This window comes from Nelusetta ayraudi, unplaced genomic scaffold, assembly GCF_046127955.1.
Source record: "Nelusetta ayraudi isolate G7.1 ecotype Tasmania unplaced genomic scaffold, CSIRO-AGI_Nayr_v1 ptg000022l, whole genome shotgun sequence".
NCBI lineage: Eukaryota > Metazoa > Chordata > Actinopteri > Tetraodontiformes > Monacanthidae > Nelusetta > Nelusetta ayraudi.
The window spans coordinates 6,103,841-6,248,019 of NW_027466072.1; the positions used below are offsets into that span (position 1 = coordinate 6,103,841).

Below are 144,179 nucleotides of genomic sequence, written 5' to 3' on the forward strand. Positions count from 1 at the left end.
AAAAAACCAAAAACAGAGCAGCTGAAGTCTGCGCAGAACTTTCTGTAGTCTGACAAGGGATTTTATTGAAAGGATTGTGCCCTTGCATGTGCACAGAGATAGAAATGTGTAGGGAGGGGGTGTGGGCTGAAAGTTAAGGTATTATGAAAAGGCAGAGCGTTTAACTGGAGCCACCGTGTGAATAGCTTTGGCATTCTTCCGGATTTAATGAAAGCTTCCACAGTGAAAGCCTGAAATGGCATTAGGTGGCACACAATGGTAGCCTTAACTGTAGGTATTAAACCTTAACAGCCAAGACCTAATTGGCTGACCAATGAATAGGCCAATGGGTGGCTGACTCCTGAGCCACAATGTCACAATGCCTGACCGGCCAACGGCTCGTCCTTTTCTCCGTCTTTCACCAGCAAATGAGAAAAAGTGTCCCTCTTGATTAAACCCCCGTATCCACCTCCAATCTCCCCTCATGCCCGTCCTTTTTTGTTTGGGGGCCTCTTCTGCTCCCTGTGAAATTCTTTCATGTGGAAGAGATCTGCCTGAGTTTTTTTTTTTTTTTTTTTTTATGAAATTCCACACCACTATCCAGTCTTTCATCTGTGCTTGTCTCGCCACGGTTAGATCCATTCTACGGAGGCCACTTCCCAGGCTGCTCATTGCTGCCCTGCATTTACCTCGCCTTCATGTGACAAAACCAACACAAAAACACTCAGTCAAGTGAATGAAGGAATCAGACTCTTGGATCTTTTACCGCAGAGGATAGAAGGAGGGATCCGCTGGGGTGGAGTGTGTGTGGGGGTCGGGGGCGGGGGGTGTATCCAATCACCAACTCCAATGAAGTGAAGTGCTCCCTGGCCGATGGAGGAACAAGACAGCGGAATGGTCCGGTACAATCATGCAGTGAAGCCCCCGTTATCCAGCCAAGTGTGCTAATCAAAACCTTGTGTACCAGATCAATACCTGTGGACAACAGATTGCACTCCCTGGTGGAGGCCAGAAGGGTGTATCAAAGGGCGGGAGAGAGCAGACAGATAAGAGACAGAGTGAGGGCCTGAGGGCAACGCGCCTACAGGGGACAAGTTGAGTGATTTAAGGGAGTATCAAGTAGGACACCCCCTGGCCCAAGGAAGGGGAAAGATCATAGGTGCACACACACAAACATGCTGGGAAGTCATTTAAAAGGGCATTGCCTCTTTCTTCTCTGGCAAGAACCTACAAAGGGCTCGGCATTGTTTTCCACTGCCATTCCTGAACAGTGTTTTTGCACTTTTCATCCCAACTTCCAATCACAAAAGTTGCAATTCTGCATTTTTTTTTAAAATATATTTTGTGGATTGCAGTTCCATACTTTTGGATTTTGTAATGCTTTTTTCCACCCCATACAATGCCACACAGCAGGATGATGCCCATAGTCTACAAGAGTAATGTGACAGGAGCTAAGGACGGTATGTTGAATCATGTTGAAAGACCAGGATGTATCTGCTGACATAAACCCATCACAGACTCTAGAAGGGGTGTCCCATTTTGCAGGGCCAAGAAATGGGGTAAAAATTGAGAAATGAGACTCGGCTGAAATCTTCAGATTAGTCTGGACGCAAAGAAAACTTAAAACATCCCGACGACGAGGTGTGTTGATTTCTTTTTACATGAAACAACTTCATGAAGAAACACTCAACCAGAGTGTTTAAAACTGAGATATATTTGCGTAAATGTATGGTTTACAAAATGCCTCTGTGATTTGAAAAAAAGAAAAGTAAAACAAGGACTGACTGACTGACTGACTGACTGACTTGAAACCCTGCTCTCTGTTCGGGGTAATATGATAATTTGTGTTACAGTCTCGTTGCTTCAGAGCATTTTGGTTGCTTCCGGGCAAATCATTTCATCTTCAGTCAAACAGCATCTACTGTCAAAGTTTAAGACAGATGTTGTGAGCATAAACAAAGATCACTTTGGAGAATGGTTTTAGAGAGCTGCGAGTGGAGGCGTACCATATGCAATTCTGTTGCCACAATAACACACATTTCCAATGAGATAATTAGTACTTAAAAATGCCTTGGACTCAGTGCATTAGTTAATTCTAAAGCAGCTCATTGAAATGCAATCCTCGGATGCCGACATGAATCACTGCCAATTTACAAAAGTGCACACAAGATCAGATTTCTAAACTCCGTCTGGCAAACATTGAACAGCTCAGATTTGTCTTCTTCATGACCCGCTGGATAGTTCCTCTGCAGAATGTAGAAATGCTAATCAGTGTAGCAGCACTGACTGGAACTGTTGCACACAGATCCGACCAAAATTAACAATGCGCTTTAACGCCTCTGTCATCTCTGCATGCTCTAAAACAAAACAAACCCTGTAGAGGATTTGGAAGGACTATTTGAAAATCTGATCACATTGGTAAAATTGTACAGGAACAAAAGAGAGAAGAAAAAAAAAGTTTTCTCGAAGAATGTTGTCAGCTTCTTATATGACCAACTGCAGAATGAATAGTAGTTGGGGGTCACGGCTTAAATGTTTATATAGGTGTTGAACTGAACAAAAATTTCTGCCATGGATGAAGGCCAGCAAGGAAAACCACCCGGAGGATTGAATATGTGCCAGTGCGACAACTGCACAAGTTAAGATGGAATTTCTGAACATAAATCCCCAAATAAATTCCCAGCCTTTCCAGAAACATTCTGAGCCACTTTACTTTTGACAGCTGTGTCTATAATAATGAAAGCAAATATGAGCAGTGCAGTAATTATGAGCCTCTTGAGTACAACAAGGACTTATCTCCAAACTGGTTGTGTAGACAATAACTACTTCTGTTTTCAAGTTTCCACAGTGACAGTGGAGGCACGAGAGAAGGTCTCTTTGAGAAAGAGGGCACCCCAGTTTATACTTACTTTGCTTCTCTTACCTAACCGGCAATCTAAGGCACGGCTGCATGAGGTTTAGGGTGTTATTCATTGAAAATCAATATTTTCCATTTCTGAGGATGCAGAATGAATTATTACTGAGATGAGCATTGTGCAGAGATTGAAGGCTTAGTCTGAGGCATCACTCATCTGAAGACTTTCCCAAGGACATTTACTTATTTTCTCCTTGCAGTTAACTCAGCCACCGTGCATCTCCCTTTTTCTCACTTTTGTCAGAGCACATATCACCCTCTGTGCTGTTGACTCTATGTCAATAAATAAACAGCTTGGATTCCTCAGGTCTTTCTCTGGGGTGTGGATGTTAGCTCTCCTCTGTGCGACTCGAACTCGGGGGATGTTGTTATCAGATTGTCAAGAAAAGTTAGACCGGTTAAGGCAACGACTGCCATGGTAATGGACGTGCCCGAAGAGTGCCAGCCCTGTGATTCGACAATGACCTGGAATACAAGCCAGAAACGATGAGCTAAGCAGAGGCGCCCTCTAATTAGAGAGCAGCTCACCAATTGAACAAATTACACAGCCAGGTTCCAAATGTCAAGATAACCAATTATCAAATAAAAATGGCCATTAAGCGCTTCCTTCTGGCCACAGGTGATGAAGCCACCTGGAATAATGGGCTAACTGGAGGCACAATGGCTTTTTGGACATGCTCATATGCAAAGTATTAGATTCCACTGGGGATGGACGATGCCTCTGGGGCCAAATTTCAGCAAATAGATTTCTCCATAATATATAATGAATGGTCATTGGGTTTTTATGTGATAGATATGCTACAGGTGAGAAGACACTTATAATGGCCTGATAGTTAAACATTATTCTGCTCATATTTGACGCGTCGCCCAGGCCACCACTTACAATCTTGTTATTTTTTTTTTTTATCTTAAATTATTCTGGCAGGATATTAAATGCTCCTGCCGCACCAGGTTGATAAATGTAATAGAATTTAACAGCCTGAGCCTTTTTTTAAGGAAAGACAGATGAGGCTAGTTGGTCAGTGGTTGATTGTATTGTATTTGACGACAGTGGCAACTATTTTTTTTACCTTATGAGATTTTAATGTGAAACTTGCCACATGTTTAGTTTCCCCAAAGTTTTACATTTCAACAAAAGGCAGCTATTGGCTGAGACTGTTTACCAACTTTAGGTGAATTATATCACCATATAAGGTCAGTGTTAGGGTTAATTTACCCGCACAGCCAAATTATGTTTGCCACAAGTTTTGGTTTTTCACAGTCCGGGGGCTATCTGTGGATCACAGTCGCTTCTGACAAAAGCTACAGAGACCCACGCTGTTCTGCCGACAGGACCCAGGAGATAGACATCGCATTTCAGTGAGAAATGGACTTGTGACTGACTGGCAGATACCTCACCGAGACAGAGAACTCTGGCACAGCTCCAGCGAAGGGGAGAGAGGGAGAGAGGGCGGTAAGGAGGAAGAGAGTGGTTCCTTTTCCTCTCTCGGTCTCTGTGCAAAAGGCAGCGTTTGGGCGAGAGCTCCGCTGGAGAGGATGAGCTGCCCTTTCCGTGTGCGGTGAAGGATGGACGGCAGGCAGGAGGGGAGAGGCACAGGAAGTGAGAAAAACAGCGAGGATGGGGGAAAAGGGTGAAAGAGGGGAAAACTTCTCAGTCTGTGTTTTCCAGTCAAAGACATTTTGACAGGGCAGAGCCCATTCTGTAGCAGGGAGGGGAGGAGCCATTTTGAAGTCTCCTACCGTCAGCTTGAGGGATGCGGGGAGTCAGAATAGATATATCTCGGGGCTGCTGGGATATTTTTTTTTCCCCTTCTCCCCCTCCGTACTTTTCTCTCCTGCTTTTTGACAGCCAGCAACCGAACCACCGAGCAGGTGTCTTCTTATTTTCAGCCGAAGCAGTGGGACAGTGCACACAAACACTCCGACGCTGCTCATAAACAGATAAACACACCACGGCAGACCAGACAGACAAGCAAACACACACACAGGCACACGCACGCGTGTGCGCGCGCACACACACTACAGATACATACCAACATAGCAGTGACACTTGAGGCGTACCTATGCATTGAAAATGACTCTGCTTTTCACACTGTTTTCCCGTCACGTCTGTGGGAACTGACAGAGGGCGGGGCCAAAGACGTTGGGTTTGGCCAATCGGAGGTCATCAGCTCTGACACATAATGAGCCACTGCCACTCTTGCAAAGTGCCAGACAGCGACTGACAGCTCAGTGCGATGGAAGGGCTGATTCATTCCCCCCGACGGATCCTAATAAAGCGGGAAGTGTTGCCCGCTGTAGCCGGGGTGTGTTTTGGGAATTAGCCGGGTCGTTGAGCAACACTTCCCCTTTTCCACTGTTAGATTTTCGAGGCCCTCTCGCCACCGCAGGGGCCCAGCTCATCCTCGTTGGGGTGGGGGGTGGGGGGTAGTGTTGACACTGGAATTATCACAATAAGAGCCGCCTCTGTCCATGTCCGCTCCGAAATCACCCATTCATGGCCGTGGTGGTCAAAAGACCCCCCCCCCCTCCTCCTCCCCCAATGAATGGCCGCTTTGAGTGGTTTGGCTTTTGAAGTTTGAGGAGGCCTTTTGAGGAGCAGCGTGTCCTCCATGTCACTGGTGTCAGCAATTAAGTGGTGGACGGGCGACAGGCTGACTGGCCCAGTGGTGGTGGTGGTGGGTGACTAATGTCTACAATGTGTATGCCCCTTGTCCTGATGGGAGTGATAAAAGGAGGGGAGCACTTGCAAGAGCTTGGTTCCTTTGAGCTCCCTCAATGCTCAATGGAAACACTGAGATGGAGCATCCAACATCAAAGCAAACAGTTAATGACTGAATTCAACAGCAGCCACAGAGGTAATTGATTAAATGTGGACGCAGAAGAAAACAATGCAGAGGAATCAATCAAGTATAAGATACGGCATTGAATTAGATTTTTTTTTTTTAAAGATCTAACAAATAACACAACATCCTTTATGCGATTGGTCTACAACGCTCCAGGCACTTCCTGATGCACAAAGGGCCTTCTGATGTCCGTGGCTTTCCTTCAAGTAGATGCCAAACTGCCATGTCCTCCAGCAAAACGTTCTAACTTTAGGTTAAACATAGTGATATTGTGGAATTCTAATCTAATGAGCTTTGATAAAAATCCCTCTATCTAGCCTGAATTCAACCTTTAATCGAATGGAAAAGTCCTGTCTGGATGGTTACTTAACTCAAAATCTGTCAAAGATCAGGAACCTCCTCTACTTCTACAACGTATTGTATCATTATGTCAAATCACAACAACCTGAACGCATTCCACAACAGATCATGGTCCGTTGATAAAGCCAGTGGAATGTCAGATGCCCATAGCTGCCACACAAAAACCATCAACTCTCTCTCACTAGTGCGTTGTTCGCTGAAGGCGTTCTGTCCAAAATCATAATCTTGCTAAATTCGCTGAGCGAATGAGTGTGAACACACTTCAGACAGTCTGTCAGTGTGCTAAGTGTTTCATGAAGCACGGTGGACTTTGCGATTCATCACCTTTGGTTTTGCGAGAAGCAAAACAAAACAAAGGAAAGATGGATAAGGGAACAGTTCCTTCCATAATTCCGCTTGAGAGAAATTTAGCAGAAATGTGTGGGGCACTGACACAAAGCAAGTCCTTAATTCAATTTCCCAGTTCCTATGATGCTTTGGACACATTCTTAGCATTCCTTGCACGGCCCCCCCCCCCCTTCAGAATCATGGATGTGTCGACTGGTCAGTGAAAACCAAAGGAAACAGATGGCTTGTGTGAGTCAGGAATCCCAGTTATGATGCCACGTCATAAGGCACTCAACTGTCCTCAATGGAAAGAGAATTATGACAACTTCTCTCTCTCTCCTTCTCACTCTCTTTTTTTTCACATTTAAAGCGCACTCCCATCCAATTTACCCCCTGTGACGGGGGCTGTTCTCATACGTTTCTCTCCTATCTCCATTGTGGATTGTGATCTTTTCAACAGTACTTGCAAAGTGGGGGGTTGGGAGAGGGGAGGGATTTGGTGGGGGGTATTAGAGGAGACAGAACGAGGCGTCAAGGGTCCTAAAATAGCATCCCACCACGGGGGGTGGCTGAAGAGGAAGAGCAGCCAGCTGTGCGGCGCCAACCTCGGCAGTGGACGCCTCTTTCCCCATCTGCTTGAATCGCTGCTCGTCCATGTTCGCTGTGCCACTCGGAGGACGGCCTGACTCGGTAGATCTTTGGCGGCGCTACAAGGAGTTGCCTGCAGCCCCTTTCACACTGAAGGCTGCTGAAAGTGGTATGAAAGCCGCCTCGGTCTCTATGTTTTGCAACGCAAGTGACTAGGGGGCAATTAGCCAGCGACACAGGTCGTATCAGTCAGTACGCTCGCATGGCACTTGAAAAAAAATGATTAGCTTAATCTGACTACAAATGGAAAACTGAAGTGCATGTAAAATGTGTTATTACGACTAATGTCAGAGTTCTCCAGCTCCAATTAAGACACACAGATAATGCGAGGAATTCGTTTTAGAATTAGTTGGAATAGTTTAACTAGACAAAGTGGGTGAGCTATTATGAGCTTGTGTATAACGAAGAACACCATTCCTTTGCAGAAACAGTACACACACTTTTTCAAAGTTGACCCCAAACTGGTTTGTTATGAGAAGATGGTACTCAATTGGCCACATCATACAGAACATACAGTAGGTGGTTCTCATTTGGAGTGGAATTAGCACTCCAGTTTTCATTCCAACCATCTCCCTCCAGTCTGTGCTCCGAACCCGCATCCAACAAGAACGAGTGGTCCGGGTCAATAAAATCAAAGACATGGTTTTGTTGTAGCCCTCCGACAGCGTTATTGTCTGCCTCTCCAAATCACCATAACCACGAGGGATAGCGTGCACATTATCTGCTCAATAAGTTACGAGTACAATATGTACAAAATGAAAAAGCTCTATGATTATCCATCTTGCTGTTGTTCAAAAATGCTGGTGTTATGTCCCTACTGGTTTTCAATGTAACTGGTTTTCTCACTGAACGGCTGCAGCCGCCGTCAGCAGATTGCTACAAATTCACAAACATATGCAACATATTACTGGCAATTTTATTTTTTTTATGAAAGTAAGGCAAATATTAAAGCTGAGGCTAGGTAGCCAGTTGTCTCAGGCCAGACCAAATCAAAATGTTACCTGGATGCTGTGCAACACAGATGACTGACATACTGATTTTTTTGTTGGAGTGCACCTCAATGCAAATTTGTGAATATCTTATTTTCTTCACTGTCTTTTTTAATGTCACTTGTACATAGTGCTCACTTGCAGAAGCATGTTCAATGTTGTAGATCTGGGCTGTGACTTTAAGATCACCAGTGATATGTTGTGCATGTTTGTGAATTTGTGTCAAATCTTCTGATGGCTGTGCAGCAAATCTGCAGCCAGTCGCTAAGGAAACCAGTTCAATTGGAAACCAGTCCAGTAGGGGCATAACATTGGTGATATATCGCACTCCAGTTGTTTATTATTTCAAAACTTAAGAGGTCAACCACACCGTACTGACCCGCTGAAACGACTCGTATCACCCCCTAGTGTTGAGGAGGAGGAAACGTTCCAGTCAGGTAAACTCGACAGAAGTCCAGTTAGTTGCCAAAACACAATTTTTGAGCATAGTTCGATCAAGCATGGAACACACTGATTGTTGGATCAGTAACCAGTCGACGTCCCTCACACCGCGTTGGGCAGGAAGTGTGATGTTCTGATGAGGCTCTGAGTGAGTGACCCGCCACCCTGGGAGGATTTAAAAACAATCCAGGGAAAAAGCAGCAGTAAACTGGCTGCTACAACAAAAATGGAGAAATGGACTGAAGAGATTGAGCGCTCTGAGCGAAGATGCAAATCCGGAAGTCCACACTTTATTCAAACCAAAGCACGGCTGTCAACTCTTCTTATTTTATGTTATTTTTGAAAAGACAAGATATGGTTTTATTTCGTCGTCTACACAACAGATCTAAGATCTTTCCTATTTTTCACGTCAATACAGACGCTGATCACGATCGGCACTTATGAGAAGACGGCTCTCAGCGCGAAAGCAAACTGCTGGGGCAATGAGCCACCTTTGTTGAGTTGCATGTGAATAACTGATGGCGGCTAATCAACTGACACGCTTCTGATTCGCCTCTGAGGCGGCTCTGTGTGAGCTCACTGGCTGACTGCCTGATGCACCCTTTCTTTTTCCTTTTCTTTTCAACACTTGTAGGCCATGACGCTCTGGGTTGAACTCCACACACACATACACACGCTCTCTGGGCTTCAGTTGGCACAGTGTGTTAATCGGAGTTCTCCAACTCCGATTTTAGTCGGACTAACGCGTTTCCACGCTCTTCAGTTGTCCAGTCATAGTCGGACTAAGGCAATAATTCAGTTTTCTCAAGTGTCATGGAAACATAGTGAGTGACTGGCTCGCACGGCTGCCTACAAGTGGAGGCCGGCACGTATACATACATCGGAAGTGTGAATCAATGCTGGTGCCCACGCGGCGCATGCAATCCGGAGGCGCTGAGGAAAGTGGGAGACGGGCGCGGTATCATGGATGGGGAGAAGGTGGAGGTCATGACAGAGAGAGAGTGAGAGATGATAATAGTGGTGCTATTTCTGTGCTGTGAAAAGCATGAAGCTTCTCGGCCATCACCTTACTGCTTTATGAAGACATAGACGACAAGGTGCCATGTGTTCAAGACGTCAGCGTCACTAGATGAGGCCAGACTAAGCTTGATGGCACATGTCAAACCTAAAAATAAAAAAAAATATAAAAAAAACATGTCATGTGTGTGAGAGTGTGGCAATTTTGTGCATTTTTTGAAATGATAAAAATGAAGAAAGAAGGATGCATATTTTAAAAAGAAAAAAAAAAACTGCCAAAAAAGCAGCAGACTCAAAAATAACCTCCGCACTCTCAACAGCTGCAATTCTGTCCTCAGATAACGTTTTCATGATTATGCGAACAGGCAGATCCTGTATTAAACTGCACTTAGGATATGATTTTTGGCTGCAATTCATAGAAAAAAATCTCATCAGTCAGAGAGTGGAAGCTTTTGCAGAGCTATAGTTGTGTTAATCATAGCTTAAAGTTGGTTAACAGCTTGCAAATGCACAGTTTGAATGCAACTTTCTGTTGCTGCGTGAGATGCGAGGGGGGGAAAAAAAGACAAAGCTATAAAAAAAACATCTGGGCGAAGGAGGCCAAATCACGTCGGCGACAGACGTAAATAAAGTGGCAGTATGTCGCGTTTAAAAACAATCCAATCAAATGAGCCCAAAGCTAATTTCCCTCTCACCAATTACTGATGGCTCCCTTCACCTCCCCCACCCCTACCCCCACCCTCTCCCCCTCCCTTCTATTAATCCACTTAGCTGCACCTGCAGCGTGCTGCCTCCAGCTCCCGGTGCCAGCGTCCAACCGCCGGCTCCTCCATCATCACCATCATCCAGAGTCCACGCTGAGTCATAATGATGTAGCCCAGCTCGAGGTGGCAGAACGCTCCATCTCTCACTTGCCCGGGAGAATGGGGCATTTTATCGGAAACGGCGCGGATTTGTCTGGAAGCACGTTCACGTAGGAACGTGCAGGACTCTGGTGTTTTCAGCACCGTCTCGTCGCAGCGTTCGCCTCTGCTCGCCGCTTCCCTCCGTGTCTGTCAGCCTAATGTGGCTCTTATTGAATATGTACAGCGGACACGTGCGCTCATCCAAGGTGTTTTTTGTGACAAATAAAAATGAATTGAAATCCAGAAAGATTGTGTGAGATGGTCAGACCTTCATGGGTCAATACGCAGTTCCTTCTAACCCTGAAAAGTTTCTGAGGTAAACAAAAAAACAAACAAACAAAGAAAAGATGTCCTGCTCAAGGTGAAGGCAGTAAAACACACTGAACCGAGCTGCCGTCCCTTCACCTCACCTCTGTCGGAGCTCCTGTGTTGTTCTCCATTGATATTTATGAGTAGGGCCCTCCTGTGTGATGGCAAATCTTACTGAGGGACTATGCCAATGCTGAGATGAGGCTTCTTATTCTCATGTAATCGCTTTGAACCACAACTAGTTATAGCTGCCTGTGATAAATATAGTGTGTGTGTGTGTGTGTGTGCGCGATGTTGCCATTGGCAGCGCGACACGGAATATATTCTTGCTGAGACAACCTGACAGTGGGGACTGAGAGAGGAAAAAAACTAACAAGGTATTTACAGGTAATGTTTCGAAACACTCTTGCAAAACTATTATAGAGGACAACTAAATGATGTACTTGTTGTTGTCACTGGCTTTTTAGTTCTCTTCAGTTTTCTGTTCCCTTAAAAGTTATGGAATGCCTGGTAGGGATGAGTATTGAAGAAGTTTTGTGTGGTCCATGGTTTACTTTGCTCGCCTTAAATGCAAACATTTCAGCCAGAAAATGACTTCTTTGGGGTGGTGGTGGTGTTGGGGAGGTGGGGTGAACGGTGCGTTGTCTCTGATCAGAGGTCGTTTTAATTTTGTGCTGATATCAGTCACTGGAGGGGAGCGTGACATGGCCTTCTCTCTTGTTTTTAGGTCTTCCTTTTATGAGGTATTTCTTTGTAAGTGTGCCGAGTACAGCCCAGGCATCTTTTTGGGCCACTCACCCACTAGAGAGCGGGATCGAACCTGCACACATTTTATAATAGTGCTTTTCAGCGACGTACAGTATTTTTTTTCTTCTCCTTCCGAGCGTTGATATTCACGGCTGATTGTAAACGGTGCCTCCAAATCGCCCACCGGCTCTGTTCCACTTTGTGTAATGGTTACTTCAAAGAGCCCGCAGAGGCGGAGATGTTGCTCTTTGATCCTGTGTTTTTCGCTGTTGTTTTTCAGCCCAGTCTGAGTGTATTAATTCCAAATCATCACCGGGTTATTTGATTGTTTAGGCAGTGACGTTTCACATGTACAAGTGGTTCAAATAATCACATACTGCACATTAAAATATATATTTTGTGTTGGGAATAGTATGAAAAATAAAATATTTTATACAAGAGATATTTTGAGCAAGTGATAATTATTTTCTCCTTTCACTTATCTGCTCAACATGCACAATTTTCTTTATGCCAACTTAAAAACTGAAATCCAACAGGAAAGTCCAGCAATGTCTATTGCGTATGAATGATCTGTGCATTCCACGTTTGCTCCAGCCTGTTCGAGAGGCTTTGAGTTGAAACAGGCGATAGGGGGCGCTCGTCAGTCAGGATAAAGGCAGTGCTGGAATTCAGACAGCCGTCTGAGGAGGATGCAGCTGCCGAGAGTGGCGTCTCCCCTCCCCTCCCCCTCTCCTCCCTGTTCCTCACCCCTTCACTTTCTCATTACACTCCTCAGCTGTATCATTTTCACACTAAAGCGCCTCGCCGTCTCCTTATTAAAAAGAAGACGAGAAAGTGAAATTACAAGCTAAATGTGTGCGCTCTCGTGCGCCGGCGTTGTGAGGCAAATGCGCAAACGTGTTGCCACGATAAGGCACCGCAGATGAGCCGGTACAGTTGGCCGTGCGGCGCGCTGCGTGTGACAAGATATATATATGCGTAATTTGTGTTGTTTATTTTTATTTTTTTAAAAAAAGGACAAAAGACAAAAAGAAAGAGAACAATCACCACCGACGCGGGACGTTTGTTTTGCGCATGCACGCACTCCGCACCCAGTGCACGTATACTGTACACTGGCAACGGCAGCTGCGGCGGGACACGCTCGTCTTAAGCAGAATAGAAGCCCTCGTCGGTAGCGGGCGAGGTGGCGGACGGGAAGCGGAGGGGGGATTCAGGGATTCAGGGCTTGACTCCTCGCCGAGCGAAGCGAGCATCCGGCGGGATGAGGAGGGCAGCAGCCGCCGCCGGCGACCACACGCGCTCAGCAGACCAGGAACCACAGAGTGGGACCACAGCGCTGCACAACACACACACACACACACACACACACACACCGGCGCCGGGTCTCGCACGTTCTGCACCGGGTCGAGACCCGTTACCGTTAAATAAATACATTAATAAATACACATAAATATTATTATTATTATTATTTATTTATTTATTTTAAAAGCGGTTGGCAGCCACACCAGTGCGTGTAAAAGTTGGTCTTTGCGTTGTTTTTTTCTCTTTAGCCGCTGCGGCATCAACCACGGTCAGACAGAACACTCGGTGCGTCAACGGAGGGTAATCATGTATGTATGTATATATATATATATGTATAAAAAATAAGAACATCACCCACTGTAATGTGACACACATGCACGCGCTATTTTCCATCGCCCACAGACGCATTAGTCACGGACGTGGAAGTGCGTCCCGGACTGCGCTCACAAACTGTGCCAAGACTCGTCTTCACGAGGAGGACGGTGTTTTGGCAGCGACCCACCACCACCGACCCCAACACGTTTATTAATTTATTTTATTTTAAAGTCATCGTTGACATTTGGTCAAATATCGTCTGCTGGCGTTTGGAGCAGCAGATCCAGAGCCGGACGCTGCTGACGAGCTGCTGCTGCTTGTGCTGCTGAGAGAGAGAGAGAGAGAGAGAGAGAGAGAGAGAGAGAGAGAGAGAGAGAGAGGGAAGGAGGGAGGGAGAGAGAGAGAGAGAGAGAGAGAGAGAGAGAGACTGCAATATCATTTGTGAATCCCTCTCAGAGTGCTGCAGATAGGGGCTGCCAACACATGCGGCGCGTCTGCAGGTGAGGGGGAGAGTCTGCTGGACACAGCGTGGAATTCCACAGCCTGAAAAAAAAAAAAAAACTTCAACGGATGTACATTCCCCTCGTTCTTCACTCTCCGCACCGTTTGCTGATTTTTCTTTTTTCGCGCAACCTCGAATTTTTTTCTTTTCCCGAGGTTGCGCGCTGAGGAGAGAGAGAGAGAGAGAGAGAGAGAGAGAGAGAGAGAGAGAGAGAGAGAGAGAGAGAGAGAGAGAGAGAGAGAGATCTGATTTAAAAGAAGAAGAAGGAGAAAAAAAGCAGTAAGGGCGATCGCCTTCTTGTGCCTGCGTGTGTGAACGGGAGGGAGCGGGCAGCACTCGGCAGCCGGAGTTGGACAGGTGATATCAGGTGATATCAGATCCTCGACGGCAGGCAGAAGCTGACGGGCTGCGCTCCAGACGACGAGTCGCCGAGTGATGAGTTTTGGGAACTGCGCGGGCATTTAAACGATCCCCTTTTCTCGCATGAGGACACGAGCGGGGAAATATTCGCAGCCTCACCCACCAGGAGCTTGTAAACCCACCGAGTGTGAGTAAAGCGGCGGCGCCATATGGACTGAATTCACTTTGAGCTGCGGTCTGGCAATTTTTTTCCTCCCCTTTTACGCACTAAATTCATTATATCATAACATCGCGTGCGTTTTTATCGTATTATTTTTTCCCCCCTGCAAAACGGTCGCCTTTTTTTAGATTCGAATTAAGAGAGAGAGGAACTGACATCCAGTGCCGGAGTAGGAAAAGCGCAGAGGAGACGGGAGCCCGTGCACTTGCTGCTTTCCGCTGCGGCCGGAGCGATGTAGGAAGTGCTCCCGAGGATGAAGTCTCTCGCATCCCGCAGCAGAGCGCTCCGCTCTTCATGAAAGCGAGATTTCCAGTCTCCCGCTTCTACCTCGCCTGTAGTGATTCATTTTCGCTTTATCCACTTTTCAAGTCTACTTGGACGTTTATTTTTTGCAAAGGAGAACAATGAGGACTACTGGTGCAGTGGACTATTTTTTCTATTGCATGCTGATCCTGCAGCTTGTGCATCAGCCTGCTGCCAAGCAAGTGCTCCGGTACCGACTGGCCGAGGAGGGACCTGCCGATGTCAGAGTAGGAAACGTGGCTGGCGACCTGGGCATCGTCGCCGGGACCGGTGAAGTGACATTCACGCTCGAGTCTGGCTCTGATTTTTTCAAAATAGACAACATCACAGGTGAGCTCACCACCAACGAGAGACGCATAGACCGAGAAAAGCTGCAGCAGTGCCAAATGATATTTGATGAAAACGAGTGCTTCATAGATTTCGAGGTGTCTGTGATCGGGCCGGCTCAGAGCTGGGTAGATCTCTTTGAGGGAAAAGTCATCATTTTAGACATAAATGATAACACCCCGTCCTTCCCTTCCCCTGTCCTGACACTGTCTGTGGAGGAAAACAGACCCATTGGAACCCTTTATCTGCTGCCCACGGCCACAGACAGAGATTTTGGCAGGAATGGCATCGAGAGATATGAGCTCATTCAGGATAACGGCGAAAATTCGAGGCGCCTGGTCTCCTCCGTGGATTCGTACTCGGGGAAGAGGAGATTTGAGGAGGGGGCGAGCAGGAGCAGCGTCTTTGAACTGCAAGTTGCTGACACCACTGATGGGGAGAAGCAGCCCCAGCTCATCATTAAAGGGGCCCTTGATCGGGAGCAGAGAGACTCCTATGAGCTCACGCTTCGTGTCAGGGACGGAGGGGATCCCCCTCGCTCCTCGCAGGCCATTCTGAGGGTGATGATCACTGATGTGAACGACAACAACCCTCGCTTTGAGAAGAGCGTGTACGAAGCAGACCTCCCGGAGAACAGCTCCCCCGGCTCGCCCATACTGCAGCTCAAAGCCACAGACGCAGACGTGGGGGTGAATGGTCAAATAGAGTATGTGTTCGGGGCAGCCACAGAGTCAGTGAGGAGACTGCTGAGGTTGGATGAGAGCACAGGGTGGCTGAGCGTGTTGCACCGCATTGACCGTGAAGAAGTGAGCCAGCTGAGATTCACGGTAATGGCCCGTGACCGAGGCCAGCCGCCGAAAATGGACAAGGCCACCGTGGTGTTGAACATCAAGGACGAGAACGACAACGTGCCCGCTATCGAGATCCGAAAAATTGGACGCATTTTTCTTAAAGACGGCATCGCCAACGTGGCCGAGGATGTGGTGGTGGACACGCCCATCGCCTTGGTGCAGGTGTCAGACAGAGACCAGGGAGAGAACGGAATCGTGACGTGCACGGTGGTCGGAGACGTTCCCTTTCAGCTCAAGCCAGCCAGCGAGATGGAGGGCGAGCAGAACAAAAAGAAGTACTTCCTTCACACGTCCGCTCCGCTGGACTACGAGGCCACCCAGGAATACAACGTGGTCATCGTGGCCGTCGACTCCGGAAGCCCCAGTCTGGCAAGTAATAACTCCCTCCTCGTCAAAGTGGGCGACACCAACGACAACCCTCCGATCTTCAGCCAGAATGTGGTGGAGGTTTCCTTCCCAGAAAACAATGCCCCTGGCGAGAGGGTGACGACGGTGGCGGCCATTGACGCAGACAGCGGGAAAAACGCCGAAATAGCTTATTCCCTCGACTCGACGGTAAATGGGATTTTCTCTATCGATGCCGACAGCGGAGACATCCGAGTAAACACCATTCTGGATAGAGAGCAAACGGAGCGCTACGAATTCAAAGTGATAGCCAAAGATAAAGGCATAAACACCCTTCAGGGCTCAGCAACGGTGGTCGTCCTTGTGGCTGACAAGAACGACAATGAACCAAAGTTCATGCAGGACGTGTTTACCTTCTACGTCAAAGAGAACCTGGAGTCAAACAGTCCCGTCGGCATGGTCACCGTCATCGACGCGGACAAAGGGCGGAATGCAGAGATGAGCCTTTTCATCGAGGAGGAGGAGGACATCTTCTCTATTGAGAACGACACCGGGACTATTTTCTCCACCCTGTCTTTTGACAGAGAGCAGAAGACCACGTACACCTTTCGCGTCAAAGCCGTGGACGGCGGGGACCCTCCCAGGTCGGCCACCGCTACAGTTTCGCTTTACGTCATGGACGAAAATGACAATGCGCCAACTGTCACATTCCCGATGAACAGCACCTACACCCTCCTCCCGCCCTCCAGTAACGTCAGGACGGTTGTCAGAACAGTCATCGCTACTGACACTGACACTGGCATCAACGCAGACCTGAGCTACAGCATCATTGGGGGGAACCCTTTCAAGCTGTTCGAGATTGATGGGGGCACAGGGGTCATATCTCTGGTGGGGAAGCTGGAGCTGAAGCACTACGGCCTCCACAGGCTCGTGATCCAGGTCAACGACAGTGGCCAGCCGTCGCAGAGCACCACCACCCTGGTCCACGTGTACGTCAATCAGACTCTGTTCAACACCACCGTGGTGGAGGCCCAGGTGGCCAAGAGCCTGAGCACGTCCCTCAACACCAACATCGCCGGGGACCCCAACTACGACCTCAGCAAACAGAGGCTGAGCATCGTGATCGGGGTGGTTTCGGGCATCATGACGGTCGTCCTCATCATCCTCGTCGTGGTCACGGCCCGCTACTGCCGCGCCAAGAACAAGAACGGCTACGAGGCCGGCAAGAAGGACCACGAGGACTTCTTCACACCTCAGCAGCACGACAAGTCCAAGAAGCCCAAGAAGGACAAGAAGAAGCAGAAGTCAAAGCAGCCGCTGTACAGCAGCATTGTCACCGTGGAGGCGTCCAAACCAAACGGCCAGCGCTACGACAGCGTCAACGAAAAGCTGTCCGACAGTCCCGGCATGGGCCGCTACCGCTCGGTCAACGGAGGGCCGGGCAGCCCGGACCTGGCCCGCCACTACAAGTCCAGCTCGCCGCTGCCCACCGTGCAACTTCACCCGCAGTCGCCGACGGCTGGTAAAAAGCACCAGGCAGTGCAGGACTTGCCCCCTGCCAATACCTTTGTTGGCACCGGAGATAACATTTCCCTTGGATCTGACCACTGCTCCGAGTACAGCAGCCAGACCATCAACAAATACAACAAACAGGTAAGAAAGACACATGCTCCCCCTCGTCTACTCACCCTCCACCATCCCGAAATGTCCTCTGTTTCTTCCTCTTAGTGTTCTCGCCACCATAATGCCTTGTGACGGGGCTAGTCTCACTCGTCTTGTTGCCTTTATGGTGCTAATGTGTGTCAAGTTAGCCGTATTGATCTGTTTTTGGTTTGGAGTGCAGTTCACATGCAATATTGAGAGGGGAGAGAAAGGGTTTAGATGAGCTTTCCATTGGGTGTTTTCTAGCTTTACGGATGTATTATTTATTGTGGTGGGATTTTTTTTTAACACTCTGCCAAATGCGGCTAACTTTTCTCCTTTTATCACATCACACGTCGCCGTAGCCTTTTCCATGAGTGGTGTCACAGCTACTAACCTTCGCAAATGTGTGTCTGAGTGGTGCAGACAGCTCACATGAGGCTTTGGTTTGCAGTTATTTTATCCCAGAGGGGAGCGAGGCGGGGGGACGGCTTCATTGCCCTCAGCAGTGTCAAGCCCTGCCCTGCCCTCTGCCTCCGACAAGGCTGCCTTGTCTTCTTGTGAGAGGGAGAGGGGGAGAAAAAGAAACACAAAAGGAGAGGAGAAAAGGTAAAAAAAAAAAAAAAAGAGGAACGAAAGCAACGGTGCATTTGCCTCAAACATGGCTTTGTTAGGTCTGCAGGACAGTTTTTCACTCGTGGCTTAAGTGGGAACAGCTGGCTGTGAGATGGCGGTTGGCATTTTACACCAATTAATCGTCCGAGCAGGCAATTTTGTACATTTTAATATTGCCTTCCATATTGTGCCTCGCATTTATTTCACTCTCATTATTCCTCACCTTTAAAATCCTCTATTTTTGCCTCCCCTCCGTGCACACATTATCTCTTTTATTCTTTTTGGTCCCTCCACATTCTGTTTTTTTCTTCCTTTACCCGTTTGCCGTGCTGGGAAAGAGAGTAAAGGCACTGCACGCTATTCAAATTCGTTAGGATGCGTTTCGCTCTCGATGCTTCTTGGCAGTTTTTGCACGGATACGTGCAACGGCAACAACAAATGAAAGCAATTCCGAGTGAAGCTGGCAGATTTGCATTTTCAGTAACACAAAAAAAGAACAGCACTGTTTTATATGTGTGTGTATGAGTGTGTGTGTTTTTTATGGCAGCCTAATGAATTATTGATCCTTCCTTTACTCGGTGTCAGCACTATTCCTTTAGAATTCCAGAGTGCTGTTCTCTCTCTTTGCACAGGTGGACTGTCCCCCCCCCCAACACACTTTTTTATTATTATATTCTTGTTGTTGTTGTTTTCCTTTATACATCCCCTCCCCATGACATCTCTTTCATGCTGTTGTTTTGATTTTCATATTCCGTGGACACTGTCGCCTCTTTCACCTCCAGTCTTTTTCTCCCTCTTTGGCACCGCGCAGCGTTCTTCCCGTCTTGCGCTGCCTGTTTTCCTGCCACGGCTTCCTCTTTCTTCCTCGCCATTCACTGCCCCTGACACATTATACCCCTTACAATAGGCCTGTCTGCCTTTGCATTTTTTCCCTCTTACCACCTCTATTCTTCTTAAATCTCCTCTCTGATCTCCTTATCTCCCTTTCCTCCTCCTCCTGCTTGCTCGCACTCCTCTCAAATCATTTCGCTCCTCGCTTTTCTTTTTCCCCCTTCTTCTTCCCCCTTCCCTCCTCCGTCTCTTGCCGTCTAATATGTTGTATTCACTGAGCTGCTTCCCAGAGTGTGAGGAGTGCTGTTGCTTTCGGATGTCTCCTGCATAATTAAAAGGCCACTCCATTTGCTACTGCGGCAGCAGCATGTATTGTGTGTCGCTATGCTCCACTTATATATTTATTTATTTATTTAGCCTCGACATTAATGCTGTGGTAATTTTTACGAGTGCTGCAATTGCTTAAAATGCAGACTGGAGGCCCGAGCGGCGACGCAGATCCAGTGAGAAGTGAGGACTGCCATGGTGTCGACTGTGCAGAGGCCTGCTGGCTATTGAATAAACAATCACTGGTCGTACTGCAAGAGTCATATCCTGTGGGCTCGGCAAACCCCGCTGATAAATTCGGTTAAGGTGAATGGGGTGTAATTTAATGGCTGCACGAGAGATTTAATTGTAGAGGTGTGTGTGTTCATGTGCTCCAATTACGGCATTAAGCAGCCACCCCGACTGTATATTAGATTAAGTAGTGGAGCGGTCATGCTCTTGTTTTGTAAAAGGGGTTGAGTTTGTGGCTAAAAATACTCTGTTTTTCAAGGAAGAGCCACAGGAGCTAAAGAGACGATAACAAGATCAAGGATGCTTGTGCGCTTTTAGTTAAGGGAAAATTATTTTGCCTTTAAGTGATTGTGGAAATTGTTGCCTCAAAGAACAGCATGGACACTACGTCCTTTATTATGCTTTGTTATTTTTTTCTCTTTGAAAATTAAAAAAAATAAGAGCAACAACCGTACATTACTTTCATTTCTCTCTTATTTTTTTTTACAATCCTCAGGATAAAAAGAAATGAAATTCATTATGATTAAACTTAAAAAAAAAAAGATCTATCAGAAACCATCGAGTTGTTTCAGCAGAGCAATTTTCAAGCCACCACCCAGACTTTAAACTCACTCACGCCATGAATTTGAGTAATTTTAGTCACATTTAGCCACACCTTGGCTCCAACTTTTATTTTATTTTTTTTCAATCAATCCTGCGTATCGTCTCTCCTTTTTTTCACACGCTCAAACACACTTCTTCCGACGCTCCTTTTGCTTTTTGCCCCGTCTGTGGTATAGGGGGATAGAGACGGGCACAAGAAAGGCGTCCCTGTTTGGCGGCGCAGAGAAAAGCCCCCACTGTTCCAGCAGGGACCTGAGAGTGGGCTGCAGGGAGGCAGGGGGTGGAGGGAGAATAGTGCTGACCATTGACTGTAATCTCTCAGGGTGTCGGGTTGCGTCTTTCTCTCTCTCTCATCACCTGCCTAATCTCGCAGCCGCTGCGCCGGCTACCTGCTCAGCCAGGTAACCAGGCAACTGAGGGGGTTTATCGGCGCGGCGAGCCCTTTCTTTTTAGCCCCTCAGACATTTAAACAGTCATTAAGCCGGGATAACTGGCAGGGAGAAGCCAGCGTGTCACAGAGCAGCTGTCAAAGGCTTCAGCGCACCTGACATTTCATTGCACTCCTTTATTTATTTTTTTTCTCATATTCTGTTTTGCAGGCCTTGTTACACTCCCCAATTAACTCCTATCCCGTACATTTTTTTTTTTTGGGGGGGGGGGCGAATAGCAGGAGGGCCTAAGCAGAGTCCTTCTTCACTGTTGGCAGCAGCTTCCCTGCAGCCCGTTGCCAGAAACAAGGCCGTCCAAGTGGCGTGTAGTAGGAATGCGAGCGCTCAGACGGCGAATTAGCCTGAGCCAGCAGCGCGCGTTTTATCAGCGCACTTCAAAGCGCCACTCGTGCCCAGGTGGATCACTTTTAATCAGCGGTGAGCCGCAGCAGCTTGTTCCGCCGCGCTCTGCGCTGCGTCGCCCCCCCGCAGGCCGGTCAAAAGGGCTGCGCCGCGCTCCGCAGAGCCGCCGCGGCGAGCGGAGGCCGGACGGTCGGGCCCAACCCCGGACCCCCGGCGCCGACCTCGCCTTCCCGTTTAGCTGAGCGTCTCATTTGCACAGGACGGGTAGTCGGTGGGCGGGTGAGTGTGGGTGAGTGTGGGGATAATGGCCGCATGCAAATGGAGGTCACCTGAGTGGTGTTTGTAGCCAAAACAGAGGATGAGACCGGCCTGGAGGCTCAGGAGGAGACCAGGAAGTCAGTATGGAAATGCGGCGCTTTGCCTCGGACGCCATTTGTTTGTCGGTACCAGACGGTGCATAGGGGGCGCCACCAGTGACCTGCAGAGTTCCTACGCACACAGGTGCCTTTGCTGGCTTGTTGGGTTTTTTACAGTTTTTTCAGACCACAAAGTCCCTCTAATAGCTCTCAGGGGGATTCTATCAAGTCCTTGCAGTCACTCGCTCTCACTCAGCCCAATAAAGCGTCTTCAGCGTGCTCGACATGTTTGTCGAGCACGGTTTGAAAGGAGGGCGGAGCCAACTTTAATCACCTAATGAGAAACTCGACGGCAAAGTCAAGCGGAGGCGATGGAGCGAGCCAAACACTCGGCAGCTCGTGGACGCACTAAAATAGAAACAGTATCATCCATCCATCCACCCGACGGCAAATGAGGTCGTGTGCGATGAGCTGATTTGTTTACTGCCACGTCGTCTTTATTATTATTTTTTTTGTTATTAGCACTCGATGTCGTTGCGTGTCGCGCTGACTGTGCTTAATTTCGATCAGACGTTGTTCTTGGGGAATCTATTACACTTTAATTCAATCTACGGTCAGTCGGGCCTGTTTGTCTTTTTTTTTTTTTTTTTTTTTTTCTTTTCTGTTTTTTTGGGCCTGTTTATGCTCTGAGTCGAAAATGGAAGGAGGGAGAGCGCACAGTAATACTCATGAAATTGCAGCGGCCAGCGTTTTCTGCTGTAATTTGGTTTGGTGATTTGAATGCGGCGGCTCCGAGGCAATGACTAATCAGAGGATTAGACTCACCTGATAGGCAGCAGAAACGCTGGGACGGCGGCGCGACTGCGGGAGCGGCGGGCACGGAGACGCCTTTCCGCTGTTTTACCCGGCGTAATGCGTTAATGCCGAGGCACTTTTGTTTTCACGTCGGGGGGGGAATCGGCAAAAAAGAAAACCACACACACACACACACACACACACACACACACACACACACACACAAACTACAGCTTCATTTCTCTCTCGCTGGGTCCCAGCCCGTCCATTCTCCTGCACCTGGCCGCTGTTTTCCATGTGAAGGTAAATAATGGCGAGGTGGATAAAGGAGCCGTCGCTTCATCCGCCGCGTTCACGCTCGATAAGGCGGCAAAACAACAAGCAGGTGGACGGGGAAACTTCAGCGCTGCGCCAAAGCGCGATTGCTCTCCGCGCCGCCGACTGTCTGCGACGCCCTCTCGACCGAATTTCATTTCGCACTCGGCATCGATCACGTTAGACGGGATGAAGCCGATTTACCTCTGCACGTTCACTTTTCCTGCGGCGCTGTCACTCATTACACTCTCGCGCGCGCCAAGACCACGCTGCCACTTGTCGCTGTTGTTGTCGCCGTTTTTTTGGTTGTTTTTTTTTTTTTCTCATGCCGACTGTTGGCGTGAAAAGGCTCCTGACTTCCACGATCCGCTGCACCAGCAGAAGCTGTAGTTGTTGCTGCAGATGCCAGAATCGGGGCTAAATGAGAACATCGCTTAGTTCTGCTGGTGCTCAACCAGCCGGGAGCAGTTGTGGGCCTGCGAGCCGGGATCGCAGACGTGGATCAGACGAAGGGGCTCGATGTCTTCCAGACTAATAGGCGAACCAGTGGTGTTTTGTTTATTCTGACACGGCAGCTCATCAAGACGGCGTCGTTCGATCCGGTTCCCCCTAATGATGTGACTTTTTTGTTGTTGTTTTTGTTGTTGTTCTGCAGAGGGGGGAAGAAGGGAAGGTCACAGGTCGTCTGTTCGTTTGATGTCGATTCAAACAGGTGGCAGGCAAGACGGAGCCGCGCGTCTTCTTTGTTTTTTTCCGGGTCATCGAGTTCAAGAGCCACATCCAAGTGCCAGCATGGCCCCTCACTCTCTTGCTTCTCCTCCTCCACCTCACGCGCCGTCTGTTTGATTTTCTTCCGACCTCCCCTCTTTTGTTTGAAAGAAGCCGCTGAAATATTAAGCCGCGCTGAGCCCCCCCGACTGCTGCGCGAGACACATTAAGGATTGTCCGAGATAAATAATGCAACCAAAAGCTTTGCCTCTGTTTTTTTTTTCTCTTCCTTTTTTAACAGGGCTTTTTATTAACAGGGTTGCGATCATACATATTTGCTAGGCAGCGGAACGCAGCGGATGTGACTACGCTTGGAAAGGGAGGCGGGGAATGCAGCTCCACTTGCCTCTATCAGCCCTGTTTGGTGCAAAAAATAAAAAAAATAAAAATAGAAAAAGACATTATGTGTGTAGGAAACAGGAGGGGGAGCCCTCGCCGACCATCCATCAAAGCCTGCAGGGACCTGTGTGAAACTTTGTCCATGTGTGCTCAGCGGGGACCCTGCGCTGCACGTGTGGCACTGTGTAGCTATACAGTACGTGTGTGTGTGTGTGTGTGTGTGTGTGTGTGTGTGTGTGTGTGTGTGTGTGTGTGTATCCGGCGAGAGCAAACGGGGGCCTCTACAGTTCATCCTCTCCATCATCCTGCACACCAGGCACACACATGGCGACATGCCTGAGAGGGTTTCAATATCCTCCGTGCCTCTCTCAGTGTGTGTGTGTGTGTGTGTGTGTGTGTGTGTGTGTGTGTGTGTGTGTGTGTGTGTGCGTGCGCGCCTTGTTGTGTTTGCCCAAGAAATGCAGTTCATTACACTTATATGTGTGTCTGGTTATTACACATACCCTCCACAGACGTGCACACGGCAGAGGGAGCGGCGCGGCGCTACGTCTCCGACCGCTGAAAGCTGCCAAACATTTTTCATTTTTCTTTTTGTTTCTGCGCATGAGGAGCAGCGAGAGCGAGCAGCATCTGCTAGCCAATCACTGGGTGCTGTCGGGGAATATGTGTACATATTCATAGTTTAGAAAGTCAGGTGGCTTTAGAGAACTGGTGCGTTAAATGTGATGTTGCATAACTGCAAAGAATTACGCAGATGTGTCACCTGATCCAAGCAGGTCCACATTCTGGGTCCCTGTAGATACATGGAGGCACAATATGGCCGCCTCCTTGCTGGTAGAAAATACTATACACTGTTTCAGTAAATGTCCAGTATTTGATAATTGGTCACTTTAACTGATGCCACTGATGCTTTTTTAAATGTAAATTACAATCTGGGCTTCAAATGACTTCGTAGTGGTTGTAGCACAGCTGAAAGCTCATCAACAAGGCAGGTGGCTGCAGCCCCTGAGTGGAGATGTGCCAGGTCTGATGGCTCAGACTGTCAGAGGGGCCTGGCCAGTCGCTCGGGGGGGCCTCAGGGCCTCCATAAGTAGCTGCCACACAAACAGAAATATAAAAGTCGACCAGCAATCTTTATAAAATTTTGTTTTTCTTTGCCTTTGTCTGTGTCTTTGTCACAGATTTGATCCTCGGCGTGATGGTCACGGTGTCACACGCTGACAGATGTCCTTTGGCAGCATCGATGTATTGAGCTGCTTTTAAATCTTCTCTGTGCGCCTTGTAAACTGAAGACAGAGCTGGACATTGATTGGGGCGCAGCATTTGGGCGCGGGATGTGCGAATGGTTCTCGGAGGAAAGACAGACGCTTCCGAATGGAAAGCTGTGTCGCTGAGCAAAGTTGTTGTTTTTTTTTTTTCATTATTATTATTCTTAAACACAAACAACGGGACTTTAGCTTCGCCGCGTCCCGGAGCCATACATCACGTCGGTGGAATAAACTGACATGGGTTCCTCGTCTGCTGTGTGTGTCCTCGCGGGACGGAGCCCGATTGCAAACTGCAAAATAAACTGGAGATGACTGGAACGCCGGCTTCAGTCAGACAAATTCTTCTGCGGATTGAGCAACTCAAGACATTTAATATGGTTTCAGGTATTGATTTGCGGCACCACGCCCTATAGCCTGTTTATTATCCCGCTTCAGTTTCAGCCTTTTACTCCCTTCCTCCTGCGAGTGTCTGCGCAGATGGAGTCTTCATCTCTTCCCCCACCCGTTCCCTTTTCCCGGGTCGCGGTAATGTCCTCACTGAGGGATACAAGTATTCAATCAGAGCTCCTGGCTTCGGCCCGTCAGCGAGAGTGGGCGAGTCCGAGGCGTTTCGGGTAGCGGCACCTTTCGGAGCGGTTTCGGCGGGGCTGCTGCGGCGTAGGTGTGTGCTCAGAGCCAACATAGTGCGCTGGGACACGGTTGGTCCGCTCCGCTCTTGGGACACAATAGCCAATTGTAAATTACAGGGTGGATTCAGCGGCGAGGAGTGCCTTGAGGGGGTGGAGTCAGCCCACAGAGGCTTGGGGAAAAAATAGGGAATGATGTTATATTTGTTTTTTGTTTCCGGGGCTGATGAGGTCTGGGATTACGGCAACGGCAAGGGTATCAATCACACTGACACGTCCGGGGGCGGTAAAATGATTAGAATAATGGTAAACAAAGCCACTTTAACTTCCACTCCCCCCCCCAAAAAAAAAAAACAACAAAACATATATATATATATAAATATATATAAACAAAAACGGCCATTCTGCTTAAGCCTCACTTAATGTCAGATACATCACGTTTAATCTGCCCGTAATGATATATTCATAAGGGGCTCCGGGAGGAGGCCAACTGCTGGGAACATTAAGCGCATAAAGGAGGCCTCTCGCTCGGCGGAGGACTCTGGTGAAGCGCCGACGTGACGGGGAGCTCGCCGAGACGTTGACGAGCGGCTGAGTGCCTGCGCCGATGACATTTACAAGAGCGCTGCGGAGATTCCCAGTCGGACTGGGAGGAGGGAGCGCGGCGCTCTGTTTAACCGCCATCACGGCCGCTGCTGCTGCTGCTGCTGCTGCTGCTGTGGCTGCTAATGTTTGAGGAGTGGAGATTGGCCGGCGCCCCCTCCTCCACCTCCGCCACGACTCCTCCCCCGTCCGTATGAAGCCGATTGTGGCCGAGCTTATGATGTCCATGTAAACATGGTCGACACTGGAAACCGCCCTCGCCTCCGTTTTCACTCCCCACACATTTGAATTTACATTTACATGGCAACCGCGTGTGTGTTTGTTGAATTTTTATTTTTTCAGTGTGTGCACTCGCCTTGAATCCCCCGGTGGGAGCGAGGCCTCTTCTGTCAGCGGATCAGAGACATGACGTGACAATTGGAAACCTTGTTGTTCATGTTTGTCTGAATTTTTTTTTTTTTGGTTGTTTTTTTTTGGGGGTGGGGTTGTTGTTTTGTTTGTTTTTTTGTTATAACTCTGGTGCTGTGTCAGTGCCAGCACAACTCTGTTTGAACGAGGAGGCTTCCTGGCACGGCTCTCACTTTGGCTGCTTAATCGGCACGCCGGCGTTTGCTCAGGAATCCTCGGTGGGTTTTCCATTGTTACTATGGCAATATACCTCCACCGCACTTTCCACCCCACCCAACTCACTCACTTCAACTTCTCCCGTGGCTGAATGCCCGGAGTTTTTCTTTACTTTCTTCTTCTTCTTTTCTTTCAAAAACAGGGTTTCAGCGCCCCCTCTCATCACGCGCCTACCTGGTAATTTGCACTCGGCGCTGCCAAAAGTGCAGCTCAGGGGGCGACGTGTTCCCATGAAGAAGTCATAGTATCCGTACAGAGTTGGCCCGGAGTCGGATGAGGCGTGGGAACGTCGTGTTCCGCTAAACTCTTTTGATAGAGCCACCTGGGCGAAGCAGGGGAACATTTCAAAGACGAGCGCTCGCCGAGCACCAAATTGGCAGCAGTTGCATCCTTACAATGGGCTCATCTCGTCACGGCGCCGCAGCTCCTCGGGGACCCATCATTCGCTGCCCTTCCCACTTTGAGTTCTTGATTCGCCAGATCAAATTAGACAAGTGAGGGAACATCAATCGGTTCACAACACTTTGCTGCGAAACTCGGCTAGCGCAAGGCTGTTTTCTCTAAATCCTCCATCTCAGACGTCGTGATTACCGCTCAATAGCTCACTGCTGTCCATCAGTCTGTGAATATGTACATTATGCTCCTAGTGACCAAGACAAGGAAGTGCGTGTATTTATGGATGAATAGGAACAAGAAATAGAGAGCGGTGATCAGAGTTTTTGCTGTTCAGCTCTCCAGTTGTATAGAGTACATGCATAACAGTGTTTGTTTCATACTTACAATCAATCTGACTGTATTTAATATGCAGTTGATAGTGATAATGTCCCAGTAAGAACTGTCTGTGTCTTAGCAGACCTGTTTAAAGAAAAAAAAAAACCTTTTCAACCAAACCAACTTGTCTGACAGTCAACTCTGTCAGCGCAGTGGAGGGAAATAGCCGGTTAGCTGAGCTAGCCCACTGTCACATGGTCTCCGCTGGCTTTCCAAAATACTTGAGGGAAAACATCAAAGGAGCGTCACATGTCTGACATGAGACACAAGCGATTTTAATTGGAGTAAACACATTACAACCGTTGCTGATACAATAATACAGCTACAATATCCACACTATTTTTTATTTATTCATCATTTTGCCAAGTAAAACATTTCAAAGATCTGACTCACACACAGATGACTCGTCCTTGGCCAAGTATAAGCGATGCGTCACACAGGAATCTGACACTTTCAAACATTGCACGTTATCGAACAGCCACAACTCTTCCAGGAACAAGGAATCAGTGCGCTGCGCTTCATGCTACATCAGACACGCTGTTCCAGTCTTCAGACTGCAGGGAAGCTGTGTGAGCTTTGCAGTGAACGCTAGAAACCGGACGAGCGTTTGGTTGCGACGCAGCGTAAATGAGTCAAAGGCTTGCAGAGTTCTGGAAACTCAGAGCTTGCACGACAGGAACTACACTGTGTGTGTGTGTGTGTGTGTGTGTGTGTGTGTGTGTGTGTGTGTGTGTGTGTGTGTGTGAACTCTGGGGTTTGTTGTAATGACTCTTGGCACACATGTGGCCTTAATGAAGTGGGACTTTAACTGTGTGACAACATGAGTGCGGCTGATTGTGAGCCGCCACAAAAAATTGCTCCGGGGGAATTGCCTGCAGCGTGTTTACTCAGCGCAGTCACACACCTTGACGCTAAACGCTCACTCATTTTGTTGTTTTTTTCTTTTTTTTTTAACCATTCACGACTACTGTGCGGCTAATATTAGCTCAGACACTCATCCCTGCTCTTCAGGTATGAAATGCAACACGCGCTTTGCGAGGCCTTCCAGGAAGGAGCGGCGTTCTTCTTGAAAGCTTGCAGTTCGACACACGCGCAGCAAAACAGTTTGAAGCTGTTTGGTGGCGGCACTCAGACTTTGCGTTCCCGCCCACGGTGCGTGCAGCGGCCACTCATCGCCGCACCTCTGTGCGTGTCTGTGCGAGTTCACAGCTGGGACAGATGTGGCACAAGTCCAAGTTTGGACCTGCCCGTCGGCGGCGGCCCTTTTGACCCGGTGTTAGATTGCTGTTAGATCCTGGTGACGTCACCGACAGCAAAGAGTTGCTGGACAAAGCAGAGACGGCGACAGAAAGAAAGCACAAAACAAAACAATAACACGAGGTCGACGTGACTGCGTAAGCAGCCGCCGCAGCAACCAGGTGTTCACGCAAGTTTCCCAAATCCTCGTCCGCTCACCGACTTCTCGAGCCGTCATCGGCCATTAGCACAAGTGGTATTTTTAGACGCTCAGCACCCGGTAAAATATGCCGCACGAATATTCACTGCTGTCAAAAGTGTGAAGGATTAAAAAAAAAAAAAAAAGAGAGAGAAAGAAAAGCATTTGTCGTCTTACATTGTGATGTGAATGCGACGCGTTCTGCGTGCGCGTGTGTGCGTGCACGCGCCTGCCGCCTCACGTGTTTGGCGTGACACTGGGAACAGTGACAGCAGCCGCTAGGAGGCGGCGCCTCAGTGCCGCACGAGCCGGTACACCGGAAAAAAAAAAAAGAAAAGGGGGAGTGACAGGTTTGAGGAATTGGCGAGGAGCCGCTCGCTGCGAGGCTTCCTCGGGGCTCGGGAACCTTTCGCATTCCTGCGCAAATGCAGAGGAGTGTGAATGAAAAATAGCTGTGTGATCTTGCCATGTTGCCTCTGTCAAGAGTTTTTTTTTCCCTCTTCCCTTATTTCCTCGTCCTCCATTCCTCCCTCCCTCCAAGCGCTCGCTGTCATCCTCATCATCTGCCCCTCAAAGCTCTCCCTCTCTCTCCCTCCCTCTCTCCATCTCGCTTCTTCTGTTTTTGCGCTCGCTAACTCTTTCCCCCTCTCCCTCGGCCGCCGCCTTCCCCCCTCCCCCCTCCCTCCTCTCCTCTCCTCCTCTGTTCTTGCAGCTTAGCCGACGTGGTTATTTAGGGCTTAGGATCCATAAGACCCGCCTTAGGTGTGTTTGCTTTTGTTACTTTTCCCAAAATGGTGCACCGACTGCCACATTGTTGGTCGCTGATCCCCGTTCAGCTGCAGCCGGTCGCAGGAGGAGGGGGGAGGGGGTGGCGGAGGTGGAGGAGGGGGTGGAGGAGGTGGAGAGGCTTCACGTGGTGGCGACTTGAGCCTCCATCCCGTCCCGCAGCTGCCACTTAGCGGGGAGGACATTCTCAGGATACCTGCCTAACCCCCCAAACCCCACCTCCCCCACCCCCACCCTCCAGCGGAGGAGACCCCGCCCTCCAGGGTTGTGGACAGAAGCTCCTTCAGCGACTGACGGGGCAACACGTCGCTGAATTTCTGCTCTTTTGTCCTCCTGTTGGTTTTTAATGGGTGCAGTTAAGTCACGTTAGCGAGTCAACACAACTTCCCTGCCAGCACAGCGCTGACACCTCACTTCTCTGTATGTGTGTGTGTGTGTGTGTGTGTGTGTGTGTGTGTGTTTAAGCAAGTATACATTATTGAAATAAAAGTCAGTTACTTTTGTCTGACTTGCGTGGCAGGTTTGTGATGACCCCCCCCCCCAACCACCCACCCCACCCCACACACACACACACACACACCGTCATGCCAACCAAAAGCAGTCACAGCGCCGTCTCCCCTGCCCAACATCTGTCCCAGATTGCTCCATCCTTCCTAATTAAACCCTGTTTACCTCCACAGTCTTAAAGCAGACTACCGACTAATTACAAGGCACAAGGCTGCTCAAAGCCCTGTTTAAATCTTGCACGCTGCTGCTGCTGCTGGTGATGATGATGATGATGAGAGCGCCCTGGTACTGAAGCTGGAAAGGGGAAACACAAAAAATGAAAATAAAAGCGGAAACAGAGCAACAACAGCAACAACAGCGACGCCTCCCTCCTCTTCCTCCCTCCCTTCTGTGTCAACGTCTGGTGTTGATGGTGCCAAACTCTGCACCGCGCCACAACTATCGGTGTTGTACACGGAGAGGAAGAAAAAGAAAAAGGGGAAAAAAAAGAAAGGTTTCTTTAATTAATGCCTGAGAGGGCTGAGAGCTAAAACATTGTTTTGGTATCTTCAGCAGAACGCAGGGTGAGGGGGCGGGGCTAGAACTCACAGACGTTTCCAGTCATGCATCTTTAATTTCGCTGTTTCTTAATTGAATCCATGCATCTGAATAATAGAAACACAATAAGAAAAAAACGCTTGTCAGAGTCCAGGAGAGCTGGGAGGAGCGGGGCTGCACTCAGGGAATTTTATACATATCTCATGTCCTCCTACAGACCTGCATCTAGGTGAATTCCAGCTCCATATATATGTACAGTGTGTATGTGTATATATGTATATATATATATATATATATATATATATATATATATATATATATATATATATATGTATATATATATATATATATATATATATACACGTCAGACTGTTTTCTGGAGGTCAGAGAGACGCATTTTAACAATTTCAAACCCAGTTTGACTGATTCCCTGCGAGAGCACGGACCCACACACACTCGCACGCTCTGGCACACACTGCATTATGCCGGGCAGCAGCCTGATTCAATTAGTGTGAGGTGAGGAGCAGAGAGATGAGGGTCACACTTGCCATTCCTGCCCAAATGGTGATGCTTCCTGTGAGAGCCTGCTGCTCTCTAAATCTGGCAGCACCTGGGTCATTGTTTCATCAGGGCTCCCTGACAGCAGCAGCAGCAGCAGCAGCAGCAGCAGTGCCCTGCAATCTGTGCATCTGCTATGCACATTTTAATATTAGGATATTAAAAATAGAAGCCATGATCTTGCTTCTTTTTTTTTTTTTTTTTGCTGTTTTTTTGTGTCTTGTAGCTTCAGCCACAGCCCGCCAAGCTCCCTCCCCTCCCTCAGAGTCCAGAGATGTGTTGCTTTTTCTCCGCACTGGCATATAAATCAGGCTCATATTTTAGTTAGACGAGCCGGTGAACACACACAAGCAGCAGCAGCAGCAGCAGCAGCAGCAGCAGTCGTGGCAGCGGGTCTGCGAAGGTCTGCAGGCTGAAGCGAGATATTGTTTGCAATAAAATATTGGGACGGGGAGAAGCAGGCGTCGTGTCTGCGATCGCATCTCCGACAGGCGACCACGCCACCGCCGCCGCCACCGCCACAGCCGCTGTCGCTGGTATTGAAGGTTTAATATTAGCACTCATAACAAGCAGGGTATTAGGTATGGATTTCCTGTAATGGGGGCTGCAGACAACAGCCGCCGCTTCCCGCCGAGGTGAGGCGGACGGCGGCGGGATCGATGCTGACAAACACCCGGCCTTCATATTTGAGAATTGTGCAAACAGGCGTCACTTTCCGCCGTTCTCTAATGGGAGTGTTTACGCAGCGCACCTGGTCCCCCCCCCCCCACCCAGCCCCGCCAGTCCACGTCCAAACATCCGTCCTCTGCCTCCCGTCTCCTCCGCAGAGCCCAGACGGATAAATCTCGGGGGGGCTCCGAACTCTGATGGGGACTGAAAACAAACAGGCCAACGCGGAGGCGACCTCGAGCTCACCTCCACCGTCGCTCGCTCGCTCACTCGCTCGCGTCCTGTGTGTGAAATTCCTTTCTCGCATCAAGACGACGTCCCAGATCTGCATCGGTCTGTCTTTATCTCTCCATCTCTCTCTATCTCTCCATCTCTCTCTCTCTCTCTATCTCTCCATCTCTCTCTGTCTCTCTCTTTCTCTCTCTCTCGCCGTCTCTTCCAGGACGTTGCTGGATGTCATGTTTAGACTCAAGCTTTCCTGAGCACAAACAAATCCAAAAAAGGTTTTGCTCCTAAAAATGTTTTCAGATGAAAAACAGGGGTGGGGGGGAAGCAGGGTGTGTCACAATCTAACCGTCGGATCGAAAAACAGAGCATTTTGGCCTGAAACAGCAAAGAAACACGACGGGAACGTCGAAGGCGGCGACTCAGTCACACGTTCTTCGGAAGAAACAGTCATAACTAGAAGTCAGAGCAGTTTGAGATGTTGTGGCAGACGTGTCAAAGCCCGCCAACCCCCCCCCCCCCCCCCCCCCCGCCAAAAAGAAAAAAAAAAAAAAAAAACCTGAACCCCCCACCCTCCACCGTTTCCCACCAGAGAAGGAGCTGCAGTCCTTTCCACACACACGTCAGTCCTCATTAGGAGCAAAAGTCCTGCAGATTGCAGATATCAGGTCTGTGCAAAGGCACATCGCCTCCGAGTCAGCTGACTCGCCTGAGTTTCGCCAATCAGCTCTGAATCGAATTGCATGTGAACCGTCTTCCCCTCGGGGGGTAGAGAGAGAGAAAGAGAGAGAGAGAGAGAGAGAGAGAGAGAGAGAGGAAAACAAGTCTCTCTTGTTTTTTAATTCCTCTCGTCTCTCACTAATTACAAAAACTGACACGACTCCTGTTCAGGGATACCAAGGAGACACACACACACACACACACACACACACACACACTGTAATTACATTTGTTATGATCTCCACACACTCTCACACCTGTGTGTGGATTTGAAATGAATCACACTTGACTGAAATTTCGAAATAATCAGCGTCACGTTTTTAAAGGTCCCACGTTATCCAGGTTCTACTTTAGCCAATGTTTCCCAACAATAACAAGGTCTCTCCAGTGACCCCACCCACCCTCCCACCAGCTCACCACCTCCTCAAGAAAAGAGAAAAAAACAAAAAACAGCCTTGACTTATTTCGTTTGCTGCACTTCTCAGAAACTGTTTTCCAAACATGTAATCGTGCCAACAAAGCCTCAGTTTTCGCAGCGAGATGAAGCCACAGGGTTCTAGCTGGAGAATTAAGATTGACTTTATTTTACTTTTATTTGTCTCTCGCGTTCTTCTAATAAATCAAGCAAGGCTGCGAAAAAATACGTTGCTTCTTGCTACTCGCCTTAAATGTGAAATTTCCCTCTTGGGGATCAGTAAATTAAATCTGTCCATCAAGTCCAGTCCGGCTGGAACCAAACGGCAGGTCAGTCAGCCAAGCAGCCAACATGTAACACTAAGGATGCAAAGTTTCCTACAGACAAAAGAAAGATGGAATCAGAAAATGGATCAATATGTTTTAATCACATCAAATGAATGTGGACCTTTGACCATCAGGCGTTGGGATCGTCTTTGCAGAGCTGCGGCAGCCAGGTTGCTGCGTTGCTGCGTGCCACTTCCCTCCCTCACACTGACTAAGAATAAAACATGACTCAAATATTTTAGTCTGCGTTTCTTCCGGGGATGGAGGCTGCTTTAGTGCAATTTGGATTAATAGCGTAACGATCCGCCGGATTCTGCGGTGAAAGGGCGGCTGCCTCTGAAGTGATTTGCCGCGTTAAGTAGATGGCGGGGGAAAAAAAAGAAAGAAGAAAAGGAGGAGAGCAGAGCGGAGCGACGGCCTACGCGGCAGCTACTGTTTGTGTTTTGCTGACGAGGGTGTGTCCGCACCCTTTTGTGTCTTAACGACGCGCTGTCACGCTGGAATTCCACCGCGGCTTCTGTGAGCGTGGTGCAGTCCGAGGGCACGCGAAGCGCTCGTCACCCAGACAGAAGAACGTAGAGCAAAGGAGTTGCTTTGGAGAAAAAAAAGAAGAAGAAAAAACAGCAGTTTATTTAATGATAAAATGCATTAAACAAGAAAGGTCTTAGTGGAGGATCAATATGGTGAATGATGGACAGTTTAGATTCTTTTTTCTTTTTTTTTTGCTATTTGCTTCAATAGTGAGTAGAATTTGGCGCCAAAAAAGTGTTTTTTTTACTCAGCGGATGTTTGCATTTCCGTGTTTACAACCTGCCCACATCTTAAATGAAACAATGACGCCACCGCAGCACCGCCTCTTCCTTGAACCACATGCGCTAGGCTCCGCCCACCGCAGCAACAACAGCGGAATTTTCCGTCAGCACAGGTCGTGCTGTGTTGTTGGTCTGCGCTTTGCGTCGTCGCTGGTGTTTTTGCTCCGTCTCAAGAGTTCCTTCTTTGCTTTTGCCGTGTTTCTGTTGCAGCTCCACTTACAGGCCTGTCATGCATATAGCAGCGCTCTCCAACGGTTCTCCAGTGGACAAGCACATCTATTGATATGATGGCGAACTGTACAGGAAACTTTATTCGACCGAAAGAGATTTTTGTCACTTTAAACACATTTTGTTAAATGGAAAAAAGGTAGAATGCATTTGCAGCGGTCGCAGTCACTCGAGCACCAACACACTCCAGTGAACTTGCACTGAACTGACTTTTTTTCTTTTTCTTTTCTTTTTTTTTTTTTTTTTTGGCTCCCGTCCTCACATCTCCAAGGCCACCGTGACACTCGTCTTTCTTCCCTCTTTCTAAAGCGGAGCCGCCAGATTTATGCGACGCTCCGAGAAGATGTTGGCTCCTGTACACAGCCATGATTCAGTTGGTGTCTGGGGATCAGAGGAGGAGCACCTGTCTGCTGCTCACGTCTCTGGACTCCAGGATCATTAAAATGCCTCTGGCAAAAAGAGAGGGAGTAAAAAAAGAAAAAGAGAGACACGCAGCTCGTGTAAGCTGTTTCTTGTCTTACACTTTGCTCCCACAACTCATTTTGACAGAGCACGGTTCGGATCGCCTCAAAAACAGCCCAAATAAGGTGTTTTCCACACAAACACCTCATTTTTTTTTCACTCCATCCCCTTCTGCTCCTGCTGCCTCTTCATTCGTTTTTTTTTTGTGTTTGTGTTTTCCCCCTGAATGTGCATACTCTATTAAAACAAAGCCAAACAAGGAGCTGCGAGCGGGGGAAACAAACTTTGAGAAATTCATTAGTCAGGGCGTTGTTTTCACAAATTAAACATTAACTTTTTCTCTCCCCGTGCCTCAAATGAGAAAAAGCCTTGCTCGTTTTTTATTTATTTATTTATTTATTTATTTATTTATTTTTTGTAGCACTTTCATTCGCCTGGGATAATGAGAAAACGCTGCATATCAATATTAGCTGAGGAAATCTCATAGCCGCTGCAAGGTTGCTTAATTTGAAATTATGCAAAAGGGGTTTTGCGGTCCCTCTGTGTTTTCCCAAAAGGAACGAATCGAGAACGAACAGTGAGCGCTCCAGAAACTTTATCGACGTCGTCCCCACGGTGGAAACCTTTAGCACCGCGTCTGCCTGAGAAGGTCGAGTAAATAAATTAAACCGTGAGTCGGAGTGGGAGAGGAAGCTGATCTGAGCTCAGTTTGAATGTGATGAAGAGCAGGATGAAGTCTTTTGTCTCAGATGTCTCCGGGAAAGGAATTAGCTCGCTGCACTTTGTTGCTGCGCTCTGATCAGCCGGCATTGAGGCCACCGATTAAAACACACACGCGCACAGAGCCGTGATTCAGTGTTACGCTGTGTCATAGACATAGACAAGGTTGCACTTCCGCTCGTGTGGTGCGTTGCCAGGAGGAGGAGGAGAAACGGGCTTGTTTTTCTATTTTATCAACATGTTTTCTACCACAGTGTTTCCGCAGGACAAGTCAGAACAATGAGAATTGGGAACACTTGGTTTGTTACTGTTGTCCAAGTGCAAATGTGTTTGCAGACATGCGAGTCTTAAAGGTATATTAAGAATACAACGAGCACAAAATATGCAAGTAGGAAAGTACAAGCTGCAGAGATGAGCGACCGCCACCGGGGGCATCGCACATGCTGCCGCGTTCATACTTAAAAAACGACCGCGAATGGAAGGAAAACAAAGGAATAATAAATAAAACCACCAGAAGAGTTTTAACCGTTTCACCACCAGAGTTCACTGCGTGTAGCGCTAATAAAAAGAGCTGCGGTGTAGTAAGCTGTAGTATTGACGTCGCCAGACCTGAATTAATTGCCTTGCGGATGCCGTGGCCGCTGATGAGTATAGCACTATTTATTGATCATGTTATTACTCCATTTAATATAGATTCTGCTCAGGAGGTGAGAATGAAACCGTGTGGCAGCGACACACAAAAAGAACGTTTGTAACGTGTGTAAGAAATAGATTTTCAGGGCGAGTGGCGGCATTTTCGGACTTGGCCACAGAGCTCCGCCCGTCCGCCCGCAGACACGCCCCCTGGAGCTCGCCGCTCGTCCCCTCCCCTCCATTAACCGAGGTAACTGGACGCATTAAGTTGCCTCCGCACCAGGAAAATGTGTTCGCCTCAGCGTTTTAATCCATACTTGGCTCGTTTTAATGAAGGGGGTTTTATACTAGAGTGCATTATTCAATTAGAGGGCGCAGTAAGGAAAAGGTCCGCCGCCGGTAGGGGCGGCCGCCACGGGAAGCTCGCCAGGTGGCTCCGGGATCAAAGAGCGGAAGGAGAAGGAAGGAGGGAGGACGGTGGCTCTGGTCTTGGCGAGCTGGGAAACAAACGAAGGACACCTACACATTGCACAGCCGTCGTCTTGCCAGTGGTGTCACGCAAAACAAAACAAAGAGTGAAAAAAAAAAACAACAAGCCAAAATGATATTCTAATGTTTGGTCTGCGTTGGCGTTGCATCATGCATCGCCGCTGATGGCGGCCGGCGAATTGCAAATGTCATCAACGGCGACTTTCCCCCTCTTCTCTCTGTGTTATTGCGCCCGCTCGCCTATTTAGCATTTTAATCTGTTTCTGGGAGGGAGAAGGCGCAACATTAGCGGACGCGTTTCGGCTATGTGTTTGGAAAGAGTTTGGCTGTTTGAGCTCGAGCCAGACGAGGAGGAACACGGCACACGCCAGCGTTTGCATAGTAAATTTAAATAAATGAATGAATTAATGAAATAAAAGCAGCGAGGCGGGCAGGTGTGCAAACAAACTGTACCTGCGCAGAACAGCCGACACCGTCGACGGGTTCCCGCCGCTCTGTCAGCGCAGACGGCAACGAGCTCGGTTCCTCGTGCTCCCTGAACAAATGAGCGCTGATTGGGCCTGATGTTTTTTAAAATGCTTCGGTGGTTTCTCTCCCTCCCTGTTGGCGCGCAACACGCAGCTACGCGGCGCAGGTAGCAGGTTTTGGTATGATTAGCACGTTGACCCCGACCCTTCAGACACTCCAGGAGAAAGTGGGGAGGAAGGAAAAACAAGAAGTGGCACTTGGTGTCTGCTGGCGGGGATTTGGTGCGATCCCCCCACCGACACACACACACACACACACACACACACACACACACACACACAGGAACACACACATGAAACAATAACCTGGAATCAGGGAGGCAAAAAGCCGGGATGCAATCTCGCTCGGTGGCCAAGGCGGGATATAAATACAAATGCCCGTTTTGTATGTGGGAGAGAAAGTGTGGCGGGCTGAGATTGCGCACAAAGTCCCTCAAATCCCCCCGAGGCGCCCGGGGCCGTCATGTGTCGAGCAGTAAATTGATCACGACACGGCACCATGGAAGGGAGGAAGGGAGAGAGAAAGAAAAAAAAAAGAGGCCGGAACGTACAAGTGTGTCAGAGGCACAAAAGACGTGGCGGTGGAGGCAAAAGGGGGCCTGAGAGAAAGAGGAACACACTCACACACACACTCTCACACACACACACCGCATCCTTTATACATGTTTGGTGAAAGGAGTCAGTGGAGCCTTACGGTGACATGCATTCACACTGTTAAGACACGGCACAATTCCTCCCCTCGGCCCCGCCCCCTTCTTACAGTCAGAGGTTGAACTTGGGTTCACTGCCAGAAAATCCCTTCTAGCACAGACACTGTCACACACACACACACACACTTTGAAACCATCCATTTTCCTGAATCACTATATTTTCTGGGTTAAACACACCCATGCTTTGAAGTGAGCGTTCTTGTCCCAAAGCATGCAAGTATTATTGCTCACAACCTTGAAATATTAAAAGGCAGCGCGGCGCAAAAGAAGCTCTCTGCTTCGCCTTTTATTGGCTCCGCCGACTGTCGCACGCACGCACGTGCGCACTCGCTCGCTGGCCATCTGGATTTGAAACCTTGCAGGATTTAGTGATACCTCCAAATGGCCAAATAAAGTAAATGGACCAATGAGGTATGAGGCGGGAGGTCGGCCCAGTGACTGGCTTAACCCAAACAATCTGTCGGAGCTTCGACGATGAAATACGACGACGCCAGGTTGCGTTTGGCTTGAACAGGTTCACACATGGCTTCCAATAGTTGACGCAGGCGGTTTCCTCCTGGAGTCCCGGAGGGTCCCAGTATTGATTTCAGAGGAAGCCTCACCCAAACTGTAAATTCAATTGAATTGTGTTTCATTGATGTGGAGAGGGGGCTCTGGTGGCCGACTATCCTCCGAGAGTCTGGAGGAGGGCCGGGGGGTCCGACTCGTGTTGAAATGTTGATACAAGCACTTGTTTTTGTGTTCCATGCTAACTGAGCCGGCTGTGTGAAGAAGCTTGCCGATGCCTCCCGAGGCTACGTGGATATTTTGCTTTGAAAGATGTCGGTGACTTTGTCTCATCAAGTCAAAATGATCCGGCCCCTATATGGCGCCATGTGAGCATTGAGGAGAATTTTCACATTTTTCTTTTGTTTAGTCTAGTGAGCTTCTTCGGGCCACACAGACTTCCATTAGGTGAAAATGCTGGGTGACGGGACGGAAACTGCCACGTGTCGGCCCCTTAAGTTTTCAGACGACCAAAAAAACAACAAAAAAAAGGAATTTGTTTTGACTCCAACTCTGAATTCTGGTGTGCTTTGGCCACCTTGAGTGACACAGACTGCGGCGATGTGAGAAATGGCCGTGATGATGACGGGGTGGCCGTGAGGTCGTCACCCTGTCATTAGTGACAATGGAGCCTCTCAGCTTCCAGGAGTTTTGGGAGACGTTCCAAACTCTTGAAGGCCACCCTGTCGCGCCACCCCCCCTCCCCACTCCGCACCCCCCACCCCCACCCCCACTCCGCTGCAATCCAGAGACGTATGGCTCTTAAACAGGTCTCCCTCTCAATGGAAACAATCGTGTCTGAGAAGAGCGAGCGACCCCCCGCCACCCTCTTCACATCTCGCTCTTGACCGAAGGGGAGAAAAGGAATAAAAGGAGGAGAAAGTCTCTGAGCCTCCACTGAGGAGACGCCTTCCCCTGATTCCCAGCGAGCGGTCGGAGCGAGCGGCTGCCGCTGATTCTTTATGACTCATGCCCGCGCCTCTCTTCTCCCCCCTTCATCGCAGCGGGAGGGGCCAACCGCTTTGTCTTCCGCTCGCCCGACTACAATAGGAACTACTGTTGCGCTTTATTCCCCTTTCGACATCAGTGGCGTCTCAGAACCCTGCCGTTCGAGGCGGAGCCGCCTCGGGCCAGAGACGACGCGTGCGGCATACCTCAGCAGTGCCCCCCCCCCCACCCCCCAACAAACCCCCCGCTACCCCCACACCCTCCCTGAGCAAATTACCGATTCCCTTTTGAAAATACAATGACATTGGGTTTTAACAGTGGAGAGAGGGTTTTTTTTTTTGTGCCTTTTTTGTTGTCATTGAACTTTTTTGCGCCCCTCCCTCCACTCCTCCGCATGCCTCTCCCTGTCCCGACCTCTTTTTTTTTTTTTTTTTTTTTTTACCCCCTCCAGTCTCTCTTTGTCTATTTTTGAAGGTCTTTAATCCGATCTCAAAGACAGGTGGGGCGGTTTGAGCTCGGCGCTAAATGAAAAGCCGGTGGAAAGGCGGCGTTTTTTGTGCCGCTGTGACCTGGGCTTCTCCTTCCTCGAGAGTCGGCCTCGTTATCGGCGGCGGGGTGTCGCCCCAGCGCCAGACGGATCAAAACGCCCGGCTGTGAAGCGCCAGAGCGCACGCGGATCTCCCGCCCAACACCTGATACTGTCAAGGAAAAAAAAAATACCAAAAAAAAAAAAAAAGAGTGACAGGAAGTCAGATGAAAACTCGGCATCGGACGTGTTTGAACAAACTTTTTTCCGGGTCCCAACTTTCCCGACAGACATTTGGATGTGTGGTCCAGGGATCACGTTCTCCCCGCTTGTCATTCTTCCTCCTTCCACTCGTCTGTCTGCTAACCATCTGCGAATTTAACAACTTAGAGGCCAAAGTCCACATGAAGGAGGCTGAAGCTAATCCATCTGCCGAGGGTCCGCCTCCCTCCTGGACTTTTTTGATGATTTTTTGCGGCATCGTGTGCGGAGAGGATCAGATTTTCGCAGCCGGCCGTGACGCCGCCGATGAGAACAGTTTGTGTGCTTTTGATAGCGCGCTGCAGCATCTGTCTGTCTCTCTCTCGCCTTCCCTCTCTTGGTTTTCTCTATTTCAAAACCCCCTCATTCAATCTTTCCTCAATCTGGACTTTGTGTCTCGCAGTGCGGGCGCGGGTCAAGGGCAGGGAAATGATAACATTCCTTCATTCTCTGGTCAAATTAGGAGTGCGGCAACCTGTGCACCTGCAAACACACTGCGGTGATGGATGAAAGGTCCTGTGCCAAGGGTGTAAACATGATTCATGACTCTTTTGTGGGTATTAGCCCAGCACACACACACACACACACACACACACACACACACACACAGGTATTCTCTCCACACACTCCCCTCTGTACTGGATCTCAGAAATGCCCCTCTTTTGCCGACACATTACCCCTATAATGGCAGATGGATTCTGGCACTTCACAAGCAGAAAAAATACTACTATAATAATAATAAAAAAAATGCTGCTACACTGTTTGAATGCCAAAAACAAGAAGTAAGGCAGCAAGCATTCAAGACACTGCCTCCACTCAGCTGCTGCAGGTGGAGGCAGGTTCAAGGTGGTGCAGAGATATAGATACCTTGTGCCTTCCACAACATTAGCCGTGTAATATATGTTCAGACGGAGGACGAGCGTCGGATGGAGTGACGACAGCAACTCGTTAGCGATGAAGGTTCTTGTTGTGAGCCTCCTCAACAGGCGCAGAGTGCAGCGGAAGGGAGAGAGAGTGGAAATCTACAAAATGGAGAAAAGAGTGATGGACAAAGCAGTAAAAGTGTGAGCTGGCTCTGTAGAAACGAGGGTTGCTTTGTCAATTATGCAACAGAAATGTCGGAAATGTGCTCTGTTTGCCAGCGGAACTGAAAAACGCTGAACCGTGTTTCATCATATTTCATCGTACATGAATTTAGCCCGTCAGCATGCTAACTGTTGCTACTGAGGTGCAGCCGAGACAGCGGAGTAAAAATTGAAAGCAAATGTCACACAAATTAATAAGAGACACGAGGGAAGAGTAATGACATTTTACGGTTGCGTAAGGCGTCATTTGCGTCAGTCCAATACAAAATGGAAAGGACATGGAGAGTTGAGTTTCACCTGCTCTTGTCAGCCAGCTCAGTCTTGTTGTGGCTGTTTGGAATGTCTGCAATCACTCAGTTTTGCATTAGTTAACCGTTTGCTATGTCTGCAGTTATCGCTCTGTCAGAGCCAATACGCTCATCAGCCATTTATTGTATCCAGGAAAAAGTGCGCTCACAAACAAACTGATGCGAGTCAGGGGAGGTTGTTTTTTTTTTAGAACTACTGCTGCTTCTAAAAACTGGAATAAGTGAACTTCCGAGATGAAAACGATAAAAACAACTCTGATGGATGAACATTAGCCGACGCTCATCAAATCAACTAAATCCTCCCGGAACGTGCGTGGAGTTGCTCCAGCAATCTAGCAGAGTTGTGTAAGGTTGATTCGGAGCAAACATGTCATTGTTGTTATGGCTTTGGATGGAAAGTGTAGCAACCGGACTTGTCAGTGGACACTCACAGCTGCCCGTCAGTCCATAAGCCGAATAATCTCCTTTGTGCTCCTCCGCCTCCGAATTCTCATCTACTTAACATCTTTCCAATCTCTGTCTTTTCACCTACTTTCATTTTCTCTGAAACTAGTTTTTTAAGCCCCGGCCACCAAGCACATAAATTCCAGAAGTCCTCTTTTTTTTTATTTATTTATTTCTCTATTTATTCCCCCCCACCCTCATCTCCAGCCTCTTTGCGACTTTATGTTTACGGCGCACACAAGACCTCAGTTTTGTCCCCTTGGCTGGTTGCTAAAATGTGACCCATTTCTTTTTCTCGGGCTGAAAGGAAGCAGTTTTTCTATGAGGTCGGTCTGGCAGAAGAAATTGTCTAAAGAAATGAGAAATAAAAAAGACAAAAAAATAAAAAAATAAAAAATCCCCAGCCGCGTCATCTCGTGGATCTCTTTGTGGGAATTACTTAAGATGTCCGAGCAAGTTGATGCGGATTAATGTTCCCATCATTTCTGAGGGAGCTGGGCCGGTCTTGGAGTTGAGACGACGCTGACAGCTCAAACAGTCAGCCCTCAAAAGAAACGTCACTTAAAAAAAAAAATCGCTTCAAGTTTTTCATCATCCGCCGACGCCGGCTCTGGCCTGGGTGAACTTTTTACTGCAGCTATTTCTCACAGCCTCCTCGCTCCCAATTACGCTGGGCCTGCGACCGCGGGAAGGCTCATGGCTCACCCATTGGGTGCCTTCCAAAGGATTTGATCTCTTGCTCTGGCTATGGCCATCTGTGTCCATTGGCGTTGTAATGAGAAGGAGGGAGGAGGAGAGAGGAAGAAAAAAAAAAGAGAAAAAAAAATCATCCCTCTGGTCTGCCCTCCAATCCCAGGCCTCAGTCATTGTTCGTGTGTATGAGTTTGGACAGCAGTAATTTGGTGTCGGCCTCTGGTTTATTTGACCTCGTCGCTCCGCTCGCTGTCGCCGCTTGCGTAACCTTGTGGATGATGAAAACTGGATCGCGAAGAGGAGGGGTTGGGGGTGGGGTGGTGGGCAAATACATATTTCGGGACTGCTGCAACGAGCCGGGCACAAACAAGCTCTATTCTGTTGTCTGTCTGCTCGGTTAGGCTGAAGAGATATAGGAAACATTCGGCTGATCCTCCGAGCTAATCCCTTTAGTCAAACGTCCAATCCCTCAAAGCGTGGTGCTCATTGCAACACCAGCCAATGCACAACATTGTCAAATGATGATTGTTTACAGTCCGAGGGAAGGATTTGATTTTTTTCCTCCTCTCAGCAAATCTAGTCATCCTTGCCTTTTTTTTTTTTTTTTAAGCTTTAGCCTTTTCCAGTTGAAGCCTGTGCAGGTTGGACGGCCGTCCACTATGAATTGCAACATCTTCAAAATGTACAACTGCTTTTGTTCCTGAACCAGACAGATCCAGCAATGGGTTTCCTCAGTCCTGGGTTGAATCTGTGTTTGTGTAGGAATCCGCCAGCCTCAGCGACCAACCTGTGTTTTGGCTTCATCGGTGGAGCCTCCAGCCAGCAGGTCCTGTTAGCGGAGCCACGTTTCTTTGCTCAAGTTACTCTGGAAGCAAATGAAATGTGACAAGGTGATAGACGGGCCAAGTATTTACACTATTGCCCAGTCTGTGGCATTCCATTTATTTCCTTTGCTTGGGCCTGAGCGGCAGGCCACTGACGTCACGCTAAATGAAGCGCGGCAACGTGAAAAAGCACTTTTTAAATTCCATTGTAGGCGGGAGGCAACACAAGTTGATTCTTTTTTTCTAACTGGCGTCACAATAATCAATAATAAACAAACAAACAAAGCACAAGCGGATTAGACCAGAATAGGCTAACACTGTTAGCGACACTTGCTGCTAGCAATGGGTCAACACGGCTGCAACTGTACAGTAAGAAAAATAAAATTGTAAAATAGGCTTGATTTGCTGCTACAGTTCTGGTCAGTGGGGGGCGCTGCAACCGCCTTCTGCACCCGCGCTTGCTTGAATTTGGCTCATTAAAATCCCGACGGCCGTTTTGTCTGTCAGTCCTCACCAACATGGCGACGTTGGTCAAGTCTCAGCGTCACTCTGGGTTTTACCTCGACACCGCGTACGACGAGTAAACCCAGTCCAGGAGGGTCCGACCTGTGCGTACACGTTCACGTATGCGTGTGCGCTCGCCTCTAAATCCCACTGTGGGCGCCTCCCCGTAATAATGATGCTATTAAACCGGTGCTTAAGCTGACGCTGCTTTCCTCGCTCACTCGCTCGCTCGCTCACTTCCTCTCCTCTTCCTCAACACTCAGTTGACCCTCCCTCTCTACCTTGCACGCCCGGTCCAAGCGTGCACTCTCCCCCACCCCCACCCACCCGTTGCATTATTAGTGCATATAGCTCTCTCCTGGCTCTGCAGAGGCCATTAGCTGAGATTAGCAGTGGAGAAGCCAGCCTTCTCTCTCTCTCTCTCTCTCTCTCTCTCTCTCTCTCTCTCTCTCTCTCTCTCTCTCTCTCTCTCTCTCTCTCTCTCTCTCTCTCTCTCTCTCTCTCTCTCTCTCTCTCTCTCTCTCTCTCTCTCTATTTTATTATTTTCTTCTTGCCCAGGTTAGCCGAAGCTGCCACGCTCGCTGAATGATTACCATCCATTATGGGGCCTTATTGTGCTGACAGCAGCAACTTCAGGCCTGGCCCCAGTTGCAAAGGAGGGGGGGGGAGAGGGAAGGAACAGAGACTCATAATCTTAGACACTCCCTGTAAGTGTGACGGGTGTGTGCGCGTCTGTGTGTGTGTGTGTGTGTCACAGAGAGAGGATGCTGATGTGACTGCAACGAGAACAGAGGAGGGGATATAAGGTGGGTGGGTGGGACAGGAAGTGGCCGCTGTGAATACTAAAGCGGGGGGATGTAGCGGCGACCGGTGCTTATTGTTTGCTGGGCGGAGCCTGATGGACGCCACGGCAGTCGCAGCATCCGTCACGGCCGAGACGTCGGGTGTTGTCGTCACGGCCGAGACGTCGGGTGATGCGGCGGAAACAACAAGTAGGGGCCAACAAACCAACCAAATCCATCCATCCATCCATCTATGTATGTATACACACTGTACGTACATATGTGTGTGTGTGTGTGTGTGTAAAAAATATATATGCATCATGCACAGAAACACAGTCAGACAGATTTGTCACTGGTGTATAACCAGGATGGTGATGGAATCTCAGTCCCTCATTTTTTTGTGTCACAACTTCCTTGTTTCATTACAAACAAAACAGCGGCAGTGAGCGACGCCCACCGTTGCTCCTTGTCCTGCTCACACGCTGAAACATAAACATCCGGTGCATCCTTACGGGCAGCCCTTCCCCCCTCCCCCCGGCCCCCCTGTGAGGTGAAAGCCATGATGCCTCCACGGTGCCGCGGTGGGATTTCATTCTAACATTAACAACGGCGAACATCCGCCCATCCTCCGCCCATCCATCCATCCTCACCTCTCTCCTCCTGCACTTTTCCTGCCGCGCTTTTGCCGAGCTGAATCACAATGAATCCGTCCCGGAGGTGCTTGTCAATATTCTTGACAGATCTTTAGAGGCTGCAACTGTAAAACTGCAGAGAAATAACAAGTGGCTGTTCAGTTTTTACCTGAGTTTAAATCTGTATCTGCCGCTTCTGCTGCTTCCTCACCTTCTCCCTCGATTTCTTTCTCCCACAGTGAGACTCCTTTTTTTGGAAGTCGGCGTTAACCATTTGCTTCCCACTGTGACTCTCGGCTGCTTTTATGGCTTCGGATCTTTGACTGATTCTGGACAGGAAGGACCGATTGTAATTCCTGATGAGGACTTTCTAAGGCCAGTAGGGGGCCACCTCCTCAATAGCAGCCTGATAGCGGAATCACCAGGCAAACCTTCAACCTGAAGATGAGCGGCTCGTTTTTTCTATAGGCAGAGCCCATGGAGGCAAACAGCAGACAGCTTCCTGTCTGTCTGTCTGTATGTCCGTCCAATCAAATGCCGGCGATGTTTCCTGATTGTGATTCACTGTAGGTGAAACGCTTTTCGCTTTGTTTGGTTGTTATTATTCCTGAATGGCTCCTCGATAAATAAAAGGTGTTACCTTCCTCCGTCGGAACCTGCGACCTGCGACGTGCAGCTCAGTTTGAGCCCTGACGTTAGCACCTCCCACGACTGCCTCCTCCTCCTCCTCCTCCTCCTTCTCCTCCTCCTCCTCCGCAAACCCATCGGTCTCCATCACATCTGCCACCCCCCTTTCCTCACCCCCCCCCCCCCCCCTACACCACCACCACACCAATCTATTTTCTCAACCTTCTCTTCCTGCCCCTCCATCTCCTCCACTCCCCCCCTTCTTCTTCTTCTTCTTCTTCTTCTTCTTCTCCTTCTTCTACTCCTTTCAATCTCTGCCCCGCTCAGCCATGCTATTCTCTTTTTGTTTTCCCATCTCGCCTCGCTAACCCCCTCTGCCACCGACACCACTGCAACCACCGCTCGCCGCCGCCGCCACCTCTCGCTCTGTCTCACCAGTCAATAATGAAAATTGCTTGCTACCTTGAATGGATTATGGGTGTGCGCTGGGGCCCGAGGTAGTTTGTTTGAAGGCGCAGCGGTGTCAAATGAAAAGGCCCGGGCCATTTTCTAGCTGCCACGGGCCCCTCTGCCTCCATCACACTCTGTGCACAAACACACACACACACACACACAACAGACAACGCGTGCGCAGGTGTGGTGAAACGCCAATAGCCGCATGATGGAAACGGCGGGGAGTAAACACACTTACATACGTGCACATCTGATCGATGACAGTGGATCAAGCTCCGCCACTCCTGCCTCCTCCTCTTCCTCCTCCTCCTCCCTCTCTCCCCCGCTCTCCCTCCGGTCATGTATTATGAATGTTGCCTAATTACTCAGCCCAGAATTCCTCACACGGGCTGGCACATTTATTTGTTTGTTTTGTATCTCTTTGCCTCTCTCTTGTATGCAAAATCCTTCTGTGATCGACTTGTTTATTCTTTGGCTCTGCCTCGCCGCGATCAAACAGCGAGCAGATTGCGGAGGGACGCCGCGCGACTGATGGTCAATCCTCGAGGTTGACGCACGCCGAGGGCCGGGATGGCGCAGCGAAAACAAGCGAGCTAGTGGGGCGACGCAACGCTTTCAGCTAATGGAAAAAAGAACATATATATAACATATATATATAACATATATATATATATATATACATAAATCATTTTTCTCAATTTGTACTACTTTATCACGGCTGCTGGCCTGCGATGGTGACTCACGACAGCCGTTGACTCTAACGACGAGTGGGAGTTTATTTTGAAGAAGCGGCGGCGGCGGCTGTTGCTGCTGCTGCTGTTGCTGGTGCTGCTGCTGCTGCTGCTGCTGCGGTGGCGGTCGGCGGTGGCACTCTTACTGACAGGGCGTCACGCACGGCTTCCAAAATGTGGCACGTAAACAAACAAACAAACAAACAAACAAACAGACCGAAACGTAAAGCTCTGCATATTGCATCGTCCTCCCGCGAGTGCAAAGCGGCTGCATCTGTCTGACAAATGCGCAGAGACGTCGTCGCTCCAACATTGATGAGGGCGAGTGCGGGAGAGGGACAGAGTAAGTGTACGCGTGTCCGTGTGCGTGTGCGTGTGTGTGTGTGGGTGCTCGTGGCGTCGGCCCGTTTTAATGTCACATCCAGTTAGACGCCGCGTCCGTCGGCCGTGAGAGCGCCACCTTGTTCGGTTTGGCGGAGGCGTGCGCTGCAATTTTGCACGTGGATGTTTTGGCTTTTATTGATGCACGAACGTTTCAGTCATGTGGATGCGATGCACAAGTGTATGGTGTGGTGCGGTGCGCGCGCGCAGGCTGTTTTTAAACGTGCTAATTCTCAGCTTCTTTGTTTTGTTCACATTTCTTCTTCTTGCGGGATGAGGCAGGAGGTGAAACTAAAGCGGCTGGAAGGGGAAAAGACCTCGCCAGGCTGCCGCGTCGGCAGAGAGAAGAAGAGAAACAACGCGGCTTCGGCGGCCTTGTGGGAGCTCAAAATGTAGCGTCGCTCCTCCCTCGGCTGCAGTTGCGAAGTGAAAGGCCGCCGCGAACGCTCTCGGTCGCTGTCCGAAGTGTGCGTGGGCTAAAGAGAGGAGGAGCGCACGGCATCACACGATTTCTATTTTCCTTATCAGCGGTGGGAGATATTTCGGTGCGGCTTTTTGCGTTGCTCGCCGTCTACAAAAAACCGAGCGCTGCCAAATAAAAAAATCATAAAAAAAAAAAATCCTCTTAAAGAAAAGCAAGGCGTTTCGGCTGGAGTGTGTGAACGCGAGACGGGCTTTGGGGCGAAGATTTCACAGCAGCTAATAAGCATTCAGCCTCATCTCCTCCTCTGCCTCGTGGTAACTTGGCTGCTAATGTGTGACTGACAAGCCTTGGCTCCTACGTTTGATTGGGGCACCAGCCCCCCCCCCCCCCCCCCCCCCCCCCACCCGCCTCCTTTCAGTCAAGGGTGGCAAAAACATACGGCTGACGGACAGATCAGCGCCCGGTGTTTGCGCGACGCCTCTCGCCCCACAAGTATCGAAGTATCGAAGTTTGTGCCTCCGTAATTTGCTTCCCATCCTCGGGATCTGGTTGCCAGTGCAACTCCGAGAGGTAATTGGGGGGATTTTGTCCATTTCGCGGTGTGATGGTCTTGGTTGGCCGGCTGTAGTCGGGAGTGTTGGTTTATTATTTTTGCCAGATTGCTGGGCTGCCTCTCTTGTTTGCCTGTTTAAATTAGCCCAGCAGGGACCGGTGGGTGCCAGCTAGTTTTTTCCTCTCTTATTTTCTCCTCCCTTTCGCTCTTTCCGGTCAAATTCAAACATTAATTCCGTCCACATCTCATCCTCGCTCCTCCCCGCAACATACATCCTCTTACCCGACAACAGATCAATACGTATTAGCCCTCTGCGTGGCGGGCAGACGGCGGGGTCACGAGGTCACGAGCTGCAGAGCATCGCAGGTCAGCACTCGTTCCCAATAAGCGCCGATCCCGAGCCGGCGGTGCCGACCGACCTGCTCCCGACAGCCGTCTCGCAGCCCGCAAAGTATTAAACGTGCCTTAAATGGGGGGACGCTCTTTATAGTTTATTGGTCTATAAAAGCTTGATGAGTCCTTCCCTGTGTTTATATAAAGTCTGCTCAGTATCCTAAGCAGATAAAGGCTCAGTGATCCCCCTTAAATCCATCCCCGAGCCGCAGCGGCAGCTAACCTCCGAGGAGGAGCAACAGCGAAAACCACGGCTCATTGATCACGTCTCTTATCGCCTCCTACATTTGATTTACACAAAGACGCAGAATGGCGAGGAATCGCTCCCCCCCACTCCCTCCAGCCTCAACCCCCCCGCCCCGCTCGCTCGCTACGTCTTGTCGGAGCGTTATCGGAAGACGCGGACATGCCAGGGCCGGCCTTCTCATTGTTTGAAGCGCCCCTCCCCCCGATGCTCCGTGCCAGGAAATGCAGAGTTAATCAAAGATCTTGCAGTGAATGAGGCATTGTTAATCCTGTTCAGATACTGTATGTAGGGTAAACCCACGGAATCCAGCGTGGACTCGGGCGCGCGTACACACACACACACACACACACACACACACACACACACACACACACACACACACACACACACACACACACACACACAATCACACACTTAATGCTCGGCCTACGCAGATGTCTTACGGTGATCCCGCATGTGATTACACAGCCACCAGCAAGCAAAAGGCCCACTCTGCTGCACATCCACATGGAAATACGCATATTTTTTCCTCTCTCTGCAAAGTAAAATATTCAGCTGTCGAGAAAAAAACAACAACATTTGTTTTGATTATGAGGTGTCACCCAATTTATGTACCGCATAAATGTATTAATTGTCATTGCAAGCCAGCTAATATTATACCATATCATATTGTCATTCACTTCAATATTTGCCATGAAGCGCAAGAGGAAGCGCTTCTTGGGGCGTAAAATGACTTGAATAGTGGCAACGCTGCCCATGTGGAGATTAGTGCACTGCACCATGAGTCCACTGCATTTAAGGACACTTAAGTCACGTGGGACTCGACGGAGGTCTCAGTGTTACGAGCAACTTCACCCCGAGCGTCGCTTTGCTTTCCTAAACTGGGACCTTGGGACTGTGGTTTCCTCTGACTTAGCGGTGCAACATTTTAAACCCAGCTGTTATTTTATTCATGTAGAATTGGGTGGTCTCTCTGCTTCTCCTCATCTCTCTCATCAACCGCTGCCCTCAACACTCTCCGCTTCCCTCCCAGCCCGGCCCTCTCTCCCAGCCTTCTGCCCGCTCGCCCGCCCGCTCGCCCGCAGTCACATGCGTTGATTACGTTTCTGAGGCTTCCGGCAAAGGCTCAAATTAATTTCAACTTGTTAATTCCCTTTGAAAAAAAGAGGGAGGGTGGGAGGGAGGGAGAGAGAGAGAGAGGGAGAGAGGAGAGCGGTTCAGGAGAAGTGGAGGAGGGAGGATTAAAGAAGTCGAGCCAGGTCGCTGTTTGAGTTTCTAATTGCCAAGGCCCAGAGTGTGACCTACAGATGTGAAATTCCCCACTCGATTAAATATTAACCAGATTGAAGGTTGGATGGGGATCAGCCGCTCTGGAAGGCACTGGAGAGGGCGAGAGTAGCAGGGAGATGGCGGCGCTGCAACTCGACACGTCTGAGGTGGAGAGGGTCATGTAGTGGAATGTGGGAATGAAATGGAGCTCATTAGTAGAGACAAGGAAGAATGACATTACAAATGTGTGCTTGTGTGTGTGTGTGTGTGTGTGTGTGGACGAGGAAGCTTGGTAGGTCCTCCCACTGACGCCCGATTTGGCCCTACGATGCAAAAAAAAACGACTCTTAAGAAACAGAAACACCAACTTAAAGATCTCGGGGGGATTTACGACCCAACGAGCCTCTCGTCCCGTCCGCAGCCTTGTTAGCGTCACGCCTCAGCTGCCCGCCGTCGCGATAAGCCGAGCGAGAGACGTGAGAATCGGGGGAGAGGGTTGAGTGTGATGGATGGCGCGGCGGGGGAATATTCCCGGCAGATGGACGAGAAGATGAGAAGTTGGTGGCGCCTTAAAGGGGAAACAAACTGGCTAATGGCAGCGGCTGCGTCCCCGGTCGGCTGAGACCTTCGCAGCAGTTTGATGTTCTCGGGACCTTCGCACGCCGCCGACTGGGCTGGTGAAGCTGCTCGGTTCCGCTCCCCGCAGAAGAAGAAGTGCCAAATGGTTAAAACAACAAGCTGACACCCAGCGCTCTCCTGGGGGAGGCCACGCTGGCGGTTAAGAAAAAAAACAAAAAAACCTGATTTCTCGCACCTGTGAAAACACTCCACTGGCATAATTGCACACTTCACCTCTTGGTGGTGCTCTCTCGGACGCTGTCAGCCGCGCTGGCCGCGCCCCTCTCGGCCTCTCGGTGTATTTATACCCTCGTCATCGAGCTGTCTTGACCTGCTTTTGTTTCTGGCCAGAGAGGAGGACGAAGGCGTAGCGAAGGGAGGAGGTCGAGCCACGCCAGGCAAAGTAAATACGTGGGGAATAACAGAAACTCTAGCCTTCTAAATAACTACTCCTCCAATGCCCCAAATTCATAATAATGCGGTCTTGCGCTGCACATAAATAAAACACACCCAATTTTCTTGTTAGCATAGAAATGTGGGCCAGGCGTCTGTTTTTCTTTCCGTTTTTTTCCCTTCCCCCTGATCTGATTATTGTTTCAGGCTTTCGAGCTGCTTCACTGGATGGCTGTCGGCCCGCTCAACACCCACCAGTGACCTCCACCTCTGCGTTTACACAGGGGGTTAAATTAGCCAGGATGATGAGGGCCATTATTAGCTCGCCGGGGCGCCGCTCTGCTCCTCCAGTGCTGCTCTCCTACTTTCACCGAGACGAGAGGGAACCTGTGGAGCGGAGGAAGCTCGGTGCTGGCGAGCTGGCGCAGGGGTTTTTGGAGGCTTCCCAATCGGAGGCCGATCCCGGGTATTGTTCTCTGGATCAAAAAGGGAGGGAAAATGGCAATGTAGTACGAGCTTGAATTTAAACAGGGTTTTTTTTTTTTACTCTTACGCTCTGGCCGAGGGTTTTGATGCTGAGCTGTTTTCTCAGCGCGGCGAGGAGCAGTCGCGCCGCACCCCCCCCCCCCCCCCACCCTCCTGAACAGCCGAGACCTCTGGAGGAATCAAGCGGGAACAAAATGGTTGTTCATGGCGCTCACGAGCGCATCACCCCCCCACCCCCAGCCCGAGCATCGATCAAGAGCCATGGATCCCTGATGCACTGCGGCCGGCCGAACATGCGTCTCTATTATCTATCACATGGACCTCACTCCAAATCAATGAGAGGACATTGATCCTCCTTCGCCACACACACACGAACACACAGAGGCTCCTTCATGGAGTCAGAGGAGCAGAACGGCTCTACCGGGACAGGAACCACAGTTTGTAACCTCAAGGCTCGTTTTTTTTCCGCTACCCGGTCTTTTAAGCGCCGAGCGCACTGGGGTGTTGGGGTTTGTTGTGCATAGACCGGTGCTTTAACCTGTGCCAGGTTGGCTGTGTGTGGGTGGGGGGAGCACAGGATCGTTTCCATCTGCTAGCCGCCGCCACCCACAAACCCGAGCGAGGCTTTTCTCTGCCTCGACGGTCATCCACTTGATGGTTCTGTCTCTGCCTGGGATAGCAGCTGCTGGTAAGGTGATAGGTGCCGCGCACACACACACTCACACACACGCTGGTAGACGCGCACTCGCAGGTATAAGTTGCAGATTGATGGGACGGACACAGCGGTGCAGCGGTAACACAGATCAGCTGCAGGTCTTCTGCTAATCATTTGCTTTTGACCCTTTCGGAAGCTTTGATTTTTGGCAGCGGGGACCATAAAAGGAGTCGGTGCTTTATTGCATTGCGGCCCGTTTACTTAATGTGTTCGCAACCAGCTTCATTGTTGGCTCTGGTCTGTGTAACCTAACCACGTCCCGCCCTCCCTCCTTTTCCTCATTCAATAAGGAGAAACAGCTTGCAGCTCAGAGAGGAGAGAGCCGATGCCAAATTGAACTATGCATGAATCTCTTTTGTAGTCCTCCATTTTTTTCCCCCCTTCTCTCTTTGGCCGCCTTGTTTTTGACTTATTGGGCAGAAATACCAGAGGGAACCACCAAGCTGCTACAGTTAATTGTGTTTTTTTCCTCCCTCCTTTCTTCTTCCACACTCCCATAACCCCCCTCTCTCAAAGTGCGATTGCAAGCAGAGCGCCGCGACAGCGGGGGACCAAAACAACCTGACGCCATTATCAAGTTTCCCATTAGCTGCCCCAAAATGGCTGCCTCGTCAACAAACTGAGTAATGAGATCAAATCGCAGCGCGGCTGAAAACGAGACCTTAAGAGAGACCGTCGGCTCCTCTCGTCACGGCAGGAAAATAGAGTCAAAGGGAGGGCGAGGACGTGGGAACAGTCACGGGGAGGAGAGACATTGTTTGCAGTGGGAAAAAAAAAAAGAAATCGAGAAAAGTGCCTCGGAGCAGGGTACTATTTTACATGCGGATTAGCACACGTATCGCCGCCATCTGACAGCGATGCGAGGCCGCGATAGGCCGTCTGTCTTTGATGCCTTTTCCCCTTCGCCTATCTTCCGACACACGCTGCTCAAACACAGATAGACCGATCCAGTCCTTCGCAGCCACTGAGACGGGAGAGATCGGTCTGCAGGGTCCGTCTCCTCGAGTGTCGACGCACGTGTCGCTTCGCAAACAGGCGGCTCGTCTGGCTGTGAGCAGCAGATGCAAATTCATCAGACGTAAAAAACAATCGGGATCTTTTGATCTTCCGACGCCACGTCCGGAGTCCCGGGGGAGCCAGGCCGCTTTTGCTCCTCTGCGACTTCTTTCCCTTTCTGACAAAATGAACAAAGTGGACTTAAAAAGAAAAATTAACAAAATAAAAAATAATAATAATAAAAAAAAACACTTTTCTCCCCTCTTTAACTTTATCAGCAATTCTGCAATGTTTTCCACTTTGGCCCCCGTGGTGAAAATAGCACATGGGGATTGTCTGGGGCTGCAGCCAAACACATAAATTTCAATATTAATTTGGTCGGTTGCCTCAGCGGCCTCCCCTGCCTCCTAATCTCCTGCCGCATATCTTCATTATCTGAAAGTGCGCTTTCATCTTAATTCCATTTTCATCCATCAAATGTCAGGGAGGTTTGACCTTGCCTGATCCAGGCAGCGATAGCGAGGTGGGGCCGCGGAGCGGGAGGACGGGAATGACAGAGACAGAGGCAGGGGAGGAGGAGGGGGGGGTCCTGGAAGTTGGGAGATAAGGAAGCGGCGAGTTAGGATGATGAACGAGGACGGACAGATGAGGAACTTGACAGGAAGAAAGGTGGGAACTTGGGGTGGGGGGAGGGGGGGGGTCGTCCCCGCCGCTCAGCTCCTCTTCACCCCTGATGTTTTCCCAGGAGTGCTCTGCGGCTCTGGCTCCCTCCTCTTCCCACGTTTGTCTTCTCTCTTCCTCCCGTCGCTTTATTTATCCGTCATGACGTTCGGGTTTAATCGCTCATTTGTAACAATTACTGCGGCAATCGTCTGAATCCCATGCGCTCGTGTCGGTGGAAGCAGGTGGTAGATGGGACCTGTAAGGGAAGCCCCGCGTGTCAGCTCGCTATAAGGCAATTAAAAAAAAAAAGGATAAAAAATGACGCGCCACCTGGTGGCACCATCAGGACGCTGCGTCGGCATGTTTGCAAAAAAAATAAAAAAGTAAGGAGAGGCTGCGCGATGGTGCTCAAATAGAATAAGGGCCCATTAGCGGCTAAGCTGAATGTGAGCTGCAGCTCTTGGATGGCAGCCCTGATCCCCTAAATGCAGGTTGTCTGTCATCACTGACTCAGCATGCAAAATCAGCCCGCCTTGTCCTTTTCATCCCTGCTCGCGCACTCGATCCTATCTCGCCCCCCCCCCCCGCCCCCACGCCCTGTCTGCCCTGACATTCATTTCCTCAGATCTGCCGCGCAAAAGGTTCGATAGAAAAAAGGTTTGGTCGAACCGCCGCAGCTGCTATCGAAGGCTAGCGCGCCGCGGCCACCGCGCGGCTCGCAGTTTGTGCCGTGTCAGGCTCTGTGCTGACACCCCGGCCCCCCGTCACAACCGGCCAGCGTTAGCATTAGCACCGGAAGAGGTGGGGGGGGCATCACAAGCTGACAGTAGTGGGCCATCGGCCGCCGTGATGGACCGCCACCTAGCCCCTCCCCCCACCTCTTCCTCCCAGGCTACAGATGGGAACCTAAACTGATGGCCGGGTGACAAGTGAAATGACGGGACAATACCAAAGACTTGACACACAGACATGGACGTGACGTCTGAGAGTGACTCGGCTCGACTCCAGTCTAGATGCATTGGCGACACGTTCAATTGTCAGTGTGCAGATAATTTAATTTTCCCTCATTTAAAGGGTTGAGATGTGGTCCAGTTTTACAGGTAGAACATAAGCTAGCCTAGGCAGAACAATGAGACTTGGCGCCTGCCAGCTGTGGTGACACTGGAGAAGACTCGGCTCATTCATAATGGAAGGCTGCAACCTATCTGTCAATACGCGACCGCACGCGTTGCCGTGGAAAATCCGTCGGAAATGTCCCACAGCGTCGATGCGAAATAGTTCCAACTGGATTAGAGCCCCACCTCGCCTCGTGAAACCTGAAAGTTTGAGTCCGTCCTCGCGCAGCGGCTCCCTTTAGCCTCCACCCGGCCTGCCATGACGGGCAGCTCGGCAGAGAGACAGACGGCTGAGCCGCTAACAAAAGGCTCTTATTTGTCAGCTCCAAGCTAATCCACCGCCACTCAACACCAATATACCTCAACCAGCCTGCGCCACCCCACCACCACCACCCTCCCCTCGGAGTGAAACCTTCTCCTTTGTCATTTGGGCAGGTCAGGGGTGAAGCTAAGCCGCTGGAAATGTTCAAACGCGTCTCCCCAGAATAGTATCCCTGGTTACCAGTGGCCTAATCCGCCACTTGAAGAGCAATTAAAAGTTTAGCCCGGACTTTAACAAAGTACCCATATGTGATCTTCTTTTTTTTTTATTCAATCTTTTTCCACTCCTCCTCCACCTCCTCCTCCTCTTCTGCCTCCTCTTCCTGCAGGGTCTGTGTCTCTGGCTACCCACATGGGGTGCATGCTAATAGGAAAGTGCTAGCTGTGGCACTCTTCCAAAGGCATTTCCAAACACACTAGGAGTTAAAAAAAGAAAAAAAAAGAAAAAGAAAAACACGAGCAAAAGAATTGTTGATGAAGGAAGAGAAGAGAAGTCGGGATGGTAGCGTCGCTGACTTTCTTATTTCCTTATCGTCCACGTCCCGTCTTCTTTTTTCTCTCCTTTTGTCTGTTCTCTACACCCTCTGGAATGTTTTCATCTCCCCCATTGCCGACCCCCCCCGCCCCCCCCACTCCCCCAATCCAACACACACACACACACACACACACACACACACACACACTTCAGTTCCTGCTTCCTTTTAGCCGTTCCAAAGGGATCCCCAAGGCATCGGCACTAAGACTAAGAATTTATCTCCCCAGGGTTCCTTTGGAGGACTTTTTGTGCCTGGCAACAACTTTTTTTATTTTTTTCTGAACATCCCCACCATACAATTGTCGGTGGCGTCGGGGAGTTCATGTTTTGACTTTCCTGCTGCCTTTTTGGATTTATAGCCTCGTCTTTTATTTAGTAGAGCTCATGTATTTATAGAGCCGCTGGCCGTGCCGCCGACGGTAGTAAAGGGTCAGTAAAGACTTGGGGGAATGTGGGTGGACAAGTGCAGAAGGACGGTCAAGTGATTGGCGTGCAGTCAGACCATAAAAAGGACCACACAGCACAATGGCAAGCAAAAAAAATAAATAAATAAATAAAACAAGAGAGTTAATAGCATCTTCAGCTCTCAGCAGGACTCACCTTCACATATTGTCTGCAATTGCTGCAAAGGACAAAAGTACATAAATATGCAGTCAGCTGGAAACACCATGATCAAGTCATAGAGACCAATGTTATATTGCAGAGTTAATTATTTGCTTTTCCGCCAAATGCTTCTCTGTGTCTGTATGGTGCGCAACGTCAAGGAAGTAGCAGGTGGACGTCCTTGCAAGTCTGGCTGCCTGAGAGGAAGAGTGAAATAAACAACCCTCCCTTTTTTTCAAACTCAGCCACGTAGAACAACAAGAAGGGGTGGAGGGAAAAAAAACAACAAAAAAAACTATTTTTGCATCTCTGTTATCCCAGAAGATAATGTCTCTTTTATCTCGGCCCCTGTTTTTCTTCCTTTTCTCCTGGAGTCTTGGGTGTTCTTTGGAAACGTTACCCCGGCATCTCCTCCTCCTCTTCCTCCTCCTCCTCCTCCTCATCCCTGAGTGACCCGGGAGGAATGCGAGTGCAGGAGCTGCGCTTCCAGCAGCCGGCCGGTGGAAACGTGAGGAAGTGAAGGAGGAGCGCTGGAGCTTGACAGGTCCAAAGCTATCAGTCTGGCTGGAAGGCGATACCCGAGACGCTACAGGCGGCTGCACTAACAAAGCTGCAAAGTTCTTTAAACTCACTCAGCCCTCGACAACACAACCCTTTCTTCTTTTTTTTTTTTGAAATCCCCCTTTGGTCCTGAGTGCACCGGATGAAGCGTCCCCATTCAGTGGGCCGTCTTGTGTTTTTTGGACGGGTGAGCTGAGCCGGAATCAGGTTGTCGGGCCTCACCCAAACAGAACCTGAAGCCACCCGGGTTGGATTCCGATTGATTTCCAGCGCAGCCTTTCACCTTGAGGACGTTTGTCTCGTGTATTTCTGCAGCGACATCGCATCGCTGATCTTTTTATATATTTAAGTGTTTAGTATTTTCTTCAAAACTTGCAGGGTGAGGCTAGCTGCTCACTCAGGCCGTGCTGAGGTAACGTGAGAAGTTACACTGTGCGTTCCGGCTCTTTGGCAGCTCCCCACGCGGCTCGCAGGTCGCCGTGTGATTGGCCGTCGCAAATGAACCGCGGCTCTTTAATTACAGGCCGGCGCTTTTTGCCAACGCCGGCCGTTCTCGTGTGTCGCTCGCCCTGCGCGGCCCTCAGAGCCCCTTTGTCTCCCCCCCGCCATCTCTTTATCTCTCTTTCCATCTCACTTACTTCTGCCCACCTCGCTGCGTCCCTCCTTCTCTCGCTCCACTGCAATAAGACACTGGTCCGGCAGTTTATGTTCTGCTCCCCTCGCCCCGAGTCCAGCCCAGCCACAATTGCTTCCTGCGGTTCACGGCAGTGGGGCGCTGCCATCCGCCAGAGGTATTTACGGCTGAAATTACACACACTGTGTTTCCCGACCTGCCCGCCGTTCCGCCGTCCTGTTCTCTGTCCGGAGGCTCTGGCAAACACAGGGCCCCGATTGTAAAACCAGGCAAGCGGGGAGGACAGGCCTTTGTGAATGGAGGAAACACGCTTCGTCCTTTGTGGGCCTCGCCGTCAAACAGGCGACATCCCGAGTGTCAAATTGGACGAAGACAATTTTAGTGACAATGCGCGAGGAGACACTCGACAACTCAACCTTTTAACTCTCAGCGTTTATTCAACTGCCGCCATTGATCTGGATAAAAAAACTCCAAGGCTCCGTGCGAAGGCAGCGGCTTTCTCCCATCGAACGGGGCAGCCAGCGGCTCAAGGTTCCGTAAAAGATGAAGTAACAGTAACTGACAGCGGCTCGGTGTTGGGTTTGGGAGCGGGAGAGAGAGGGAGGAAATGAGTCTCAAAGATCATCAAAGATGTCACACATTATTGGCGCGAGTGGCAAAGGCCTGTTTTCATTGGATCCAGCGCCGGTCGACTCAGACAGCCCATGTGTTTCCTCTTTAGCATCCAGGAAACAGGGCCGGGCCACGCTCGGGCCAGCGCTCCCGACAAACCCGCTGCCTTGTTTGCATTGTTCATTTTTCGGGATGACGGCTTTGCTCAATCACCCGTGGCTGTCACAGTTGGCCCTCAATCAAAAGCGCAGCCCAAATACAGGTCCCAACATCTGGTCCAGATAAAGGCGACCAGCGCTAAGCTTGTAATGAAAGCCATCTATTGAAAGCTTGACTGCTCTTTTGGCAGGCGCAGCCCGGGATTCCGCTACTTTATGCAAAGGCTACACGTGTGTCTCTGTGTCTGTGGTTTGTGTGTCGATGTGATGAGCTAACATCCAAATCCAAAGCTTGAAAGGAAGTCCATAAAGACAGCGCAGTAAATGTACGCTTAGATGTACCTAGCTTGAACTTGGTTCTGGAGTAAAACGAGACTGAGTTACTGACATAGCTGCTTGTGAATGGCAGTCATAGATGCAAGCTGACTGCTTGGCACTCGGGTGGACCTTAAGGTTGAGAGGTGGGAGTAGGAAGTGGTAGGTCTGCCAGCGCAGGCAGGCAGACAGGTGGAGAAACATCTTCCTCTCTTGGGCTCTCGTCCCTCAACATTGAAACTCCTACTGGTAGCTGTGGAGACATGCGCACATTTCTTAATTAACCCACCGCTTTGAAAAATGAAAAGCTTGTACTCCCAAGCGAGCGCATCACTTTTTCTGAATAGACATCTTGTCTGCGCCTCACCACACCTCTGAATACAAGAGAAAAAAAAGTAGCCCAAAAACAAATGTCTTTTTACTTGATTCATTTATTTAGGAGACGCAGAATGCAGGGAGTCAAAGGTCACGTGCAGTAGGAGCTTGCAGCAGCAGATTCTAATCCAATGCCTTGGGCGATCCCGGCAAGAACTGCATTTCTGCCAGGTCTGCAAACAAATGAGCTTTTTCCCCCTCTTACCTCCCCCTCCTCTCTTCGGTCTTGTTCACCCTCCAGTGAAAGTAAGGGGAAGTCCAGGTGAATAGAATCTATTTGTTCCTTTTATTTCTGTTTTTTTTTTCCTTCTGTGGCAGCTCCTCCTTCCCTCTCCCTCCTCGCTCTGATCTCGATTCTACCTCCGTGCTCGCACACGCCAGAGTGTCTCTTATTCTTTACTACACACTCGCCTTCCAATTCATTTGGCAACAGAGGTTTAATTTTTGCCATTAGAAAATTGTGTTTCCCAAGGAGTGAAGCGCTCCAGCAAATCTGATCCAGACAAAGTACCTTATTTTGTGCCGTCCACACACCAACTGTGGGATTTGGTAACACACACGCACCCACACACACACACACACACACACACACACACACACACACACACACACACACACACATTACGCCAAGCAAATGTTTCAGAGACCAAATTTAAACAAACAGATCGTCCCTTCCCATGAAAAAATAAATAAATAAATAAATAATATATATATATATATTTTTTTATCTTAAAATCTTTATTCCGCTTGCGGAGAAACACTTTTTCCCTGGCTCTCATATTAATTATGCAACAAATGTTTTACTGAGCAAGTGAAATTTGCATGAATATGCGTGCCGGTTTTATTTGTGGAGTGTTGATTGTAATTACATGAAAACAGAATTTATTGCCAGCATTTCTGCATTAGGAGAGGCAGCCAGAAAGAACCGGGCTGAAATATATTCATCAATACATTGATTATAGTACACAAAGGCGTCTAGTGAAAGGAAGCCCATTTTCCGCCATTCCCCCGAGGGCTGGTGGGGAATTTCAGAACGAGAAATAAATAAATAAATAAAAACAACAAAACAGACAACGCTCCAAAGTGTGGTGCCTGGCTGCGATTCAGAGACAGAAGTGGCAAATACAGTTTTCGCCTCAGGATGACAACATTACAAGGAGCTACATGCTCGCAAGGTGTCCTGCCAACGCCTGCCGGGGATGTGCACTGCAGCTCCGCTCTATACAGCTTGATTAGTTTCATCATTTTCCTGCAAGACACGAGAACATTCTTTTGTGCCGTCATCGTTACAACAGCCCGGCGTGACCCGTCAGATCAAACCACGGTGCACGTTTAAGGCAGATCTTTTTTCCCCAGGTACAGGGTTGTTCAATTTGCTCGTGATGGGTAAAGGAAGAAGGGGAAGAATCGGGGGGGACAGAGAGGGAAGCGCCAGCGAGGTCCAGCGAGGGTTCACAGGGAGACGGAGAGAAACTCAGCCGGCGTTCGTATCTAATTAATGAGCGACGTCGTCCTCTTGTTACGCCATTTGTTCCGTTAATGACCAAGTCGGATCTTTCATCCCTCGCATCATGCTCATTCTTCTCTCTCTCTCTCTCTCTCTCTCTCTCTCTCTCTCTCTCTCTCTCTCTCTCTCTCTCTCTCTCTCTCTCTCGCCACCTACCTCTCCCTAACGCTCCGACGCAGGAATCGAGACATTTTAAACGGGTAGGAAGGGGAATTAGAAAAAAAAAATAAAAAAATGGAGGCCTTGGCTTTAAATGGCGCGCAGCTTAACTCAGGGCGCTGCTCAATAATGGGTCGGAGCTACAAATATTGACAAGCGGGCGCGAGCTTGTGTGTCTGTGCGGTCGGTTTGCACGCGCTCGTCTTTGTGTTTGCGCTGCGGCCCGTCAGAGTCCAGCGCCCCCCCCCCTCCTCCACTCTCCCCCACCACCACCCTTTACCCTCTATGACTTTTGCAGCGGGCACATAAGCACGCATGCGGCCGAGCCGGCGCGCTGCTCCTGCCTTGGTTGCATTTAACACGCAGGTTGAGCCAGCTGCCTTGTCTGCTGGGTCCCCGGGGCTTCAAGGGAGCGAGTGAAAGGGTCCCTTTGTGCCGCCTCCCCCCCGGTGTCCCCACTACAAGGTCTCCCCTTTGAGCATTTTTCAGGGTAAGAGAAAGGCAGGACCTTGTTTGTGGAAAGAAAAGGCCTCTGTTGGCTTTTGTGATTCAGCAGAGGTGATGCGTCGGGAAGATTGAGTTGCCTCCAGTTTGAAGGGTGCAGTCGTGGAAATGAAGACCGCCGCTGATTAGTCCGACTCACTCTTCCTTCACCTTGCCCTCCCCCTCTCCTCCTACTCCTCCTCCCCTCCTCCCGCCTTGTTTTTATTTAACCCTCCTGACCACCCCTACCAACCCCCTCCAAAAAAATGTCCTGATTCCAAAAATCCCAGCGGTGTCCGATCCAAACCCCAGCTGTCCTCAAGCAATTGGAAAGCAACGGTAAAAGTAAGAAAACAAAAAGCAGTCCCTTTGATAGTGACCCCCGGCCGTTTGGTTTCTCTTGTAGCCGTTTCGCCGAGTGACCTTCTCGGTGGTGAGCCAGCCCCAGGACCCTCACCAGCAGGGATCGCTGCAGAGCTGCTACGACAGCGGCCTGGATGAGTCGGAGACGCCCAGCAGCAAGAGTTCTTCGGGCCCCCGGCTGGGCGCGCTACCCCTGCCCGAGGACAGCTACGAGAGGACAACGCCGGATGGCAGTGTCGGTGAGGCAGAGCACATGGAAAATGGTAGGGGCAAACACTGAAAGAGAGATTTAGAAAAACCGCTAAGATACAAGAAAACACACACTCTCATGTCGCCGCAGAGCAGCCACTGCAGCGAGCTACGTACGAACCCCTCCCCCCCCCCCGCCCCCCCCCCCCCCCCCCAACGTAAAAAAAAAAAATATATATATATATATATATATAAACGAGTGATTTTTTTTGGCCTTACTCAAGTTTGACTTTTGAGTTTTGGCAATGTGTTAGTCAGAGCTGTGGTGCGTTAGATTGGACGAGTTGTGGAGATGCCCACGCAGGTTCATTGATTCTGGCTGACGCACATCACGTGAAAAATGAGGCCTCAGAACTTTTTCCACACCGGCAGTTGTTGAATGAGCCAAGGAGGGAATAAACGCTGGCATACGTTTTCTATAATAACTCTTGTGTCTTACCGCACAGCTCGACTGAGCACTGTTCTTCTTCTTCTTCTTTTTTTTTTTTTAAAGATGTCTGTATCTCACCACCACGCTCGCTATCTTTTTGAGTAACAGCAATGGAAGAGTAACACCGGGGGGGATTGGAACCCAACTCCAATTGTTCTGAAGCTATAACGAGTGACGCCGCTCTGATCCGCTGCGCGTTTGGCTCCGGGCCTCGGCGAAGGAGTTCAGCTTTTTTTTTGTACTGCTGGGATGTTGAACCGATGTTCCGTAGGTTGTGCGCCGAGAAGACGGCAGCCTAGGGAGGGTGAGTGGGAGCCGCGGAAAAGAACCGCTGCCGCATGTGAAGGTGGTCCCGAGGTACGGAGCCTCTCACAGCTAGCCAGGGGAAAAAAAAAGAAAAAAAAAAAAAACTTACAGAGACCGAAAATATGCGCGGGTGCGTTTGCGCGAATGGGGCCGTGCAGCAGGAGTCGGGAGGTAATGGTCCCATTCATGGTGTCGGAGTCGACCGTGGCGCTTAACGAGGAGTAGCTGTCTTGGAAAAGTGCTAATCCTGAGCGCAGAGGCTTCCCCGCCGCAGCTTAAGACCAGGATATTCAAATGGCTTAGAGATGCACATCCTGCCTTGCTTTATTTCATTCCATTTTATTTGAACATGGAGCTGCCCTGCAGAGGATCTCCCACTTTGTTCCAAATCACTGCAGTCAAGGGTTTTGGTTTGCATGGCGCAGGACCTTCAGACAGGGAGGGTTTTTTATTACTATTTTTATGTATTTTATGTATTGTTAAAAGATGTGGGTTTGCTATCTCAAGAGAGATCAGTCGAAGAGCTGATGTGCGCGAGCGCGTGCGTGTATATGGACGGCCAATGCAGCGGCGCTAGCAGGAGTCGAGCCAAGCGAAAAGCATGGGGATGGTTTGGCCTTTGGTTTAAAATAATAAAAAGGAAAAAAAAAAAATCTCCAACGATTCTCCAAATGTTACATGTTGGCCAGAGCGTCCACGCAGTTTCTACTTTAAGGCTTCGAGGCGGAGATACGATCTGGATTAGAGGAGGCTGCGCGGTGGCCTTGCTGGCCGAGAGGCTGTAATTGGCCCAAACCCCCCCAAACCCTGCCATCCCATCACACACAAAAAAAAAAAAAAAAAGGTAGGGGGCGGAGGAGAAGCTGCGCGTTTCCTGTTAGCGTCCTTGAGGAAGAGCCGCCACGGCCGCGGCTGCTACTCTGCTCCGGCCGTGTTTGGCCACGACGGCGGGTTGAACGCTGAACACCGTCGCCTTGGAAAAGTAAATGCAATCATGTGAGGTGAGGGCAAATATTGGCAAGGAGCTGCGGCCTCTTGAGGGATGATAACAACAGTCATTAGCACTGCACCCCCCCTGTTAGCCAGAGTACACAGTCTCTCTCTCTCTCTCTCTCTCAAACCTAAATAAGGCAATAAAAAACAACTGAAACGTCTGATCTTCGAAAAACCTCTCAAATATGACTCAAAGGTTTTGACGCTCTCACGAGGTGGTTTTTCAGACGTATCAATACAGATCAATATAGAGGTATATCACAAAAGTGTCATGGAAACACTATTTTCACAAATCTGCGTCAGCGGATGTGACATACGGGGTCACGTGACCAGTTCACTTCAAGTGAAAATGGCCGCGTTATGTTTGGACGGAAGAGGAGACGGAATATTTTTTTTGCAATTAATCAAAGAGAAAAAAACCACAACCATTCTTGACAGCAAACAGTCAAATCTGTCTGTCTGTCTGTCTCTCTGGTTAACTCCGGCACCTCCATCCACAGGTGTGATGACACGCGCCTCCTTGTTTTTTTTTTTTTGTGTGAGCAAATCGTGCAACCAGCTTGAGCAGAAGAGGAGAAGAGAAAGCGCCGTGGTGGAGGATCTCAACCTCCTGGGTCCAGATGGACTCTTTGTCACTTTCAAAAAGCAATTTGATTTTGATGCCTCTTTTCTTTTTTTACCACACTAATGATTCGCCGCGCTTGATTGCCGCCGCTTTGTGGCGCCTCCGAAACGGCGACAAAGGCCAACGTCCTTTCAATTCGTCCTCTTTTTTTTTTTCTTTTTTTCCTCCTCGGTTCCTCCGCTGCCTCTGACTCACTTGTTGTCGCTCGATCGATGTTTTGCACATCGTGCAGCAACAATCGTCCTCCGGTGCAGCTGGCCGCACGCACGCACGCACCCGAGCAAGCGAGCATCGCAGACACACACAATAAAATGCGCACATCACATCACATCACATCATATCACATGACACAGACACACACGTGAAGACGGATCACGCGCACGCAATCTCCTCCTCGCTCCTCATCCATCCTGTACTCCACAATGCACAGATGTAGGGAAGTGCCATGTATCCATGAGTCTGTGTGTGTGTGTGTGTGTGTGTGTGTGTGTGTGTGTGTGTGTGTGTGTGTGTGTGTGTGTGTGTGTGTCAGTGTGTGTCAGTGTGTGTCTGTGTTTTTTCCCCTTCTAACACATCTGCTTTGCCAAGGTCAAGCATGGCATTTTATTGTTTGCTCGTGCAATTGTGGAACCTTTCAGGATGCTCTCTCTCTCTGTCTCTCTCTCCCTCTCTCTCTGTTTCTCTCTCTCTCTCTCTCTCTATCAGGAATGGCCTTATAGAGGCAGTCGTAGCACGAACGTGAACAGGTTAATCAGTTCAGTCCACACGACATGACATCAATTTGTTTTCTCTCTCTCGCTTAAACTCTCGCCGCCGCTCGACGTCTATTCTCACCGGCGCCGAGCTCCGCCTGCATCTCAGCCCGAGTGCATTTCATGAAGTCTTGTTTTTTTTTTTTTTTCCGACGCACAGCTGGGCCTCTTACTTATTCATAAGCTTACCCTGGCGCTCATCAGATATTCATAAACACTGAGTGTTCCGAGTCAAACGGCCGATTAGGCTGTTATGGATGTCAGAGAGCCCTTCCAGATGCGCGGCATTATGGAAGGGTCAGAGGCTCGGCGCTCCATTATCGATCGAAACGCAGCCGCAGGGGGCGGAGGCAATTTTTCAGTTTGGGCCGCGCCAGTTCAGAGCAGTGCACCTGAAAAAACAACAACAAATAAATAAATAACTAAAAGAAAAGCAGGCTTTCTACACTTGGCCCTTTCATGCCGAGTGAGGTGTGCAAAATTGGAATCCCAGGTGCGGCGGCGGCGGCGGCGGCGCTGCGGGCGACGCGCTGTCCGATACGCCGACACGGTTAGCACGGCGAGCTCTGCCCGCCGCCCAGGGTTCCCCTGCCAGGGGTTCATCCCGCCTGATCCATCGAGCGAATCATTATCTCGCCGCATTTCTGGAGAAACAAAGGCTAATGCGTGACTCACTCCCGCCGCCCCTCCTTCGACGCAACCTTGACTTAAAGAACGCTGCGCTGCCCCCAGGCAAAATCCACTGCCAGCGGAAAGACGCAGAGGAAGAAGGGGGATTTTTATTTTTTTAGTTATTTATTCTTTGCATTTTTTGGTTCGTTCTGAAGGAGGTGAAAAAGTTCAATTTTGCTCGCATTCCCGGAGTCGTTTGCGCTTCACATCGATCGCCAACAGACAGGACATGATGCATTGGCTAACTTTTTTTTCCCTTTCCCTCTCTCTCTTTCTTTCTTTCTTTTCTTTCCCTTTTCGCCGCTACATCGCTTAACGCGTCTGGCAGGAGCCGATGCCCGATTTTGTTTATACGCTGGCTGCTGAGATGGATGAATAGTGCAAATTTATTGTAGCCTCTGAGAGAGTAATAGCACGTTCTGGCGGCCGCTAACGGTTAGCATTCCTCCCACGTCCCAGTGCTTTGGCTGCCAGACAACCACCCCTCAGTGCACAGGCGCGCGCGCACGCACACACACACACACACACACACACACACACACACACACACACACACACACACACACACACACACACACACACACACACACACACACACCAGACTCTATCTTCTCTCCTGTCTCTCCTGCTGTGAAATCTCGGGGTCCCACCGCTGGATTACAAACATCATCATTTCACAGCAGCCGGCCGAGCCAACAGACAGGAGAGACGTGTGACACGGCAGCATTATCGGGTGGCTAGTCGGCAAGTTTTCCAGCATATAGACTGGCTGTAAGTGCAGGGGCTTACTTGTACGCACACACACACACACACACACACACACACACACACACGACCCATTCAGCCCAAGGAAAGATTTTCCTCCTGGGTTTTTATTCTGCAGCTCTGCTCAGCGCGCGGCTGGATCCCTTCGCTGTTTCCGACGCCTCTGAATTGCCGCTCAGCCTCAGCGCAGCGAGGACGCGTGCTCACCCGTGCAGACTGTTTGCGCGCGGCTCCGTTCATTAGGCGAGCCGCAATTGTGGGGCCAGATGGCAAAGTGAGTTTGTTTAATTAAAACCATTCATATTTCAAGAGCAGAGCGGCGGCAGCCTGCAGTCTGATTCCCCCTCAACGTCGTGGAGAGATGCGAGTGTGTTTATCTTTTTTTCATGTGTGTGTGTGTGTGTGTGTGTGTGCGTCTCCACCCGGCTGGGAGCTCCATAGTGAAGGTTTGCCCAGCGGAAGGCTCTGATTCTATCAATCAGCACGTATGCATGCTTTTGGCCTCTGAGAGCTCCGCGTCCAAGTGTGAGAAAAAAGAAATCGAAGAACAGCGAAAAGAATTAAAAAGGAAAGAGTACAAAGCACTGACACACACGTGTGTGTGTGTGTTGAGAGCGGGCCTGGCAGTGTGCCTGGATACGTGGCCGCGTCATCCGCCCCGTGTCTCCCAATCATTCCCATCTGTCCCTTTAATCCACGCCCCTGATTCCCCTCCGTGATAAACTCGGGCACGGCGGCGGTGGCGGTCGAGGAGGAGATGGAGGGAGGAGGAGAAGAGGAGAGGAGGAAGGACCAGGAGGAGAAGCAGGGGGAGGAGAGAGCGATGGCGAGGGGAGGTTTAACAAAGATAAAGGAAGAGAGGAGGAGGGTGAGGGGGGGGGGTGATTGATGGCGGCTCAGCCGCAGCAGGCAGGTATTCAAAGTGCAGCCCAAGCATCACAGCTGAAGCCCCGCCCCTTTTCTACGGCCAGACGCAGACAGGAAGTGGGCAGAGCCGAGGAATCTGCAGGGCAGTGTTTGCCGCACTTCACCTGCATCGGAAACAAAACACAAAGGAGGCGTCGGCCATTCGGTGGCCAGCCAGGCGTGAAGTTTCTTATCGCTGGTGCAAATCCAGGGGCAAGGCTGCAAGGCAGCAAGGCAGCACGTCAGAAGCAGGAAGCAACAAGTTCCAGGTTTTACATTTTAAATCATTTCTGCTTAAGAAAAACGGCCGTTTTGTCCCAGAGGCAGCAGGAGTCCGAGGGCTCGCATCAAGATTACAACTGGGTTTTTTTGTCTCTTTGGCCGCTTCAGAAACAAGCCGACTTGGAAGAGTTGGAAGTCAGCAAGTGAGGGAGTGAGAGAGAGAGAGAGAGAGAGAGAGAGAGAGAGAGAGAGAGAGAGAGAGAGAGAGAGAGAGAGAGGGGAAGAAAAGCACTCTGAATGTTTTGGAGGCAAGAGGCGATAAAATGATAAAAGCATCAAACAGACCTTCGTGCTGAAAGCCGCGCTGAAAGCTTTGTCATTCCATACTTCTTTCGTTCTGGAGGGTCGAGGCGAAAAAAAAAAGAAAAATGTAATTGTCGCGTTGCCGAGTCGGGCTAAAGGCCAAACGCCGGCCGTTCCACACAGAGATTGAAGGAGAGGAACCGTTTAACCGCCTCTCCACCGCCGTGCTTGGTTTTCTTGTTTTCTCCTTTTTTTTTTTTTTTTTCATCGGAAGCCGTTTTGGATTCTCACCAAATTGGCAGTTTGTTACATTTGGACTGAAAAAAAACCATCAGTTTCTCTGACAGCTGCTAACGCAGAACGCAAGGCGTGTTTTCCTTTTGTTGAATTTCTTTTCTTTCTTTCTTTCTTTATTTATTTATTCACACCCCCCCCCCCCAATCACCCCAGTGTGTCAGGGTTGAGGGGGAGGAGCCTCTTGGCAGGGAGGCGATTAAACACCTCCGAGGCTGCTCAGCCAAAGTGTCCCCGCCCACTCTCTCTCCTCCCAGCCTGCTTGTTGCTTCTCTCAAAATCTTTTCAAAATTGAGACCGTCAGTTGGCGAGGACCAAACCAGGTTGCAACAACGAGTCCAAAGGCAGTTGTGCCCGCCCCCGCACCCCTCACCCCTCCCAGAGGTCCACCGGCCTCTCCTCCAGGAAATCCGATTGGGCCTGCAGCCCTACCAACCAGTCAGCAGGCTGCAGGTGAACGTGGGCCGAGCAGACCAGCAGGACCAACGGAGAGGGACCATTAAAAAAACACAAACAAGTAACTAGAAAGTGCGTGCATATGTTGTGGCGTAACAACTTCACACCGAGGCCATCTCGGAGCGAGAGCCGCAAGAATAAAGAGGATTAGAAAAAAAAAAGAAGAAAGAAAGAAAGAAAAATATTTGCTTTGCACCTCGGAGGATTTGTTGTTGTGGAAGCCAAACAAAGCAGAAATTGAGGGAAACACATTCAGGTGTCCAACGACACACTGGGGCCATGCTATATTTCACGTTGCACATACACACACACACAAACGCGCTCGCGCACACACACACACACACACCTCCACCTCCCACCACCTCCACCCACTCCTCACGTCTCACGCAATCTCGCAGCATAATAACTCTGCTGGAAGTCTGTTTCTCCTGGACAACACTCCCATTTTTTTTCCTTTCTTTTTTTTTTTGTCTTTTTTCTCCTCACCAGGAGTCAGCATTTTGCATTTGCATACAGGGAACGCGGCGCCGAAGGCCTCGACAGCATGATTACGGCACTATTTTTTCTGTTTCCTTTTTCCCTGCGAGGGGGCGGAGGAAACTCGCAGTGAACGTGCGTGTGCGGCTGCACAGCTGGAGCCAGATGTGGCCTGTTTTTCAGCCACCGTGTGGAAACGTGCTGCTTTAGCAGAGGCCTGTGGCAGGGTCGGAGGTGCTCTTCCTCCTCTGTGTGTGTGTGTGTGCGTGTGTGTGTGTGTGTGTGTGTGTGTGTGCGTGTGTGTGTGTGTGTGTGTGAAGGTGAGCTGACTCTGACTCTTTCTGACCTTTCGGGCCGGAGTTGCAAATGAAGAACGTGTTTCCGGCTTTGTTTGTGCGCTCGTTGCAGGAACGACTCCTTCCACTGTGCACTGTGGTGCATCCACCTTTCACAGCTCACAACCGTGCGCCTCCCCCTATGTTTCAGTGTTGCTGCGATGGCAGACGGGACTGTTTAATTGCCGCTGGATGACGCGTTTGTTCAAAGTCCGTGCAAATGCGAGTAAAAAATCCTTCAAAGGGGAAGAAAAACAACGCGTACATGGAAGTATGCACGAGCGTACATGCAAAGTATCGGGGTGGGGGGGGGGGGGGGGCGTGCACGTGGGTAGCAGCCCGGGCCGTTTGGCCCTCCCGGTGGGTGCAGCAGGACCACCGCAGCCCGGCTCCACTTATTTTTACCCTCCGTCCCTCCTGAACCCGCCGCCTCTTCGCCTCGTAAAAATAGATGAAAGCGCAACAACAATGGAAGTGGGGGATTTATCCTTCGCGCTCGCTCTCGCTTCCTCCGAGCCGTCTCCCTCTTTTTTCCGAGGGTGCCATTAATGTGTCTACACGAAGAAGGGGTGGGGTGGGTGGAGAGGGGGAGGCAGGCAGGGAGGAAGGGCGGCGGAAGAGCTGCAATGAAAAGCGAACGACGGCGAGCAGGAGGTTCGGCGCTCGAGTGGCGGAGCCGAGTCAGAGGCTGCACTGTTGCTCCACACACACACACACACACACACACACACACAGGCACTCAGGCTGGTTATGCAGGTGCTCCCAGTCCATTTACCTTCAGGGACAATGTCCTCCTGCGTCCCTCCAGCAGGTGAATTCCATCCTTCCGCTTTTTGTTCTCTCCGTTTCTCAGGGACTCATTTATTCAAGGCCTCGTATACATTGTGGTCGTAGCTGACGATACGCATGCACACATATTTCTTCTCTTCTTCTTTTTTTTTTTTCCTCTCTCAACACCAGATAGGGATGCTCATTATTTCCCTCCGCTTTTTCCGAGACCTTCTGTGTTTCTCTCGGAGGAGCGAGAGAGACGAGGGAGGAGTTGGGCTTGAGCCGTGACAGAGCCCGGCTGAATGACTTAATGCGTTTTACAAGGGCCCTTTTTTTTATTTTTTTAAACAAAGGACATGTCCATTTAGTCCATCCAGCCAGTTTCCCTGGCGACTGCTCGGCACGGAACTCACATAACGGCCGGCATTAGCGCCATACATGTTTTATGAAGGCCGAGAGCTTCACCCTACTTAAGACAAATACTCACCAGCCATCCCAGCTGTGAAATTGACATTCATATAGCTATGTATATATATATATATATATATATATATATATATACATAGCTATGGAAGGTATGTGATGTACATTTAAATAGGCACACTATGCGTGTGATAATATTTACTCCCCGCCTGCTTCCCTCCTGCAAGTGTGAAGCTGCCTGCTGATGCCTTGTTGACCCATTTACTCAGGGAGCTCCAGCGCTGCTGCTGCTGCTGCTGCTGCTGCTGCTGAGCCCCCCACGGCTCAAAAAACGCATCCCCTTCTTTCGCCCCCCCCCCCCCGTACCAGCCGCGCAACGCAAAAAAGCCCCAAATCGCTCTCCACTTTCACAAAAGGGTCGGCCTCCTTCTGCCGCGCATCGCCGATCGTTTCCAAGCGCGAGGACTTCGACCGTCGGAAGCTTCTCCTTCAGTCGGCGCCACGAAGGCAAAAAAAAGAGAAAGGGAATAAATAAATAAATAAATGAATAAAACTTGCGATGTGCAGCGTTTCTTTAGATCCAGGTGTTTCGGTGACGGAGCGCCACCAACTACGCCTTCTATTTCCGGGCTGGCACTTCCGGTCTTAAGGAAGATGTCGCGACGCGCTTTCTCCGAGCCGTCTTTAAACCCATCGTGCTGCGGTCGGGGATCGTCAGTCGGTCCCACAGCTGATCCGCCTGCCGCTCTGAGCGAACTGGAGCTAATCACCAACAGCAACGCAGCCAAATTAAAAAAAGAAAAAAGAAAGAAAAGAAAGAAAGAAAAGAAAAAAAGTGCCTCTTCAAAGGAGGCGGTGTGCGAGTGCAGCGCTGCTGGTGCCTGCTGATAAATGTCAGCTAAATGCTGTCAAGTTAATTAGACGGCAATACAGCGTGGAAAAAAAGAACGATTGCTACCTGCGTGGCGTGGATTGGTGCTTCATTCAGACACACTCATGAGAATCAGCATTTCGTAATGCAACTAACTTGATTGATCTTGACAGTGGCCACTCGAGGTACTGCAGCAAGAAAAGAAAAAAAAAACATGGGCCCAAAAAGCATTTTTCCCCATAGACCACAATACAAAAATGAACACATTTAAAACAGCTGACAGGACGACTGTGACCTGAAAGACAATTCATAGCAAATCTTTCTATTGTAGATTTATCTGTTCTGGTCCTTTAGTCGTTATAAAGGGCCAGAAAATCACCAGGAAAGAGTTTATTCCCAGCGTGACGTCACAACGTCGTACTGCGTTAGACGCGCTTGCGTGTTCCCGGCTGGCAGTGCGTCGCTCCGTCTTAGTCAACGTCTGACTTGAGCCCATGACTCCACACATTTCTCCTCTATTGTTGTCTGAACCCCCGCCCATCCCTTCTCCCCCTGCGTGGTTTGTCACAGCGCTGCATCTGGTTTTCAAGGTGAATAAGTGTTGCGCACCCAGCCGCAACCCCCCCCCCCCCCCCCCAAACACACACACACACACACAGGTGTCTGGCAGTTGATTTTTCCAGTCTCCTGCTCCTTTTCTCCGTCCGCGTAAAGGCCACACAACAACAAATCAAAACTCCTTTTGTGCGTCGCTCACCGCGTCGGCCTCCTTTTCAAGCCCACAAACTGCGGCAATCACCACTCAAAGCTCCGGTTGAGTTATGCACATCCGCTGATGTCTGTGGCTTTTTTTTTTGTTTTTTTTGAAGCGTAACTTCCTGTGAGTGACAGGGGAAAAGCCAAAGTGGCGGTCTTAAAACAGCCCAATTTAAGCAACAATGGAGACGCGGCGCAGGAGCCCAAACACACCCAGGCAGAGTAAGGCGACACTAAAACCCAAACAATGGAGAGATTTGATGAAAGGGGAGCCAGGTGAGTTTGTTTTTCTTTCCCCTGGGGTTTTTTTTTCCCATGACAAAAAAAGTTCAAGCACTGGAAGGGAAGGGAGGGGAGGGGCGGTAGGGAGAAGCAATGGGGGCCACACCTGCCCTGCTGATGCTTCCACAACAAAGTTTCTTCTTTTTTTTGCTTTTGTCTGCGGTCGCGCCTGCTGACTAATGGCTGCCTTGAAGGCTAAAACAATAGCATTTATCCAGCCGCCGGTCGGAGCTCGGCCCCGGGCCATCGCTTTGAGTGCCGGCTTTGGAGGCGAGTCACACAAGCGTCTCCACGGGCGTCCGGGATTATTGAAGTAGGAGAGGCCGTCCAGAAATGTTCCGCCGCCGTCGCTCGCCCCAAAATCCTGTAACTATCCTCCGGCCGAGCACCAGGACGCCCTCCGGCTCGGGCCAGGCGGGAAGAGAGAGAGAGAGAGAGAGAGGGATGGAGAGAGAGAGGGAGGGAGGGACGGGGGGAGGAAACGAGGGAGAAAAGGCAGAAGAGACGGACTGACGAGATGACAAAAGACGCTTGTGTGTGTGTCCCCCCCCCTTTCCTCCCCCTCCCTCCCTCAACTGCAACTGATGGCCTGACAAAACAGAGCATCCTAATCCACATGATGTGCCTGCCAGTCCGCTCGCACACGCGCGCACACACACACACACACACACACACAAATACATATGTGGAAGGCCTCAATTCAGCACACAAAGGCAAAGTGACTGTCCACAAATTAGCTTCCGTTGCAAACACAGCGCTCAGTCGGTCCAGCTCAGAGTGAATTGCTGTGTGTGTGTGTGTGTGTGTGTGTGTGTGTGTTGCGAGTCGGATGTGCGACGGCAGGAGAGGCGAATCAAAACACTCGTGTGTTTCCTCTGCGAACATGCACAGATGCGGAGCGGCGGCTGTTTAGCCAGTCTCCGCCCACACACACACACACACACACACACACACACACAATAAAAAAAACGTAGGCCCCCCCGGATTTTTTTCAAAGTGACAGATTGGGTTCACACACTGCGCTGAGAAACAACTTGCAGCCATTATCCAGTTATAAGTGCTGTGATGAACTCGCTCTCAAAACTCCTCTTTGGTTAGTTGTCTCACATGCGAGCCGACACACACACACACACACACACACACACACACACACACACACACACACCCACACACCAATTGTGGCTGTGAAGCGAGCAAAGCACTCGTAGCTCGGCCTGCCGACGAGGCTTTCAGGGGCTTTCAGGGGCGCAGCGTCAGAGTCCGTGACCTCACTGTTTGGGGTCGAGCTGCAGCGGAGGTGATGAGGAGCGTTTCTGTCTGATCTGAACACATGAGGGAAAAAAAAAAAAAAAGGCAGCGGCTCTGCTGCATTGATTAGGGTTCAGAGCTACACGGAGCAGAGTTCCGCCGGAAAAAAAGCATCTTAAAAAATATATAATACAATAACGCAGCTCTAAAGCTCCTGACAAAGCCAGGATTTTAATAACAATCACCACAGTGCAGGGGATTCAAGTTACATGTTTTTTGTTCAGTTTTTTTTTTTTTACTGACAGTGAGAAAGGGGCGGGGGAGGGGCGGAGACGAGTGAATGATGGTTCCATCACTTCGCAGCGAGTGCAACTGAAGTCACCCAGGGTGGCATAAATCATCTTAATCCCAGAGAGATTGCAGACAGCGCAAGGACACACACACACACACACACACGCGCACGCACACACATATATGCATATAGGCATTAAAAACACACGCCTCACCTTGTGTCAGAACTCCCCCAAATCACTCATCTTTATTAAAAAAAAGGCGGGGTGGGGGGGGGGGGGTGGGGGGCTGTACTTGTTGAATGGTTTATGAGGGTTTGAGTTTAATCTTAATCAAAATCGCCTGCAGATTATGAGCAGCAAGAACAGATGGTTTTCCAAAATTGCATTTTCCAGACAATCTTGATTGTTTGCGCTTTTTTTTCTCCCCCACCCCCCTCACCCCACACACACACACACACACACACACACACACACACACACACACACACACGCCTCCCCCTTGCTGTTATTATTATTATTTCTCCCCTTGCTTTCGCCGATTACATCTTTCCGTCTTTAACGCATTATCTTGGCTTAAGGGTGGCCGACCAATTTCAAAAAAAAAAAAAAAAATCCGGGACCTTTCAATAGCGTCAAAGTCTTAATCCACCTCAGCAGAGTCCAGCGGTAATCCTGCTCTCCTCCGGAAACAACGCTGCCCGGCTCTCGACACTCTTGTTCTCTGGCTGAACCCCTGCGTGGGGACAAAGCAATTTGTTTCCAAAGCTTTCAAGAGGAGGAGTAAAAATAAATAAATAAAAAAAAAAAGAAAAGGAGGAGGAGGAGGAGAGGAAGAGGAGGAAGGGAGGGCCGTCTTTGAGGAAAGGTTGAAAGTCTGTGTGGTGAATAAACAGATTTCTGCAGAGAGACTGTGTGAAAGTTTGCAAATAAAAATGGGAGCGGAGCATTTTCAGTTCGTGGGATCTTGGGGGGGTTGAAAGATAAAGGTGAGAGGAGAAGAAGGAGAAGGGGGAGGAGGAAATGGAGGAAGAGGAGGAGCAGGAGGAGGAGGAGGGTGAAGATGAGGAAGGAGCCAGTGTGCAGTGTGTTGACGAGACGGTTCAAGGTGTTATGCAACCCAGTAGACTCGGCCCTCTTCTTATAATTAACAGTGTGTGTGTGTGTGTGTGTGTGTGTTTGTGACGCCACATGCTTGGTTTAATCTGAGGAGCCGCTGATGTGAATAGGACGTAAAAAGAAAATTATAATGAGAGACAAAGAATGCGACGTGGAGCACTCTCTGCTAATGAAATGCAACGTTCCCCTCTCACACACCTGCACACACACACACACACACACACACACACACACACACACACACTGCTCTCTTCCAAATGAAGCTTCACTCTCCACAGCGGCTGCAGATAAAATACTTAAGAAATCAACGGCCTTCTGCTGCTGAATCATGTCGCCCAGTTTGCTTCTGAGCGCAGGGGGGCGCAAATACACTGTGTGTGTGTGTGTGTGTGTGTGTGTGTGTGCGTGTGCGTGTGCGTGTGTGTGTGTGTGCGTGTGCGTGTGCGTGTGTGCGTGAGAGGCCCGCGCTGAGGAAGCAGGGAGCTAACCGCGGCACGCTAGCGGCTGGGGGTGAAAATGTAAGTGAAAGCAGCGGGGCCCCGAGAATAACGGAGATTGGATGTGGCAAAACCCACTCAGCAACACCGGGGTTCTGATCTCCAAGCCAGATTTGCGAGTGTGTGTGCGTGAGCGCGTGCGCGCCTGTGTTTATGCGTGCGCAGACTGTAAAGGTCCACCGGCCAGCGCTCTCTTTACTGACTCTGACAGCCGGGGAGCTGTAAAAAATTGCAGCATATTTCCCCGCAAGTCTGTCCTGATACGGAGAAGGAATGCTTTCACAGCTGCCTCACTTTAGCTTTTCCACTTTCCCCGCGTGTGCATGTGTGTGTGTGTGTGTGTGTGTGTGTGTGTGTGTATGCGCCTCTGAATGGGTTTGTGTTTGTGTAGTCCTGTTTCATACAGTGCTGGCAGAAATACAAAAAAAAAGAAAAAAAGTAATTGCCTACTGTTTAAGTTCAAGGCTTCTTTTTTTTTTTTTCCACTTGGCCCGCCCACACACACACACAAACACAATCAGGTAAAAAAAAAACACACACACACACACACACACACACACACGGACACACAAACGCTTTCCTTAACTCGACTAATCAGTTTCGGCGCTTCAAGCAGAACTCCTCCCCAGATTTAAATCACATTCCCTCGTCCTCAGAACGAAGACGAGTTTCTTCTTCCTCAGGTTGTTTGTCGGCGGCAGCAGGAGGTGAATTTCATCCTTGTTTCCTGCCGTTTGCCACCAGACGGACACTTGGCAGCGTGTGAAACGTGTGTGGGGCCTCCACTGTATCCAATTAGAAGCCAGTCATGTATGATGACTGGGTGGGGGGGGGGGCAGCTGCATGTACAGCAGCTAATAATAGCTGCGCTGACGTGTGGAAGAACGCCTTGGCAAAGTGTTTCAGCAGCGTCCGCCGGCCGGCCGGGTGGTTGATTTCCAATTCACAGACATGAATTTGAGACATTCTCTCCCCCCTCCCTTTTTTTTTTTTCTCTTCCCCCTTCACTGAACCTCCCCCCCTCCGTCCCCCGCTCCTCCTCCTCCCCCCCCCCCCCCCCGGACGTAAGCAGCCGACCAGAAGCTCATTATTATTCCGTTAATCGCGCTCGCCGGTGACGGGAATCCGAGCCAAGCGTCCACACCGCTCGGTCAAACCCCCGGCGACAAAACCAAATAATCTGCCGGGAGTTTAAGACTCCCGGATTATATATGGAGGTTATTTGCTTTGTATCTTTGTTTTCTTTCTTCTGGCAAAAGCGTGGGCGGAATGGGAGAGGCGGCGGCGGCGGCGGCGGTGGCAGCGGCGGCGTCATTGTTGCGTGCGCCGCCCTGGCCGGCCGCGCCGGCAGAGATATCGATCGGGATCTCGCGGACAACCTTGACAGCTGACAGGTGGCAGATATTCCTTCTTTATGTGTCTTGACCGAGAGAGCCCTCAGTCTGGCTGCGCAGACAAATAACCGCAGGGGATAAAAAAAAAACAAAAAATAGGACGGAACGGAAATTAAACCAGCCAAATGTGTGTGGTGTTTCTCTTTTTTTTTTGATTTCCCATCCACCACCACCACCACCACCACACGCTGGTTGTGCTCAGTGCTGCTAAATGCTGCCTAATTGTGTTTTCGCCGCGTGAAGTTCCAGGTGAGAAATCAGGCAGCCGTCTGAGGAGGAAGAGCTGATTTCAAAGAGGAAACTCAGAAGTGTGAAGTGCAAAAAAAAAAAAAAAAAAAGCAAAGTGTAATGAATAAATAAATAAATAAATTTTAAAAAACCCTCTTTGTCCGACTCGACGGCGGCCTTTGGAAAACGTGCAAGCGTGCGGCGTCGCCATGACAGCGGCAGCGGGACGCCGAGCCCCTGAGTGACTGTCGCCAGTCCAAAGGCTTTAGCAGCTGCGCTCTGCAAATGTCAACCCTCTCGACAACGTGTCCACAACCGGGCTGTCAAAGCATGGCCCCGCCCACCTCGCCGCGCACACGGCCAGTGGATTAAAGCTGAACTGCCAGCGCTCCAGGTGGGACGGCCTGCTGCTGCTGCTGCTGCTGCTGCTGCTGCTGCTGCTGCACTGGAGTCACTATTTGCTTTTTTAGTACAGTCAAACATGATGCTTTAAAACATTTATTTTGCTCATTTTCTTGACTTTACAATTAAAACACACACACACACACACACACACACACACTCACACTGACCTTGATGTGACTTGCGCCTAATTTTTTTTCTCCCTCAAGCTGAAGCGCATTCACTGTCAGCAGCAACCTTTGAACACGAGAAGCAGATGTGCATGCACCTCGCCGCACTCACCGGTGAGTGGAAATATGTCAACGACAAAAATAACGGGCTTCTTTGTGAGCCGATTACGCTCGATTAGTGGATGAACAGCTGTGACGATTGGATGGCGGCGGGCGACGGCGACGGCGGGAAGAACAGCCTGTCAGTAAACGCCCACCCAAACATGTTTACCGCCTATAAATGGATTACTGTTCATGGGCAGCTCCCTGTTAAGGAAGCACATGTCCACTACCGAGTTCACACACACACACACACACACACACTCGGGTGTCTCCGATAGGAAAGGGGGGAACGCGGAGTGCCTGGCGTGGCCCCTGGTGGAATGCTACAGCTTGACGCTAATCGTGTTAGCATCGATCACGCGACAGCCTCGGCTTTGACCTCCCCCACCTTTTTCAAAGTGAAGCGGAGGTGCGCTGCAGCCGCTTCGGAGGCGACAGTGAGCCAACGGCGTCAGAGAAGCGCTAGCATGTGCGCTGGTTTATTATCCCGCCCGTCAGCGTGACCGACGGCCCCCCCTCCTCCCCCCGGCTGTAATAGGCTAGTATTTATTAGCTGCAAGCCCGTCCATCTGAAATGAAAACAGCCAAATTAGTCCAGTGGTGTGTGTCTGTGTGTGTTTGTCTATGATTGCGTGTGTATGTGTGTGTGTGTGTGTGTGTGTGTGTGTCTGGTCTGGGCTCGTAATATTCTGACTGAAATGTTACTTTTCATAAAGCAGGGATGAGGTCGCCACAAATGATTCCCCTCGATGCGCGAGCGGAGGAAATGAAGCCTGCTCTTTTCAATGGGGATAATTAACTGGGGTGACAGTCGATTCCCATTCGTGACACCACCCCTTCCCCTGCCACCACCACCCCCGTCACCCCCCCACCCCCCTCTCCACCGACTCCAGTTTGGGACTGTAATCCCTCCTTTGAGGACGTGCAAGTGACAGAAGTATTTTTTTCTTCTTCTTCTTTTTTTGCCCTTCTTCAATATTTTCCGGCAATTACAGTGGCAACAATAACACCCGCCGACCCCCCCCCCCCTTGTAATTAGTGAGAAGCCGAGACCGGGCCGGAGAAACTGCCCCCCCGCCCCCCCCCCCTTTGTGACCTCGACGAGCGCCGTCTTGCCGCTGCTTTTTTGCGCTCCCCTGCTTTGAAAGGAGGGAGCGGTGTTGGAGTTGACGTGAGTAAGTAACTCTCACTGCCCCCCCCTCTCACCCAGTGGAAACAACTGAATCAGCGTCGCGTGAGGCCGCAGCCTGGGGGGGGGGGGCGGGGGGGGGCTCAGCGGGTGTGCGTGCTGCCTTTGAAAAGTTTTTCCTCACGTCTGCTGCTTGTTGTCGAGCTGCCAACTTGTTGTTGACTGTCTGTCTGTGTCCAGCGATGGTTATCGCGGCTGGTGATGCCCTTCCCTGTCAGGCCGTGACCCCCCCCTCCCCACACACATACACACACACACACACACACACACACACACACACACACACACACACACACACACACACACACAGCCCTCCTCCTCTCCCACTGAATAATCATCCGTCAGATGCAGAAGGAGGAGAAGCAGGAGGAGGGAAGCCGAGTTCGGGCAGGAGGAGGAGGAGGAGTAAATAAATAAATAACTCAACAGAGCGGCGACAGAGGGAAGATTTGGCTGAGTGCCTCCGAGGTGTTTAATTGTCCTCCTTGATGATCGCCCCACCTGCTCGCTTGACACACATTTTCCAGCCAAGACATGTCGCGCATAAACAAATAAGTCACCGTACAGCAGGGCGGGTGGGGAGGGGAAGATTAAAAAAAAAAAAAAGAAAAGAAAAATAACTTTTAAAGACGAGTTGAAGTTGTGAGAAAATGGCCCCTTAAATTAGCATAAGGTAGTCAAATAAGGAGCGGCATCATTAAATGTTGCTGTCAATCATGGAGCAGCTGGTTTGGGAAGCGTCCGTGCGTCAGCGGATGATGAGCTCCCCGCCGGAGGAATGAGTGAGCGGGCGGCCGCTCCCGGTCATTAAATTATGCAATATCAGGAGAAATATGACGTCCCGGGCCTTCGACCTTGGCCCCCTCACGATCCATTTCGTCAGCGCGCGCTCGTGTGCGGCTCACTCACATCAAACGATGTGGACAAGGGCTCGTCCCATTAAATTTAATTGCAGCAGCAGGAGCTCCAAAATAACAGGCCGGCGCCCACCAGCGCGCTTTGGCAGGGCGCAAAGTTGTGAGCAAGGCTTGGAGGAGGTGGTGGGGTGGGGTGGGGGGGGGATCCAAACAGAGCACGTTCCCTTTTTCATTTGTCCTGCCCAGTAGTTTTAGTTTAACTCCTGGAGAGGAAAAAAAAAGATTGAAAAGTTTCAATTAAGAGTTGGAGCCGTAGCGCTTTTCTGCCTCTCGCGGCCGCAGACGGTGGTTTGTAAAGGTCAGGCCTGTCTGTCGACTTTATTTCAGGGTGTCTGAAGATCCATTTAAGGCCGACTTTAGCTTCCAATGTGCTGACCTGGTCCGACGCTGATGTGTTCCAGCCAGAGGGCAGCACACTTTGATTTGGTTTTGCACTCTCCGGCCATTCTTCTGCGTTCGGATCAGGTAGAGAGGAAACGATGAGAGTATGAAATAAAAAAAAAAATCACTCGTCGCGATGGCAAAACATAAACCTCGAGGAAGATAATACATTCATTCTTTATCGGTAATAGAGGTTCTCAAAGTTTACATTCCAAGGTCAGAAAATCAGCATTTTACCGCCCGCGAGCAGGCAGAGCAACGCTGTTGTCTTTGCAAACACCTTTAGAAATGTGCACACCTGCCAGTGTCAAGCACAAAGAAACACAGCAATGTTTCATTTTGTTTTTGTTCAACTCATCTCGCACCCTCTGGACCCGACACATCTTGCGCTTCGCGTGTGGAGACCCGGCACTTCAAGGCTCCAAGGCACAAGCAGAGAGCGTTCGCGTGATCGCCATTGTGGGGCCAAAACAAAACAAAAAAAAAGAAAAAGAGCACCCCACCCATGTTTTAACCTCTCAGCCAGGTATGACACTAATCGCTTCAGACCAGGACGGAGGCACCGAGGGATGAAAGGGAGACGTGATGTGGGGGGTGTAATGGAACGAAAAGGAGTCAAAGAGCGGGACTCATGGAATGGCCAGAGGGGATGCTGTCGGCCAAAGTGGGCCATTTGTGTGTGTGTGTGAGTGCGTGCGGCCGGCCGTGTGTTTGCGTGGCAGCGGTAAATAGATGTCAGGTCCTATCATGCCTGCCAGCCTAACGAGCCATGGCACTGTGGCTAGGTGAGGCCACGGGGGCAGGCAGGTTAGTGGCTGTTACAGCGGCACAAACAGTGTCTGTGACTCACGCAGCCGCAGCCGCTGTGGGGCTGCGTTCACACCCAGGGTCCGCCGCCTCCATCCTCCATACATGCGTAGGAATTCTTCCTCAAATCCCATGTTCTTTTTCTTTTAACGCAACTGCCGTCAGAGTCGTGCGTGAACAGTCTCAGTCTGAACATAAGTGAGGGAAAAAATATGGAGTGTGACGATTTCAGCGTGTGTGTGTAAATGTTTAAGTTGTTGAGCTATAGTAGCAACATTCTGACAAAGTGACAATAACAAGACAATTCCACTGTCTTTCCGCTGAGTAGCTGCGTCTCAACTGGCTGAAACGCTTGTTCAACGCGTGATCTTGCCTGGCTTCGCCTCCTCGTATGTTGTGTATAAACAACATAAAAGTCGTATGAAAAGCAACATGACCCATTTCAAAGCAAAAATGACCAAAAAAAAGTCAACACTTTAATCGATTTGTGCTATTCAGACTAAACAAAAGAGGATGGAAGACAAAAAAAGAGTCAGATCAGATCTGCATTTGCCAGCAACCCTCAGGAGTTCTACATCAACTTTAGCAGCGGGATCAGACCCAAAGTCCAGCTGCAGACACTGCTGGTGCTCCGCCCTGGATGTGTGGAGGACACTGAAAAACGTCCTGCCCCACTTCTAGCTCCTCATTTCTCGACGGCAGTAGTTGGGGAGGCAGCTCTGTCCGTCCGCGTCTTTAAATAGCCCGTCCCTGAGGGCGCCGTTGGACACGGGCAAAGTCAACCCTGCTAACCGTCCCACAGTCTCCAGACCGTTTGGCCCGTACAGCACGGGAGACGCTTCAGCGAGGATCATGGTTTGATGGTAAAAAAAAAAAAAAGGAGAAGAAAAAACACTTTGGATGGGCAAAATTGTCGCTAAATCAGCACTGGCCGTCTTTGTCCTCGCCCCCCCTCCACTCGCCCGGCCATTTAATTCCCCACCGCGTCTCCAGATCGCTCTACTTGTCCATTAAATCCTTCTGCCACTCGCTTGTTCTTCCGCGCACCCCAATTTTGCTGCAGCCGCGGCGGCTCACTTAGCTCTATCATTAGAGAACATCCAATTTGCGGCGAGTTCGAGAAGGATGATATGAATCTTATCTGGCGGCGCTTTAATTATTCCATCTTCAAGGTGCGCTCCTCTCTGAGGGGGGCCGGGGGTTATTAAATAGTGTCCATTTTAATCACGCGACGCCGGAGCCCCCAAATTGGGCAAGTCATTAAAGTTGGGATAATGACAATGATTCGGAGAGTCTCCCACATTTGCGCAGAGCTTGGATGATTTTGTGGTGACCAATTGGTCCGCCGCTGACAGACTGGCGGCGGCGGCTGGCTGGGACTGAACAGGATTAGTTTCTGAAAGGGGGAGTCGGTCGTGTTGAACCTTTGAAGGTGAGGAATTCCTCGACGGCTCCGTGTTTTAAAACAAATGGGCCGGTAATGATACTCCTTCACTGCCCGGTCTGTTCTCTTTTCCTCAGTGGCCTCAGCCTCTTTTTTTTATTTTTTTTTTCAGCACTGCACTTTGTAATGAAGCATTATGGTCTCTGTCTTCCAGGCAGTGATAATTCCCTGTAAAGTGAAGCAGTGCGGCAGCTTCATTTGCCACAAAGACCCCTTTCATGGTATTAAATTGGCCCTTTTTATTTCACACCTGTCATGTGAAACAGGCTTGTATTTGTCCGAGTGTGTGTGCGTGTGAGTGTGTGTGCGTGTGAGTGAATCATGTTGTCTGTCTGGTTGTTGCTTCTGTTTGGCTCATGGTTGGTTTGGAGTAACTGGTTTTACTCACGACAAGACGTCGAAACACACGTCAGGAAATCAAACATGATGTTTTCCGTCTCGGGATTTGGCACTTCGGGTTCAAATCAAGGAGCGTCACTTGTCAGAGTCGGCATTGGCTGAGTGGTAGAGTGGACGGCTTGAGGCCTGGGGGTCACAGGTTCGAGCTCCAGCCAGGTCCAAAACTAAAAATGTAGCCTTAAGGGGGCGCACCTCCAGTGTCCTGCTGGTGCCATTACTCAGGCCTGGAGGAAGGGAAGGGTTGTCTTAAGGATGATTATCTGAACAAACACATGTCAAATTAAGTATGTACATCAATTGGCTGGGACACCTGAAGGGAACAGCAGAAAACATCTGTGTTGGCAACTCTTGGATTGGGTGGAAATTTAGATGTATTTATTTTTTATTGACATTATGGCAAGCTGTTATATTTAATGGCCAATGATGCTGTGAACTTGTTTTGTTTGTCACAGATTTCAGGCCTTAAAAATATATATATATATATTTTTTTTCTATCTACATTGAGAAGAGTATTGGTGACCTTGACTGTGTGTCAGAATTGAGACTTTTGTTGGATCGCTGCGGGCTAGACCGGGTCAGAAAAAACAAGGATCAAGTGCACTATCGGCACGAAATGTCACCACCTGAATGTAGTCTTGTGACATCCACAACCCTGACACACACACACACGCACCTCCTCTCCTCTGCACCGACTGGAGCATCGCAAACATTCCTCCTTTCTTCCCCCTTCACTTTCCATTGCACCCCTCCGTCTTCCTGTGTTGTGCCCCGAGGAACCCGAGTGCCTTATCAACCGCACTCCAAACAAACAGCCGCCGGATCAGGCGAGGCTCCCTGGGATACGCCTCGGGGAGGGAAGGAAGGAGAGGAAAGTCAGAAGGAGAGTCGGGGAGGGAGAGAGAGAGAGAGAGAGAGAGAGAGAGAGAGAGAGAGAGAGAGATATGAGGCAACAAGTAGAGGAGGAGGAGGAGGAATAGGAAAGATGACGAAAGGGCTGCTGGAGGAGGGGAAGCAGTGGAGGCTGGTGGTGAGACGGTTGCGTTCTCGTGTGCGTGTGTGAGTGTGTGAGTGGTTTGCTTGGGGGATTGGGCTGCAGGAAGAATGAGCTCATTAGTCCTTGGTGTACTGTACGGCTCATGTTTCTCGCAGGTAAATAGACTCAGCAATAGGCTCTATCACACCTTCGAGTGATGAGTAATATGCAAGTGTGTGCGTGCGTGCAGGTGCATGATTGCGTGTGCATATTTGGACTCACAGCCATTTTGTACCGTGGTGGTCGAGCTGGTTTGGCTGGTTTGGAGGGATTCCCTGCCGTTACTCCGCACAGCACGCCGTTCCCGTTCGATTCCTGCCAGGCCAAGCAGGTGATCAACGTGGGGAGGGTGACGGCGTGGCGGTGGTTGGGGGCGGGGGAGCGGAGAGATTGGCCAGTGTGTGGAGGGGAGGGAAAACATCACGGCAAAAAGGCTCAACTTGAAGACTTGGATGTGAAATCAAAGATGGCTGCCGTGCAAAGAGGCTTTTATCCGGCGGTGAATGCGGCGATTGCTGAGTCACGGCTCAGCTCTTTAGCAACGCTTTATTACTCATTTCACACGTTTGAGTTCTTCCATCTGCCGCGGGAAGAATGAGGAGGCGGGGGGCGGCAAATAAAACCACCGTCGATGATTGACGCCCGAACCCCGCATGGCCCGAGGACCCGAGGACTCTTAGGCGTACGATCGCAGATACCCAGCCAGCAACCCAAAAACAACGCGGACCAAGTAGCCGAGGCTTAATCATGCAGCTGACGCACGCCACCTGCAGCCGGTTCAGGCTTGGGTGGGAAAAACAAAACATACCAAAAAAACTAGAGGCCACGGCTCACTGGTGTCCACACGCTGGCATCATTAGCCGCCTCATGTCCACTTCCTGAGTCATGGGTCACGATGACAATTCGCCAGCACCATATTTAGGAACATTACCGCCATCACTCACAGCAGTAATGAGGGAGCAGCAGATGGATGCCATTCTAGAAACTGCTTTTAATGACCAAACAGGGGATTGGGCTCCCATCTCCAATTGGACCCAGCAGACTCTCACTCTTAAAGGGCAACTGCCAGATATTGGAGCCAAAATGGTGGCAGGAGGGCTCATTTTCTACCCTCTCCTCTCCTGTTTTCCCCCCTGTTTTTTGTCGGGCCGACCTTGCTGTGGCGACTGCTCTCTCCCAGGAGCAGGAGGAAGCAGCAGATGAGAGAGACAGCATTATCTTTGTGGGTTTATTTTTTTTTTCCATTGGTGGGGATTTTTCTTCAATGCAGGTTTAGTGAGGCTGGCCGTGGTTGCATCGGGTTCTTGGCCATTTGAGAGTGTCTTGTGTTGCAGCGTCCAACCCCCTCTCTCACACACACACACACACACACACACACACACACACACACACACACACACACACATATGGATGATCCTTAATTCCCCCACAATCCCTCTGTTTGGTAAACAAATGCCTGTGATGGCCAATCAATACGGGCAGATTAGGAATGGGATTTAGCATTACAAAGGTGGTCCCACAACATTGTAATCCCCCCACCCTCCTTTTCTCCCTTCTGCACACTTTTTGTTAGGAGGCTGGATATACGGTGTATAAATAGCGTCTATCCACACATGCATGCTGAAGCGTTCCGCCTCCCCTCCGCCACATTGATCATGGCTGCAGCCGCTGCACAGACTAATATTTCAGGTTTTAATTGACTCACAGAGAGGCTGAGAGTTGGAGAGAATAACAGTGTGATTACTGTCTTGCTACACACTCATCCTTCTGGGTTTTTGTCAGCTATGCAACCACCAAAGGTCTCGGTGTGGAGGCGGATGGGTGGGGTGGGTGGGGTGGTGGGGGTTGGACCGTTCAGAAAACTTCTTGCAAAGCACAAATCTCCAGGGAGGAAGAAGGTGACTTGACTGGCTCCAGCAGGGAGGGAGAGGAGCAAGGGAGCAGCTCATAGCCCCATAAGACTTCCACGCTGTTACCTCATTTCCCCTGTTTGTAATTATCTGCGCACATTAGCAGTTAGCCGGCAGGAGATGAGGGCCTTTTAGGACGACCGTGGGGACCACTGGGGGATCGTTGCGACAGGATATCAGGCCCTCTTTGGCCCCCGAGGCAGAGCTGGGAAAACAGCTTAAGCAAACAGCCGCCCCTCGTTAGCGCAGTCATCGCTATTAGCAACATTTGTGGCAATGTTTAGATGGCTGTCATTAGCACCAGTGGCTTGAGTGGCGGAGTTGCTGGGCAAGACGGGCTCGGCTGTGGGTTAGCAGGTGCTCTGGCTCGTCGGGAGCCAAGAGGTTAGAAGCAGCCGAGGACAAGTCGGCAAAATCTGTTTTGTGCGCTTTTCAGAGGATTGTGCGATATTTCTTTTGACCCTCCTTGACATGTGCATGGGACTCCGTGCAAGCTGACACCCAACACAAGACGCGTACTACTGTATCAGATTGCCACCTGGCCACACACAAGTGTGTTAACCTGTGGAATGAGATACTAGCTGGTGTATGTTTCCTTTGAGGATAGCATTAAGTGATGTCTCCAGGCAGCATGTCCAGGTCTCTTTACTGCTCTCCGCTTGTCCATAGTGACTTGATTCATGAGGCCATTGAGGCCTGCTGCAGAAAATTGCTTCCTCCCTCCCCCCACCGTCGCCCATAATGCTTTGCTGTTGACTGCGTGGCATTGTGATCAGCAGAATCTCCAGCCATCCTAACGTTGGAATACATCAAACACCATTCCGGGGGGCATGTCATTATTTTCCCTCTCTCTCCCTCTGACACCACAGTTTTAAATCTTTACTTAAGGGGGCAGCGTTGGGTCCTCCAAAAAAAACACCTTTCGTCTGGCAACCAGTGTAGCAGGTACACAGAGAAACAAGTATTCTCTTTTGAAAGAGGGGTTATGCAACGCTTCAAAATGGAATGCATAAGAGAGGACAGAGTGCCGGCTTGAGACAGAGGTGGAAAATTGGAGAGGGAAAAAAAAGGCAGCCAGTGGGAAGAAGGCGCAGGTGTGCAGAGGTTGCGTATCATTTTCAGGTGTTTGCCAAAACGGAGTGCACGCCGACATCACACAAAAGGGTGAGAGACAGAGAGCGAAGGTTTGCCTTTGTAAGGTTTGTTGTCTGACCATCAACTTGCTTGTGTGCACGGCGGGCCAAAGATTGGCACCAAACGGATAACAGGATGCACAAGACAGGAAGGAGGTCTAAAAGTAAATAGTGAAGGGAGTTTTATTGCGCGTCTTCCCTTGAACCGACCAGACTGTAAGCAGATCGAGATAAAGTAAGAGCAGCGAGGAACAGAAGAATTCGATTCCGGAGACTTATTGCAGCAAGTCGAGCCAAGAGACGCACAAAGTCACAGCGAGAAGGTGCGGCCGCACAGCGTTAATTATATTCCATCTCGCTTTGTTAGTTCGGCGCGACACAGTTAAATCTCCAGTTATCGGGTGACGCATGTGATAAACACCGGCAGCGGATGCAAGACGGATAAAGGGAGGCATCAAAGATGGCAGCGCTCCTCCTGGTGCGTGCGGTGGCGTCTCCCACTCCGGAGGTCTGTGATCAGGTTGGTGGCACTATCAAGCCTTGCGGCGGCGGGAGATTAAACACGCGACTGTCACACGCCCAGCCCGGCGCATTCAATTACAGCCGCTCGGCACGTGACATTAAGAAACCTGCCAAACTTCGACGCAACGACAAAAGGGGAGGGGGCGGGAGGGAGGGATGGAGGATGGAGGAGGGGAGGGCGGGAGACGCAATGTCAGAAGAAATGAGAGCCTTTCAGCTACTTATTGGCCATTATTCCACGCCGTCAAACAGGCCTACTGGGAGCGATTGTTGAGATTTCTGCACAATGGCGGCTTCCGGCTTTTTCTTTTTGAAAAAAATAACTTGCTCTTTGAGAAACGTTGGTTACACAGGTGATGTGGCCACGTGGTCCCACCTGATGCTATGGAGAACAACCTTGCACGTCCCTGCATTAAAGTGCAAACATCTGGCAAACATTGCGCGTTCACCGTCAAATACTTCCAGGGGTGTAAAGGCCTCCCGCCCGCCCCCTTGGCACAAGGGCACGTGTTGCTTTTTTCCAGCAGCTCTGAAAATAGCTATTGGCGGCTGCCCAGGGTATCAACATCTTTGCAGGCTAATCCTTCACCGAGGCCGCTGTCAAAGCCACAGGGGCAATATTGATTGTAATCTGAAAAGAGAAATCTATGGTTTTTACACACTCAATGGCCACCTCCCTGGTGCCCAACATTGGAGATGAATCAGGCTCCCCTTAAGGCCCATTATTCAGCCATTATTGGCAAGTACTCGCGCTCGCTTAATTGGACAACTTGTCTGCAACTGCCAACCCCCTGGGCCGCCCAAGACCGAGCCTAAGCCAATCAGCCTAATAGATCCCAACAAATGGTACAAGTCACCAGCGATGGCTGCTGATAGTGGGGTGATTTTTTTTCCGGTTAGCGCGAGACAAAAGAGAAGTAGTCATTTTGATTTTAGGGCTTCTTTTAACATCATTTCTTCCACCTCCAACTCTTATTAAATTGAAAAGGAGTTTCTGTGCTATGGTCAACTCAGGGAGCTTTAAAAGCCTCAATTGCAGAAAAAAAAAAACTATAATCATGTAAAATGTTGAAATTCACACATCTAATAATTTCCAACTCTACACTTGAGAGACAACTGGGATTAATGGATTAATTTAATCCCATTGAGCATGTAGGCCACGCTTACAGATGTGTCCTATTCTTAGTGAGACAAAAGACAAGTGAAGGTCCTGCTATAAGTGATTCAGTGAGGTCCCTGTCAGCTAACATCATTCCATGTCAGTGCCTCTCAAAGCTAATACGTCTCAATTGTTTCAGAGAATCACAATGTTTTCGGATCCGCTGCCAAGGAAAGACCTATTTTTTCCCAACATGTTCCATTTCAGTGGTGCAAAAATAGAAAGAAAAAACAGAGGTTAAAGGCAGGGTTACATCAACCGTGTTGGTTACATGGGCAAAGGCTAAATGTAAGTGTGTGTGTGTGTGTGAGGAAGTAGACTTCCCCTGAAGCCAAATCCCAAGGATCCGTGTGTGTGTGTGTGTGTGTGTGTGTGTGTGTGTGTGTGTGTGTGTGTGTGTGTGTGTGTGTGTGTTGCTTAGAAGTGCTGACAGCGACGGATAATGGACTCGTGTATTCATGGGTCATAAATGAGAAGAGCGGCTTTGGCCCAAATAACCAGCTCGAGGGATGAAATCAATTTGCAAAAAAGAGGCATTCAGATCGAATGAGCTCATCTTAGATGTAGAAGAGGTGCCGGCAAAGTGTTTCGCCATCAGGTATTATGTAATGGGCGCCGGGATGGAGGCACGAGTCAAATGGGTTCAATCAGCACAAACAGAGTGCTAATGCTGTGCCTCCTGCATATACATGAGTAACAATGTCGGAAAAGGAGGGGAGTGGGGGGTGGAGGAGAAAGATGGCGAGGCACTCAGCTGGCATGTTAAACACTCCCAACACCAATTCAGGTCTGAACCCAAGACTCATTTACATTCCAACGCCTCTTAAGACACGAAGACCAACACGGGCAAAATACGCAGAGTTCAACACTCGTAGACACGGCAACATTTTTTTTTGTTGTTGTTTTTTTATAGCATTGGAAAAGCTAAATCGACTGCGTTTGAAATCATTTCTGCTTTTGATCCAATCTGCCAGTGCTGGTGCTGGTGGTGCTGGTAGAGGGGGAGGAGGGGGGGGATATAAACGGGTGAAGAGGAGTCAGGCTTGTGTGCCGACGCCTGCTGTCAGGTCCTTCTGTCAGTGTGAAATAATGCTGATCGCAACACACTTCCAGTGGGGAGGTGCTTGCCATGACTCAGTCCTTGCAGGAGGTTCAGAGTGTCATCTGTCTCAGCCACGTCTGACTTTTTACTGTCGTCGCCCAGGAATGGAGGTTTTCCCAGATGGGGGATATATTTAAAGGCTTTGGCATTTATTAAAATTTAGGGAGGTTTTTTTTTTTTACGCGACACCATGACGTTTTTATACCTTAGAAGGATATTTTCGAAATCATCCTCATGATGATTCATCGTTATGATGGGAAGAATGAAATCCTCTAGCTTTTTCTCATGAATATCGTTATACAGTGCAATACCTTTCCAGCGGGGGGCGCTGTGTCAACTCTGCTTAATGCAAGTCAATTAACTGCAGACATGAATTTAACACTGTTGTTTGAAACTACTCAGTGTTGCTTTAAAAGCTCTTTGATGGGATTCTACAAGCAGGTGCTCGTCAAAATCTGTATTTCCAAGTCTGCATTCAACGGCCTCTTTATTTCCAAACTTGGTGCGAACCGACCAACTACCGCTATCAAAAATCAGACCTGCGCTTTGGCTTTTCTAAGCCGGCCTCAGTGTTCCAGTTCCCCCGTGACCCCCTTCACGTACCCCTGCTGCGACTTCTGGGCTGATCAATACACCTTCCTGATGAGTGGAGACTCCCTGCCACAACGGAAATCAATAAAAAAACAATACCCATCCATACCCACCAGGCCGTTTGTTTTTTTCTCGTTTACCAGTGGCAGACGCCATTCGATCACTCAGTGTAATACCTGAGCCTTAAGAAGACGTCGTTAAAAAGACAAAACCATAATCACTTCTACATCTTTTATAGAAAATATATATAGAAATTTAGAAACCCAACACGTAATAAACGTGGACTTGAATCTCAGATGTGCCAGAGCGAAAAACCTCCCAATCTGCTGCTCTTTAACCAAGCGGCCGTCTGCGTCTGAGAATCGTTAATTAATTTTTGTTTTGCCGTGAAATGTCACAGCCATTCTAAACCTCAGTGCGCCGCAACTTAACATTCACATACCGGCGCCGAGCAAACGCACAACTGGAGAACAGCCTCCCCGAGCTTTGTTTGTGTCAGTAAATATGCGCTCGCTCTCAGGAAGATGGCTAAATCCATACTGAGCTCTTCGCAACTGATATGTTCATTGTGTATTAAATATTTGGTGGGTTTCCCTGCCTGGTTGAGACATCCTCCAATCGATTGCTGGAGATTTAGTCCTCGGAAGGCTTCTGTGTTTGAAGCACGAAACAAAACAAACAAAAAAAAGAAATCAAAAAAAAAAATCAAAATCTGTGTGCAGTGTTGAGGCTCGGTTGCGTGTCGCTGCACTCCCACGCACGCAAATAAAACACAAACGGGGGGAAAAAGAAGAGGCTTTATTTCAGGCAATTTTAAGGATGACAAAATATGCTCCACGTGCTCGAAAACAGCAAATAGAGACGGATGAAGGAGTTTATACTATGCGCGGCGTCTCTCACGTCCCAAAGTGCTCTAGTGCAGGAAATTCATTCATCCAGCGTGGACGCCGGGCCCTATTAAACGCCACGTCACTGTTGAAGAGACTATAACACTGTATTTGCATATTATTTATGCTGTGCGGCGAACACAGCAACTCCCAAAAATATAGGACAAACACATTCCCAGAATAGACGGCGTTTCATAGCCTAAGCTCAATCCTTTGATTCTCGCCGAGGCAACCTCGCCACGAAATCCAATGAAAATGTGATTTATCCTCCCCTTCCTCCGTCTAATTTATTTCACAAGCGTCATAGCAGACAACTTGTCTCAGAGCTTTAAGCAAGGTACCGGGAATGGAAATCGAATTGCATGGAAAATGCGGTGATGAGGGGGGGATAAATAGTTTGGGCACATCAAGGGCTGCACCTCCCGAGGCCGGAGTGGCCGCCTGACCCGCAGAAACAAACCGAGCAGTCATTATCTCCACAGACCAGAGTCTGACTATGTTCTTTTTTCTCTCCCCCCCCCCCCCCGCCCCCGCCCCCCGCCACCCTCCCACCCCGCCGGACTGTGTCGGATTCACATCAATTCAGTTCGCTGCCGCCGGGGTTCACATAGCATCCCTGTTTCTCCTGGACAGATTTGAAGGCTAATCTCACACTTTAGGCCTAATACAATTAAATGGTATTGAACCGGCGCGTGGCTCCATACATCACTTCCCATCTCGCCCCACTCGCCTCAGGCCCGCGAGAGACATATGAGCCGAGGTGAAAAGGTTGCGGCTGTGGCTTCGGGTTTAAGGCCAAGAAATGGAGCTGCGGTGCTCCAATAAATGAAATGCAAAGACGAAAAAAGAAAAAAAAAACATCTCGGCTCTCGCAGTGTGTAAGACGTCCGCCCGCTGGTAATAAGCCCACGTCTCCAAGCCCTTGCATGCAACTTGCATAGATCTGAATCCAAATGAAGTCAAAGGCGCTTCGAGGGTCGAAGGGGAAAATGAGGCTCTGCAGACGGGATTCGCGCCAGTGATGGAGCACTCGGAACCAGCCGGTGTGGCGAGGAGAACGTTGTCACCAGCCAAATCAGTGTTCAGCGAGTGTTCACGGAAAGGACTCTTGACTGATAAACAAGCTCCAAACGTGACATATTGAGGAGAACGAAACTGATTTTGTCGCTGATTTGTCACCCTGGCAAGCGTGCCGTCGAGACTACGGGATATAAACGTCAGCGTGAGTGAGTTGAGACGCTCGACCGTGCTCGTTTGTAACGGCAGTGAAAAACTACAGAAGGAGCATCGATGGAAGGGAAGAGTTGGACTGTGTCAGTCGTGTATCAGTCTGTATCAGTGGTGAGTCGTGGGGGAATCAATCCCTGCGTTGTTCTTCACAGACAGACCCAATCATACCAAAGTCTACACATATCATTTTCTACTATTATTATTGTTATTATTAATTTGAAGGTCCTGCTACAGATGAAGAACATTCACAAAGTTCCCAAAAAGTCTCGGCAACCTTGATGGACCGCGCCATGCGTTTTCTTTCCCCCTCTGATCTCCAGAGGCCTCAGCAAGGAGCTCCGCCGCACACAAGGAGCCTTTAAAAGCACCTGCCAAGTTTACGGCGCAAAGATGTCAATAAATCTGGCCTGCTAATGTACCTCGGAATCTCTCTCTCTCACTCTCTCTCTCTCTCTCTCTCACTCTCCGTCTACACCGCTTGCTCCCTCTCTCTCGCTCAGCTCCGGTTCTAATATTAATGAATGTCAGTCGAGCGCTGCCATGGGCAAAGATAGAAACATGTTCTTTCCGCTGTGCTAACACGAGCAAGCCCTCCTCCAGTTTCTAAGTGCACCTGGGAAAGAGGGTGTTGGGGGTGTGTGTGTGTGCATTGGTGGGGGGGGGGGACACTAACTGAGCGAGCAAAGGTGTAAATTTAGATGGGTGGTAGACAAAATGACGGACAGAATAATTGCGGCTTTAGTGGTTCCCATAATTATAGGAAAATGACATTAATGAGAAGTTGAGTTTTTTGATTCGGGAGCCTTCGGGCTATTTTTATCGCCAGCTCGCGAAACTTGGTATTTGTAGCGATAAAGAAACTCTCTTCTGTGTGACCCCCACCGAAAAGAAATTGTGATAATGAGGCTTCGCCAGCGACCATGCGGCCATTAATATTTGATGTGTCTGTACACACAGGCGCTCGCACAGGCTCTTAAAATTAAAAAAAAAAGAAAAAGCACAACATGTAAATTCTCCAAAGTTGTCACATACAAGCTTGCTTGTGTGTCTCCTCCTCTACCCCCCCCCCCCCATCCCCCATCCCCCCATCCCCCATCCCAGCGCTCAATCTCCCCCCGAGCCACGGCGGCGGTCCGTGAGGGAAAACGCGTTTTTGGCCTACATCCTGTCGTGGAAGTCGCGTGGCTTCTCGCCGAGGCGGCGTTCGCTTGTTTCCGTCCTTTTAATCATCCTAATGCAACCTCGCTCCGTCTGCTCTCTGAAGTCGACCACAATCGCATACACACATAAAAGGCGAGGGGAGAAAGGAGGAGGCGCCGCAGGTCCCCGGGGCCAGAAGAATATCTTAATTGAAGAATTCTCCAACTCTGTATCTTTTGCGTGCTCGTGGGCACAGTCGTACACACATTCCCATAATTCAGGGCGCACGTCCGTGAAGGCGACAGATACGGGGCGGAGGAGAGGGTGAGAGGGGGAGACACGAGGCGGCTGGATGGCTGATGTGTCGCCGCGTTGAATCAAATTAAACAGTCATTTTGTTGCACAGAGCGTCATCTTTCCCTCGCTCTTTTTCTTTCTTGTACTTTTTTTCCCCTCCTTTTTTTTTTCCCCGAGTGCTGCGCTTTATTAGTATTCGGCTCAGACGCTGCTCCGCTTTCTTCTCTCCCTCCTGCTCTCCCATAGCCTCCCGCTCTCTCCTCCTGGGAGTTGAGCCCGGTGCATGTTAAGTGATAGGGCTTCAGAGTCTTACCGGCGGGGGCGAGAGCGCCACATAGTGCGCCGCCACGGAGGAGCGCCGTGTCGCCGAGGACGAAGAAGAAGAGGGAGGACGAGGAGGAGGAGGAGGAGGAGGAAGAAGAAGAAAAAAATGAGAAAAAAAACTGGAGAGGAGAGACGAGGCCCTTTTCGAAAACCCAGCAGCCCGTGTAGGAATGATCAATCTCATGAATTTGCCAATAGGGAGTCGTTGGCCGATCAGCAGAGACAGAGGCAGATAATGAGAGAAATAAGGTGGTGGTGGAGGAGGTGGAGGGGAGGATGACTCGGGGAGATACCAAAGAGGTCATGTTGAGACGTATTGGAGGGAAAATGAAAAAAAAAAAGAAAGCAGAGAAAGATTGAGTGAGCGTGAGAAAACGGATTAGCGAAGACAAAAGAGCAGGTGAGCCTTGATAGACAGAGCCGCCGTGAAAGGAAAGTATGCGAACATGGGTGTCTGCTGTGATAGGAGAGGGAGGGGTGGGGGGGGGGTGGGGGGTTGGGGGGGTTGGTGAGAAATGGGCCCCGGTTCCCCGCTCTCTTTTTTTCCACCTCTCCTTCTTCTTTTTTCACGCTTTGTGTCCTCCGCCTTGAGAGCCAGTCGCTCGTTTGGGCGCCGCTGGAGCAGGATGCATGTTTGTGGTTTTCTGCGTGTCAGGCGTGAGCAGGTCCTGGTGCAGGTAGTGACACTGCAGTGCGTGCGTGTGAGGTTCTAGGGGGGAGCGGCGGTGGTGTCGTGGTTTAAGAAGTGGCCGCCCTAAATTCAGGTCCTGGTACGGCCCGGGGCGAGTCCCCCGCCGGCGGCAGCAGCGCGGTATGTAAATGTCAGAGGAGGGAGGCAGCGGAGTGAGAGAGTGAGAGGCTGTCTGGCCCTGTTAGACGGGACATGACGGCTCGTCGTGGTAGTGGTGGTGGGGGGTGGGGGGGCGGGGGGATTGTCAGCCTCGCCGGTGTCAACATGAGCACATCGCTTTGGACGCACGCAACATTTTTCCCCCTTTTTTTTGTTTTACATAGAATTGAACTCAAGAGAGAAAGAGGAAGAAAGGACTCGATGGGGGGGAAACAAAACAACTTATCGTTTCTGTCTTGCCCAAAATATGTGGACAGACTTGTTCCTGTTTTCCCTCCAAGGTGGTTAATCCACCTTGGCTTCAGGAACACGGCTAAGTTTGTGCGACAGAGTGGCGGGAGTCTGAAGTCGTTGATCATTTTTCAGAAGTGGGATGATGAGAAGGTCACTTGTTGTTGTTGGCTGCGTGCGCTTTCGTGCGGGATAACCTCAAGTCGCCGAAAGTCACAAGTAACTTTATGAGGCATGAATATCTCTGTGGCTCCACTGCAGCCCTTGGAACGCCAGGAATGCACGCTCTACAGTCACCCGCGTCGCCTTCGAAGTGCGTAAAGAGCAGCATTGCATGTTTGCGAGTTTAGGCGAGGTTATCGGCGAAGGACGACGACTAATCTGTCTGCTTTTGTGTTGTCTTGACGCGCAGTCAGCGTCTCTGTTCGTCTCTGCCTCTTTATATCTGCTCATGGACGTTATAATCCACTTGTTGTTTGCCAATAACAAAAAGGCATTGTGATGTAAATGCTAATTAAGGGGCCCGTTGTCTGGATCATCAAAGGCGGGTAATGACGGATTACGATTGCTAACTTTTCTTTTTTTTTATTACTCATGTCATTCAAAGTGGCGGACGAGGCAAAAAGTCTTAGGCAACTCTTTTATGTTGGAGGGGCGCTAAAAGGCAGCGATAATATCCAATGACATTTCAGGCAACAAGGTGCTTTGAAGGGGGAAAAACAGCTCCGGCAAAGAATAACATCATAACAGCGTTTTGTGGCTGTGTTTGTGTGTGTTTGTGTGTGTGTGTGTGTGTGTTGGGGGAGACCTTGACTGACCCCCGGCTTGCTTTAACACTCCATAACACCTCCAGTGATGAATTGGAACATCAGTCGTGGCGCCGCGGCCGTGTTTCAAAGAATTATGGAAGTGATCCGCACACGGGGAGGCCGGCTAGCCGCCGCAGATGTGAGCTGAACTTCCAACACAACTTCAATATGACGGTATTCCCACACAGCGGAAAAAAAAAAAAAAAAACGTGTAGATTTTCTCCTCTTGCGTTCAGTCATTCCAGGAAGCATCGAGAAGCATCGTGGTGCAAGTTGGTAAACCATTGCAGCAATTGTGTGTGTGTGTGTGTCTCTGTGTGTGCTAAGGGTGTCAAACAATTTTTTTTAAATTGCGATTCAGCTCTGAAATTCCATAGTTAATCGTGATTAATCACATTTTGAGGTGCATATTAAGAATTTTGTTATTTTTCATTTTTTATGGCCAGAATTATGACCAGCAATTCTTCCCAGAGCATCTTAGTCAGCAACCAAACTGACACATTTTATTTTTGACGTCAAATTTCTTTCAATTTTAAACACACATAATAAGTCAGCTATTCAGCCAACAGCAGTGACTCAATCCATTCAGGCATGAATGGATTGAGACAATCCAGACAGTCTGCAGTCACCAGCAGTTACGTCCATGTCTTTCTTTTGACGAAGCCGCTCAGCATTTGAATTGTCTTCTGACTTGCACACTACTTTTATATCTGCTTACACAGTCACACATGCCAGTCAGGTTCATTCATCCCGAGCGGTGATGCCGCGACAAACAAACTTATTTCGAACCTCTGCTCTGCTCCCTGTGTCTAACACGGCTGCAAATCCCCAGAAAGCAACACACTCACCCGTGTTCCAGTGTCCACCCAAGAATCCAGCGAGGAGAGTCGACATTATTCAGCTGCAACCGCCTGGATTATAAAATAAATAAATAAATACATAAAATGTGCATGACCTTGCAGTGGGGAGGTTTGCAGAATTGCAGCATAAGTAGGAAAAAAAAAAGTGAATAATTCTTTAAAGTGTAGCCTGGGGTGCTTTAGCATATTAGCATATATGCTAGCTGTGGCGGCTGTTCGTGCCTGCCCCCCCCTCCCCTCTTTCTTTCTTCTTCTTCTTCTTTCTCCCACTGTGCTTTTAGCACACCCAGTTTGTCAGAGGGAGGCATCATCCTTTATCGGCACATTTCATGTTTCCCAGAGGACCCTGTGAAGCGGGTGATATTATTGAGGAGCGCTGAGCCTTATTAAATTCCCAAGCATATTACCAGTTCTCCCTCTCTCCCTCAGACACACACTTGCATCTCTCGCTCTCTCCACACCGCTCGCTGATTGCGTTTCTCTCCCGCTTAATTTGGCCATGCGCACCCGCCGCCACCGCCGCCGCTCCCCTCTACCTCCCTCCCGCCGTCTCAAGAGGAAACAAAGGAAGTAAATACATGTTATTGCCCCCCACCACCCACCACCCACCACCACCACCCACCCCAGCTCGTCTTCAAGTGGCGTTCGCAGCGTGTCCCTCCGCCGAGTGCCAGACCCTCGCATGAGTCACCCGCTCGCTTTGTTGCCGTCTGGCCTCGGCTCTGCCGTCCCTATTCTTGGAGAATTCTTTTCATCAAAAGCACAGAGATAACGCTAATCTTTCAACCGGCGAGCTGGATAGAAAGCAAATACTGTGTCAGCTTCGCCGGGCTTAAGTTGGGAGTCGCCCTGCAAAGAAAAATAGAATTTCTTTCCCCCACTTTTCCTCTATTCTAGCACTGTTTAAAGAAACTGATTCAACGCCCCCCCCCGCAAAAAAAAAAAAAATTGAATATTATTTCCACAGCGACTACAACTCCCCTTTCCCCTTTGTGATGACAGTTGTTCCGCAGGGATGGGAAGTGGATGCAGTCCATGAGAGGACGACTGAGATGACGAGGCGCTTTAGATTTTGTTTCATCCAAAAAAAAAATGCAAATCCTTATTCATATCTGAAAACACATGAATAATAACTCTTCAGGGACTTTTCAACAATACATACATATGTCGGTATTCTGATTTCTGTTGCACACTGGGCCTTTGAACTTGACATCCCTCCGCTCCCTCCTCGACTTTACATGGGGGATGTACGTTCACCAGCTCGCTCTGCACCGCCTCTTCCCCCCCCACTCCTCCCTCTCTCTCTCTCTCGCTCTTTTTTTTTCTAATGGCGCCGCCGCCGATGTTGACGCCTCTGTCTGCCTCGCTGCGAGGGAAGCCCATTTACATTTGACCTTGCACGCAGCAATTGGCGAAACGGAGCTTTGCCGAGTTTTTATTTCGGTGGAATGATGTGCTTTTATCTCGGATGCGACAGCCGAATATGAATATGAATACATGAAAAGAGCAGTTGAGTCAGATCAGGTCCCGATATTCATGAGGATTATATACATAATGCGTTTCACTGGTTGTGGCCGAGACCTGTGCTACATGTTATTATGTCAGTGGCCCGCGTGTGTGTGTGTTTGATTTTACGTACTACACATGCACACACAGCCCTCCAGGGCCTGAGTGACTAACCTGGATGTTTTTTCCTCCTGCGCGCGGCGGCGTGCTGGATGGCTGTGTGAGGCGGCGGCTGGCTGGCTGGCTGGCTGGCTGGCTGGCTGGCTGGCTGGCTGGCTGGCTGGCTGGCTGGCTGGCTGGCTGCGGCCCTGCAGGGAGCTGCGCTCTGAAGCGAGACACAACTTCCCGTCTGCGCAACACAAACCATCCGTCCTCTGGATACAAATGGAGTCCGGGAACTCCAGGAACTTCATCATTGTTCCGTGTCGGAGCGCGAGGATGGCACCGCCGCCGCCGCGCACGCCGCTTGACGCCATGAAAGTTTGATGCGGAAAATATCCTGTCAGCGCTGTATTTTTAATGGGGGCGCACACGGATGCGGGGAATTTGAATCAGAACGAAACCCCCCCTCCACCACCGGGCCCTGTCTTAGATCCGCCCAAACAGCTCCTGCACCTCAAGGTCCGACTCTGTCGCCGCCACCCCAGGTTTTTCAATCACGGGTAGAGAAAAAAAAATAGTTCTATTTGTCTCCCGAAGCGGCGGCGCTCCGACGGCTCTTTGGGATGCATCTTGGAATACTGAAACGTGGCACTGCAGGGTCACACTGCTGCTGCTGCTGCTGCTGCTGTTGTTGTTGTTGTTGTTGGCGTCGTCGTCTGGTGCATATCATTCCGTTCTTCAAGATGAGTCTGGCCTTTTTTTTTTAGCTTTTTCTTTTTTTTTAGCTTTTATCGGCCTTCATCTGCAGTCCGGCCCACGTTCCTCCCACTGGTGATTGATATTTTGGAGACAACAGTGGGACAGAAAACAGTTTGGAGTTCCGACGCTGGGCGAAAGAGCGGCGGCGGCGGCAGCGGCAGCGGCGATCAATGTGAATAAATATTTCCCACCGCCCAGGAGCATTGGAATCAGGGAGAGACAGGGGGGAGGGAGGTGAGGGGAGGCGGGAGGGAGGGAGAAAAAGGAAGAAGGAAAAAAAAATCAATTGGTTGAGAGCACTGCGAGAAAGAAGGCGGCGGAGGTGGAGGGTGGGAGAGGAACGGGCCTGTCAAGCCGGATGACTAATGAAGCATGTTTGCAGCACTTCAAAGGTGGAGGGAGGAAAAAGGCACGGTGAAGTTGCGTTGTGTACTCCGTGTCGTCTTCATGCCAAATTAATTTCAGTTTCGCGCGAGCCAGAAATAGTGCACAGAATTCTCAGGCAGGCAAAAAAAAAGAAGAAAAAAAAATAGCAGAGAGTCCTTTGAACCCGTGAGAAGTGATTCACCGGCGCAAATTGAGTTTTCAGGAAGTGTCCGTCGCTCCGGCTCCCAGTACCTGGAGTTGAACTTTAGCTCCTGATCAAATCAATTCTTATTAAATCAGAGGCCATATTAAGGCTCGCACGCAGGACGGCGGCGAGAGCAGAAACGGGTCGTCCCAACAAGCTGGTGTGCGAGACGCAGCGACAGGCGTTCCGGGACGACCTCCTGAGGTTGAGACACATGTTGCGCAATCGTCGCCTGAACGCAAAAACGCACATTTTCTTGAGCTCGTCATGCCAACGCAGATCCGAGAAGTGGGAGTGCGGGAGACGTCGGCAGTGGGGAACTGGGAGGCGGTGACTCCAGTCCACAGACTGCTGCTGCTTTCACATCTTCCTCCAGCGTTGATCTCGCATTAGAAGCCGAGGAGCTCAATTTTCTTACACGGCCCGGCCGGATTTTTTTCCTCCCCCTTCCGAGTCGGGGCCGACTGTCTACTCAATTTAGCCGACCGACTGGACTCCAGTCATGTGGTATTTATATTCCACATCCAGCCATTCCGGCTCAGTGTAAGAGAGACAGAGTGGCCGTGTTCCGGAGTTACTGCCCACCTGTCCGGAGCCCGGCCACGGCTCAGGATATGGATCTCTTTCCACTCCGTCTGTCTCCCCACTGCTCGCTCTCGTTATTTTGATAGGGGCTCCATTTACTTTAAATTGACTCATTTTGTCAGTGGGAATCGGAGCGGTGGAAACTGAAGAGGGGGAGACGGGCGAGGCTGCCGCCGCTTTGATCCCGCCGACAGGCAGCGTGAAAAGTGCATTTCATAAAGGATGTTCGCCTGTGATGAGCACGCCAGAGTGACAAATTGGACCCTGGGTGCTTTAAATAATACACTGTGTACGGCTCCAGCCGCAGCGCCGAACTCCCTCACCGCTAAACTGCCCCTGCCGTGTGTGTGTGTGTGTGTGTTCCGGGCTGAAAGCCTGGTCACTCACTCCAATCAAGTTTCACTTCCAGTCCTCACTCTTCACTCAGACACAAACCGCTCTCTGGAGTTGCGTCCGAGCTGCAAGGCAGAGCTCCGACGGACGTCCGCATTTGGACGGAAAAAACACTTTTGGAGCGACGACTGAAAAGAGGCGCAGCTCCAAATCCTGCTTGAGACGTACCAGGCGCTGATTTAATGTCTGGCATGTCTGGCGCATCAAAGTTGGTGACACCAAAAAAAAAACAAAAAACACAAAAACAACCCCTCAGCCGGGCAGGAAGTAGAAAAAAAAAAATAAAGATGATGAAAATGTGTTAGATGGGCTCTTCTCTGCTTGGCGCTGCATAATTCAGCCCAACATGCAAAACCTCTCAGGGAGTCGTGGACACACACACAGCTCATACGTCCTTGTGTGGGAACCATCATGCATATAAACATAAGGTTGGTTGGGGGAGGTGTGCTGGGGGGGTCGGTGGTTAAAAAAAAAAAAAGTACATACATATACGTATATACATATTATACATATATATATACATATATATATATATATATATATATATATGTATATATATATATATATATATATATGTACATGCATTATTATCTGCTCCTGTTGACGGTGTGGATGCGGACGAGCTCGCACGTCCACGCCAGCGTGAGCAGATAATGGCCTCGGCAGCTCGGCGATGCCTCTGCGATGGGATGCCGGATACGCCAACGCTGCGCACAGCGGCTCTGATAAGTGGACCACGCAGCGCTGCAACACCCACACCAAGCAGGACGTCTTCCTGTTGCCTCCGTCCGTTTCCACCCAAAAATAATAATGATCACCCAACGGACACACGTCTGAGTTGAGGGTGCTTCGCTGTCCTCAGTCGCCCAGGTCGTCGATCTTTGTCGTCGTCGACGTTCCCGATCGTATCGTGGTGGAAGAAAAGAGTTTGGACAATTTACGATTCTGCCGTACACTGAGTTACAAATCACTCTGAAGCCTCCGAGTGCAATTTCTTTTAGCGCAGCGACCCGCAACCCTTCTGCACGTGCACCAGTCTGTCCAGGTCAAATCTGGACCTTTCAGCAAGATTGCATTTGTTTCAGTGTGTCTGACACACACACACACACACACACACACCTTTTCAAATTCACTCACTCACTCACACACACACACACACACACACACACACACACACACACACACACACACACACACACATATATCCCTGTGCAAATATTGCCGGATAACATTTGAGATTGTGTACAAATTAAAATAATATCTAAATTACAGACATATTTGATGGATATTTTGGACTGTTTTCATCTGCAGACCATTTTTCCAGAATTGGCAACTGACTGTGTGTGAAACAGACTCTGAGCTCCACTATTATTTATTCTCTACTTCCTACACGACATTGTTCAGGATTATGTGTGTGTGTGTGTGTGTGTGTGTGTGTGTGTGTGTGTGTGTGTGTGTGTGTGTGTTTGTTTTTCTATCCAAACAACGCCGCCACCGATAACTTTCTTTATTGTCTTCCTCTTTAAGACAGGCCCCTCCCCCTCCTGGGGATCAGCTGAGTCTTATCCGAGCTTTAATCTCAATACCGAGTGATCTGGTTATTGCTTGGCACACTGAAAGTTAAATTTCTGTAATGGCAGGTCTTATTTCAGAGAAAATCACTCACTTTTTTCTCCTTAAAGGACTAGTTTTACCAATTCAATGTTGAAAACCTTGTGCATTCAGGCTTTGGTAAGATTTATAGCCAGTTTGCAGACTCATGGACAGAGAGAATTCCATCCATGTATGAACACAGCGAATATTTTATGAAAACCATGAAATGATCCCCGCCGCTTCATGTGAAATTTGACTGCCGTGTCCTTCAGACTTCTGGTTGACACCGTGGCAGAACTATGGAGGATAGACCAAGCTTCTTTACAATGTTTGGAATCCATTCCTGCTAGAAGCAAAGTGTAGTCAGAAAAATAGTCTGACGCCGCACAGTAAAGTGCACTGCATGAGCAGCGCTGCAGCCGGTCGGGCAGCGAGTGCAGGCGGTGCGATCCGGACCCCAGTCTGCAGTCGGAGGCGGTGAATAAGGTTGACAGCACAATGCCTCTCTGCTGCTGCAAATCCAATAGTGTGCTCCGGGAGGGAACAAACTGTGGCCTATCAGCGAGATAGTCTATAATCCAGGACACCTTGGTGTTATCAGGCTGCATCACTCCGAGTCTCCGCCTCAGCAAAAGTGGCTGGATGCTGTTTAAGGCTCTCAGGAAATAAAAGATCCGATTTTTCACGGAGCACCTAAAGCCACTCCGGGAGCTAACTGGATCTGCTCAACGACCAGGACTGTACCATAGGGCTGTTCTTTTCGCCTGCGTGTGTGTGTGTGTGTGTGTGTGCGTATGTCTTCCGCTGCCTTAATGCAAATCCAGCTAATTGACGGCACCGTTGGTTTGAAACCCGACGCTCGCAGAGGGCGTCTGCATTCGAGCAGCGGCTCGCGGCGGGAGGTGCTAGCAGCGCCGAGGCACCCTGGCCAGGCTGAAGGACACATTAAAGAGGTGCTGGAGAACCTGTTTGCTGACTGGCACATCCAGCCGACCCTTTCATCACCACACCCACACCAGACATCTGATGCCGTTTGTTTTTAACCAAGCCAGTAGGGGTCCAAGTCTGTTCTGAAGGGAAAATCATCCCTTTTTTCAGTTCCCCTTTAGTTTATACTCCAGTGCCGTGTGTGCAGTTGCTGTCACTTCCCCGCGTCTTGTAATGAGGAGTTGAAAAAAGTGCCTTCTTATAAGGAAGATTATGTCTTTGGGGTGATTCTGACGGCAGGAAGGAGCCGTGCCAGTGCCAGCGGAGAGTCTAAGGCGCGATTTAAAAGAGTCGATGGCGCAGACAGGATGCAAATGCTCGGCTCCATCAGTTACGTCAGCCCCGCCTCGCCTCGCCGCTTCCTCCTTCGTGTGTTTCCAACCTGCTGAATCACAGAAAAGCCAATCCCCCCCTTTGAAAACACAGGCCCTGGGATACTTCTTTTATTTTTCTGGCCCGGAGTGGGGCTCTGCGTGCCGGCTTTAGAAGCCGGCCTACACACACTAGGAATAAAAAGAAGGAAAAAAAAAAAGCAGTCAACACGAAAACCTGAAAGCAGCTCGTCCCCACGGAGGTCAGCGTAATTACCCCCACCGAGAAATCTCCCCCCTCGACTGCAGCTCCACCGCTTGAGGTCGTGACTCAGTGCGGCCGAGGACGCGCTAGCAGCTGAGAGCTAATAGCCACACTCTGGCTGACAAGGACGGCGGCGGTGGACAGTGGCTGTTGTCGGGCTGACTCACGCTGGCTATCTAGCCAGGAACCGCTAAGCACTCATCACCAGTGGAACTGCTGCTTTCATTAAAGCCCGAGCTGTGACCACACATCAAGAGGGCGGGCTTTGTTTTGAAGGGATCATTTTGAAAAAAAAAAAAAAAAAAATCATCAGTATATGATGAGCCTAATGCTGGTCGCGCGGCAGCGTTCCGCCTACAGTCGAGAGAAAAACACAGCGTGTCTCCATACGGCGTTGCCTTGGAACAGCTACGCCAACACCCGCTTTTTAGCCAAGCGTTCCCCAAGGGCACGAGATGGGCGAGAATTCCGACGCAGCTGCCTGTGTTTAACGCGCCCACCAGAACTTGCTGCGTGAAGGCTTCCTCAGAGACGCGTGCACAGCGAGGACACGGCAAAATGTAGGAGGGCACTGCGGCGGCGGCGAGATGTGCGCACTCCTGGCTGGAAGGCTACAGGGGACATGAAAAAAATCAAACAAGAGCAATGTGGAAACTTAGGTTTGGGGTGAAACATTTTATTCCCTTACTATTAATATATGCCGGTGACATTTGAGAGGCAGGACTAAAAAGTACAATATTTTATAGCTGCCTTAATGAGCTTAACTTGATCAGATTTACATTGACTTTGAAAGCGCAGAAAAATAACTGTCGCATTGTGGGACTGAAGGCTTCACCGTGATTCAGATTCCTTTTCTCTCTTTGGTTCCACCTATTGCTCAAATCTGCGACGACAACGGCAAAAAAAAAAAAAATACCACTGACTTCACCCCCTCCTCCCCCCTGGACTTTTTTTTATTCCGGCGCTGCGGATTTAATCGAAATTGTATTTTGACAAATAACCATTTAATGGTGTAAAACAGGCCATTGTGCGAGTGTGCCTGGGAGTGTGCGATAAGAGCAACAGTGGAGAAGAAGCAGTGACACTTCTTTTTCTAAAGAGCGGCGAGAGAGTGAGGCAGACAGAGGAGGGGAGCGATGATGTTGGAGGAAGAATGTCAGAGGAATAATAAACAATATATATCCATATATATACAGTATATGTATATATATATATATATATTTGGCTTTTCTTTCCCCTCCCTGATTTAAGTCTTCGCTCACACACACTCACAGCCGCTCAGTAAAGCCCTGCCATTTTCCTCAACACCCACTACCCTCTTTTGTCTTATCAAATAATGCCGCTTCTCCTCCTCTCCGCGGCCCAGAATGCATCGGCGCGCGCACAAGCTGCATGCTTAATGCACAGAATTCTCGCTCGGCGGCCGTGGCGGCGCCCCGAAACCGGCTGGAGGACGGCGGCATTGTTTTATCGGCGGCGAGCAGCGCCGCATGTGTGCGCCACAGCAGAGCGGCTAACGCTAATCCTTGCGGGTCTTCCAGAGCGTTTCCAACGGGTTGCCAGGCTTAAGGACAAAAAAACTAAATAAATAAATTAATCTAAAAAAAAAATAAAACATAGCCCCAACACTTCAACTTATATTGTAATTGGGGTGTTTTTTCAGTCATAAATGAATTACACAGATGGAAGTTGCAGCTGGTTAAGGTGATTATGAGCGTTGCGCCTCAAAGCCTTGTGAGAAAATCCCTTTGTTTTTTTGAAGATTCCCTCGGATTCCAAAAGACTCCTCTTCATTTTCTTTGTTACACCCCCCACCCCCCCCCACCCCCCCACCCCGCCACCCTCCCCTGCACCCGCCATGAGTCAGCCGATGTTTCCAGCCTTTACCGTTTAGTTGTCTTGTGTGTGTGTGGCAGGAAGCCAGCACCATCACTCTTATTAGCAGAGTGGATGAGTCACCGGGCTCGGCTCCTCTGCACATTATGCTGCCGTTGTTCCACTTATAGACGAGGTCAGGGGTCACAAGTCCTCTGAGGACGGCGGCAGAGAGAGTATGGCTCGCCGCGAACTCCACCTGCCGTGCTGGCGGGCGGGTTGGGGGGCGGGGGGTTGGGCTTTGGCTTGGACTTAGCGAGGGAGGGGTGGGTTATTTATGGGCCTGAGTGCTGCTTGGTGCAGCGGGCGGAGGCAGAGTGCGAAGCCGCGTCTGATAATTGGCCGAGAGATCGTCGGCGCAATGAAATTACGCCGCTTAATCTCCCCTCAGTTAATTAGCACGGGAGGCCGCGGCGGCGCTGCCGCTCCTCCAGGGGGAGCGGCGAGGCAGCCTGGGCGCCTCTCCTCTTTTCCGGGCTCCTTCTCCTTCGTTCCTCGAAGAGGAAGCAGCGAAGGAATGAAAAGCCTCCTCCAAGACGCCGACGGTCTTCATGTCGGCTTTAATGCCGAGTCTTTGTTGCGTGCGGAGCTCAGGAATCTGAGCGAAGGGGGGTGCGCCGCGAAGAGAAGGTAACGCGCGTCTCTTCTCACTCTCTCAACCTTCTCCTCCACTACCCACCTCCCCCCCACCCCCCCGCTCCTCTCGAGGCACGGCGGGCTCCAGATTATTCCCTCAGTTGTCCTTGCCAGGCAGTAAATACTTCAAGAGGCTCAGAAGGCAGAGAATAGATCACCTGCCGCCTTCTTCCGGGGGGGGGGGTTGTTGGGGGTGCTGCGGATGGAAGCGGGGAGTGGGGGGGGCGTTGGGGGGGCCCTCGCCCGGAGGTTCGACCCGCGGGGTCCCCGACAAAGGCAAAAATGTTTTTGCACGTTCGGCTCGTTCACGGCACAGACAAAAGCGTGGCCGTCGTCTCCCCTTCCGGCCACCAGGGGGCACTGCGGCCGGCTCGGCGACAACTTGCATTTTTTGTGTTTATCGGAAAGGTCGGCGCCCACCGCACCCCCGACAGAACCCCCTCGGCCGCGGGGCCCCAGCGACTCCAGGGGGGAGGATCGGCTCTGGTGGCGTAATTAGTCGCCGACTTTCACCTAATTAAGTGGCGTCGCACCGGAGCGGAGCGGCGGCGAGGAGCAAGAGCAGGGGCGGCAGGGGCAGCAGGGGCGGCAGGGCGGAGTGGTGGAGGAGCTCCTATCACTCCCCCCGCTGGTTCTCTTATCGCTTTGCATTCGTCCCTCCCTCCTCCCTCGCTCGCCGCTCCCCTGTTTTGTCTCGAGTGTTTCCAGCAGCAGGGCCCCCACTTTTACTTTATTTCATATTTTTTATCAGTTTTTTCAGGATGGGGGAGTGGGTGGTGGTGGTGGTGGTGGGGGTGGGGGTGGGGGTGTGGGATAAATATTTCATTTTGCTTCCTGCAGCCGCTGGCAGTAATCTCTGTGACACGCAGCGGCGTCGGCTGTCATCTGGCGGCTGATTGCTCCGCAGCGAGAAATAGATCAGTCGGCGCGTCGAGGCCTTTGATGACGGCCGCCAGCCAATCAACCGCGCGCTGCCCCCCCCCCCACACACACACACACACACACGCTCAAGCGTCCCCTTGTGCCTCCGTCCGGCGACCTCGGTCCGAGTCAGATTGATGAGCTGAGGAGAGTCGGCAAAGAATCAGACGACGGCCGAGCAGCAGAGCTGTGATCACATTTTCCTCCCTCTGTTTCTGCTTCTCCTCCTCCTCTTCCTCGTCCTCGTCCTCTTCCTCCTCCTCCTCCTCATCTCCCCCCTCCTCCTCCTCCTCATCTTCCTCCTCCTCCTCCTGTCCCGTCAGACTCAACTCTCCATGGCTGTGGTGTGTTTGGCCTCACAGGCAGCCACACTGTCTTCTCCGCTCAATCTGCTCTCTCCCGCTCTCTCTCTCTTTCTCTCTCTGCTCCGCTCTTCCTCTTTGGTCTCGCTCTCTTGTCCTCTCCTTTTTTCGCTGTCCTTCATCGTCCTCCTCCTCTCTTTCCGCTCCGACCCCTTTCAGCCGCTCGACCCGACTGCGATTTCTGTCAAAGACATGCACGCACATGCCCAAAAAAAGAAAGAAAGACAAAAGGCACGCCACCTTTGTTTCGTCCTTTCCCATCTTCCTCCATCCCTCCGTCCTTCCGTCCGTCCCTTCCTCCCTTCGCCTCGGTCAAATCTGCCGGCCGGAAAAAAGAGGGCAGAAAGGTCGACGAGCTGCAGCCTGAGCAGCAGTGCAGTGATGGAAAAGTACATGGAGAGGACGGGGGGATGGAGGGATGGGCAGGAGACAGGGGCGATGACAATCTAAAAACCCTCTCCTCTTCCTCCTCTTCCTCTTCCTCCTTCTCTTCCTCCTCCCTCTCTTCCTTATCTTTCTCCTCTTCCTCTTTCTCTTATTCTTCCTCCTCCATCATCCCAGAGAGCACCTGAGTCTCTCAGTCTAATTCAGGCCGTGGCAGTTTGAAGCAGCCGCTGCATTGAGCCTCTCAGCTGATTGGTTGGCTGACTGCCGGCCAAGAAAAGTCCACAATGGGCCTCTGGCCCACTTTCAGCCGAGTGAGCGGGGCCGCGGCACTGCGATCTCTCTGCAGCGCCGCTGTGTCACCTTAACCCCACCCCAAACCCCACCCCCATCCCGGTTGTATCTTTTAAATCAGTGTCGAAGTTGTTGACCCGCCGCATATTTGGAAAAAAGGAAAGGTTCTCTTGTTCTCGCACTGGGCTTGTTGGAATGTGACTGGGTTGCTCCCACCAGGCATCTGTTGGTCTTTGTCTTTAGGTGGGAAGAGCTCCGCCCCTTCCTCCCTCTGAAGGGCCAAACAGGAAGTAGTGAGAGGCCGTAGTGGGAAGCTGAACCTGATGCATCTCACGCGTCACATCGCCACCCCTCCTCCGCCCCTGAATCCCTCCGCTCATCATTCCCACCACATCAGCCGGCACGTCCGTCCACTAACCTGACGTCCCTGACTCCCAAGCCGTCCCTCCTCCAGTTTGTCAGAGTGTTGCTGCTGCAACACTTCTCTCCCCCTCATTTATTTGGCTATTTGTGTTTCATTAGAGCGAGCGGCTCCGTTGTTTGGGTCAGCTAATGACAACGGATAGGGCGGTGGGCAGGCAAAGAAAGAACATATTTAATTTTTTCTATCAGGTGGCAGGCAGCTGCTCCCAGAAGGCACTGGCACTGCGCATCGACTGGCAAATTATCAGTCGAACGCTTTTAATTCGGGGACGAAAAGGTAATCATAGCAAAGAAAAGAAACAACAAACCAACAGATTGTAGGTGCTCGGCAGAAGCCAGGTTCCTGGTGGTTCCTGGCAGCGGAGGGACGGCACTCACTGTGAAAACGCTGTGAAACAAGTGATTGACTAGCAAACTAAAAAAAAAAAAAAAAAAAAAAAAAATACTCAAAAGCAGAAGGACAACATTGACTTTCATTCTGCTCGCTTTTGTTTGTTTGTTGTTGCTGTTGTTTTTCTCATCATTTCCTCCGTCTCTGCCGTCCTCGTCTCGGCTGCATCGTCTCCTCGTGTCTGTGCTCTGCATCAACCCCGTGTCTCAGTGCTGCCACACAGTCGCAGAAATGATCATCGCTTCCAAAATCATAAATCATCTAGAAGCTCCTGCACAACTGCAAAAACCTAAAGAGTGATTTCTGTTCTATTTTTTTTTCTCTTACAGGAGAAAAAGAGCATTAAAAGTAAGCCGTGCTCCAAATTCTCTCTTTGATTTTCTCTGCTTGGCTTGCTTTGCACTCACCCCTCTGCTTGAATTTTGATTTTCTTTTTCCCCCCATACTGCTCATCGGGTCATGAATAAATTACATCTAACAAAGCATCTCAGTAATAACTGGCACTCTTGCTAAGTTTGCACTGCGAAAGGTCTGAGTGCTCCGAGTTACACCCCCGACCCCCCCACCACGCCCCACCCCCCTGCCAACTCACATCGAGCCGGCCGATTGGCTAAGGCTTTGCTACTCGGAATGCAGAAACAACAACAACAACAACAACAACAACAACATCTCTCACCGTCGCTGCACGCAGGTCGACCCTGTGCACTCTCCGACACTGGCGGCGGCGTCCAAACCTGTCGTCCTATTGTGGCCGTTAAGCGCATAATTTGCTTCCCGCAGTAATGCAGCCGACGCCGTTAATCTGAGGCCGGCCCCCAGCTAGGTAATTGGTTCAGACCTCTATTAGTGGATTTAAGGGGATATCGGGGCGCCTTAGCCGCACAAAGCTATTAAGCTACTTAGATCAAAATGTGATTGCCGTCTGTCAATCAGCAGATAAGCAAACATGGTGTTGTTTGCCGCCCCCCCCCCCCCCCCCCGCCCCTGCCCCTCCCTTCCCAAACATCCCCGCCCACTCACGCCGCACCCGCGGCGGCTGTGCATTGCATATCTCGAGATGAAGGCAAAACGAAATAAAATCAAACCCACGCTGACCTCGCCGACCCCTTTTTTTTTCTCGCAACTGCTCACAAACGGATTGTTTTTTGTTGTTTTTTTAAGCATGAAGTTGTTTTGACTCTGACTCACGCCACCTTCCTTGGATTTTTGTTGCCTTTTCTTTTTGAGTTTGACGCCGTTTTTGTTGCTGTTGCTTTTGTTTTATTGATTTTTTTTTTGTGGCGAGCCAAACGTTATTTTCCAGAATGTGGTTTGCATGAAAGCATAGAACTCTTAAATTCCATAGCAGCTGCTGAGCCCCTGCGAGTGTCGGCAGAACTCACCTCGCTCACCGCCGCCGTCCCTGAGGGCGTTAACGACCCTCTCAGGGAAGATAAAACACATATATACTTATATTAAACTCACGCACCGCGTGGTGCGGAGCAGTCTCCTAGCGGCCTGGTCATGTGACACACAGCGCACCCAACACTTAGCGCCAGGAAAAGATCATCTTCTATTTTCCCACTGTTTGCCGGCAGCGGGCGGCCGTGGCTCACGCTCTTCCTCTCCCTCTTCTGCCTCCACAGACGCCCGGCCTCTGCCTGACGTAGCCATGACCGGCAAGTGCACCCGGGAATGCGACGAGTACGGCCACTCGGACTCCTGCTGGATGCCTGTGCGCACGTCGCCCGAGCGGCGGCCATCCAAGTCCACCACCATCCCCCAACAACAGCAGCAGCAGCAGCAGCAGCAGCAACAACAACCAAAGCTTTCCACTTTCATGAGCGGCAACGGCAGCAGCAGCAGCAGCAGCGGCAGCAGCAGCAGCAGCAGCGGCGGCGCCGAGCAGCCCGGCAGCCAAGAGACCCTCGCCATGGCAGCCATGGCCAACGGAGACCCGGCCGCCGCCCACATGATGGGCGACCGCAACCGCAACCTGCTCAACAGGAAGATGGCCTCCTCCTCCTCCTCCTACGAGGCCTTCGGCTCGCCCTCCTACGGCCCGCCGGGCGGCGCCGAGGAGGTGCTGGGCCACCCCACCGAGGAGATCCCCCTGGCGCCCACCGGGGAGTACAAGCCCACGTCTTGTGGCACCCTGACGCGGCGGGAGGTGTACCTGTGAGCCAGGAGGGACGCCTCCCCGCCGCCACCGCCGGCCGGGCGAGGCAGAGCTCAGACTCTCCAAAGACTTTTAGGACGATTCCTGAAAAAAAAAAAAAAAAAAAAAAAAGAATTCGAGAAAAATGAAAGGCGGATCTGTGTGGACGTCGTCCCACTTTGACTGCGGCCACAACCCCGAGGGAGGAGGAGCGGCCGCTGAGGGCGGCGCCGGGACCTGAACCACGGCTGCTCTGCTGGCGAGTCGGCCTCTTGGGCGCCACCTGCTGCCTGGCAGTCAATCTGTACAATAACCGAGTCATTTTACATACACAGACACACACACACACACGCACACTACATGCATGCATTCCCCCACCACCTCTTCTCCCCTGGACGAAGACCACTCTGTACAAAAAAGACAGCTTTCTGTTTTGTTGCTTGATTTTCTAAGTGGGACTTGGACATGCTGGACTCTTTTGACTGGGAGTCGAGTCTCCTCACGCCTTTTCTACTGACAGTCGGCCTCGCCGCCCAGTGGCCGCGCACTCTCACACGAACTCTCAGCGGACTTTGACTTTAGATGCGGTGAGAGCTCCAGAGTTGGGACAGACCACAGCGAAAAGACTGAACCCCGAAAACGCTTTGCAACACTCGTCCCGGACTTCTCCTTCTTCTTTTTGAACGGAGATTCCACAGAACGACTCGGTGCAGGCGCAGTCTGCTGCACCGCTGCCTAACCACCACACACACACACACACACACACACACGCACACACACACACACACACACACACACACACACACACACACACACACACACACACACGCGCACACACACACACACACACACAGACACTCACAGCGTGATAGACAAAGGACGAAAAACACGCTGGCGTGTGCACACTTTATATGTACATAAACATTTAACCACAACTACACAACAACAACAACAACAACAACAACCGCTCACATTCCATTTTTTTTTCTTCTTGCAACTGAACACAATTTTTTTTTTTTTTTTACTATCTTTTCATTTGGACTGTAGGACAAATCCCTCTCGCAAAAAAAGTAGGGTCGCGTTATCACCGTCCACGCCTATGTGTGTGTGTGTGTGTGTGCAGGGTAACGCTGGTCTATACAAAGCAGACGCCGAACCCCAGTTTCTTCTTTCGGTCAGCAGACGTTAGTGTTAACGTGCACACGGATCCATCCTGTCGAGTCCGGAGGCGTCGCTGTGCACGGAGCGGCGCGTTCCAAACAAGTCCAAATCCGGTGTGCGTCCGGGGGCCCGACACGCAGTATCTAACGTGAGTGTTTTGGCTGTATTTGGTGTTCACTGTAGATATACATGGGTACTCGTGTGCTCGGCAGTGTGTGAACACGGCCAGGCTGATCCTACAACAGCAGTGAAGACACTTTGAGAAAAAAAAAAGAAAAGAAAGAAAAACAAATGGAGAGCGAGAGAGAAAAAAAAGATCCGTTACTTTTTGTACTTTTACTTGCTTTCCTTCCTGTGTTGTGTGATAGACTGAGCAATAAATACCACGACGTACGTACGCACCACCGACAACTCCTTTCCGCGCTTCTTCTCCAGCCCCCCCGCCACCGCCAACGCTGCCGCCGCACGCGAAACGTGCCGCGCGGCCCCCCCCGTAGCTCAGCATCTTTGAGCACGAATGTAAGAATCAGCTCAACGCAGAACAATCAGGACCGCCAGAGAGGTGCCCTCTGTTGTCGCACAGGCTACAGGGGAAATAAAAAAAACAAAAACAAACAAAAAGGTGAAACCAAAGCTCGGCGAAGAGGAGGGAGCGTTGCGCGGATCCACGCGAAGCGGCATTTTCTCGGCGGACTTTGCTTTAAGAAGGCACAAAGGCTAAGATATTTTGTTTTTTTCTTGTTTGTCTTTGTAAACATGAAGGATAAGAATGTGAAGCTTCACCCATTAACGTCTGCAAAACAAACCCAGACAACAACAACAACCCTCTTCACACGCGCACACAAACACACACACACACACAAACACACACAAAACAATGTTTGGATGTTGTGCCTCCCCGTCCACCGTGATGTTTCTTTTCTCAGCCCCCACAGAGGCGCAACATCTCGTGACTGCAACAAAAGCAAAAGAACATCAGATGCAATGGAACTCTTTTTGTACGTTAGCAAAACCCCCTTTGGCTTGACCGGAGCTGCTAGAAGTTTGATTTTTGTCTTTTTTGCATTCCGGCAATCTCTGTAAGTACTACTCGTCGTTTGAAAGAAAGTGCTCCTATACTTATCAACTGTATACATATATATATATATATATAAATATATAGTTACTTTTTACTGCACGCTTAATGGGAACTTATTCACATACACCGCAGATGAAGAAGGATAAAAAAAAAAACCTGTGAAATAAAATGTACAAAAAAAAAGAAGTTTTTTTCCTGTTAACATGGAACTCCACCCTGTTGCTTGCTTTTGTTTTACCTGGAGAAACATGTAGTACAACTTAGTACACCTGTTACAACCATAAGCCCTTTTTTTAATGAAATATTTATACACGCCGTTTCTCGTGTCAACATTCAACCACAAATATCCCCAATGTTATTTAAAAAAAAAGACTTTTGTATCGTGATATTTGCTTTTTTTAATCTTCATTTTGTGTTTTATTTTGTAAGCCTCTCACTGATTTCCTACATGGCAGCAGCCGTTACAGTGGAAACGATCACGACAATGTACAATGTGTGTGTGTGTGTGTTTTTGTTTTTTTTCTCTATCTGGTGCCACTTTGTATATTTAGAGTGCTTCTGAAAAAAAAAAAAAAAAAACACAGAAAAAGAAAAACAACAAAAAAACAACAAAAAAGTAATACTAGCGTGAATGCAAATATGCAATTGTGCCTTTTATACCTGTAGGTATGATTAAATGTTGGTCTGGAGCGGTGCAGCAGACGGAAGTTGACTTACAAAAGTAGGCGGTGTGGCTTTTTGCAGCCGACTGAAAAATACATTAGCATATTTAGCTAAGATCCCATGATGTCAAAGGCTCGTGGTGGGTGGGCGGCTGGTCAAAACGCCGGCGGGAATACATTTCCGAAAAAGCGGGGATCAACTATCATTCCTAGCATAGCGCATTATCAAATGAGTACAGGTACACTCAAAAAAGTTGCTTGTTGGTAGTAATAATACTGATATAATGGATTTAGTTTGTTTGGCTTTTTTATTTTCATTTTATTTGTATTTTTTTTGCTTTTTTTTTGTTTTGTTTTGTTTTTTTAACCGAGTCGTGTTCCGCTCATGTACATGTGCGACATCAGAGGACAGTAACCTTTTTGGTGCATGAAACAAGCTCGGGAAGTGGATATATAGAGTAAAACAAGGTGGCGGAGAAGTGGGACTTTCACAAAAAAAACAAAAAAACAAAAACAAAAAACAAATGGATATTTGACTGAATCAAGTAGAGTCGGCATAGGGATAAAAAATGCTAATGTGATGGTACTCTATGAAGAGTGGAAATGAGATGGAGGGAAAAAGAAAAAAAAGGGAGAGTGGCTGACAGAGGACACACTTCAGGATGTGCAGCAGAAGGGCAACAAAAAAAAGAAAAAAAGAACAACTTGGATTTACCACATATGCATTTCAGTGGATTTTCAGCAGGCAGTAGCGAGGTGATGCTGAGCAGAGAGCCGGCTGTGTTGAGGATGAAGGCGGGTGGAGCTCCAGTTCCCTTCGCATCACACGCACCCGCCCCCTCCTGCCCCGCCCCCACGCCGCCGCATGAGGTGTGCGCTCCGTCGGCGCCCCCCCGCCCCCCTTCTACATATAGCTTTCACAGTGTGTGATGAGATTTGTAATATTAACCATTACTATTTGTCCTGCGACTTGGATGTTGATATAGAAATCGAGGAACAAAACTTTATCATCGTTTAATATGAGTCACTATGCACGCAGCTTAGCTGAACATGGCAAAAGTGTATTGAGCGCAAGTCCACTTCTATTTATGAGATATTTTACATAATTTAAGTTGCTTTTGTACAGGTTTGTGTAAATAAATTGCTTGTCATTTTTGTCTCTGCAGAAATTAAAATATAACATGGTAAAAAAAAAAGAGTGTGCTCCTGGGCCTTTCATTGTGTCAAGCGCCAGTTCCCATTCAGAACTCAGGATATACAACATCCATCCATCCATCTTCTATACCCGCTTATTCCAATTCAGGGTCACGGGGGTCTGCTGGAGCCTCTCCCAGCTGTCTTAGGGCGAAGGCAGGGGACACCCTGGACAAGTCGCCAGTTCATTGCAGGGCCACATAGAAACAGACAACCATTCACACTCACATGCACACCTACGGACAATTTAGAGGGTTCAATTGACCTCACATGCATGTTTTTGGAGTGTGGGAGGAAGCCGGAGAACCCGGAGAGAACCCACGCAGACACAGGGAGAACATGCAAACTCCACACAGAAAGGTCCCAGGTCCGGGCCCCGGAATCGAACTCACGACCTTCTTGCTGTGAGGCAGCAGCGCTAACCACTGCGTCACCATGTTCTAATATTCATTTGCAAAAAATATGCCTTTTACGAAGCGGTTGGCTTAAGCATAGACACGCGCTAGCAACCGTGTTTGCAGTTTCTGCACAATTCTTCCGATTGCCACTTGAGGGACTCTGCATTTCTGCACCCGCGTTACCGTCAAAAAGCAACACCCACAGCCGAGTGATGGATACTTGTGAACTCCCTGGTATCTCTGCAATTCTACTTTGACTTTGGCTCAAATATTTATGGAAAAAAAAATCAAACCAGGCTGGGTGGGTTTTTTTTTTTCTTTTTTTCCAGAGGTCACCGGTTCAAATGTACACTAAACTTTCAGTTGAAGTTGAGAAGCTACTCTATGGGCTTTTTCTTTTTTTTGATGGTCAAAGGTAAAGGCTGACATGACCTCTGGTGGTGTAGATAAATACACACAACAAAGAGCACCAGCTACTGATTATTTAAACCTACTTTGCTCACTGTATTGATCTACTGTGCCTCTGTGTTGATATGTGGGTGTGAGGAATCCATCAAGTCTGACTTAAGAGGCTTTTCATAGCATTATCACGTGGGAACCTGAGCTTCAGCTGTTCATCACTGTATTTTTTTTTTTTTTTTAACCAAAATCTCAGTCTGTCATTACTTGGATGGCTGGACAAAGTACAAAGTCCCTGGTGTGAAGGTATTCATCTGCTGCCCACCCAGCACAGGTTTCTTCCAATGTTCCCTCCACTCAGAGAGCTCCTTTGGGGAATGATGGGCGTCTGAGCTTCCAAATGTTCCACAGACTTTAAAGAGTTAGCTGCTAACTTTGCTCGACTTTTCCAAGGTGGGTAGCTGCGAGTGGGATCATTATAGCTTGCGTTTCAAGGTATCTGCTGTCTGATGATCTGCTGCTAACCAGAGTTTGGCAAATCCGGAGGTGGTCAAGATTCTGCTGCAATCTAATGGACAGAAAGCACACTTCAAAAACATGCATTCTAATTCTGTTTTTTGTTTTGTTTTTTTTCCCCTGATGGCTTCCAAGATGTCACCTCTTTCTGGGCTACTGTAGATATGTGGTGGCACAACATGCCAATATGACCTCCAAACAAGTAGACATATACATTATGGTGGGTCCCAGCTATTGACCAAATGTTTTATAAAGCTTCAGAAACATGTGCACTGCTTCCTAAATGTATCACAACACTGGGTAGAAAAATCCACACCTATTTGTCTGTGAATACAAGGCATTTTCAAATTAATGTTTTTTTTTTCTTATTTAAATCATCCGTGTGGCTGCAAATTCTCACCATGCATTGTTGCTGGAGTAGGAAAACTGAATATACTGGAGTGGGATCTTGTCTGCAAGTCATCATTAGTCGGTCAGTCCAGGTGCTGACTGAAACTACTTCTGCACAGGCCTCAGACTTATCTGCAGGCTCCCTGCGTAGCAGCAAAGGCCTCATTTTGCAGTCGGATCCTCTGCCGAGACCCTTTGACAGCGTTCAGAAGTGACATTGTCCTGTTATCAATCGCGTCCACCCTGAGCTGCTCCACACAAGCAGACCTGGCCATGCACTGACCTCCCAGCCAGCAAATATGCAAAAGGGATCACAGAGGTCGCGGCCTTGATAATCATCATCAGACGTCCTGTTTGCATCGTGCAGGACAGACAGCAGGGAACTTCTGCAGGCAGATTCTCCCTCTGCAACAGGGTGGGGGGGTGACGATCAAAGCTACTAATAAGCTGCGAAATGTAAAGCTAATGAATGAGTGCATTGATCACCTCACCCACGTCCGACATGAGAAATGCCATTTCAATATAAATTCCATTCCCATTTATGCTCACTGGTGCGAAATAATGGCTCAAAATCACATCAGCGGGGGGAGTTCGACCATAAACCTTGGAGGAAGCCGTTTGATATCCACAATTTATGACCCTTTTATTGTCTTTGAATTTTATTTTTCTAGTGCAACCGCATGAAATGGTACCAGAGGAATAGCAGTTACGGGCCTTTGTTAAATTGATTTCTATTTCATATTTATTTCACCGATGCACACAGGGACTCTGGAGGCCAACTTTTTTTTTATGCACAGTGGATGGAAAGGGATAAACAAGTTCACGAGGAAACTCCCGCAATAACTTAGATTTAATTGTCATCAAATAAATCCTAACTGTTTATTTTGCCGGCCATCAAACTCCACAGCGGGATGATTTTATTAGGCTTAATTTCATTGGAGCCAGATAAACAATAGATATAGATACTGCGCTCGCCGCTACAGCCGGGGTTCACATTTGCAAATTTGCTTTCATTTTTTTCTGCATTTTTGTTTTTATAAATATTGTTTTGCGAATGCAACAAAAAAACGGGTGTGTTCGTACTGGTCAAGCCCCCAAAGACTTGATGCTTGGGCTTGTAATTCAATTTTTTTCTTATTGGAATAGATCGATCAAATTCCTTCCTTTATTAATCTTCCAAAGGGAATTAAATGAGACAAACATCTGAGGTGCAGAAGGTCTGTGTCGACTTTTTGGATTCAATTATGTTTCATCAAATAAGAAGCGAAGAAAAACATCATAGAAACAATGTCTCAGACAATGTTGCGGCAAATGTGCTTTGCCTTTTAATGGGCCACATTTCTTTAATCATTTGCAGTCGAGCCTTGGTGTTGGGTGGTAGAAGGTGCTGGTGGAGGTTCAGCCCCATCTTTCATTGTTTTTGCTGCTCATTTGTCATGTGTCCACTCGGGAAGGGCTGTCTGAAGTGCCGCAGGGAAGCTTTGACTGATATCTTTTCAGTATGCGCAGGTCACTTGTTATTATCCACAAGACCATCTGTGAATCCCCCGCTGTCACATGATCGATTCACCGCAACATCCTTGAGCCCGGACAGAGTCATCCCTCCTCCACCAAAAAAATTACATTAAGAAAAAGAAAAAAAAAAAGACTTTCAAAAAAAAGTTGCGATGTGAACGCTGCCACCAGTTGTGAGGCCAGAAGTGAGGTTGGGCAAAGCCAGCGAGCGCAGACAGGCATTAATCACTCATTGGCTGCGAGCGGAACCGGGCAAATTTATACGTGGCGGATTTATGTGGCGGAGGCAATTTGACAAAAATCCATATGAGGTTCGGTTGTCAGAAGCTGGCAGAGATTAATGAGAACTACTTACTGTACACAGGAGAAAGTAAGCGGGCGAGAGGCAGGATGAAAGACAGAGCTGGAGGGATGATGAATAGACGGCGGGGGACGGAGGTGTGGAGGAGAACGCCTCCCTGACGCATCACCTCCGTGTTCCCAAAGGTGGCTGGTGGAGAAATCCAGAGATCCTCTGCAGCAGTTTTAAAACTCTGAAACTAAAAAGTCCCGGTCAATAGGCTGGCATGCTGGCGTCGATCTGAGGCTCTCAGCATCACCTTTAACAAGGAAGGTAACGTTTGGCAGAACACTTATCGTTTTGGGCCTTTCATCCGTAACCCCTGAGCATGATTTGATAATATGAATTTTGAATCTCTCCTGAAGGTTGATAAATTATTCAGCCTGTATTTAATCCCCTCCCCACCCCTGCAAGAAATTGAATAAAGAAGCCTCAGAAGATATTTTAATGGTACCTGACGGCGCACCTTGTCGGCACACCAGAAAAACGGCTAAACAGCCACTTTGGGAGGAAGGTCCAAAATAAAGATGGACAACACGTCTGCACTTTGTCTCACAGTACAATGATGAAGCCGAGGATTAGAGCAGATTTAGGGCCATTAGCATCCGAGCGGTGGCGCTGTGGGCTAAATGGGAGGCAGGGCTCAGCTGCTGGTGCTGAGGTACTGCCCTATTTTTGCTGCAAGAAAACACTGATACTGGGGATTTTGGTATCAATCCCATACCAAGTAAATGCAGGCTGAGTTTCGCCGATAACGACACTTACCTGAAACGTCACCATCAATGAATCATTTTGTGATCTTGCCTTTAAAGTTCATTCATCATCTCATATACCCGCTTATTCCTATTCAGGGTCACGGTGGTCTGCTGGAGCCTCTCCCAGCTGTCTGAGGGCGAAGGCAGGGTGGCACCCTGGACAAGTCGCCAGTTCATCGCAGGGCCACATAGAGACAAACAACCACTCACACTCACATGCACACCTACGGACAATTTAGAATGTTCAATTGACCTCACATGCATGTTTTTGGAGTGTGGGAGGAAGCCGGAGAACCCGGAGAGAACCCACGCAGACACAGGGAGAACATGCAAACTCCACACAAAATGGTCCAAGGTCCGGGCCCCGGAATCGAACCCACGACCTTCTTGCTGTGAGGCGGCAGCGCTAACCACTGCGTCACCGTGTCGCCTTTAAAGTTATTTTCTTTTATTAAAAAAAAAAAAAAAGTCTTGTCAATCATTGCAGACTGTCAATGCAACAAACAAAATGAGCAGTCGACGGAAAAATCATAGACACACGGATAAACTCTCAGGGATTCAGAGTCCTGGAGTCCACCTCACACCTCGGGTAGGAAGAGTTACACCGTGGAGAAGTCACATGTTAATCGCAGGGCCACACAGAGAGACAAAGCAACCATTCACAGACCATCGGCCAATCCAGAATTCCTAATTTGCCTCTCGTCTCCGGACCGTGGGAGGAAGCCAGTTGCAACACAAGTGCGGTAGACATTTTTTTTCAGAATATCCGCCGGCAACATATTGCGGCATTTAAAAAGCAGATTGGCACAACGACGCAGCTCTGCGACGGCAACCTCTGTTTCTGCTCCCAAGAGCCTCCAGAACAAGGGAAGAAAGAACCTTTAGTCAGGTGGCATTTGTAATACTCCTAAATCGCACATGTTCAACTCGATCAAAAGGCTGCTTTAGCTCATTAATTAGGGGTGCCGGCACCCGAGCTGGATTTCACCGGCGCCGGCAGACAACTTGTGGAGGATTTTCTTTGACATTTAAGTCAGGCGCACGTTATCATGCAAGAACCGAGCCAGGTGTTAGCGCGTCAGCTCTCACACTTCGGCTGTGGGAGTCATATCACCACCCCTCCCCCCCTCCCCTTTTTTTTTAACTTGTCTTTCATGCACCTCCCCACTTGCCACGGTAAGTCCTTCAGAACTGACCTGGGTGTGCCCCAGCTTGATTTAAACTTGGCCTGAGTCTGACAGGGACTCGGCTTCCCCGTCAACCCAGTGGAATTTGATTAATATTTGCCAATCCCCAGCCAGCTCGCAACCCCTTTCTCAACCCGCTCCTCATCTGCGGGTTTCTTCATGCATTTTCAGCACGCGGTCTAATTGTTTTATTTATTTATTTATTTTCTACGTTAAGACAAGCCGCAGGGAAGGAGAGCAAGATAGGAGGGAGGAAAAAAAAGAAAAGAAAAGCCAGTGTTAGTCTTGCTCCCTGCCTCACGCCGTTAACACTCGCAGGGCGCCAGGCATAAAAATGCAACATATTTTTTTTTTTCTTCTCTGAGAGACTGATCTCAGTGATCTCATTATTTCCCGTGTGGCTGGTTGTAATGTGCACGGAGCAGCTGCGTGTGAGGCCAAGAACACAAACGCACAAGTGCACTCGCATGTGTCTTAAGAGCCCTCCGGCGCAACAATTAGCTGTTTCACTAGTCCTTCCCCACTCGTCGCTCAGTCTTTATCTCTCCGTTTCCCTCTCCGAGACGCACTCCGTCACGGCCGGGGGTTTGACTCGCCATCGATTGCGCCGACCTGAAGGCGCAGGTGTCTGTCAGCGTGTGCCTGCCAGTGTGTGTCCGTCCGCACTGAATCCGCGACTCGCCCCGTGGCTCAAGGCCAGAGTGCATCGCATCTATATTCCGTCTGACACTTTGATAGACACCAGGCCATTTCCGTCCCACTGTGCCACCGCCAGCTCTGCCACTCTGCCACGCCGCTCGTTACCGCCGTGCCAAAGGAAGCGGAAGGGGTGGCGAAAATGAGACCTAAGATGGAGGTGGCCGTGCAACCACAACTTAGACAAGCCAGTCGAAACGTTGGGGAAAAGCAGCAGCAACACGACGGCTGATTCATTTTGTTGCTGCAAAATCAGGCTCAGATGAATGAAAACATGCAGAGAAACATACGTTTAAAGTATGCAGCGACATTTAAAGTCAAAGTAGTTGAATCTCTGTAAAGAGGAAATGTGACAGATGATCAAAATGGTCATGATGTTTGTCTGTACAAAACACACAGGACTTGTGCTGCTGGTGGCTGGCCAGTGATCTCTGCTGACTGTGTATAAAGATGGGCGGAGTCATCGTGACGTCACCCACTGGTTTGCTGGAACCCATTTTGAAGCCCAGAGGTTTCACGGTCGGCGCCGCCTTGCGTTTCCGGGTGATTTCGACACTGGAAGAGTCCAGAGTTGGATGTGTGGGTGGTCCTGGAGGTGAGCAGTGATTGGAGTGTGAGTGCTGAGTGGGACCCAACAACCACCCACCCACCCACCCACTGACTTGCCAACTACAGTTGGATGATAAGCTTTAGCTCCGCCCACAACTTGACAGCTATTTTGACTCAAAATCAAATCAGGCAAGACAAACATTCGCAGACCAGTTTGAATTTAGGACTCTTTGCTGTATTTACAGCAAGTCATTTTTCTTCAAACTCTGGAAATGGTAACTGTCCATTATTTTACACAGTCAAAGTCCCAAACCAGCAAAACTAGCTCCTGCACCTCACCCCACCGAGACCAGTAGTCTGGCTCGGTCCAAATGCCACTGGCACCTTCGACAGACCCAGGCTCCAAACACTGTTAACACTATTAACACTGTGGCTAATGCCTTCACTAGCACACAGCCACTAATATCTTCCACAAGACATACACGTGTGAAATTAATAGATATGGTAAATAAGACTTAGGCTTCCTTTACTGTCACTGCAAAAGGAAACACAACATTCATTTCTTAAACAATGGAATGTAGTTGCTCGGCTCCGGAGTACAGCAATCTTGCTCAATCTTCCTGTAATAAGTCAGCAGCCATTATGATGGGCGGGCCACTAGTCGGTCCCACTGTTATTTTCCAGCGACAAATATGGCCTTAAGAGATAGACACCATGTGGTTAAATTGTTCCAATAATGCTTGAAAAACGTGTGGGTGCCTTCTTCAACCGTAAAGTCCATTATTCACGTATGAAAAAGCGAAAAAAGAACACAAAAACAGTGATTAGTTAAGTAGAAATCACGCTTTCCCTGTGCCGAGAATTCAGGCCATAATGGCCTCAGCTGGGAACCAAATTACTGCTAATAACACATTTGGTCAGAACGGCCCATTTGTCCTCTGTGTGTGTGCCTCTATTAAATCAAAGCCAGTTTCTGCCGCCGTCACCGCTGACGTCTTGCCTGCGCTCGGTGTGCGACAGGGACGCGTTCTTAAAGCAAACACATCCGGTGTGAACCGTTCAACTATTGATCCCTCGGTGATCTTTTAAACCAGCCACCAGGTTCCAGCCCCACTGCCGCCGCCGCCGTCTATTTACATACGTTATTTACATACCAAAGCAGCGCTGGCCATGACACGGAGACATGAATAATTCAGCGGAGGTGTATTTACATAAGGTGCACGGCCTCCTCGGGAACTCTGCAGGACAGGACGGCGTTTTCCGCGGGTGACTTTTGCGTGGAGTCCTCCACCCTCCTCCCCTAACCCCCATTCCCCACACACAGGGACACTAATTAATGAGCTAATTCCAGCCTCCGCTCGCCAGATCAATGGGTTCGGCTGCGTGTGCACGCTAATACAATCCACCAAACCTCAGGTCAGGAGCACACACCGAGATGTGCGGGCCAGATCTCCCCGGAGAGAGCCGCCCCTGTTTGCTTCGCTGCTTCTTCCGCTTAGCGCCTCCTCCGCAAGTCGACACCGGCAAACAAAATAGTCTTGTGATGTACATAAAATACCTCTTTATGCATGCATTATTCTGACAAGGACGACTCTGTTGTCTTTGATGTTGTATGGGTACGGGAGGTGGGGGGCGGGGGTGGGGTGTGTGCAACATTTTTGCACGCATGTCTTTGCATAATTATCCCACGTATCTGATTGCAGGAGACTCCGGAAAGTTGTGCAAAGGGTGAACAAGGAAAAAACGGGAAATGCAATCAGCCGAGCACGCTTAATTCACTCATTTGCATGAGGACGATGGCTCTGCGAAGAGGCGGGGCTTTCTCCGCTGCTAGCTTTGAGGGTCGAAGGTACGCACGGGAAGAAAGCTGGTGTTTGTGGCGGCGACATCAAAGGATGTTGGTGCGCGACGATTGAGGCTCAGCTCAGCGGGCTGTTTCAGATGGATGGTCTGAGCGGCTGGGTTTCAGCCGCATGGTTATGATGACGTCAGAAGGTGGCGCAAATTTAGCTGGACGGCAGGAAGTAGGAATGGAGTTGGATCGATCTGAGCAATTGGAGCAACTGTAAACTACACAAAACCGGCATTTCTTTTTTTTTATTTTATAGGAAAGCACTTTTCACTCCCGGCCCTCCATCTCCAGCTGTGTGACATTGTGTGTGACTATTGGGGCTGCGACGCTTGCATTTATTAGGGTATTGATGCTGCACCAGAGTAAAACGTGCAAATGTACATCTTCTGACATCCATATGGTCATGTGACGTCAGATGATGCAAGCGACATAGAATTTTTTTCTTTTTTTTAGATATCAATGTTTGCGCACCACATGCCATTGCACACGTCATTTATTTATTTATTGATTTTAATCCTGAAGGTTTATTTCTTCTTCAGTCTCTATTTTGATTCTAAGGCTCCTCTCTTTATGTCATAGGAATATCTCATTTTAAAAATAGAAAATGTGACAAAACCACCTGTGCCACTGCTGGGATGCTGAGGATTTAGCCATCAGGTTTCATCACCTCTGGCTCTAAAGCCTGTCATCAGGTGGCTCTGCTCCCGCTCCGCCCACAGCTGCTGCAAGCGTGTCCTTAAGCAGGACCTTTGACCCCATCCTCTGCCGCCTGATTACAGAGGGCACGCTTAGCACGGTGGATTAAAGTCGCTCAGTGTCACGCGTTGATGCAGAGCGGTGCTGACAGCCCATTAAAAAAAATAAAAGAAAGAAAGAAAAAGAGAAAAAGACACAGCTCCCCTGTTTCAAACGTGGTTCTACAGTGCCTTCTAAATGATTCGGAGAAAGGACGGCGCCGGCACCGTATGCATGATTGGGCCGAGTGCTGCTGGATTGACTGTAAGAACTGTGGCTAATAGCAAAGTGCTGCTGTGGCTGCTTGAAATAGTGGGGAGGAGATGTTTAATTCATGCGACGGTCTTTTGCAACTAAAGTAAATCACCGGGTTCCTTGGTGTGTGAAGTGTGACAGCCACATTACCAGGCCATACAAGTGCACGCCGTGTTGGCGGGGGTGTGACAGAACATCAGCAGATCAGTCTGCCTTCTCCGTGAAGAAGAAGCGCTGAATTTTTATTCGAAAACCCACACTTTGCTATGTAGAGGTTCAAGTTAGGGAAATACATCTGCCGGACAATTTATTAGGTAGACCTTGCTAGTGTGTCTGCGTGTGTGTGTGTGTGTGTGTGTGTGTGTGTGTGTGTGTGTGTGTGTGTGTGTGTGTGTGTGTGTGTTGTTGTAAGAATGAATGCAACACTTTTACAAAACACTGCTTCTGTCTGTTTACACTGCAAGAGTTTTATGACTCTTTCTATTTTTTATTTTGAAACATATTTCTGTGGTTGCGATACAGTGCCGCTTACAGGTCTGGCATATACAACACTTTCACTTCTTTTCCATTTTAAAACTTTTGTAAATCACAAAGCAAAATAAAAATGTTTGTGTCGGTGGGGACAAGGACAAAGACTTGGTGATTAGGCGGCTACCTCTCCGCCCCCTCACACCATCACAAATTAGCCTCCAAGCTAACTGCCGCAGGTTCCCTCAGTCTGGCTGCACGGCGAGGCTGCTCTGCCTTTGTTATGCAAAGGGGATTCTGCTCCGAGCATTAAAACAGGTCTGCTGTAATATGAGTTTAGTGATGTGTGAATGCTTTGAGATGATAAAAGAATGCCTTTGGTCTTGGTTTTATATCCAAACAGCCAATTTAACCACTTCTGCTACCTCGTGCCTGCAAGCAGCAAAGGGAAAGTGAAGCTTTCTATTATGGCTTTGGAGGAAAAAAATTAGCTGAACTGCAGGTTGAGGTAATTTTTCACCAGGAGTTCATAAACGTCAGCAAGCAGATTGCGGGATGATTATTATTAAAGTATTGAGCCGCTCGGTCAAGGTCAGGGACAGACCGCTGTCGTCTTAGTTAATTATTAATAGAGTCAAGCTGATTTCCTTCTTTTTCCCGTTTTATATTAAAAGCCATGATCCCTCTCTCTTTCCCTCTCTCTCCGAAACGGTTTAGCGGTCTGAATTTTAAAAGGCCTGCTCTCGTGATTTGTAACTTCCCCTTCAGATGGTTCTCTACATTTTTATCCGGTGCCATTTTTATGGTGACTGCAGTGGAAGAAACATGGGCTGTAAACAGAATCCAGGCAGCAGTTATGTTTCTCCCCAAAACATATGTGGCAAAACCACCCAGAAGCCCATAAACATCTTTTTTTTTTTTTTGGTTGGGGCGACAGGCTAGTGGATGTTCACGCCGCGCCACCGTCCAGAGGAGGATATCAGTCAGCGGGACGACGTGCAGGTTTTTTCAGCTGCGAGACAGAGCTGCCCCCTCGGCTCGCCGTTGAACTTGTGACCCGGCTGGAGATGCTCATCGTCCGTCACACCCGCTGTCACCTCGGCCAACGGGCCGCGCTCGACAGCCCCCGCCGGTGCCTCCGTGTCATCCGTCCAGTCGGCTGACGCACCGCGGCAGCGTTGCTTCTGTGACAGTGACTTGTTTATCCGTCGAAAGCGATAGCTGCCCCAGTGATGCCTCCAACCTGGCACGGGGGATTAGCGTCTGCGCCCGGCACGCTGCCACGCCAATCAGCGCAGCGGAGGGAGACGGGCGGCGCCCAACAAGAGAGTTTTTTTTTTTTTTTTATTATTCTTGCTACTGAAAGTGAAAAACACAATGGAAGTTTTATTTCTTTTTTCCTTCCTCTTGGCCTGAGGGGACTCAGCAGGAGCAGAACTGCAGCGATGCTTTGGGGAACCAGTGCACGGTGCACACGTCTCCTCATGCTAATCTGTTGAATAAAAGGCAGGAGTTGCTTTTACATCCCGCTTGCTCGCTGGTAGGCCTGGTGTCGAATAGAATAGTATGTTTCTTCTTTTTTTTTATCAAGGTCATTATATTGATTGAGTCAATTAGGAGAATCCTTTCGGCCGTTCGAATCACCACAGTCCATCGATTGGCACGTTTAGTTTGGCAGAGGACGTCCCTCCTGACGCAACCCAGTGCAATTTATCCAGGCTTGGGGACCTTCACAAGGGAGAGACTCATGGAGCGCCCCCTTCAGGCTGCAGTTTCAGTGTGACCAGGCTGTGGATCGAAGACAGTCTGCCACTGGGCCACTGTCACAACCAACGGGATTGATTCTATATAAGTGAGACCCATTGATCAATGATCGTTTCAAGTGAACCATCGACTGAAAATCTACTCCTTCATATCACGACATCAAGTCCATAGAGTTTGTCTTTATTCTAATACTCAGTTAAAATTGTTTGCTCAGTCAAATTCCCTTAATGCCCCAAAAAACACATTCAAAAAGTGCTTTATTCCTCAGGCAGTTGATTATTCCTCAAGGAATTGATTTTCTTACACCAAAGCTTCAAGTGAAGTGAAAAAAGTTCCAGGGCGCCGCATTCTGCGTCTCCACCTGAAGTTGCTGGAACTTTTCTTTTTTTCTTTTTTTTTTTTTTTTTTTATCAGGACATTTGTGAGAATCATTGAGACAAAGAGTGCAAACTCTATCCCATATTGCCGAGCGTCAGCATTGCGGCCCGACTTAAGCGTTAATCTGTCATTGCGGTGACACTGCGGATCATTGGCAGAGAGGTCGGCAGTCTATGATATTGCATTACATCTCCGTATTGACAATAGCTGTGATTGTGTGTGTGTGTGTGTGTGTGTGTGTGTGTGTGTGTGTGGGAAGGGTGGGGGCTCCATGTCTTGTTTGCGACACTCGGCGTGATGGAGCGCGGTTGGATTGTTAGCGTTTTTCCACTCATCATGGAGCAAGAGGACAGCTAATCACTGAGGCCGACGGACTGATGGTGAAATGAGAGCTGAGTTGCGATGGTGTTCTCGTCCGTTGGCTTGCCGAGCTAAAAAAAAAAAAGTCCTTATAAGATTGTGATTGCCAGAAGTCTCCTCAAATATCCTCCAAACTGCAACTGAGCAGGTTTCCGTCTGCAAATTGATTCCACTCGCCCACTTCCTCCCCTCCCTTAATGCCCTCTGTCTCTAATTTCCCCAAATCCTCCGTCGTGGCCTGCCTCTTATCTTGCCTTCCTTCCTTCCTTCCTTCCTCGCCACAGGTCCTTTGTCCTCCGTCAGGCCCTAACATGGGGACGCACGGCCGTGATAATCAGTGCCCAGTGGTATTTCCCCCACTTCCCTATTGTGCTCTGCTCCCTCTCTGACATTTTGTGTTTTCAATTAAGGGACACCTGTGACGAGCCCCGTGGCCTCGCCGCCTTCACCTCTGCCTTCCTAAAGGATTTGCGAAAAAAGGAGATGGAAAACTCCTTGGGGAATTTTTCCTTCAAATGAGAAGGGATAACACGACCTAATGAAATGCTGCCAACCACTGAGATTTCTTAGAACACATAAAAGGCTGACGGACAAACTGTCTGTGTTTTCGGAAGGCCAAATTAGGAACAACATGAGGCTTTTGTGTTGGTACAGCATTCAGCAGGCTCTGTCATTCTCTGCTCTTCTTTTAATGAGGAAATGTTATCCAGTTCTGATGAAACTGAACACGGCTCTCACCTCTCCTCACAATCTGAGGCCTAAATTCTTCCACCAACTTTTCATGATGTCTGTTATAGAACTGTTGACTTACAGCAACATGGCCTTCTTGCAAGGTGAAGAAGAACCCACCATACAGTATCTGCAGATGCTCCATTGCCAAAAAAAAAATAAAATATATATATATATATATACATTTTAAAATTTGCACAACTTCTGCAAAGTAACCCAAGATACTTGTGAATCAATACAGACTGCAAAGTTCCTGTTGATTTTCTATTTCGTTTTTTGGGGTTTTTTTTGGGCCACGGTGCAGAACTCAGGGTGCCAGTGCGTCTGCCACTTTTCCATACCATACTGTCGGAGCCGTGTCAATGTTTGTTTTGGGGCTCTGCAGTGGTCAATCCTCTTCCGCCCGCAGTTTGAGAAATATTTCCACAGGAGCCTCTGTAATCTACTCCCGGTCCCGCCGCCTCCCCGCCTCCTCTCGCCTCTCCGCCAGCCAATATTTGTGCGCCCCCCACCCCCTCCCCCTGCCCTTCCCTCACCACCACCCCTATCAAACACGTATTGGTCCGAGCCTCCCCCGCCGCCGCTAAAGGTGAAGTGGTGACGGCCGAAGAGGAGGAGGGCGGCGGCCGGGGCACCGGCTGACTGTTTGACTTTCCCGTCTTGTCCCGCTGTCTTCAGGCATTTGCGGGGGTGCAGGGTTGAGCCCGCAATTAAGATTCTGCTCAGCAGGCCTACTCCAACGGCTCAATGGGGCGAGAATAAGCAAGTCCACTGGTGATAAATGGCCCACATCGCTGTCCATGTCCTTCCAATATAACCTGGGCATTAATTACACCAATCGGAATTGCACCGTCATCAATATCCACCTTTTCGCTGTCGCCTTTATGCGAGGCGGCGGGCGCATGCTTGTGTGTGTGTGTGTGTGTGTGTGTGTGTGTGTGTGTGTGTGCATGTGTTTACTACATGTCTCAGACCAGGCCGCTGAAAGTGGCCTCACTGCACACACAAACACGTGCAAGCTTTCATCTTTAAAGGGCAATAAAACTAGAGGCTCCCAGTTTGCTTGACGGGGAGTGTTGAGCACTGACATGCACAGTCACTTTGCACATCTGACCGTTTTTTGTGACACACTCTTCTCATTCATAAGCAAGATCACCATTATAGTTAGACTCTGAACACCCCTGTCTCTGCACTTTTCCCTTTCAAACCATTTACGACAAAATAAACAAATGGAAAAAAAAATGGTGCAGAAGCAACATTGTAAAAAGTCACATGGTGCAAAATGATCTGTTATGTATTTTTATTTCTTCCTTTGGAGCAGCATACTAGCAGTCAACCACAAGACATCAGGAGCAATAAACAAGAGTCAGACATTGCCATAAAAATATGGATCATTTTCTGAGCCACCACCATTCATATTCACCATGCATTCATTCATTTGAAGTTACTTTACACACCTATTATTTCCTCAGTGTCTTTGTCTAACACTACAATTGAATCAAGGATAAACAACGAGCGCGGAATTAACTAAGAAATAACCGAAATAGTGTCACCCGCAGGCCTGTGAGGCAGTATAGAGGTTGGGACGTTGGCAAGACATTTAGATTATTTAAACAGGCCTTTTTTGTATTAGCAGGAATAGTTGTGTTGATTTCTTCTGTTTGTTTGACATTGTGACTTTCTGCTGGTGTTTCACTCATCACACTGCATTTCTCCCAATTATCAGTGCCGCTTGCACGCCAGTGAAACCGGCTCTATTTCTCACAAGGACTGCAGTGGACGGCAGGGCGGGAAGTGACCTCAGACCAGCAGCCGCAGACGACCTGCCTATTCAGCAAGTGCAGTGCGCTGTATCCAGAGGACGGCGGACGAGTGCAAACGGCTAAAGTGACTTTCAGTCAGACGTTCAGAATGTCGGACCATCTGGCCCGTCACTTAACCTGCACCTTTATGTTTGCTCCCTGTCCCACCAAGCCTTTACCGTGGCAGCGCCGACGTCTCCTTAATTAGCAGAAGTCGACGACAAGATGGACTTGCAGTTGGCTTTGGAGATGTCTTGGCCAGGTATGACTTGCCGGGAACTTTGTGACAAGCATATGGCCGGAGCGGTCCAGTGCCAATCCAAAGTCTTGAGGTTGTTTACTTATAGAGGGCAACCTGACGCTAGAGAGGAACAAACAGTGAGAAGATGACTTTCTGATGTTATTGATTTCATATCCCAGGCCCGCCTAAATACTCAGTAATGTCGAGCAGATTTACAATGAGACGTCCTCTGTGTATTGACTAAATCAAACACTAATTAGATCAGTCTGGGAAAAAAAAATCTAATTAGTCTAATCAGACAATTTGGTGAACATCAAACTGTAAATGTCAGAGCAGCTGCACGCTTTGACTTGGAAAAAAAAATAAAGTGTTAAAATGCTTCAGAAATGTGGCGACACTGCAAGAAGTGTGCGTTGGAGCACAAGCAGATTGCACCCTGTCAATCAGCAGAGATGAAAGTGAGGGGCCACCGAGCCACAGAGCTCAGGAAAGTGCCCGAGCTGCACCAGGCAGCTCATGAGGCGAGCCAAGAGCCCATTTGTCCAGATTGATGTGCGACAGAAATGCACACAAACGCCGAGCTCAACAAACTGCTAATCAAACTTAATGGGGTTGGGGAGTTATAAGCCACCAGTGCCGAGTAAAATTCATCCGGGTGACGTCATCAGATTTCAATAGGAGTGGAAGTGTCTTTGAGAAGGAAAGCACTCAGCAATGGGGGGAGGGACGTACAGCTGAAGAAATGTCCATTCAATGTTCCTTTGTCAATTATAAAGACTAAATGGGGGGGAAAATGATACTTAGATGAAATGGAGATTGTCAATGAGGTTGTGTGCCCAACACAAACTCTCAACAACAGCCTCGACCTGCTCATAATGCTGCATTCTGCTGCTACGATTCCATTTTTCATTTTTTTTTTTTTTTTCTATTGACACTATGTAAACATGTGCCATGTTGTACAAACCCACAGTCTGCCACCAACCTGCCACTGAAGCCACCACAAAAGGCCAGAGTACATATTTTACTTCTGTTGCTCTCAGCTACAATGTGCGCCGAAACACACAGCGGTGCTACGAATGAGCCCTTTGTGATGTCAGAAATATCCCTGATTCCTCTCCGAGTTTAGGGACAACACCCTCATTACCACCTCTCTTTCTCACATATCACCTCGTTTCTGGCCCATTTCAACATGTAGAAGTTCCAACAAAGCATCCTTTTTTTATATTCATGCAGTAAACAGAGGGCTAACTTTGCATTTCTTTTTCTTTAGGATTTTCATGGATAATAAATTTTGCTCAGCTGGAATCCAGAATGCTTCTGTATCTCCATTTATTGTAGAAAATGAAGTTGCACTGCCATTTCTCAACTGCTACTTTGTGCAAACGCACCATTAAAAACTATTTCCAAATCACCTCTGCCAGTGCAGGAGGCAGACTGCCTTCAGACGCCTTTTCACAGGAGAAACAAAAAGAACAACTCGAAGGTTCTGTGTGTTGTCTGGCCACAGTGAAAGGCAAACAGCATTAGTTGTGTTTTTCTGCTCGGCCCGCCGTTGTTGTCAGACCCTCATTAAGAAGCACTGCGCTGTGAGCTCATCTCATCTTCTCGTGCCCACTTTGCGTTTGGCTCTAGGTAGTTTTCTTTTTTTTTTTGGAGAGTCGCAGCTTGGGACTGGAGTAACTACATATTCCACTCGTCGGCCCGACCTTCAAAAAAGGACGCCACCGAAGCAAATGCGCTTTTGTCTCGTGCACAAATAGACCAAATCCGCTCTCTGCCTCTCAGTGTGGCCGGCCCGCACCTTGGAGGTCGCTGAAACTCAGACCGTGGACGGAAATATCCGCACAGCGGCGGACAGTTTGTCTTCTGAACTATATTTATGAGAGCTCATTATTTTCATTTCCCATCCTGTCACTTGGTATTAGGTGTCTTCCGCGCAGCGCTCACAGAAATAGCTCCAGTCTTGAGACGGAGCCACGGCCTTTTGAAAAGAGACCCATTTCAATAACAAAGGGACATATCGCCGGGGACTGGTGGCTTAGCGCCGCGAAAAATATCGCCGACTCGCTGCCCAAACGCATCCACCCCTGACTGGATGTTGCTCCGCCGAACTGGAATGGAAATCCACATTAAATGGGCCACTTACGAGAGCTACAAGCGGGATTGGCTCTCTTTCTTAGCCCCTCCCTCGTAATATTGCAAATGAAATTACAAAGCGTTGTGTTTCTCCGGCACCATGGAAAAATGGAAATGCACGGCATTAATTCATGCATGAAAGCACTGTTGGTGCTGCTCAGAAATTCCACTGATTCCAGACGCCGGAATCCACCATGGTATTATTCATTAAGACAAGTGAAACGTTGGGAGTCTGCGAGTGTATCTCAAAACAGGGCCAACCATATGTTTAGTGTCAATATGACTTCACGGTTGTCCATGTGGAAAATAGCTGCGGGCCTCCAAACGCACGCTAGCATAGCGCCGCGCGCAGATAAATAATCTTGAACTGTGAAATGCGAAATAGGAAGCAAGAACCGTGCCTAAAAATAATATCTATTTAGCTTTTTAACTGAGACGGAGAGAGAAGTAAACGGTTTATTACCAAGGACCCCTGTCTGTTTATTTTTTTTTCTTTATTTGGGGAAGAGGTAAGAGTCGCCTGATTGTTTCCAACGCCCTTGGGGATTCTCCAAGGACTGGCCCTCCATGAAATTGGCAGGAGCATGCACCGGAGCGAGAGGCGCAGAGAGGAGAAGAAAGCAAGAAAAATAATGCGCAAGCGAGAACAGATCTAACTGTGGGTAAAATGTCCGAGAGTAAAGGAGTCGTGTGCGAGGGAGCTGAAATGATGGAAAGACCCTGGGAAGGCAGGAAGATAATCTGAGGTCTGCTGGGTTTCCTCCCGGTCAGATGCACTCCAGAAACTTTGTGGTTGAAAAAAGAAGAAAGAAGAAAGAAAGAGAAAATACAAAGAAGGAAAAATCCCCAAAGTTCAGCACCAATAACCAGGAGCAGGCCTGGAGAGTCGGCCATGGTAAAGCCTCTCATTAGCAGGAAGCAGAGGAAGAACAGCTGTTTTTACAGCAGATTTACTTGCGTATTCTGTTAACAACGACAGCATTTTTTTTTCTCCTCAAATGAGGCTGAACTGTGGTGTGACTTTGAACCCATAGTCTCCAGTCCAAGACCGGTGCTCCGCCTCTCGGCCACCGTCAGGCCAAACTAAATGCTAACTTTTTGCTCCAGTCACTCGTGTGCGTTTGCTTGAGTCTCCAGATCAGGAAAAGCTTTTAGCTTTAACAGGGGCTCTGCTTCAGTCCCCACTGTGTTTGTCTAATGATCGACAATCAATAACGGCAGATCTTTAAATCAGCAGCCAGCCTCCCTCCTCCTGTGGTCCTCATGTGAGGTCCCACGCTACCACTCGCCCGGCCTCCCTCACAGCTCCCAGCGGGATCTTTTCAATCAGGCTCATTGCAGCCACCCAAGCTTTAAAGGCCCCAGGGGTTGTGGAGGCTGGAGGGCAACAACTGTTTATTCATTCTTTTACTATGCGCATCGTCCTCGCAAAGGCTGTGCACGGAAACACGCACACGCACACGCACACGCACACACGCACACACACTCTGCTTACAAAATGGGAGCCCAACGGGAACGTGCTAATTGGATTGGCATTTCACAAAAGGCAGATTTGACTTTGCACTATTGTGTTTGTGCTTCGACACACGCACGCACACACACACACACACACACACACACACACACACACACACACACACACACAAGCACCAACATGCTTAGAAACGAGAATGAGGTGGGTGTGAATGAAGGAGGAGAGCAAGCACTAAGTGTGGCTTTGGCTTCTTTGTTCATTCTGGATGCAGACACTTTCATTCTCTTCTTCAGCTCACCGTTTAGTCGCGCCGCTGCTCAATTCTACGACACATTATGACCCACTTTCATCAATGCAAACGCTGGTTCAGTGTGTCCATAGACTGGCAATATGGCAGAGCAGCTTCTTTTATCAGTGGCCACTTGGGGTACTGCAGCAAAAAATTACATGCATCTTCCCCATAGACCACAAACATACATTCTGACCTGAAACACAGTTCAGAACAAATCTTTCTATTGTAGATTTTATAATCTTTTAATATTTTCAAAAAAAAATGATGAAGGCCAGAAAATCGACAAATAAGGGTTTTAAATTCCCAGCCTGATGTCACGGCGTCGTACGTGGTGTCTGGGCTCGTTACACAAACATGTTGGGAAGTGACGCTACTGTGCACGCTCCATGGGCCGCATAATGCAGAAGAAGCTGTTTCACAATGGTGGACCTGTGTGTGTGTGGGTGTAGTGTAAAGTAAAGCCAGCTCTACTTGAGAGCTGACTCAGTGGACAGTGACGCTGACAGAACACCTCCTGCAGTAAAGAGCGTTTTAGCTCAGCAAAACAAGGCACCAAAATATCAGACATTTGATATCCCATTGAAAACAAATTTCCTTGTTCATCTGATCTGGAGCTCATCCTGCCGTCCTCCACTTCCCCCTCCGACTCCATTTGACTCATCAACCTTATCAGTCGTTTTGACTCTGGCGCGCCGCCCAATTACGACCTCAGTGGATCGGGACGAGGGTGAGAGCGTCGCCGGCCAGTGGCGCTGCCGCTGCTGCTGACACTCATCGACCCGGAGCCACTAATCCTACTCCAGGAATCCCTGTCGGAGGCAGGCGGGGCTGATTCCCAGTGTCTCTGTGCCAGCCACCACCCCCCCACCCACCACCTCCTCACTACCTCCCGCGCTGATGAAGACTGATCTTGCAGCGGGCCACGCCGACGCTAAATTCATCATCCTCCCAACGGTTTGTATGCCAATTTTGTGGTGATGAGCGTTGAGCTGTGTTGTCAAGGATTGTTGAATACGAGGTAAACGGAGAGGGGACGACCGATACGCACTCGAGCGGTATGGATTGCCGTCTGGAAGGCACGTTTTTAATGATTAAAAGTGAGAAAAACATCATTCTAGCAGCTTTAACAGTAATGCAAGATTATTGAGCACAGTACCGGTGTCTGGACCGGTTCTTGGCATGCTCTGAATCCCGGACGGGGCGGGAGAGGATGTGCTGATTCGCACATAAACAAGCCCAAAAGGAGAGTCAGGGCGAGCGAGTTGTTTTCATCCCGTTGTAAAGGAAACATCCCCTAACATCTGGCTCCATATAGGATCCCTGTCCAGTCTGCACTCGCTGCAGAAGCTAATTAGACAGGGAGAGGGGAGGGGGAAGTGCCAGGCAGAGCGATGGAGACCCAGGATTTTTTTTTTTTTTTTTTTTTTTTTTTGGCGGGGGGTAATCATACACGACCCACATTTCCACATGTTTTTAAAGTCTGCTCTGATGTATCTCAAAGGCCTCGTTCAAGCTCCAAGGCATCAGAAGACAGAAACGTGCATGAAGAGTAAAGGCCTCCTCACTGCACAGCGCTCTGATGTGGAGGATGGTCTGTTTTTTTTTGTTTATTTTGTTTTGTCTTATTCTTGGTTTTCTACTTGCTTTAAAGGACCACCAACCAACAGGATATTAGTGTGTGTCTGGGAGGCCTGTCCAGCTTTCAGCTAAAATGCTAAAGCAATGTGCTTTCCAGACCCAACATACCGAAATCGTTCAGAGTGGGTTGTCCAGAAAAGAAATGTTGGGTGTGGATCAACAAGCACCTTTGGAGAGGAAGCGGAATAATAGTCTAGTCCGGTCTAATACTAAGTACCCCTCAAATAGTTACTAAATAACCTCATATGTTTCTGAGAGTAAAAATCAAAGATCCTGCACAAGTGAACTTCTTAAAATCAAAGAAAAGAAATAAAACAAGAAAGAAGATATTAATATTTTTGTGTCACCACCATAAAAAGTCTCTCTTCTCGCTCCTGCTGACACCTTTCCCTGCACCACTGCCTTGCCTCAGTATGCAGCGCTGATCACCAACACAGCTCAAACACCATCGTCGAGACTAAAAACACTGAAACGAACTCTGATGTGTAAAAATGAGCAAACAAAGCTGCGCAAATGTAACCCTTCATTCCAAACTCTTCACTCAGGTCTGGCTACACTCAACTCTGGTGGATGGGTGATGGATTCCCTCATGACGTGTGGAGCCCCGACCTTCTCGGGCGCACCCTCCAATCCCTCAAGTGGTTCTAATTCTTTCTCTCTCAACTCTTTTTTCCACTTTTCTTTCAAAATATAATACGATCCCTTTAAAAGGAAGGCTCTTGAAGCCTAGACGAGCCTGTTCCAAATGTTGATTTAGGATCTGACACAAAGCTAATGTCAGCTCTTAAAACAGCTAAAGAAAACTCCCCGTCTGCTTCATCAAACAAGAACGTCCAAATCCTAAAGCTCGCTAAGAGCTCTTCAGTCATGGAGGGCAAAAACTCCCCCAAGGTGCAGCATCTGTCACCCAAACAATCTTTTCCCTATTGATTTGCCATCTGCCTGCACTGATAAAGAGGAGATGCTGGCAGATAAGAAACAGGTTCAAATGCTAAGTGGGCACACGCACCCTGAGACTAATCAGGGGGTCAAATCCAGAGGTCAAACCAGGAACAGAGCAGACATGAAGCAGGTGACTAACAGAAAATGACTCATTGCTTTTTCCAGCCAGCATGAGGTGTTTGCATGCGTTGAGATGGACGGATGGACGGATGGACTCACATGGACAACAGAGTTTTAACATCAAAGATTGCATGTTGGATACAACAAGAACAAACTCTCCTGGGTTGGTTGATATTGTAATATTAAATTATGTTTTGACTTTTGTCTGTATTTATTTTGCTAAAATATGTCATTTTTTTAGTATCAACATGACCACAAGCATTGTGCAACTCCTCAGACTTTTGATGGAGGATGTTGGTTTTTTTCCCCCTGACCTCCACCCCCACTGTGACCTGAGGTCATCTGCAAGCCACCTCTTGAGAGGTCAGACTGTCCCGTCGGCATTAACACTGATATGAGGGCTCCCGTGATGCGTTCTCCATGTTGAAAATATGACCAGGAGGACACAAGCTGACGTGGCACATTGTTATTAAGTAGAACAGCCGTACATGCGTACACACAAAGCTCAGGCAGTGGGGAGGAACCTAATGTTTACAAGGACCCCGGACAGATGAGAATCACTGTGACGCCACCGTCTGTATGCAGTAAATCTCAACAGAGTGTTTAAATGACACAATTTTAATCAGGTTGATGTTTAATCCCATAACAATTCAAGCTCGGCCACAGAATCTGCTCCAATCTACACACTTCCTCCCCGTGACTTGCTGGAAATATTTCCAGCGAGGATGTTAAAAACAGATCTCAGCTCCCCCCCCCCCATTCTCACCCGAAACCCTCTGACAAGCAGAGATTGCTGACACGTGCACTCTGAGAGTTGAATGTGACTGAGGCCTCTCTCCGCTAAGAAGCCGCAGAGCCACAGAGCCAAACCAGCGCCGCTCTCCTCACGTTACGTTTGAAAGCTTCGCAATTTACCTTGTAAGCAGAACGCCGCTGCAAACGTGTTTCGCAGAAAGTGCACCTTAAAAAAGAAGATGAAGAAAAAAAAAAAAAAAAGCTCCTCAGAGCCACAGCATGATGAAAATGATAGAAGACCAAAACTGTCAAATGATTTGAGGCATGCCTGTCACTTTTATGAGGCTCAGTGAGGCCAACACATGGAATGGCTAATGCTACTGAAACTATCACAAAAGAAGCAGCAGCAGGTTTCATTACACTGTTTGTGTTTGAGCCAACAGGTTCCTGCACCAAGTCCGGCTCATCAATATAGAATATGGCCGAAGGCCCTCGCCAAACAATCCTGGATTTTAATGGAGCCCCGGCTGAAATAGCGCTTTCAATTTTTAACAAAGCAATTCAATTGAAAAATTTGTTATATTTCCAACAGCATTAACGGGTCGGAAAGAGACGTTGGACAAACTGGCCAAAAACATTCATTTGCTTGGGAGGGCAGCAGTGGAAGTGGTTGAGGAAGTTAGCAGTGCAATACCAGAAATATCCAGAAGTGATTGCGATGCTGCGGAGCTCACGCCAGAGTGTCTTCCTGGCTGCCAGCTGCCAAGCAGCAGAATAAGGATGGACGCGCTTTACTGAGGATCCGTGCCATCGCCGCTTCACCGCGCCGCTCGCTGACCTTCGAGCAGCCGTGCGCGCTGAACACCTGAAGCTAACCTCTCCCTCTCGCCTGCGACAGAGCAATTTGCCCGATTCTGTCGCCGCAGTGGGTGGCTCGGCGCCCGATGACAACCCCTGCTGCGCTCCCAGCGCCGGAGGCCAGCACGCTCCCCGAGGGGTGATCAAGATGCCAGAGGAAGAAAAAAAATAAATAAATAAATAAAATTAGCAAAGCTGCGCCTGCTAACACCTGCCACAGAACGCATTGTGCTGATTAAGGGGAGATTTTGACTCTGAGCCGACGGGAGCAGAAGGAGGGGAGGAGGGAGGGGAGGGAGTAGGTTGGAGTGTGTGTGTGGCTGGGGGTGAGGGGGTGTCAGGGGCAACATTGTCGTTACGCTAGCAGTGAAGACGCTCCAGTCGGCCGCCTCAGTCAGAAAAAGGCTTCCAATTTGCATTTGCCACCGAGATTCAGATCTCACGTCGGCGGTTACAGGCTGCACGATGCTCCGGCGCTCTTTAAACAACCAGTGGGTTCGAAGATAAACCCCACCCCACCCACCCCGACACCGTCCCCACTGCACGATCCGCTCACTCCGGCTCACGCTCGCTTAAATTGGGCCCCATAATCCCGAAGAGAACACGGCTGGGCTGCTCGCAACACCCGCCGTCTTTTATGTGCTTTTAAGGGAGTCTCGTCCGGATGATGTTCTTAATGAGCCTCGGAGGAAGCCCCCCTGTCATCATTAGACGGCCCCGCGGGGTGCAGGGGGTTGGGAGGGGCTTGGGGGGGGGGGGGGGGGCTTCCAACCCCCAACATTTGTAAGACAGAGGGGGGGATGGAGCAAAGCTGCCTGGGTGCGTTAAGCAGTCAGAGAGACCTGGAGGTGAACCCGTCAGCAACAATGGCCGCTAATGGATCACACGTGAGGGACCAGAACAGGCGTACAGAGAAGCTACCTGCTGGGTCAGTCCCTTCCTTCCAGGACCGGTACCACCGTGTCAGGAAGCAGCTCCGCCACCTTCCGGCTCTCAAAAGGTTCAAAGCGTGCGACAATTGTTTCCAAGCAACAAAAAAAATCAAAATCAAACTGACTTGTATATTAATTAACATCAAAATGTCCCTTGCACTTTCATGGCCGCGGCGTGCCGGCCCCGCTGTCTTAATTAACCCCTTCCTCAGCCCATTCCTCTTTAAAGGGATTACAATTACACACTAATGACTGTTTGCTGCCCCTTTTTTTCTGCATTTGTGTAAGCTTCTAATCACTGTGTTCTTCTTTTGGTGGGCTCCATGCTGGGTTTCATTAAGGAAACCCAGCATCATGCCAACAACACCCCCCCAACACACACACACCCCCCACTCGCACTTCCTAAGCCCCTTCCCTTCCCTCCCTCCCTCAACAAAACAGGTTCTGGAAAGCCACTGGGAGAGTGTGAGATCTGTTGATTGTGACTCATTAAGCTGAGCTAATTAGCGGCCTGAGAGATAAGTGCACTGGGATTCCGTTGACATTTTTTTTTTACTCCCCTACCTCCTTCTGACGTTGTGAAAACATTTCTGAAGTTGAAATAACTGCACGCGGCCGCTCGGACGCTAAACAGGCGAGCCGCCCGGGTCCGAAGCTCCGGCTTTAATCGGCAAGTCAGAAATAAAGGCTCGGATGAGGATGTGTTATTAACGGTTCTTCAACGAGCCGGAGCAAAGTAAAGTGGCCCATAGACTGAAAGTGACAACGGACAGAGCAACAGTGCAACCGAAGCAAATATTGACCAGCGTTTTTAGAGTTTAGAAGAGTCACCTTGGATAACATTGAGCACGTTGATTATGCCCGGTCTCAACTAAATGCTGTCACAGCAGCCAACACATAAAAATAAAGGCTGCCACGGTTTAAACAGGCTCGGGTTGCGGTTGTATTCGCAAATTGGAAAGCATTTCATACATCGGTGGGCTGAATTCTGCATTGTTGGGCAATAGATGGTCAAGGCAGGCTGTAGGGACAGCATAATTACAAAATCTAGTCAAGCCTGGCAAAACGCCGCTTACAGCCTGTACAACTACTGCTGCTGAGCAACACTTTGTGTCACTCCCATTACTCACAGACGGTGCAAAACAGCAGAAATTAGTTTGTTGCATTTGCCAGACAGAGGACTGGGATGTTTTGTTTTTTGTTTTTGTCAGGGCAAATCCAAGGAATATACAGTATAGGAGTGTCTGCAGTTTTTCTTTCAACTGGCTCACAGTCAACTTGTTTAACCCCTGGAAACTGTGGCAGGAAAAATATTCAATTGCTCGTTAGCAAAACATTATAATTAGCCAATACTGTGGCAGAAACTCGGTTTATGTGAGGACAACTTGCTAAAGTGCAAAGTGAGCGTGAGTGCTGGGAAAACAGGGGATTTAACCCTCTGGGGAACTGGGTTGTTGGCGCAGGATGAACTGCTGATCTACTGGGATTTTCATCACGTCACCACCACCCCTCGGGTCCACAGTGGATGTGTCCGGAAAAGAGAAACCATTCCAGTGAGTGGGACAGCTGTGTGGATGGTAACGGTCTCGTCATGTCGGGGGTCAAAGGTCAGAATGGGCAGACCACAAACAAAGGCAGTTATAATCAACGTCAGCGTCAACGTAGCATCTCTGAAGCTGCAACCTTGCAGAGCTCACTCAGAGGCCACTTTATTAGCCAACTGCTACTAGCAAGATGTACCTAATAAAGTGGCTGTTGAGTGCACATCAGAAGAGCCATCCATCACGCACGGTTGTGAGCGAGATGCCCTGTGGGATCTTCACACTGACTGAAGACCACTTGCACAAACACCTTCTCCAGGTGGAATACAGACAACACCTGGGTGGAAAATGTTGGCGGTCATGCCAAGCAAACAAACAAAGAAAACAGATAAAAACAAACAAAGTTGCTAAAAAAAGTTCAAAGTTCAAAATTCTACTCCGAGTTCAAGCCAACACTCCCAACGGGTACAAACCAACAATGAATGGACATTTTTCAGAATGGCAACTGTCAGCAGCTAGTTAGCTTAGCACAAAAAGAGGCAAGCTAGCCTTGCTCTCCAGTTAAACAAAGTCAAATCCATCTAGTGCTTGCGTGTTTGCTGGCAGGAAACAGCTTCAGCCAGACTTTGGCTCCAACAAGTGGGGAGCTGCGATCAGGCCGCACACACAAGTCGGCAAAGCTCGACAAGAGCACAGCGAGGCAACGGGTCATTTGCTGTGCCGAGCTCCTCTGCCTTTCATTCTTTTTCTTCTCCTTTTTGTCGCCATCAGAGGTTCGGGAGTCTCTGGGACAGGATGGGAACGTGCTCATTTTCATGCTAATGATCCGTCATTAGAAAAGAGTGGAAACGGAGTCAAGTCATTAGCTTTCTGATCCCAATTGGACTGAGCAAAACTACAAGATAGACACAAAACATTACATTTTCACATTCAGCCTGAGTGAAATAGCGGTGCTATATGGTGCAAACACACACACACGCCCGGCTGTGCGTGCGTGCGTGCGTGCGTGCGTGCGTGCGTGCGCCACTAGAAGGGTTGGGCAGGGACAGCGGCGTGCATGTCTAAGTGTGTCCACTTGGATGGATAAGGCACTCATCAAAACCGCATGAGTGTGCTCACACCGAGTTAATTGAGGAGGAAGAGAAGTCTGCCGCTAGCTGATAAACAACAACATTAATTGCCGTCATTTAGCTTCTGAGTCCTTGGTTTGCCTCCTTCACACTTCTTAATCTTTGCATTTCTCTCCGTCCTTGGGAGGCAGAAAAAAATAATATAATAATAATAAAACAAAATAATAATAAAAAAAAATAATAATAAAACAAATAAAAAACCTGTCAAGACTGGGCGGACTTTGGCCGACCTGGTCATCTTCCAGCTCCTCCTCCTACTCCTCCCACTCCTCCTCCTCCTCCTCTTCCCCCTACTCCCCCTCTTCCTCCCACTCACTCCTCCTCCTCTTCCCCTTACTCCTCCTCTTCCTCCCCCTCACTCACTCCTCCTCTTCCCCCTACTCCCCCTCTTCCCCC

The 144,179-nt window shown here is 49.4% G+C and overlaps 1 protein-coding gene across 5 annotated transcripts; it reads left to right on the forward strand.

Moving 5' to 3' along the window:
- Positions 1-13,521: 13,521 nt before the first annotated feature.
- pcdh7b (protocadherin 7b) lies at positions 13,522-116,657 on the forward strand. Of its 5 annotated transcripts, XM_076028386.1 has the most exons (4): positions 13,523-17,660; positions 62,557-62,776; positions 110,754-110,772; positions 112,050-112,185. In XM_076028386.1, the coding sequence occupies exons 1-3, from the start codon at positions 14,586-14,588 to the stop codon at positions 110,768-110,770; spliced, it is 3,312 nt and encodes a 1,103-aa protein (XP_075884501.1). In that variant the 5' UTR covers positions 13,523-14,585; the 3' UTR covers positions 110,771-110,772; positions 112,050-112,185. The 5 variants fall into 5 exon arrangements, with proteins under 5 accessions (XP_075884502.1, XP_075884501.1, XP_075884500.1 ...); XM_076028385.1 differs by lacking the exon at positions 62,557-62,776 and having other exon boundaries at positions 13,524-17,660; positions 112,050-116,657; XM_076028384.1 differs by lacking the exon at positions 110,754-110,772 and having other exon boundaries at positions 13,525-17,660; positions 62,557-62,752; positions 112,050-116,657.
- The last annotated feature ends 27,522 nt before the right edge of the window (positions 116,658-144,179 follow it).

What these genes read in the sequence shown, in the direction of transcription:
- pcdh7b (XM_076028383.1), top strand. Translation starts at nt 14,586, where the DNA reads ATGAGGACTACTGGTGCAGTGGACTATTTTTTCTATTGCATGCTGATC. An exon ending in TCAACAAATACAACAAACAG is followed by an intron (nt 17,661 to 62,556) that starts GTAAGAAAGACA and finishes TTTCTCTTGTAG; the next exon opens with CCGTTTCGCCGAGTGACCTT. An exon ending in GGCAGAGCACATGGAAAATG is followed by an intron (nt 62,777 to 112,049) that starts GTAGGGGCAAAC and finishes CTGCCTCCACAG; the next exon opens with ACGCCCGGCCTCTGCCTGAC.